This window comes from Channa argus, chromosome 3 (genome assembly GCF_033026475.1).
Source record: "Channa argus isolate prfri chromosome 3, Channa argus male v1.0, whole genome shotgun sequence".
Taxonomy (NCBI): domain Eukaryota; kingdom Metazoa; phylum Chordata; class Actinopteri; order Anabantiformes; family Channidae; genus Channa; species Channa argus.
Genome location: NC_090199.1, coordinates 22640896 through 22764550, shown reverse-complemented (window position 1 = coordinate 22764550; position 123655 = coordinate 22640896). Strand labels below are relative to the sequence as shown.

Sequence of the window (123655 nt, the reverse complement as noted above, 5' to 3'; positions counted from 1 at the left end):
GCAACACCCACCACCACACATAATTGTATTTATTAGTGGGTGAGTACTGGGTGCAAACCTTTGCAGTTCTACGGTTAATTCATCAGACAAAATCTGATATCGCTTTAGGGTACATTTTATTTAGCATTTCTAACATGCAGGAAAGGCATTTTTACTAACCTGCAAATTGTATGTGATAGTGCAGACATGTCATGACTTAATCATTGCATATATTAACCCTGTTTGTTATTTTACATTTAGAATATCTACAAATGTACAAATGATGCAAAACTATACAACTGTTTTCAAATCAATTACTCAAATACTATTTATCATTTTCTGATGGTTATGTCCTCAGCAGCATTGAATTCTTTGGCATTTTGCTTAACCTTTGCCGGTCAGAGCTGATACAGGATTTCTTCATTCGTTAGTTACTTAGTTTAACAAATAAGACAGCAGTAGAAGATGACACAGGCATAAAGAAAGAATGTATGTGAATGTGCACAGTCACGTGCACTGTATAAATTAACATGTCTTCTCCAAATCAGCCTACAAATCTGTGTACATGTAAAACCTTTAATCAATAACTGCAAATGGTGGATCAGGGTAAAGGCTGGCTTGCATTAGCAGTAAATAATGCAGGTCCATGTGGATGGTAAAGAACCAGTAAAAAAGGCGAGTGTGGACTGCACCTCCCCCTTCACCTAGCCCACGTCTTCCCCTCCCCGCTGCCCTGTGCACATCTGGATGTTTGAAGACTAGTTATTGTGTGGAGCAAGGGGAATTTATCAATAGGTTGGCCTCTAGAGGCAAGGCATCTTTATTCCTCCAGCCTGACAGCCTGTGGTGTTTGTGTGGGGAAGGGAGCATTACTGGGTCCTTCTCCAGTTTTTACATCCTCTGCTGCACATTGGTAGGAAACCACAGGAGCAGTGGAGGGAATAATGTCGATGTGAATCTATGTGCCATAAGGAAAGGAAATAAAAATGCCTGTTGATTGTTTGAGTGAACAATAACCTAAAAAGCAGAAATCAATGATGTCATTAAACCTCACTCATCCAGTAAAGGTGACAGGAACTGTTTACATTACTTGTATAAGAAACCCAACATATTTCAAGCAAATACTCTGTGAGAAAATAGCCCACACAAAAACACACAAAATAAACACAATACAGTAGGAAGCTTTCAAGGTTAAATTCTAATCCTCCCACAGATAAAGATGAACTGTCAACCAAACAAATGAGAATTTTGGATCTTTACAGAAAGCGGTAAAACAAGGTTGCTGTTGAGAACCAGGAAAATCCTGGGTGAATTATCCATACTTACAGTGCTGCTACTTTGCTAAAACCAGGGTATTGTCTCTCTATACAAACTTTATGATAGGTTAGGCAAACTGACTGCTGGCTGACCATTTTGTTTGGAACTTGCGAACTGAAGTCGTCAGTTTCAGTCATCAAGTCATCATTAAATTGTTTCTGTTAAACAGTTCATAACACCAGATGACCTCCAGATTCACCCATGTGCGAAATATGTGACTTATCCTATGTGAAGCAAAAGATGTAAATCTTGAACCGCTGCAGAAGACAATGCCTGCTCAGAGCCTGAGGTGACCATTTCAATTATATTAAGAACCAAGACATTGTCTCCAGAAGAGGAATTGGAGTTAGTGTTACCCTCAAATCAAAGCTGCCTTACCTACATTCATATCCTCAGGGCCCAGTGTTTAATTATAGGAGAATTTGTTCTGTCTGACCTCATAGTTTCACACCTGTTCAGCTGCAAAGGAAATTAATGGTAACGATGAGATGCCTTGATCATATCAAAGCTGCTACATATCTCTAATAATGATCATTTGTTAATATCTATGGAAATAAGTGGATGCTTTTTTTAAATGCTAATTATCTCACCTACGCCACAGAGAAGGTCTTAACAGCAAGACAGTGATGAAGTGATTTTAATATTTAGTGCTATTTTATTACAAAAAAGGAGAAGCAAGGAATAAAATCCTGAAAAATATCTTATCTGTTATATAATCTTTCATCTGATCAAGCTACGTCTTTATTAAAGCTGTAACATGGTGACGAAAGGCAAATCTGATCATTAAAACAGAATCACCTAAAGCTGATCAGAGGCGTCACTCTTTCTGGTTATTATTTATTCCATTTGATACACTCACTACTCCCAGTGCCCCTTTAACTACTTAACCTCTGGGCTTTAGTCTCTTATGACACCTTGATGAAAGGTGTTTTCTACACCAGGCTGATTTTGTTACATACTTTCTTATACTTTTAATTTTCTTTTGCCTTCCGCTCTCTGAAATGGCTTTGTAAAAGTGCAGCGCAGGCTGGCTCAGCTGCTCTATTATAGATTAGGCAGTGGCAGCATGCATCTCTAAAGAGGAGAAGGAACTTTTTAGGACACAATGGCCAACCATGATCTTCAGAAATCATGGGTTTGTTTGGGAAATGTGAGAAACTGATTATAAACTTCTGTGTTATGCTCTTTGACACGACATAGGATGGTAACAGTGCTAATTATTGATGCAAAGCTTTTTACCTCGTTAGTGCCCTTGAACTGACATACTCCATGTAGAGAATATTTCTGAAATTGGCTGGAGTTCTATTAGGATAAGTCCTTGTTATAGACTTACAGTAAAACCAGAGTATAATCATCCAAATTGATATTTCAATGTCTCTCTGATGCTAAATTACATCATGATATACTGTCTGTGACTTTACACTGTAGTAAAAGGTAACTTTAAGGACTTTTCCCTGTAGGTTCAACTTGTTTGGCTTCCCACTTCCACCCTCCCTGGCCTCTTCCAAAATAATGAGGCCCATGTGAATATGACCCAAACAGCAGTTTCCCCGCTGCAGTGTCAGTGACTGTAACTCTGTAACAGAAGTTTGCCAGAGAATTTACATTTCCCAAAAGAAGACCATCACAATAATGACTTCTTTTAAAGAAATGTTGTGTTGGTAATTGATTCAAGGTGTAACGATAGACCATAGGCTTAACGAAAAAATACGTAAGATTTTCCAAAATATTCCCAAGTGCATTTCTTAATGTATCTCCATAGTGACTCCAGTGCATTGTGTGCAGAATCAGCAGCAGTCTGCAGAGCATTACTTCTGCTGCTTGTGAGGCACATGTCAGTTTCTTTTTCATCCCTTACATTTTGATGCAGCCACCTGAATCCTAAAAATACTTCTCTTTTAGGACATGAGACATTTCTTTGCATAAATGTGGGCTTATTCACTGGAGAAAATGATGACCTGTGGCTAATTGTGATGTGAAATAAAATCATAATTCTTGTATATTCATTTATTCATTATAGCATATAATTATTAATTGTAATTCAACAATGAAATAATTGTATGATACAATTGTGCAAATTGTAAAACTACTATTAGAGTTTTAAAAATCTGCCAAAATATAAATGTGAAATGTCAGTCAAGCTTAGTATCAATTCAAACAATCACTGGTCTAAAGAACAAAGAAAAGAAAAGAAAAGAAAACAAGACAGATGTTCTAATTCGTGTGGAATAACCTGGATTGGAATACATTCCATCCATTCCTAGAGAAGCATAGACAGAGGTCAGAAATATTGTTTTGTCAGTCTGGCTGGCTGGGTGTCTGGCTCTGCTGCCTCTGTCTCTGCTATTATTAGCACCAAGAAGAAAAAAAAACCCTGTGACGGCTTCGTTTCCAGAGATCGTGCCACGTCACACATCGGGCCTACCTCAATATGATTCAGCACTTTCTGCCAGATGCAGTTAATACTCCATTAAATACAAATTTCTGGACACATGACACTATGTGTGTTGTGTATTTTGGTCTGCCAATCATCCCCTTGGCTGAATCTGTGTTTATGGCTCTCCCAGACCTCTGTGTGTGCCTGTTTGGACAAGAGTGAAATCCGTCCTGAGAACGGTCATTCCCCAAGGCTGCTGTGGCACAGCAGGATGCTAGCAACGGTTTCCAAGGCAAGAGCCACAGCAACTCACAAATTAACTCTTTGTTTACTGGCACAAACCCTGACACACAAACACCTGTCACTCAAGTAGAATGATCTCTACTGGCAATGCACTACAAAACTCTGCTTTACAATAAAGGAATTGTTTGGCATCATGAATAATTTGTTGGTGCCTGTGTTTTTGTGATTTCATGCAATAGTGCTGTATCTAAAATTCACCTCTCTGTCCTGTCCAGATATTTTATGGCTTGAAGAAGTTTAGTCAAACGGTAAAAAAGGTTTGTACGTAAGGTATGCGACTGCTGACACGTGCACACATCTGTCCATTATTTAAAACCACTTATCCTGTTCAGGCTCACAGGCGGCTGGAGCCATCTCGGCTGTCATTGAGCGAGAGGCAGGGCATGGACAGTTACATACATACGCAGACAACCATTCACACTCACAAGCAATTTAGAGCCACCAATTAACCTAAGATGCATGTTTTGGACTGTGGGAGGAAGCCCGTGTGTGTCAGATTTTATTTGCTGTGCAGAGCCAAGACCTACGTCTAGTGAAGACCACTGGCTTTGTCCCAGAGATGCTGACAAACAGGGGGAATTTACAGCCACAGCCCACTCACTCCACAGCCTGATGCTCATTTTCACTGCCATAAAACATGCTTCTCCCTCAACACAGTCTCCTCAAGACAGCTAAAGGAAGGAAAGGGAAAGGAAGGATTGCCAATGTCATTTATGAATGTGCACGTTTACTATGTGAATCCAAAGATTTCCCTTTTTTAATCCCAACAAGAATCTGCACTGTATCTGGAGCAATTCAGAAGATTCTGAGGTTTTGTAAAAAGCAAAAATGAGCCCACATTTGCTAGGTATCTAGATTTAATATTGCACCCACATGAAATAATGTATCTAAATATGCCCCCATGCCATTCATTTGAACATCTGGACTATTTTGATAGAATACCATGTATCTCTTCAACGTCCAAAAATATATGTGGTGAAATATGAAGTTCAAATTAACATGAAATTTGGACTTTGATTTTTAACTGATAGTAGTTATATAAAGTGCATATTTAATGAAAACTTGTTGATAGTGATGTGCACTGTGTCCAGGACAATACTGAGTCAGAGTCTGTTGAATGGTAATAAAAAAAAATAAGAATGTTAATTTTGACAAGAATATGATCAAATCGGTTGCAAATCAGCAGCATTAGAGAATAAATATTACACGGTGATATTTTGGGTTTGATATTTAACTGATATTGAGTCATGCAGATACTGAACATACAAAGGCACCGCACAGGAGAATAATGAATGTGTCACATCATAAAAGACGATGTTCAGATAGACTATTTAAAGAAACTTATAAATAATGTAACAACTTATTACAGTATTTTTGCCAATAAATGTACCGTATTTCCATAGTTCCTGGTTTGACTCTGTGTTCACATTTATAGCAGACTAACTGTTACGACTTGATTGGTCACTTTCAGGTCTTTTATAAAATAACTGTACATACATTTATGAAGATAATTCACAATGTCAGCAGCTGATTTGAATGGCAACACTCAGAGAAAATTTTATTTATGCATCGGTCTCTTATGGTTTGCAAATGGCGACACTGCTGCATGTGATGTACCAAATCATCAGAACTCTAGTGTTTTCAAAATCCACAGTAAAACCACGATACATGGTTTCACTGCTTTAGTGGACACAGTAGTTACCACAACTCTGTGCATGTTTGTTTCTGTTAATGCTCATTTCTTCAGTAGACATAATTCCAGACAGTGATATTTCAATTACACAAAGGCTTGGAGAAAAAGCAAAAAGCTCCTGGCTTACTATTATTGGGCATGATCCAGTTTAGATTTCAACAAACATATATTTCTCATGATTAAAAGTATTTAGTCTGAATAAACCCTAATGATTGGTCAACCAATAGAACCTCATTTACACAGATATCAAACATGTCAGGTTGAAAGATAGCAAAATGTAAACAAATCAAGGCACAAGACATCTATTAGATTTACCACAAAAACACTCAGTTGTTGGTTTGAATGAATGAAACAAATTATTCAAGATGTGAGAAATGAATAGAGGAAATTGTGTCTCTGCTGTAAATTGGTACGCTGAGTTTATTGGCTAAACGGTTTTAACATAACACTGCAAGTATACTGTACCAAGTAAAGCTTTTGTGCAATAATAATAGAACGACACACTTGAGAAATCATACTGCAATGTATTCTGATTACACTGGGACTGAAGGGTAACCACGCTCTGAGAGCTTTCAGCGCCAATAAATTTCAAATGAATCCCATTTTGCACAGATAGGAGACAGTATACACGTAACAATCAGCACTATTTGGGATATGTTTTTATGGCCCCGTAATACTCATCTGCTTTATGTGATTATCAGGGAGGGGCAGGGTAGCTAAGGTGAGACTTTAAATAGAAAGTTGGAGCACTCTATAAGTTCAAAGCAAGAGAAGGGAGGTTTCATAACAGGGCTTTTACTGTGGCATTTCATCAGATATCTCTCACCACACCTTCTTCTCAGCAGCATTGCAGGGGTATAAATCTTTGAAGAGCTGCAACCTGCGTCACTAACCAAGCGCCAAGGCTGTCCCACCCATATGGACTCACCAGAGATGAACCATTAGGCGCAATGTCCCAAGTGCTGGGACTCTGCATGTATGTTTAGGTGTGTGAAACAGTGGTATAGGGTACAAAGGTCAACATACGCGATCCATCATGTCACTGCACCTTAAGGGCAAGATCATGGTGCTTTTTGGTGCTGTTGTGGCCCAGGGGAATATTTTAAGTTAGCAGCATCAATAATTATTGATGCATTTGTGTGTCCATGATTTTAGTGTTGCTGGTGGTAAAGGTAAAACTACTTTTTATTTCTTTATAAACAGTTTGGTAGCCTTTGAATTTAACCCCAGCTTCAATAAAGTCTTATCTTAAGATATTGTATGCAATTAAAACTTTACTTAAGTACAATAGATGAGTAAATGCACCTTATGCCTCTGTCAGTAATCATAGTAAATTGATTAAATAAGATGATCTAACTCATAGAAAAACTACAGTTGATAATATGTATTAAATCTATCAAACACACTTTGAAAAAGAATATATACATATTTCACACACTTTCAGGTGTGAGGATTCTTGACTAAAACATGTGTGGTGAATGCAAAAGAAACACAATACAATCATGTGCATCCTCAGTAATGTCAAGTCTTTATTGATATGGTGTTGCAAAGCAATACATAATTAGTAACAACAGAGAACAGCATGTCAACTACATTCAACCCCTAAGCTTTTGCAGTCATGGTAGCTCTAACAAACGCTAATAATGAGATCATAACGATTAAACACCCCACTGAACGAAATCTTTCACATCACACACGGCCATAAAAAGCTGCTGGTGTTTTAAGGCATTTTATTTCCTACAGTATTTTGTTCTATGGCTACATTTTAATGGTTGGTTTTGGATTAGCGATTAACAGCATTTTCATAAAATTATTTTTCCATGAAGAGTGTTGCGTGTGGACAGTAGACAAGTCTGGCAGTGCTGTAGTGCAAGTGACGTTTTTCTCCAGACACCCATGAAAACTCATAACTGTTGTTTTACAGTGTAAAGATGAAGTCTTGACATTTACCACCATCAACTATTTAACTGCCCCCCCCTCAAAACAATTCCAGCTATGGCCACTGTGTAAAGATAGAAACACACTTACAATAGTACTAAGAAATTTTTCACAAGCCTCAGGAAAAACAACAGCAGAACAATCCAGATCACTCTGCTGTACAATCAGTAGTTTTCTTCATTCTTAGTGTAAGTGCAGTTTGTCAGGGCATTGATCGCCATGACCAGCAGCAAGAGAATAAGATAGTTGTGTTGGCAGTGCACAAGCAGAAAAACAAGATACAAGGCTCTTTTACTGAAAGATATCTAGTAGTGAGGTTGTACTACAACAGACATTTTAGATCCAGTCATGGCCACAGTAAAAATAGAGGTCAAGTTGTTTCAAACACATCGTGGTTTGGCAGGTTCCGACTAAACTTGAGATGTGGTTTGAGTTTTATGGGTGTGGTTTACAGGCTGAGTGATGTTGTATGAATTATGGGGCTCAAAAGTGCCCCATCATCGATGGCACATGAGAAACGGTGGTAAATACACACACAATTCATCACACCCAGATGGATCATCTTGTGTGGTAGCACTAAAGCATAAAAATCAAAATTAAATGTCTAATGAACTTTACAGCATTTTTATGCTCCATTTTTTCCGCTCTAGTCTTAAACTGTTTATCAATACTAGGGATCTGTAGCCTAACTACGCTAGCAGTCCCCAAATCTAACCTACAGGTTAATAAGCACATTTCTATTCAAGTACTAATGAGTGTGCATGATGATGCTCAGCAATAACAGAGGCGGAAAGGAATGAATTGGCCAAGCTCCGCACTTTGAATGATGGGCTGATGGATTCCATGCAAACAGGATATTCACGTACCATGCACATACATTTGTCTCTTGTCTCAATATTGTTTTGAAAGCCACAGAAATTCACTTTTGCTTAATAAACAGTCAGTGCTCAACTAAGGCTGTTCATCATCTTTCATACTGATGTCATGCAAAACTGATTGAACCACAGGCGAACTGTCAGTAGTTACAAATATTGTGCAAAAACATATTCAAGCATTTTATTTAAAGAGTATTTTTACTGAGGACACTTCACACAGAATAATGGCTCAGTAAGACACTACCATCTATTTTTGATGATGTTGGCTGGTTTAATAACTGTAGATTGTATGTGCTTTCCTACTAAACTGCCAGCGTGGTGTCAGGAATCATTTGTACTGTGTAAGGGGATGTAGCAAAAGTAGCTGATGTGCTTTGGATCGTTTGTCCCTGTGTGCGCACAGTGATATTCGCACACACAAGTGTGGAGAGTCCCACAGATTGTAGCAGAGGGGCATGACCAGAGAACATCTACTGCGTGTCAGTAGGATATATCAGTGTAACAGTAGTGAGTAAGACCAGTTGAACATAGTACTTTGAAGACCATACGTCTGTAAGAGATGTTAACTAGGTGCTAGTCATTGTTTGATGTTGAGTTTTGTGAAAGAGAGCGAGAGAATGCACTGTGGTTTTGCATGGAGTGATGGTTATAGAGGAGTTATCATGAATTTCCTTTAGGGAACACGTGGGGGAACAAAGGGTGAAAGGATGAATAAACCAACAAAAACAAACCTTTACGCCTTGCACCCATTTATTTCACACGTTCAAAACTTTGACTGTTTTACTGTGCATATAATAATAAAGCGAAGCCAAACTATTACCTTAAATCCACAAGCTCAAGGTTTGTTTTAGAATGGAGATAAATAGAGGAGTGGGTTTGGAGGATGAAGGGAGGCTTTATGGGTGAAAAACAGGCTTGCAGTAGGTTCTAGTTTTTCTGATTGGTGGGAACATCATTGGACTCTTGCTGCTTCTCCATCTTCTTAGTGGTGACCACTGTCTCCTCGTAAACTTCCCGCTGGGACACCTTGCCTCCAGACTTACTTTGCTGCTGCTGGTCCTCGTCTTTGTCCTCCTTCTTGGGGGTCTTGGCGGGGCTGGAGTAAAAGCGGGTTTGGTAGCTGTAGCCTTGCCCAATACCAGCGCTTATGGAGGAGCTAGGATAGGCAATGCCTGTCCCAATGCGGGTCTCCTCCCCTTCCAGTAGTTTCCTGCAGAGAAGATGTTAAGCAGGAAGGTGTAGCCATTAAAGAAGGAGAGAGGGGGTTTTCCCCACTATAATAAATTGGTGTTTTAAAATCTGTAACTTCCACATTAGAGATGATACTGTGATTGATAATAAGGTGTCTTTGAGTAGAGCACCTACCTGTATGCTGCTATTTCAATATCTAGTGCCATCTTGACATTGAGCAGATCCTGGTACTCCCTCAGATGACGAGCCATCTCGCTCTTAGTGGCCCTCAGCTCGTTCTCCAGCTCTGCCATGCTGTCCTACGGAAAACAGGCCACAGGGAGACACCTTCTAACAAATCGGAATAGAAATAACTGCAGCGCCCGCACCCAAAGACTGAGTAACCTGGACATTATGTGGCTGAGGCAGATCGAGTTATCTATGACTCGAAATGTGTTGATGTTTGTCATTTACGTGTTTTTTTTTTAAGGTATATGAACTGAATCAATGAAATCCCTCATTTGCAGCATAGACACTGAGTGGGCGTTGTCACATGCAGCTGCTAAGCGCACTGTCCCAGGGGAAGCACTTTCAGCACCACGGACAGAGTCACTCCCGGTTTTATCGACGCTCTGACATTTATTTCTCCCTCCCACCCCCCAAAAAAACAACAACAAAAAAAGAACAATAACGCTCCACATTGTTTTAATTTAGCTTTAAATAAGCTTATATTGCCTGAAAATAAATGGCTCATTGTTTCTCTCTTTATAATGTTTTTATAAAGACTTGGAAGCTGACTAAAATGTAATTACCTGATAGTTTCCGATCTCCATATTGTGCCTGTCCTCCATCTCCCGCAGCTGCTTTTCCAGAGACTCGTTGGTTCCCCTCAGACTCTCTATCTCGATGGTCTTGGACTGCAGCTGCCTCCGGAACTCGTTCATCTCCTCCCTGCTGGCGCGGATGGCCTCGTTACTCCGGTTGGCCTGCTCAGACAGGTCAGCAAACTTGGTCTTGTACCACTCCTCGGCGGACTGCATGTTCTTGGAAGCCATGGACTCGTACTGGCTGCGAATCTCCTTGAGGGCGGAGGTGAGATCTGGCTTGGCCACCTCCATCTCCACTGACACCTGGGCAGCCTGGATCATGTCTGTCAGCTCGGCCACCTCTTCATCGTGTACCTTCCTCAGGAAGTTGATCTCGTCCAGGAGAGATTCCACTTTCTTCTCCAGGTCCAGACGAACCATCGTGGCATCATCCACATCTTTCTTAAAAACCTTGAGGGTGGCCTCCGCCTCTTCTCGGGCACGGAACTCCTCTTCGTATTTTCCCCTGACTTTCTGCAGGTCGTCTTCAATATTATCCCTCTCAATTATAAGCTGGGACTTCTCACCGTTCAGTTCTTCGAGCACTGAGCGCAGTTCTCGGAGTTCTTGTTGGTAGAGCTCAGCCAGGCGGGACGGCTCGCTCTGCCGCTGGCGCAAAGCAACCAACTCCGTTTCCAGCACTTTATTGTGCTGCTCCAAGTTGCGCACCTTCTCGATAAACATTGCAAAGCGGTCATTAAGACCTTGCATTTGCTCCTTTTCATTGGTGCGGACGATTTTGAACTCATTATTGAGGACGCTGCTCTGTGTCAGGTCGAAGGTTTCCAGTGGCATAGGCGAGAAGGAGCGGCCGGACTTTCTGTACGAGCCCAGAGATGTCACATTGCTCCGTGACACGGAGGACCGATAACCTCCTCGTGAGGACACGTTTATTGCTGTCCGCGAAGGGGAGGACGCATAACGGGGAGAATCCCCGAAAATCCTCCGGTAGGAGGAGGAAGAGAAGACATCAGATCCGTAGCTCATCTTGGCTTGAATGGAGACAGAGCAGAGCAGTGGGCGCGCCTCCTTTTTATAGGGCGACCGCACAATCACTAATTAATGCCCTTTCGTGACTCCTAGACTGATTCATTTCAGATGGGTTCTATATATCTCTGTTTATCCAAACGAGTGCCCTATACTGTGTAACAGATTCATTTTTTTTTTTTTGGGGTTAAAATGAGTCCTGACATTAATCCAGATGTGCGAACTTTACACTTTGCGTGCGCAGATGGAACTGTCCTTTTTGGCGCAGTGGCGATGCGTCAGTGTTTGATAGCTGGTTGTATATGTATCATTCTAACAAAACCTTATGTTGAAATGTTCCACTAGGACAAATAATTAGCTTTTATATATTTTAAGTCGACTTTATGCCTATTTCTAGCATTTCTTTTCTTTAAAAAAATAATACATTGGCTGGTTTAATAACTGTAGATTGTATAAAATAATAATAATAATAGAAAAATCGAGATAAAATGTCTTAAAGAATTCCAATTTGATGACGTGAAGTTCAAAATTTGGTTTCTGTTCTATGAAAGAAAACATTCATAACATAACTATAATTGTATATTTATTTGTATGTATAATTATTTAAAGCACCACAATTTATTTTACCCGGAAATGCAGATGAAGATGTTTAGCGCAGCATCTTCTGCATGCAGAGTTTAAATTCCTCCTTGTCATTGTTAGTTTTGTTTGGTTTACGCCTATATCAAGTTAGGCTAAAGTTTGTTGAATGGGGCTATAAAATAAGTTTGATTGACTCATTGGTAAAGAGCATGTGGACTATTTCACTGACAGGCCTTTGCTGCCCTCTGGTGTCTAATGCGGGACACTACTTCCATGTGCTATCTAGAGGCGGTGTACACCCTGGACAGGTCTACAATCTATCTCAGGGCCAACAGGGAGAGACAACAACAGACAGAAAACCATTCCCACCTACGGGAAATTCCCAATTAATCTAAAAGGCATGTCTTTGGACTGTGGGAGGAAACCAGAGTACCTGGAGCAACCATGCAGGGATTCAAATCGGGATGCAAATGTTAACTAACTGTAACCTACACTATGTGAATGCCTCTGCAGATTTGGATGTATCGACCTACAGACGAATAAAGTAACCAATAATTAAGTGTCTTTTTTCCGACTTTTTTTTTTACGGCCCCCAATGTTCAGTGTGTTAAAAGTTTTTCTAATTTGTGGTATAAAGAACTTTATAATCTCACTTATAACTCATTTATATACTGAACAGTCTCTGTGCCAGTGACACAATAGCTATGTGTACAACATTAAATGGAGGTGGTTTTAATATAAAAATATATGTGTTGTATACTAGTGTATTTATTTGAGTATTGAGTTTGTGTACTTCCACCACCTCTCCACACAGTGTAACATACTGCTGTGTAAGGGGCTGCATAGCCACAGACTGCTCAGAGTGGACATGCAGACCCTTGTTTTTCATAACATTATTAAGTAATGCTGTGACCGTGTATATCCTCACATCCTGACCTACAACAAAGAATGTGACATTGCCCAAAGACTTTTGAACTGCACTGGCAATTTTTTTATTTTTTTTATTTTACTGGCAATACTCTTCCTTAATGGCTTATTGTCATAACTGCATATATCCATTGTATAGGCTTAAATAATTTTGAAGTAATTTTACATAGCTTGAGTAATTTCCTTTCGTCTTGACTTTATATATTACTGCAGTACATTTCCAATATCTATTTTACTCTTTTACATTTATTTGACACATATAATTAATTATGACCTTAAATGTTTGTGCTTCTTATCTCCAAAACATCTAACCTGAGCTGTCCCTCTGATGTCCTCATTCCTGATCCTGTCCATCCTCATCACTCCCAAAGAGAACCTCAACATCTTAAGCTCTGCTACCTCCAACTCTGCCTCCTGTCTATTCTTCAGTGCCACTGTCTCTAAGCTGAACAACATGGCTGGTCTCACCACTGTCCTTCATTCTTGCTGATTCTCTTTTATCACACAACCCACCTGACACTTTTCTCCACCCGTTCCAACCTGCTTGCACTCGCCTGTTCACGTCTTTTCCACACTCTCCGTTGCTCTGAACCGTTGACCCTAAGTGCGTAAAGTCCTGCACCTTCTTCACCTCTGCTCCCTGTGACCTCATCCTTTGCGCTCTCTTCGAAAACTATAAACACACATTGTGTCATTCTTCTGCACTGGGTGACATCTCTTTTCATCTTCTTTCATAAAGAACACCAAAGGTTGACAACAACCATCACTTTTTGCAGCGAGATGAGAGACAGTCAAAAAGACCACGACTTTTAATTTTCACATTTCTTTATGGATTTTTGATTTTCAGTTTCTCCACATAAACATGTCCCCTTTAGCCACTTGATGATGGTATATAAAGTGCAGGCTAATAAGACTTATAGAAATATAGTTAATAAATAGTTCAATATCGGTATCCGTCTGTATCCTGACGTGCTCAACCGATAACGGCTGAAGCCGGGGTTTCACGTGTCTGCGCCACGACTCCATATAGTCCCACCTCCTTATTACAGACAGCACTAAACACCGCCCCTGAATGTCTCACAACAACAGCTGCGAGCAGAGAGAGAGATACAGAGATAAGGAGACAGAGAGAGCAGAGAGTTGGAGCACTCGTCTGCTGCTTGACTGTACAGTGTAAATCACACATCACCGCTGTGGCAGCAGCTTCCTGTGAGAGAAAAACCGATTTTCTCAGAGTTTGAGCCTCTCACGGCGCATGCGCAGACTCCCCGACGGTGCAGTTGCTTTTATTCAGGAACTAGGAGGTGAGTACAGTAAATCCAGTCGCAGCTAACCACGGTGAAATCCGCACAACCCATGTGGGGTCAGATTGTGTTAGCTTTGCTCTGTCCCTCATATCGCATAGAAAACATAGCCAGACATGGTGGATGCTGTTTGAGGGGGTGTTAGCTAACTTAGCTTTAACAGGTCAGTAATTAACGGGACGCTGCGTACTGAACCTGCGGATAAGATTGTGCTTTGCTGTTAGCTTGTGAATGTACTTTTACTGTAACGTTAGCCATGTACTGTTTCAGCGCCTACTGATGGCTAGCTAATGATAATGAGGCGGCCAAACGCAATCATTCACTTTAATAACATCTTAAAATGGAGTGACAGTGAACGTTTTGCCGACTCCCCCCCCCACCTTTTTTTTTCTCTTGTGGCGACAAAGCTGCCACAGGTTACGTTAAGCTTTGCTTCCTTTCAGCTGTTTGCACTGCAGTCGTGAGATTCCCCCAGACCCCAGACCCCACTGGACCCAGTTCATACAGTGGGAAAAGGTGAAACAGAGGCATTTGCTGCCTAACGCAAACATAGAGTAAAGTGACTGAAAATAGATCTGGGTGCTACTAGGCTCTGTTATTTGTAGCCTTAAGCTTGTATTCTCATAGCACACCCAGAATGTAAATATAAGTTAAATATGTTGACCCCCACTCCTTTGTAAAACTATAGGTTCTACACTGACAGTGGTGTGATGACATTTATCCAGATAAGGTTTTGTGTGTGGCCTGGTTGACAGTTCTGTTCTGCCTTTAACATGTGAGTCTCATGTGCTTTTGTGCTGTGCAAAAAGAAGAAGAAAGATGACCTCTGCCTTTCCCTCCTGCATCCCAGCTACTGCAGTGGCAGGGGGAGAAAGATTGAGTAAAATGCACATAGATCACTGGCCATTAAACCTTAAAAGTCGTTTAAAAAAAGGCCAAGAGTGGGCTTCCACTGAGGTAGAAACTCACAAGATGTTCCACAGCTTCACAGATTGTTGTTTGTTCTTCTGTGATCTAAGTTTGTTTGCTTGTGTGATTTAATCATCACTCATTCATCAATAAAGAATTGCATCTCCTGTTATTTCTGTAAATATAGCATAGGACAGTGACCACCATAGTGATTATTTTTATGGGCCTTGGAGTCAGTCTTGCTTGTGGCTTTGTGTCTTAAGTTGTGCCTTGTGAGTGAGAGAGAATGTTTTTGTTCCAAGCTGTACTACTACTGTACAACACAGTCAAATCTTGGTAATTTATGTTATGGTACCACACCAGCTTGATCTATATACTTTACTGTATGTAGTGTAGTGTACAGCTATTTAGAGTCCTCCACTTATCCTACCAAGCCATTGTTGCTGCTTATTATTTTATAGATTGTGGGTTTCATAAAGAACCTTGACACCCAGTAACTTCAGTTAGGATTATTGATCCCCTCTGTTGCCTCTGTTCTCTCCAGACACTGAAAGTTTTTAAACATGACCACTTCATGGAGTGACAGACTGCAGAACTATGCTGACATGCCTGCGAACATGGACGGCCTGACAATGAAAAAGTATAGAAGAGAGCCCTACCACAGGTAAGAAACACATGTGAGGGTGACAAGGAAGAACTGACACCTTTCAGATTAGTGTAAATGCATCCAAACATTTTCTGGAATAAAGTGTGCATCTAAACAAGTAAATTGTCTTTTAAGCAGTGAAGCACAACTACTGCATTGGAGAAAAATGATAAGAATACTTTTGATAAGTGAAAAAAAACATGTCTCCTTACTACACAAATCATATAGTTTGCCAAACTCTAATAGTTGTATCTTGTCTGAATAACAAAATCTAGTAAGCAGTGTTTACCAAAGGCCTGTGTTCACACATTGAGACAGTACGATCTCTTCAACTAGACAGTCTAAAGTCAAAGGTCACAATGACCAGTATATGTTTAACAGTGATTTAAAAGTTATTTATATATATTTCAGTTAAATCTCCCTCAGCTGTCACCTTTAGAAAGAATTCGAGAATACAATGTTCACTCAAGCTGGTGATATAAGCTGAGTCACAAATTGACTTTGCCCATGTTACTTGAGTCGGTAAAATAAGTACTTATATGTAGAGGGATTGCTAAGTGGTGTTTGTTGGTGGGATTAGTGGGTTTATGCGGTGATGGTGGTTCGATCACTGAGGCCTCTCATTATGCCAGTGGGCCAACTTGCTTTTGTTTGGGCAAAGATAGAGTTCAAGAGCAGTTTAAAGGTGCACTAGGTCAGAGAGGACCAGTGGCACTAGCTAAGTACATATAGCTGAGCTGACTATCTTCTTTTACTAAACAATTTTTGGACATCACTCACAGAAGCTGTCTATTAAGACCAGACAATTTAATGGGATTTACTCTGCTAGCTCCCAACTACAATGTCTGTATTATGTCCAATGAAATCTAAGTATGAAGATGGTCAAACTGGTGACCACATCACTGCTAGGGAATGGTCACTAATCATCTAAATAATTGGCAATTTCCTTGGACATGATAGTACATTTAATAATATTAATCTAACTTGACTCATGTAATTGCTCATTGCTGGCCATATTTAAATTCACTCAACAAGTATTCCCTCTTAATCAGAATTACTGTTGATGTCCAAAGAGTTAAGTGCGTGAAGCTGGAGCCTTTTAAAAAATGTCAAATTGGCAGAAATGCTTGTGTAAGGAGAATTTTACTGTCAGAGTTATAAAACATGTTGATGTTCAATGTTTGACTCACCCCAAGACATATGTGTCCACTGGGTGCTGTTGTGCTTCCACCCCGTTATATAACATTCTGTGCTTACGGGGTTTATGAAAATGTCACTCATCTGTTGGTTGCATGTGTGCTGTGCTGACTAAAGTCCCTCATTCCATAACAGATCTTACATCTCACAGATAAGGACTGTTCTTTTAGAGTAAGGGCTCAGCTGGAACAATGCAGCCTGATAGGGAGAGCTGTCTCTCACATAGCATAAGGCTGACGACTCCTCCCAGCACAGATAAACTTTCTATGACAGAGAGTCGAATCAGTGTCTATGAGATAAGAGCCCAGTGGAAAAAATCTGGCAGATTGTTGTACAGCTGCACTCTGAGTAAAAGTTGTACGCTGTCATAGGTGTGGCTCATGTGGACCAATTGAGGCAACACAACTGTCTGGGAGAGCAAGTCAAGCTGACTACACTCCTAATCACATACACCTATTCTGGGTGAGCTTAGATGAAGCATGATCTTACCCAAGTCATCGTTTATGTCTGTCCTTTAGTACATGGCCCACAGAGATCAAGCAAGATTTACCCTGTGGTATGACCACAGCACAACAACAACAACAACAAAAAAAGATTTTATTTAAATCTCTCAGTGGAAGAGGCTTATGCCCACTCAGTCCAGGGACATGTTGACGGGAGTTCAGGAGGGCCTCGGCTTTAACCAAGCATTATTCTATAAAGGCAAAATAAGGCCCTCAAATTTCAATTTTTATAAACAAGTGGATGCCAATGTAAAGACAAAAAACATCAAAGCAGTTGCTCCTCTGAACTTACGATCATATAAAAGACTTATTTGCTAATTCTTCCTTTTCTCATGTTTGAATTTTTAAGCCTAAATTTGAATTTGACAAGTCATAGTTCAATTTTAGCAGCTTCGTTTTTTTTCTTATAAGCTTTACTTGAATAATGAGCTAAGAGGAACCAGCTAGGAGCAATATGAATTTACGTTTTTAGTTCTGGATGCTTGAATTTGTGAATCAATATTTCAGTACCATAAGTTTAATGATATTTATATATTAACATAAACTACCTTCAAAGTAGTGAACAGGAGCACACTGGTAGCTGAATGGAAAGCATCCTGGTCTCCACTTTTGATTGCTGCATGTCATCAGTCCTCTTTTTCCATGTTTTTTGTCAACTGTTTACTTGAAACTGTCAGGAAAATCAAAAAATTCCCCCCACCCCAGACATTCACTAAAAGAATCACTTATTTTTTTACTTTTCTTTGCTTTCATAAAATATGTTCCACTTGTTTGAGCGGAAACAAAAGTTGATAAATTTTGGATAACTTATAAAATACTTGAAAGCAAAAAATGGCAAATATTCCTTACTTAAAGCCTGTTCAATGTGAATATTTGATGCCTTTTTAGTTTATGATGATAAACTTGATATAATTGAGTCTAAAACAATTGGTTGGTCGAAACAAGACATGTTATCTTGTGTTCTGTAATATTTTACACAATTTCCCTACTTTTTACAGGCAGGATGATTTGTATTGAATACAAATGATTAATGAATAATAATAATCAGCAGGTTAATTATTAATGACTATTAGCCGAAGCACTACTACTACTAGTGTTAAGTGATGTGAGCAGTTGTCGCTTGGCGCTGGGACAAGCTTGATTCTACCTGACTTGTGATTGTTCTGGATGTCTTTGAAGGACCGTAAACACCATAGTGCACAACAACAACTCTGACTGACAGCGCACAACAACAGAGAATGATGCAGAATGGCCACAATCATTTTTGCAACAAGTCAGAAAAATTCTGAATGGCAAGAAAACACAGAGAGGGAGAGGGGGCGGGAATTGTTTGTGGGCCACAACAGCCCTGTGTTGCTGGTGCAGGTCAGTCCAACGGAGAGTCAAACTGTCGCTTAATTTCACACAGTATGCATCGCCAGTCGTCTGCTGGACACAGATCTAATTGGGAACTTGTTTGCTATGGATCTGCTAACAGGTATTTCACAAGTGATTGAGAGATTAATGAAGATGTAATTTGCACAAATCAAGTTGTCTTGCATTGTCAGTGTAAGATGTTTTGACCTCATAGCCCTCATAGCCTTCTGCTATGAGGTTTTGAGCTTGTTTACCAGATTATTTTGCAAGCTGTGAGTGATGTATCATTTTTTTGGTGATTTCTTTTAAATCTGTTTTTAGCATAACTAATAATTGATTTATATGGAATAATCTGTGAAAACAGATGTGAGGATGTGTGATATACAGGTTTGTACCAGCAGTTAATGTTAGGGTAGCCGTCCATGTTTTGTTAAATTCCTGTGGTTTTACTATTTTCCAGAGTTCTTGGGTTTTTAAGCTCATTCAGTTGGGTTGTTTGTCACTGTGAAACATTCCTCAAAAAACATAGTTCCAAAATATACACTTCCTAATGAAGTGGAGAATGTGTAGCAGATCATCAAATCACAGCTGAGTATTTTGGCTTTGCTTTGTGGTTTACAAGTGGACTTGTAAAGTAGCTGTTTTATGTGCTGGACATTTGATAGACATTCAGCAACACACTAACCTTGTATCATTTTACACCTGGCAGTGTTTTGTGAAATAGGCTTGATGTTTCTTGGTACCTTGTATTGTCTTAAATAGTAAGACGAACTGGGTTCTTTTGTTTTTTGGATGGTTGATGTTTTTTTGAGAATTCTTGCAATGCCAAACTACTTCACTCAAACCCAGTATTCTGTCTAACAAAATATTTAAATCTTATCGCTTTTGCCTGAAACAGAAAAGTGACAAGCTCATGTCATGGAAATTCTGATAAATGCACATTTTGTCAGGCAAATCAAAATCCATCAAAGGAAATGACATATTGCTTGAGGGCTACTTTCCCACGTCACCTTAAATGTTGAGTCAGCACATATTTTGACACGACTATATGCGGTTACAGTGTGTATACAGTTTATACAGTGTATACAGTGTATACAGTGTGAATATATGTTTATTGCTAAACTTATATATTCAACCCAAAGTCAAAATAACCAAATGAATATAAAAAAGGATGATGTGTCATTATAAATATTTAAAAATGGCATAATACTTGTTTATAGATGGAGTTCACTTACATAGTTCACTTACATTAGAGGTATTTTGGAACATTTGATCTACTCAATAACACTAAAAGCCATTATTTGGAGTATCAGTGACCTGTTCGGTAAGTTAAACGGGTCAAGTAAATATTTTCCAGAGAGTAATTCCTTGTCTTGATTCTCCTTGAACAAATGCTGTTCTAGTTGACAATGATTGCATTATAACTGAAACATTTGCCTCAATTTGTTGTCTCCAGAGTTTTTGTCAACAGAAGCTTGGCAATGGAGAAGATTAAGTGCTTTGGCTTTGACATGGATTACACTTTAGCAGGTAAGCTGATACACATTCATCTAACTTTATCACCATTGTTGCTGAAACCAAACACTTGGTTTATTGTTTAGTTGATCAACGAGAAATTTAGAACATTTTAGATGATAACGTAATCAATTCAGTCATTGATTGATGAATCAATGCAAAACTTGCCAGTTTCTTCTCTTTCACATTTGAGATTTTTAATTCTTTGTGAACCTCAACATCTGTGCTTTTTCGTTTTACTTTTAAGACATTTGTTACAATTTACCACATTGGCTTAGCTCTTTTTACGTTTATAGAAAACCCTCCTTTGAATGAAGTATAGCTAGTACTAGTGTCACATATCCCTCTTGTCACTTGCAGAGTTTTGGTGTTCAGGCTATTAGAGTTACACAGCAGACTAAGTTTACACGAATGTCCTTCTCATCATTGTCATATTAATTATGTAGACTTGCTGATAAGAGAATGAGTCTGAACCTTGTGTGTTTGTGTGGATGTGAAAGTTTAACACATGCATTAACTTTTAACACTATTTTCGTCTGCCTGTCCACCCACCACAGAACTGCAGCTTGTTGACCACAAACTATTATTTAGGCCAATGCCAGTGACACACAATCACTCTATAATACACAGAGATTATAAAATTTTATGCATAGCCCCCTGATACACACTGCTCCTTTTTTTCCTACAGACCTGTAACCGAGTGGAAAGTATCCTGATTTCTTACACGCTGCTTTGTGCTGGCACTCAGCTACAGTTTTTGGTCGCTCCGTCTCTATAAATAAATCTACCCTCACTTTCAAAAGCGGGTCACATTTGTTTGTTGAGTTCACCAGTGATGTCTCTCCTGAGGACTGGGAGCACTCGTTGTCCCTCTCAGGATTGGTACCCCTATTCCCGTTCAGAGCGCGGAAGATTTTGCAGACGCTCAGCTGTTGACATGGCTCTCTTTATGGGAGCTCATAACCGTGTGTTAATGTTTGCTCTAATCGTGGCTATCATGTATCTTTGGATTGTGTTCAGGCTTTGACCACAGATATGCTTCATCAAATCTAGAATGAGTGAGAATGGCTGCTGCTTAACCACAGCAACAACGTCTGACGGCAAGATTTATTTTTACTTTTCCAAGGAATGTTATAGGCACTTCAGATGTGTAAAGTGCTTTTAAGTATGTGCTTTTCAGAAATTTGTCCCTTCACAAGGGTGCCCGTTGTCCTAATCTTGTGAGTGCATGTCTCTGCTTCGAGCTGAAAATTCCTTTTATTATATTACATCATCTGGAGGAGTTTTTTTTAGTTCAGATGATATAATATGATTGCTCATTCCATAGAATAGTAGATGTAGTCTGTGTTAACATTCTCCTCAAGATGAGATGATTCTCTAAGCTGATAAACTGGTGCTGCTGATGTCATAGGGAATTTTTCAAAGAGAGAGAGGAAGTTTTGAAGCATTCACATACACAGACTTCCTTAAATGGAAGCTGAGGATACAAGTTTAAAATCTGTAAAGAATGTCTTTAATCCATCCATTAATTATCTTTAATCGCTTATCGTGTTAAGGGTCATGGGAGGCTGGAGCCTTTCCCAGCTGTCACTGGGCAAGAAGGGGGTACAACCTGGACATGTTGGCCGTTTATCTCAGGGCCAACACAGCGGGAAATACACTGGCCGAGAACCATTCACACTCACTTTCACACCTACAGGCAATTTAGACACACCAGTTAGTCTAACGTGCATGTCTCTGGACCGTGAGAGGAAACTGGAGTACCCATACCAACCTTTAGAGAGGGGAGAACATACAGATTCAAATTAGATTCAAACTATGGACCTTCTACTTGTGAGGTGGCAGCCCAAACTAGCCTCACACCATGCTTCCCATTATGACCTAGCGTTAATGTTCAGGCCAAAACTTTGTGTCATTCTTGACAGAGCTGCTATAGATAATTGGAAATGAATAGGAAAATAGTCAATCAATAATTATCCTACCCCAGACTATGCAAGATTGTACAATCAATCCCAGTTTACCTTAAGGATGTTTAAACCAAAGGTATACATAAGAAATTCTTAGTGTTCACCGATTCATCTTTTAGTAAGTGATCGTTCTACAAACATGGTGTTCCATGTGTCCTGATATGGGAGAACAGTCAACATGCCAGTTGACAGTTAGTTATTACGGATTTTGTTGTCCATAACCAATAAACTTAGTGAAACATTGTTAATTATAAAAGTTTAAAATGAAGCAGTATCTGTAACTAAATAAGCAAGAATCATTTTCAAAGGTCAGGGAAAAAAATATTGTTTATTGAAAATCTACAAGGCAAAACACAGATAATCTGCTTCCACTGTGTGTGCTGTTCAAGAAGATGTGATTAAACTACACTTATGATACAGACAAACAGAAATCTGTGAAACAAAACGACCTCACAGCTCATTGTAAAATCCAATTCACAAAGTACTTTTCCCCACAAAAAACTTTTATTAGATTTTTTTTCAGATAACTTCATTACTAGATAATAATAAACAAGCATAAATCTTGTTACACGTTCACATTTTAAGCAATATGTTTGTTCACCACCTTATCAATGCAAGAGTTGAAGCTTGATATCTGTGTATGGAGATACCAAGAACGTGACCCAAGAAACTGTTGGATAGACACTGTCACCAAACATACAAAAGTTCAAGGTTAGACTTCTCAACTGTTTTACTCACAAGCGTCACATATTTGTAAGGTTTTGTAAACTAAATCAACATTGCATGGCACCACATTGCCTCAACTTTTTTAAAGAAAACCCATAATAGACGGTGGAAAATGTTGCTCAAGCGCACATTTAGTCCCAGATTGCCGAAAGATACACAGAGTTTTGTCCTACTTATCCAACAGACTTGTGGCTGGAATGTAGGTCCCTGAGGCTGTACTTAACTCTCCTTTTTTTTTCTCAATAGGCTCGATAGTGTCTTTCAAATCTGTAACAAAGGCCTACATTTGCTTATTAGTGGCCACAGTTAAATTAAGACAGTTAAGGTGTTGTCTGCTAATATAAATTGCTAAGTGACATGGTTCAGATAAAGTCTGGGGACACATAATAAGATTTGGGTTTATCAGTCCTATCAGTAGAAGGGGGGAAGGTTGTTTACCTTGTGTGAGAGTGGTGTATGTTACATGTAGGCCTGGGGTGACCTGGCCTCTAAACTCTTAACAGGACACCTCACACCTCAGCAAATAGAGCAGTGGAAGTATTATGATCTGGCAACAGCCTCATCAGGAATACAAGGTAATAGAGCTTTGAGGCTAAAGCCATTTCTTGCCACAGCTCTAAGTATACAGTGGTATGTGGGTGCGTGTGGACATGAACATAATGACAGCAAGACAAGTATGTCAAAGGGCTCACAGCAGGGGAGCAAGGACCAGTATGAAACAGGAATATATGAGAGTCAAGGACAATGCAGACAACCATCACAATGTCCGGTGTGCACACAAGAGTTTTCCAAAACCAGCTGTTAACAATATTAATATGGGACTTTCCATGACTGTAGCCTCCAGTGTGGCTTTCATGGAAATGGATGTACAAGTCCCTGCACAGACTACTGCTCAAGCATGCAAACATAGTGGGAGCTGACTATAATTTCTTGTGAAAAGGAGAGGCCACAGTGTCATGTGTCTGTGTGGTGTTTTAAAGATGGGGTTGTTTTTCAAGATGTGCAGGAGCAAAAGGGTTTTCGATTGGTTAAAGTAGTTTCTCTGAAAAAATAGGTTTTTATGGTTGTGGTTGTATTTGACAGTGTTTTATTTCTTCCAGTAAATTTTTGTTCAGGCTGATTCTAAATGATCAACCTGAATCACTCTTTATATGAAACTAGCCTGAGATGTGATTTTATTGGGTTGTGTGGGTGGAAGTATCACACTGTTTCGCGTAGTCAGCATGTGAAGAGAGCCACCACTGAGAGAGTGAGATAGCAAAGGTAACAGAGGAAAAACAGCACTTAAAATAAGTTTCTTTGTAGAGACTCAAATCTTCAAGAGGAATAGGACAAGTTGGGGGTGGGGGGAGTTTAGTTGGTTGTGCTACTGTTCTGGGCAAAGAGCCCAAACCCGCACTTTTCTGGGCAATCGTGCCGGAGGGTGAGGAAACTGCAAAATGTTACGTGATTATTATGCAGAAACACGCTTGGACTCAGAAAGTAGGAATGTCAACAAAAGGATAAAGCTTTACATGAATATGTTTTTCTGCAACTCAGTGCATGCTCACAATGCTTCTGTGTATAACCCAGAATTAGACACAAGTGAGCGCACACACACGTGCACATACACAAACACACACACAATGTGCAGAGAAGGACATAGATGTTTTTCTGTTTGTCCTGTAGTACAGTTCACTTACTAACTGTTCTCTATACAAGCCTCATCAGGCAATATTTCTTCCACTCTAGGGGCCTCCCATCACCCCATAGGGAGTGTAGAAAGCAGGCAACACACAAGTACATTCTCCATTTCGTATTTATAACATCTGACATAATCTTTTCCCAGTGTCAAATAGCATTTTAATCCTCAGCAAGCCATTTGGCAGCCAAGCACACGTCTGTGTTTTTATTTTCAGAAGCCATCCCTGTCTCAGGTTTTGTTTGGCTCCAGTTTAGACATCTGGCTCTAGCGGTGACTGAGTGGGAGCTTGGCAGTCTCAGTAGGGGTTACTAGAGCCGGGCAATTTTTCATTTTCACACCTGATCCAGTTTCTTTGTGGATTTGTGTACAGACCCTTGTTGATAGCAAGAAGAGAGAAGGGCGTGGGTGTATGGGAGAGTGACAACATGTTGTTATCAAAATACTGAGACCACACTACTATGCTCCTAAGGTCGCCTTAGAACAGGAACATGTACATGTCATGTAACATGAGTGAGCTCTATTAACTGTGTGGCACCTATAATGGGTTTGCTTCTCTTTCAAGTTCTTTGGCTATGTACATTCTATAGTGTTTATGTAGATGTAGGGCATCAGCCACATAAACTAAAATAAACTAATAGAATAACGTACGCTGTTAGATCATGTGTTGATCATTGAGCTCTTAGGTTGCATTTGCACTACAGGCCTTAATGCTCAATTCGTTATTCAAACCCATCTTTTTCATTGTAATGATTCACATTAATGTTTGTGAAGTGTCATGTATCAAACTTCATTGCAAGCACAGTTGAAAAACTGAACTGCCATGCATGTGCAGATTTTACTAAAATGTAAGCCATGTGCATGTAATAACGTCATTTGTGCGACTGTTATATTGCTCAGTTCCCTCAATCTGTTTGGGTTCGATATTTTCCTTCCAGTTTGGCTTGAACAGAAGCTACTCCACTGACTCTCTAACAAATCTGAAGCTTTCTAACCTCTCACTTCACCCCCATCTCTGTTTTTTCTCACCTATGTGTTTATTACCAGACTGTGAGATGATAACACTTAAAGTGACATGCGATATGTGCAGTTAGAAAGGAATGGAAAAAAAACACATTAACTCTGTAATCTGACAGTTCTGACAGCAAACATCTGTAGCAAAAATGTTGTTTGTTCAGAATTTTTTGAAATAAATCAGATGTGAGTCAAACAGATTTGGCCCACTTCAACATAACCTTATACTGGAATGGAACTTGAAATGAAAGTGAACTGTGTGTTTGTGTGTTTTTATTTCTAGTGTACAAGTCACCAGAGTATGAGTCTCTAGGCTTTGAGCTAACAGTAGAGCGTCTGGTTTCCATTGGTTACCCCCAGGAGCTGCTTAGCTTTGTCTACGACCCAACGTTTCCCACCAGGTCAGACCACTCACACCTATCACATCATGTCACATCATGTTTGGGATGATTATTTGTCATTACCTTCCAACTGCTGCCTCTGTAGTTTCACCTCCTATGATTTCAGTCCCCTTACACTGAGTAGATGCTGTTAAAATGAGACTCTGGCTGAACATTTTTAGCTCAGTGTTTGTTAAAGATTTAGTATCATAATACATTTCTTTGATGGGAAAATTTGCTACCATCTAGTGTAAAAATAAACATTTTACAATTTCTTCTCTCCTCTTCTACTTTCAGGGGCCTTGTGTTTGACACCATGTATGGAAACTTGTTGAAGGTTGATGCTTACGGAAATATCCTGGTCTGTGTGCATGGATTCAACTTCCTCAGAGGGTGAGTAATAGTAAATTTTATCGTTTGTCAACTCACAACACATGTCTTCATTAAATCTTTGCCTTGTGTTTTCACTTCGGTCAGCCCAGAGATCCGTGAACGTTACCCAAATAAGTTCATTCAGAGAGATGATACAGAGCGCTTTTACATCCTTAACACACTCTTCAACCTGCCAGGTAAGTTTTGTGAAAATGGAAAAGAAAACCATGAGACTGGTAGACACTAATTAAATGTGTAACAAATTACGAGTCAAAGAGTGAAAAGCATTATTTTCCTGTTTTTATTTCACAGAGACCTACCTCTTTGCTTGCCTAGTAGATTTCTTCTCCAACTGTGACAGATACACAAGGTAAGAAAACTCTTAGTCACATGATTCGTCATGCAACAAGTTTCTGGGAACCGCATGGTGAAACAAAGACAGTTGCAAGCCAAACTCAGTCAAGAGCCAACCCTTAAAGCATGGGAGGGTGCCAACATCTCAACTGCTAATCACAGCTAATTGTTTTAAAGTGGAAATTAAACAACATGTTGGTCAAAATACCTCTCTACTGGACCTTTTCTGTAGCTGTGATAAATTCCTCTTTGCCACTACTAATTGTAGAAAAGCATGGACTCTTATCAGAGTGTGATAGGAATTAAAATGTTTTCACTAACCATTTGCAAAGAATGAAATCTTTACATAACTAAGAAATAATCATTTACTATAAAGAGCAATAATATTGCCCTGTAAATTTGTTGAGAATGTAATCTGGAATGGCTGCATGTCCTTTGTCCTCTGAAACCTGGTTGTTGGTCTTTTAGGGGGAGAATGCTTTCCTGTTTGGCTGGGGACCCCTCCAACAAGGGAAGACTATCCCATTTAAAAGCAAACAAAAAACAAATGTCATGTTATTGAAAAACCTTCTGTTAAGATGTGGCCTGTGCGACGGCTGTGTACGTGTGTGTCTCTGCTCCTCTCCCCCAGCTGTGAAAGTGGCTTCAAAAATGGAGACCTATTCATGTCCTACAAGAGCATGTTCCAGGACGTCCGCGATGCTGTCGACTGGGTCCACTTCAAGGTGAAACACCTTTTGATGGTTGGAATTTAGACCTCAGCGTGTGAGTTACTAAACAGACGCTATGTGTGCTTCATTACTGGGCCCTCTGTCTGGACATGAACAAGCTCATGAAAATGCACCCTTTAGATTCTCTTGCACAAGGAGGAAACATTTGGGGAACCTCTGGTTGATCTTGTTTGATCACGTTTAATGCCTTTTCACTTTCTGATATACCTGTGGAAAGTCCCTGCCCTCACATGGCTCAGCATGCCACTGCGATTACCAGATGAAATATAAATATAGCGGTAGATTAGCTGTAGATTTGTATTATTGCTAAAATTACCTACTGTAATACAATCCTGTATTAAGTATTTTTATTCTGCACCAGAGTTTGAATGAACACTTTCACACAAGTAGAAAACAACTCTTCTTCAAGCTTCTTGTGTGACCCAGACATATTGTATATCATGGCCAGTGGTGCAGATGTATTAGTTTTTGAGTAAGGCTGCTTCTTCTAACCAGTCTGAGAAAGCTAAGTAGTAAATTGTCACTGCACATTCTATAGATATTTGGTCAATGTGGAGACACATTAGTAGTAGACACGTGTTGCCCTCTGCAGCTCTGCAAAAAGACTTTTTAAACATCTTTTTCACAATACACAAGTGCTTTTATTAGCTGAAAATAGTCTAGCTCTGCTTTTACTGCTGCGTTTCCATTTACTAAGCAGCTGGATACACAGAGTTCTCACAAGGACTTTCACTGATATTTCTAATTTAAGTCTTGCTGCATTAAATGGTAACAATACTTCTAAAATAAGTAGGTGGTATTTGTCTAAGCGGTGAAAATGTATATTTTCAGTGTTAAGTCTGACTCTGTCACACTTTGCAGGGTACTCTGAAGGAGAAGACTGTAGAGAACTTGGAGAAGTACGTAGTGAAAGATGTAAGTAGTTTGTATTCAGCAAGAATGCTACAATTATACTGTGGTAGAGGACACAAACACACACACACACACACACACCAACACACACACACACACACACACACACACACACAGTGTCACACATTCTTCTTGTACTCTGTGAAGAGGCTGGTTTGTAAAGCTGCATTGAGCTTCATTCTTCTTCTTTCTTTTCTCCTTCTCTGTTCCCACCAGGGGAAGCTGCCTCTTCTCCTTAGCCGAATGAATGAAGTAGCCAAGGTTTTCTTGGCAACCAACAGTGACTACAAATACACTGATGTGAGTTTGTGTGTATCGCTGCATTATTGTTTAGGAAAAAACTATTGGGTCATAAAAATACACCAGCGGTAAGACCAATGATCCTGGTTTAACCTTGAGATCCAGTTGCTAACATTTTTACTAGGCTACCAGCACTAACAGCTGATTGAGGTCAAAACATTGCTGCTTTTTTTTTTGTATTGACTGTCAGTCTGTGTGTTGTGTTTTTACAGAAAATCATGACCTACCTGTTTGACTTCCCGCATGGCCCTAAGGTAATACATAGCTTTTTTCCACTGCCCTTTGAGCATACGATGAAAAGTGTTCCTCGGATAAATTTGACTTTCTTTCTGTTTGTGTGTGTTTGTATCCAACATAGCCTGGCACCTCTCACCGGCCCTGGCAGTCCTACTTTGGCCTGATCCTGGTGGACGCCAGGAAGCCGCTGTTCTTCGGTGAGGGTACGGTGCTCAGACAGGTTGACACGGTGAGCAAGACATTGAACACACAGCTGGGACAGAGAGCACATGAATAATAACCGGTCAGCATGGCAGTGCTGAAGAATCAGTTGATTACCTGTGCTCACTTCTAAAACACTGCCTGACCAAAAAAGTCACATACATGTTCTGTACTAAACGTGTGTGTGTGTGTGAGTGTCTGTCTGTGTTTGTGTCTGTGTCTGTGTGTGTGTGTGTCTGCAGTCAGTTTTTATTGTGTTATGGAAAAATACAGAATTAAAACATGTACATTCTATTTATTTTAGGCATCTGTGTTCCACAGATCAGTTTCTTGTTTTCAAAAGTTTCAGTCTTTTTACTTCAAAAGGACTTTGTTGTGTTACTATTCCTTTACTGTAGCACAGCAAGGAAAGACTGTCTGCAAGAGAATAAAATGAGTTTACAAATTCCTTAGCTTATACTATACACACTACATAAAAACGTAGCACATCATTTCACTTGTATCTGTGAAACAGGCTCTATATTAGTGCTTTGTTTGGTAATATTGCCTGTTCCTTTGTATGTTCTGCTGATTTCAGACAACAGGACGTCTAAAAATAGGAACTTACACAGGACCTTTGCAGCATGGGATAGTCTACTCTGGAGGCAAGACTTTTATTTATTTATTATTTTGTTTCAGGTTATTCTTTGACATAGTGCAGTATATAGTTGTCTCTAGTGGCTGTGTTCATAATGTCACATCTTTGTCCTTTAGGTTCGTCAGACATTGTGTGTGACTTGCTAGGGGCCAAGGGAAAGGACATTGTCTACATTGGTGACCATATCTTTGGGGACATCCTCAAGTCCAAGAAACGTCAAGGTTGGAGGACATTCCTGGTTATACCTGAGCTGGCACAGGAGCTGCACGTGTGGACTGACAAGAGCTGTGAGACACAAACTAACACAAAGACACAGGCGTGTAATACCAGTTTAGCTGTTTTATATTTCTGTACTACTTCAGCCTAGAACAGCAGCTGCATTGTCCAACTTGCTATTTGATTATAATTATGAACATTTAGACTGGAGCAAAAGTTACAGCCCTGTATCTGCACTGTGGGTCCTGCAGTAGTGAGGACACTGATTCACTCTCTTCTCATGTTTTCCAGCATTATTTGAGGAGCTGCAAGGTCTGGACATTTTCTTGGCTGAACTCTACAAGTGAGTACAGTGACCTTTTATCCTCTTTTTTTTTTTCCCTTCACCGTATCCCACCCCCCTCCTCATCGCTGTCTCTTGCACCAGCTCTGCTGCTCTTTGCCCTCTGCAGTAACAGCATCTGTTTGCTCCCATGTGAGCATGTGTTTGAAAGAGTCAGCAGGGTAAAGTCTAAATGTTAAACTCTCAGAGGCCACCTATGAACCGCAATCACTTTTAGTTTTTATTTAATTTTCAGCTTTTTTTTGTCTGTTCAGTCCTTGTGTTGCTCTTTTTGATTAATTAATTGTTCATATAGTATTGTTTTTATTAAAAAAAAATCACCCCTCTTGGATGTTACTACCTGTAGTTTTATTACAATATTAAAGCATAGTTGATTCACTGTTACTAGATAATTACTCTCTGTGTGTGGAACTTTGGTGATACATCTGTTTATAAAAGAATCTTCAGTTAATTTTTGCAGCACAATTAGGTCTCAGTGAATGAATAACTGATGTAACATTTTTAAAAAGTTAGGACAATGAATTACAATGTTTTATTAATGGAAGGTTTAGCCATAGGTAGGGCTAATTGGGCTAATTGGGCAAATAAGCTTGTTAAAAACTCAGTCAAGCTAAATGGGTATAGTATAGTCTATATACTATTGTCTTGGTGAGATGTCATCTTAATTCTTTACTCTGCAGATCATTGCCCTCCAAGACTCTATGCTACTATTTAACTCCCTTTTTGACACATCACCTTTCAGTACTGCTATCAGTATTCACCCCCCCTCCCCCGCCCTCTCTCACGACCTCATCGCCTTTCTCCCTGAACAGACATCTAGACAGCAGCAGCAACGAAAGACCAGACATCAGCACTATTCAGAGAAGAGTCAAGGTACGTCCTAAATCACCTCCATATCTATGACGACCGGAGACCTGTCCACACGCTTTTAACGCTGGCTGCCAGACATGGCCCAGTCATCAATGCTCTCAATTAAAGCCCACGTTACTATGGCTTAATCATTAACCGTAATCCAGCTTATCAAAGAGGTCACTCAGTTTGTTCTGTATTATTTTTACTTCCAATACGTGGTAAAGTAATTGCTCATTCAGTTGTATCAATGATCGCAGACATTAGGGGGCACACTAATATTAAACACATGTAAAAGTAAAGTTACTTCACAGGAGCATATGTGTCAGTTTTCACTTAAGCTTTTAGTTTTACATTAAACTACCAGTGATAAATAGTGATATTGATAAATAGGCTGATGATGTTACCGGTCTACACTGCAGGTGAGATCTAAAGAGAACACAAATCCACAATCTTACAGTAGATTGTGTTTGTTGGCATGATTTTGCAGTGTCTTTTATTTTTGGCCCTTCAGAAAGTGACACACGACATGGACATGTGCTATGGCATGATGGGAAGCCTCTTTCGCAGTGGCTCCAGACAGACCCTGTTTGCTTCCCAAGTGATGCGTTACGCCGACCTCTATGCAGCCTCCTTCATCAACCTGCTGTACTACCCCTTCAGCTACCTCTTCAGAGCTGCACACGTACTGGTGAGTATCTGAATGCCAACCATGGTCAACCCTTCCTGTGTGGCCATGCACTAAAGCTGTGTGTGCACCATCCACGAGAACTGACGTGTTTATAGTCACACAAGCTCCACTCTGGGTTTTATGTTATAAATCTCTCAGATTCACTGATGGTCCCTCCTACCTAACACTTGGCTACATAGAATATAGATCGTCAGACCTATGTGAGAGGAGAATTTGTTGGTGAGTGTGGCTCACTATATGAACCCCTGGCTGGGTGGTGTGATTCCATGTTCCTCCTAGCCATAAGTCCAAGTGTCCTTAGACAAGACACGTAAAGCACCACAACCACAATTTACTATAGGGATCAAGACAGTATATCAAAATTTTAAAAAAGTTTACACATCAAAGCAGACCCTGGGGAGTATAAAGCTTCATGTTGTATGGCTCCACAAGAAGCTCTACATGAAGCTGCAGTACATTGCCTCAACTGATATTACTTGAGTCTGTAAAATAAATAAATCTGCAGATAGAGAGTTTGCAGGGGGGGCTTACCAGACCTGCTAGCAGCTCAAAGTTAGATTAGCAGCTACTAACATGTAGAACACATAACAATTTCTATCCTCGCAAGATTTGCAGATTGGTCTACTTCAAAACTTCCATTTGTTAGATGTGTGCTGCTTCCAGACTGTCAGAGACTGAGCCTTTGTCACAAATTTCTAGTTAGTCTTCAGGTGTGTCCTCACTATTATTTGGACTATATTTTTCCTCAGCTTAACTGTGCAGTGGACTGATGAGAATTTTCCTGTCCAGCAATGTGTACTAGAAGTGTGGGAGTTTAGTACTGGCATAGGAAAGTACTCAAATTTACGTTTTTGTACTCCCTCTGAGAAAAAAGTCGTATTGAGACATCCCCAGTTTGGTTTTAATAAAAAATGAAAATGACTAAGAGAAAACAATGATGAATCTTTAAATCAGGCAGTTTTTCTTTACATTTTTTTAGCCTTGTTGTTTTTGTTCTGCGTGTCTGTTTGTATGTTTTAATTATCTTTTAATTTCTTATTGTGTTCACATACTGTTTGTTAGCTGTGTGTTACAGCACATGTTCAATCTGTGTAGTTCTCATTGGAGAGTTAACAAGTTGTGCGTTTTACTGGATGTTGAATTTGCTCTTATCCATTCTCAAAAAACCCTCTTCCAGGTTGTGTTCTCACATTTTGTCCTTCCTCCTTCACAGATGCCTCATGAATCAACAGTGGAACACACCCACGTGGACATGGACACAGAGTCGCCGCTGGCCACACGTAACCGCACCCATTGCAGTGACTGCAAGGACCTAGAGTGCAAACGTAACCAGCTGACCCGCTCGTTCAGTGAGATCAAACCGCCCAACCTGTTCCCCCAGACTCCCCAAGAGATTACTCACTGCCACGATGAGGACGATGATGAAGAAGAGGAAGAGGAAGAAGAAGAGGAGGAGGAGGAGGAGGAAGAAGAGTAAAAGCTAAAGATGGTGATGAGCCCCACGGTCCCATTCCTGCCTTCTTATAGTTCGCAGTAGAGTCAGGTAGTGATCTCTCTTTCTAAGTGAGGCAGGGAGGAGAAACATCTCTACTGTGCGTGTATGTGTGTGTGTGTGTGTGTGAGTGAGTGCACGTGAGCGGGCTCATTCAGTGGCTTCAGAAATTATTCACACTTCAGCTTTTTGCACACTTAATGTGTCCATAACCCAAATGAACAAACTTGTCACAATTAGTAAAACGTTGTCATTATGGGTTCAGGAAATGTGAAGGTGTCTGAATTGTGTCTGAAGTATATTTGCTGCTTTCCAGATGTTTCTACATATGTACAAAAATGCACACAAATGCTTACACACACACACTGAGAAAAGTACAAAGGACCAGTATCAAGACAGATAATGTGATTGTCAGAAGACTGTAAGCATGCTTGGTCGTCAAAACCTAACTATTAGCGCTGTTTATAAAAAAAAGAAACAACAACTTCTAACTGATTTAATTTGATTTCATCTTCTTTATCAAACAGACAAAACTCAAGTCAATTTCCCGCAATATTGTTCTGCTGGTGCGTTGAATACATTTCATCAGATATGGTCAATAAGTTGTCAGAATCCAAACACATTAGCCTTGCTGGCAAAGTATGCACATCATTAACACACTGTTGAAAGAAGTTGCACATACTGTATCAAAACAATTTTTTTTAAGTGCAACATGGGAACAACATTCATTTTTTTTTTTTTCCACTCAGACTGTAGCATCCTGATTAACAGTAAGCTAAGGATCCACTGGGCTTAATTGAAGCACAGAAGCATTGAAGCACAAGCCAGATGTTGACCAATAATTAATCTTTTTGTTTTGTTTATTTTGCCTGACGTTTGGTTAGGAAAAAATGTTAAACCCAAGTTTTGTTACCAAGCAACAATAAGGACAGAGTACTGTAGCATTATTTTGTGCCAAGCGTCTCTATGACAACCCTGACATACAGTACTATTGCTGTAAATAGGCATCAGGTGAATAGGTTTTGTAATGTAATGAGTTCAAAGATAAACACCACAATGCCGATTTTTCAGCTTGGTTATTTGGGACGATGAAACCTGAGTATCGAAGGTATTAGGTCATTTGGAGGATGCACATGACATGTAACCAAGTAGCGACCTAGAGGTGTCTGAAATGAATTTCGTCAGGTTTGTAATAGCTGTGTGAAAGTGGCCTTGGTGTGCGACGAGGTCAGACTTTTTAGGGTCTGCCGAGTGAAGCACACTTTCAGTAGGTTCACCGGGCTTTAGACTGTGATTGGTTGGCTTTGTTTATGTCCTTGGTTTGGGGAGTGGTGAGTGTGGATGATACTCTAATGTTGGGCTTCTGAACACTGTGAAGTGACCCGTTCATTATTGCATTGTTTCCCATTGTGTGATGAGTTCAGAACTGGAGGAAGATCTCACAGTTGCAGCACTTGAGCGCTTTTGCTTTGATGTTAACATAAAACTAGCTTGGTGAACCTAAAGCCGTTGAAAACTTGACCTCCAATCTAAAATATTCCTTATGAAATTAAGTATTTATAAAGAATTAAACAGCATAAATAATGAAGCAAACAAGGGTGTTGTTTTTAGTTGAACTTAACATTGGACCTGGGGTTTGATGTCAGCGACTGTAAGTCTGTATTCACACACATTAAAATAACAGTGTCTGTTAGAGTGTGTTGTTTCATGTACTGGTGAGATGAGATACATAGTGGTTTGTAAATACTCACAGACACAATATTACAACTCGTGAAAGTTGTATTGGGAGGAATGCACGCTTGCCTGCACGTGATCACCCACCACAGCCCCTTGCTGGATGTTACATTGTGTTACAGAAAAAGTCAAACCGGATGCAATTGGTCCTTCACTGACACACTCCCCAGGTTTTTTGTTGGTTTTGTTTTTAGATTATAATTTTTTTTGCAGAAATACTAGATATCAAAAAATAAATAAATACATAAATAAAATCTAAATTAGCCCCCACAAAAAATCTTGGCTGGGGCAACATAGTTGGTGTAAAGTTACCATTTATATGTAAAAACTTTTATGTGAATGAAACAAATGATTTAAACGTCCATTAAACATTAGCAGCACAGAAGAACAAAAAAGGTTAATACAGGTGGAAACAAACATGAATTCTATTTTGCATCTGCAGTGATATGATGGTTAATTAGTGCCACCAACTGTTGATTTCAATGAACCCACTTCCAATGTTTGCACAAAGCATTTTGATGTTAACTGAGCTGGTGACCGAACAATCCACTCACTCTCGTCACATTTGGATTCAAATTTTTCTCGGCCCAGGTTGGTGGTGATTGGTGGAACGTGTGCAATCGCTGTGCTGTGTTTAAAAACTGTGCTCGTGTTAGACTCCATCACTCATAGTGAGAAGAATTACATGTTCATGACCCAGGTTTCACTGGTACAGAATCAGAACACTCAAAGAGCTGCCTGGATTTTATTTCTTTGCTTTTTTTAATATCCAGTTTATCCTGTACATGAACTTTCTTTACCTTTTCTATGACATGTATACGTCTTGTAGGTGTCGGGGTGGCCTGTTGTTTTAAGCCACAAAAGGGAAGGAACACAGCATCTGCTCTTTGCATAATGTTTGGTTTGACTTGATGTGGCGTGAAGAGAGATGGATGGTGAACTGCAACTTTTTGTGACTGTTCTTTGGATTAAACCTTGTAGTACATTAGGAAACATAGCTGTTATTTTGTTTCCCTTTTTTGATTTTTTTTTTTTACACATGACAACTTTTTTGTTTCTTCAACATGGTGTTACTGGATATGCTACAAGAGGCAGCTGCATTGCTAATACAAAATATTGGAGTTTCGTTTTGTTGCATAATTTGCATGTGAAATTAAGAATATCTGCTTATTCTGCCATGGTGGTGGCATTTGTGTTACTTCTGTGTGAACTGCATCCTTTATAGCAAAAGCTTTTTAGACATTTACCACTGTAGTTTACACTATGAAAATAAAAACTTGATAAACCTGTAAAAAAAGAAAAAAGTACAATGAAGGGAAATGTGAATAACGCGTTAGTACCGTCACTAAAAACATGTAATCAACACCATGGGGTTACTTTTATTTTGTTAAACTGGTGTTTTTAAATGGTCTTGGTTTACAGAACCTTAAATAGACCTTTCCATTTTCTTTTCTTATAATTTTTCCAAAAACATTTTTTGTTAATTTTTATACAATAACACAAGGTCTTTGACTTTGAAAGCCTGGCAAGTTCATAAACTATGTTTATCTTCTGTTTCAAGCATATCCGTTTATGTTCTGAAGAGTGTTTTGTTTGTTTTCAGAAATTGTACTACAGACTGTACATTGAAGTAAATTACATAAAAATGTAGAATAAAGATAGTTTTTCATAATTTTCTTGTTCTTTTTTTTTAATTTTTTATTTTTTTTGCTCTGGATAAGGGAAGATTTTAATAGACTGGTCACAGTGATGTGCATCCTTATGTTAAAACTGATGATAAAATATGTCATGATAGTGTACACACACTCACACTCACAGTCACACTCACACTCACACTCACAGTCACACACACTGATTAGATGACTTACTCATCAGTGGCCAAGTTTTTTTGCACAACCCACATTTTTTTTTTTTTAAACTTATAGCAGATGGTAAAGTTTCCCAAATAAATTCATAAATTCTGCTCAAAATTCTACAGCATTTTAAAAAATTATCAAAGATTAAAAAACACACACATATATATATATATATATATATATATAGATAGATAGATAGATAGATAGATAGATAGATAGATAGATAGATAGATAGATAGATAGATAGATAGATAGATATAGATATATATATATATATATTACTTTAGATCCATATGAAGTTTGTCACTATTAACAAATTGAAATTTTCAAGTGGAAGTGGAATGGATTTATTTTTTTTATTTAAAAGTTATTACGTTCACGAACATTTTAAGATGTATAGATTGAGGACACGGAGCCAACACATGTGTTGTCTGTTAATCATTCACTTTTTTATTAAACCACCAGGAAAAGGAGGCAATGGGAATGTTGTCTTCAGGTGGAAGAAGCATTATGGACAGCACATGGGTACAGTAGCAGCATTGGGATGAACAAAAGACCAGGTAAACACTGGTCTACAAAGTATTCACATAATCAAATGCTGATGTTCAGCAGACGATGGAGCACGACAGCGAGAAAGAGACAGTATGTGTGTGTTCTGCATCACAGGATATTAAAAAAACCCAGTCACAGCTGATGCTTCCCTCAGTGTTTCCTATTTCGCATTTGGATTTTTGAATGATCTTGCTTCCTGTTCTCCTGTCAGGCACTAAGATTCAACAGCTTGTCACCTCTGACAATCTGATCATCAGTCATCGATTTCTCTCTGGAGTGATTGTCCCTGCAGAGCAGAGCGGGGTCTGCTGCATAGGAGCACTTACGAGTAAACAGTAAACAACAGCCGCAAACATTGCAGACGTCCTCTGTGTGTGGCGGTACAACAGGGGCGTCGTGTGGTGGAGCAGATGGAAGCTGCTCGTGTGCTGTTTTCAGTGGCTGTTGCACGCACGCACACACACACACACACACACACACACACACACACACACACACACACACACACACACACACACACAGACTGAGTTACATAAGGAAACAGCGACCACCAGTGGTTAAAAACTACAACTTAATTTCAAAAGAGAGACACAGCTTTTGTGTCACCTGTAAAGTACCCAACAAACTGCTAGAGTACAGTACATGTGAAGTTAATGTACATGCCTGGAAGTGGAATCAACTTCATTTCAAAGTAATGGTTTCAATCTACTTCCCAGGAGATATGAGAAAAATCTGAATTATTCTACTCTAAGACCCATGTAGCTTTAGGAAAACGTTCAAGCACACAAACAATAATGTTATGTTCAAACGCATTCCTGTCTTTATGAGGTAAAACAATAAGGGCAAAAAAGTAGTAAAGGAAAAAAAGACTTAAAGGAATAGTTGGACATTTTGGGAATTTGGAGTTGCTTTTGGGTTCTGTCTTCGATAAAAAGCATGATAACTGTAATTTTTATAAAGTAAATACACAGCTAGAGCCAGAAAATGCTAGCTTAGCTTAGCATTAAACCTGAAACGTAGTGGTAAGTGTTAGCCTGGTCCTGTCCAAAGCTACAAAGTAAAACTCACTACTTAATCTAAAAGGCAAAACATCTTCTGTGAAATAGTTCAGCATAAAAGTACAAATCACAACTTCACTTATTCATACTTACTTTTTTAATACATTTTTTTAATTTGCCTTTGGACAGAGCTAGTCTAGCTAGCAATGTGTAGCTAACTATTTTCTGGCAGCAGCGTTGTATTTACCAGGGAGAAGTGCGAATGGTGAATATTCTTGTTTGTCTCTCACCGAGAAAGTGAATAAATGTATTTCCCAAAAGGTTAAACTACTCTTTAATCACATGATCTTACATTTTATGAAATACACATTTATGGCTACAGTGTTACTAAGATAAAAGGAAAATAATATAAATATCTTTAATAGCAGCCAACGTTTGTAGTAAATATTTTAGTCTTTGATCTGAAACTCTGAACCCAAGGATTATTAAGCAGAGGTTATATTCTACAGAGTAAAAAACAAGTAGGCTAACGTCTCTTTCATATTCACTGCTGTCAGAGTGTAGCCTGAAGGATCAGGCTATTTACTGAAGTCAACCACATGCAGGTTCCACACATGCACACATGCACCCAAACTGCCCAAAGGAAAAAAAACAAACAAAAAAACAGAAAATAAGTGTTCACACACACTTATTGTGAACAAGTGGGGGAGTGGGGGGGGAACATGGCTGTGTATCACTGATGGGCACTTTTAATGACAAGGTTGCATTTTGTGATGCTGATGCTCAGCGTGTTAGATGAGGTCATTAATACTGTGCAACGATCAAGTTTAATTATGCATAAAATTGGCAAAAGAAGAAATGTATGAGTCTGAACTTCCACACACCCTACCACGCGGTAAGCCCCCCGGCCCGAATTACACTGTTGTGATAAATCTTGGCGTCATTAGTGCCATAACAATGGCAGAATGGTAGATGCGTTTGAGGTTGAAGAGATGCAAAAACAATGGAAAACACAAACAGGAAGAGAGAATGACTAAGGGCAATTATTCCCATGACTGGCTGCAGTTTTGCATTTTCCAAAACACATATACATATACATACAGTACATACATACAAATATATCTGTCAATTTATACTACAGTGATTTCTTTTATTTATAATCATCTCTTAAATAAATTGCAGTTCATTGCACTTTGTTAAAATAATTAATTATATGATTTCTCTTAAAGGCAATAGTGTGATTTTTTTAAAGTTGAAAAAGATAGTGTACCTTAAGCCTGATTTAGGATAATAGTAAAAATAACAACATCTGTAATAAACATACTGTATCTGTAAAAGACCCTCACCTCCTCATATACATGAATGGATGTTCATCTCCATATATGTAGCATGTCCTTTGTGATATGACGTGTGCCTCATGCACACCTCTGTGTACATGCTTATATGCCAGTTTAGGTCATATCATGTTTCCACGCATACATATATACACATACATTATTATAAAATAAATAAATACAGGAAACATTCTTGGTTCAGGGTTCAACGGTTTCTTTCAAAGCAGCTTTTGGTGCAGTCTTTGACTAACCGTTGCTTTCTGCGTGTTTGGGTTTGAGTCCTCGTTGACGGGATCAACAGTCGACTGAGTCTCCCTGATTGCTGTATGGGTGGGTGAGGGGGTATTAGCATTTGTAAGTGTGTTTGGGAATGCGAGTGTGCGTGAATATGTGTGCAAAAACTGTCTGCGTCCAGTGTCAGAAGGGGGACCAAAGTCTTTGGCCTGAGGAGAAAGTGTTATGCTGTGTGCGCATTGTGTGCATAAGAGTGTGCATCGGGTAAAGGGACGGGCTTTGCATGCACTCTGTCATCCTCTTGTCCAAGTCACCGCAATGAAAATGTCAGATTGTCCCAAAAAAGAAGCTCAGTCACAGGTACTGTCCGAGTGCACTCTCTGTAAGAGTACAGCAGGGATTCTGACAGCATTCAGGTGGGGGCATTCAGGGTGACGCAGCACCTATCTTCCCCACTGCCCCTCAATGAAAGGGTCTCACTGACTGACTGACCTGGGGGCTACTGGTGGGAGCAGAACCCTCACTCCATCCACCTCTGCCTACCCACTTTCCATAATCTCCATCTACGCCACTGCTTTGTGTGTGTCCATGAGACAGGGTGGAGGGTCTGTGTCTCCACCACGTGCAGCGGGGGCTAGATGGGTCCCTCATTGTGGGCACTGTGGTTGCTCCTGCTTAGGCCCACACAGTTCTGCTGCTGGTTGAGCAGGTGGGACGTCTCGTTGGCCACGCCTATGGCCACCGCAGGGGTGGTGCAAGTGGTGCTGGCTGTGGTAGTGACGACGACGGGGGTCTCCACTCCATCGTGGAGCTCTGTCAGTGTGAGCTCAATCTTAGTGAACTCACTGTCTGTGGACTGTGGTGTCTTATCCATACGAGACGCCATGACGGCATTCTGGTACTGTTGGCGTGTTACCTAGGAAACAAGGAAGATGGTTTCAGGTCAAGTGTCACAGAAGCAGATTGTGATTGATGATGTTTACAGAGTGAGAAATGGAGCTGGTTGGAACATGTGAGTGTCCAAACACTTTATGCTGATTTGCCAACAAGCACAGGCCAAGTTTTATTAAAAAAAAATCATTTATCACATATTCATTCAATAGAAGTATGTTTTCTTAATGTGGACAGTCTCCTGGCTGTGACACAGACCCGTTGAACAGCACTGGCAGCGGAGCAAAGAGCTGAGCAGAGCGGACCGGACAGATTCTGGTCATTTGCACACAGTCACTTTAAATCTAAATGATCAACCAACTTTATGAGTGCATCATAACAAATGATACCACATGTACATTGCTGTGTGCTGCAACAAAGAAACATTTTCAGATGTAGCTGGATGTAGCCAGCTTTGCTTTAGTACTGAAAGTTTGTATTCCTTTAGATGAATAATGGAAAGAAACAACAGTTGTTTGAAGCACAGTCCCACTGTCCTACCAGTCTTTAACCTACAAATTTGTTTTGCTACTGGAACATAGAAAAATTGAAGCTGCATACTTTTGTTTTGCCCTTTGAGGGCAGCAGAACGAAACACAAAATTGACATGATTTCATTATATCAAGCTGTTCTGGGGAAACATTTGTGTTTCTGGTGATATGATAAACCAATATTTACTCTTCTTTTTACATCGATTTTTGTGTCCACCAACACCAGAGGTAACTTTTAGGCTGCTAAATGCTTCTCTATGCTCCTCAGCTAGTTACTAATTGCTCGGACACACCAAACAAAAATGACCATTCGCCGTCCGGGAGCCACTAGTCAGACCCACGTCGGTGGCTTTTTGACCGATTCAACATATTGAAACAGCATCCGTCAGCACTGGGCTTATCAATGAAAGAGACAACTCGGATTAGGCCAGTCATTGGTATTAACAACACAGGTACAACTTGTACTGTTGTTGTAGCTTCCTATCTGACATATCCTCAGTTAGGAGTAGTTATAAACTATGTGTGATGAGCCAGAGATGTAAAAAAAACAAAACAAAAAAAACAAAACTAAGCAAACACTGCATTTTTTACACTTTGTCCAAAGTCCCAGGTCTTCTGCTTTCTCTTCCTCTCAAACGTGCAAAGGACATGCAGTGCTACATGCTCTTTCCATGGTGCCCAGAGGAACTGTGGAGTCGAGTTCTTTGTAGGTTTTCCTCTACATGAGGCCCCTCTAACATTACACATTACGCGGCCAGTTGAATTATATTCAGTATAAAAATATTGATTTGTTTAGCTTCAAGTCTGTAAAATCCATAACTACATTCTAAAGTGCATATGGGGATTTGTATGATTAACTGATGCATATTTGATCCATTTTTTGATTAAACTGTTTTTGTTTTACTTGTATAGAGCCTTATTAATGACTTCCTGTATTGTCTGTTGAAATACCAATTAATGAACTTTACAAATTTGATCAATGCACTAATGAATGAATTTCTTCTAAATTTCTCAGGCTTTACACATTGTCATTATTGAGCCATTAATAAATGCCCTGGTTGAAAAAATCTTAAATAGTAAGCAATACAAGAATGTCAGATCACTGAGATCTGCAGTGGGGTTTTTTTTCTGCTCACCTATGTGAGTTCTCACCTTTATGTACTGCAGGTCTGACCGTGCTCTGACTGAATAATCAGGAACATAGATTTGCAGGAAGGAGTTGAGCTGATTGTTGCTGCTGCCAAGTGTCGGGGTGATGGCATCAATCCGATCACTCCTGTTCAGAGAGTCAGAGTGGTTGAGTCCAAATGGCCGTGGAGGAGATTTATTCTCTGTAAGGAGGTGGAAGAGTGACACAAGACGCTTAAAGACAAACATAATTTTGACTCCAGATAGATATTGTTCCATTTAGTTCCAGTCTCTGGAGTGTAAAATTAGTCCATCTCAGCTTTGTTTGCATGAGATGTTTCTTTAAGCAATGACAGAGAAAGAAATGTAAAAATAAATACAGGAAACCTAAAGCTTTCTAATTGTTAAAATTTCTAGTTCCTAAATAATTCTTGCAATTGCATCTTGCATCATGTGTTAATATGTCAAACATTTATCGAGGCGATTTTTCACAAAAACAAGACCAAGACCACAGGTAATGATTTCTTAATTTAAAAATGCAGTTAGAAGTGGGATCTTATTAAGCTGTGAGAGTGTACAGGTCAGATTTTACAATCACTTTTTAATAAACTGCAGTGCCAGTCATCCAGCAATTGGCATTTTATGACTGTGTTTGTCTATTGACTACTGTGATCTGTGTTTAGCAGATTTGGATACTTACAGCAGGTATATCAGTCTGATTCTACTGTATGTGATGCATCAGCTCTAACGTAAAACTCTGAAATCAGTTTTCACGAGCTGCTAACATTTGTTGGAATTTAAGCAGAGATTCATGCTGTGATGCTGTATGGAAATCTAATTTCAAGTCTTTAGGTGAGGGGTGTTTCATCCCGTATGTAATGAGTCAGTGGTCTCCAGTGATGTTGCTTCCTTCTATGAGCTACTGCCTGTTTTTTTTTTTTTGTTTTTTTTGTCTTTTTGTAAAATTTTAATTAAAGCCAGATTATGTTTTCCACTTCTTAAAGAAGCCTAGTGAAAATCACACACAACAAAGTGGAAACGGCTTGGCCAACGCTAATGCTACTACACCTACTGGAATGTATGTAATCCCATGTTGGAATACGTGTGTGCATGAAAAAGTTAGACTCACAATGTGTGTGTGTGTGTGTGTGTGTGTGTGTGTGTGTTCAGAGTGAGTGCAGTGGGCCAAAGACTTGGCATGTGAACTGTTGTGGATTAGTACTCCACTTTCTAGGTGCCACGTCAGTACAAAAAATGGCTGTGTGTGTGTCAAGAATTCACACATAATGCATTTATGTGCACGCAGATACACATTCAAACGCATGTGTGGCACCACACTGGGCAAACAAACACGTTAAGAGGTGTACTATAGTTCATAGCTAAAGAATGAAGTGTATTTGCTCAACTGCATTTCTGGATGCATGTGGGTGTGTTTGTGTTCGTGGCAGCATGTCCGAGTTATGTGTGAAGCATGTGGGCTCTGTGTACATGTACATGTGCCTGTGCATGTGTACATATGTGTGTGTGTCTTTGTGTCTTTGCATGTGCACACAGTTATGTCCTGCAGGGGGCTGTAGCTGTAGGTCTTGTTTTTGTAGTTGGAGGGTTAAAGGCTAGGGGCGAGCGAGGCGGGGCCTGGGTCTGCTCTGGGGCCTCCAGTCTACAAAACCATTCAGCCACTTGACTAATGGCTCAGGGGATGAGGGTGTTAAGTCTCAATCTGAAGCTGTTTTCCTCTCTCCCTATTTCTTTTCCACATACACACAGCATTTTACAGCAGTTGCTTAATTCAAGTATAAACAGACTATTAGATGTGGACCCACCAACACTTTCTCAGTCACAAAGTAACACTAAGCAAAATATGCATGCAGATGATAACACACTCGTGTACTTTTACACAAAGCATGCGTGTTAAACTTCAATCTGCTAAGCAATCTTTGAATAAAATAGCAATGTTAGTGCAGTATTACATGGCTGTATATATAGACATAAAAGGCCACTGTACCTGGAGATCCTGCTAACGATTCAGCCCTACTGACCACAAATGTACGAGACAGGGACAGAGGGACTTGGGGGAGAGAGGGATGATACAAGAAAGGAGCAAAGGAAGCATAGAAGAAAAGAAATAGAAGAAAGGTCTGTCAACGCTGAGAAATCAAGGCTTTTACATGAATAGTAAATTTGCTGGAGAGTCAACTCCCACTTAATTAAAGAAAACACACCATCAACTGCTCCATCATGGAGAATCATAATGGATTAGATTTCTGATTTCTGCTGAAGACCAACAGACACAGAGGGAGGTTGTTCTGCTTTTTCACCAGTAGGTGCCTCTCAGATCCCACCACCAAAGTGAACCAGAATGATTGAAAACAGCTGAGAAGAGCATTGTACTTTATGAATGAACTGAGAGGACTGAGCAGATCACTAGGTGACGCATTCTCATGATGTCACTGCAGGACAGCTTTACCAGTCTTCTAATCCTTAAAATGTACACTTTTAAGCATAAACTAACTAAACTTGTACAAATCTCTACTTTGCTGACTCTGTGATACCACCGGGTTACCCACACATCAGGTAGGAAAATGCTCGTTCTAGGGAAATGTGAAGGCAGGGAGGGGATAGGTCCATTTTCTCATTCAGGTTTGGTAGAAATTCAAATCAGGATTCAAACAGCAAGGTGTGATGACCCTGACGTTACAAATAATAATGCAACTAATCATGAAAAGTTGTGAATAGTTTTGGGCAGTGATGGATGTTGGTGATACTTGACAAACTTGTGCTGACACAAAACAATATTTTACCATTTTGAATGGCTTACTGACTTAAAAAAGTGTTTTGTTTTTTTTTTACAAAATTCCTGGAAATAGAGAAAGGAACAACCTGTATGAAGCTAAACAATGTTAGTGTTTTGTCCTTGGCAGTTTTCAATACATTGCAGAGGAAACATTTTTATTGGCGACAAAATATCTTACTGTTAGGTACAAAGCCACACTTTGGCAAGTTGTTGTAAACGCCTCTAGGTGACCTCATCAGCTAATTGTAATTTAGGGAAGGAATACGGAGGTTGAATAACCACAAACTCCCCAAAGTATAAATCTAAGAAATAAGTTGAATATCGAAGTTGGTTTTCAAATGAACATTTGATGAACCTGAACTGAGAAAACCTAAGGCAAAGACAGCATGTATGAGTCAGAAATCTTACCCGGTGATGCTGTAAGAGCCATCATCCCATAGAAAGAAAATGGCCCTGCTTCAAACTTCATCCCCTCTTTTCCTGCTTCTACTTCCACTTTCCCCTGTGACAGTAGGAGCGAGGGATGTGTTAAAGCCATAAAAACTAAAAATCATACAACATGTTTCTATTGCTAGTCAACCCTCAACTGGCCTAGAAGACTATGCTAAGACCATATTCAGAGATATTCAGAGACTGTGTCAGTTTGTTGTATACCAATCACTGTAGGTGCACGAGTGTGGCTATTAAATCAGACATCTTGTTTTAACAGGAATGGCCTGCGCTATAATCATAGCATGTGTAATTTTTTAGTATGTGTGTTAGTGGTATGTGCATAATTTCTGTGCTGTAAACATTTTTTTTACAAAGTAATCTATTAGTGGGTGATGGACATACAAACTTGCTTGGTCCTTTACTGTCTACCTCAGTGAGTCCACACACCTGCAGAACGAGGATGAAATAATCCACGGGCTTGTTCCTGTGGAAGAGGTAGTGCTCTGGTGCCCGCTTGTTCTTCTCATCATATTTCAGCTCCTGGATGACATTTGGGTGCTTCAACAAGCGCAGCAGAATCTTTTCTGACATTTGCATTGGTGCAAATGGCTCAACCTCTGAGGAGACAGAGAGAGAAGAGAGAGAGAGGTACGTTGTGAGGAATATGAAATATATAGTAAGTTGTAGCCTAGCAGATGCTCGTAGCATTTTGATGCTTGTATGAATAATTAACGCTGGACACATATAAAACAAGTGTAGTCATGTACTGGCCAACAGTCATTTTTTTATTAATGAATACTTCATATTTCAAACCATGCAGGAACCTGTTGTAGTGGCATGTACAACCATTTTTGGCAGAATCTCTACAGAATTTAAAACTTATTTGAGTTTAAATACACTACACTACACTGCTAGTCAGCTTGTAAAAAAAAAATATAAAAAAAAAAACTACAAAAAAGCATATTTAGTACTCACATCATGTGACATAAATGAATGGGATGAACTAATTTAAAGCCTGTAATGTCAAAACAAACCTTAAAGGATCAGAAACAAATTATTCTCAACTTCTCCGCAGCGTTTTTTAAGTTTTGATGAAAATAACATTCAAGTGCATATATGGGCTTGATTAAGTCTGTCTGCTGACGCCAAAATATATTAAAGTGAAGTTATGAGATTTGAGGACCAGCAGGACAATAAATGGGAGGTTACAAACTACAAAACTACTTTGGCTCAGTCATCTTTTTATTGATACCCTTATATTTAAAAATCCGAACTCACAGTTTTCACTATTGAAACGATGGTGAAAACAGCAGCAATGTGAACACAGAACAGCTTTGACTGGTTTGCTGGATCCAGACTGGCCAAATTTTAACTCTTTCATTGTGCACACTTACACTTTGTGTGTGTGTGTGTGTGTGTGTGTGTGTGTGTGTGTGTGTGTGTGTGTGTGTGTATATATATATATATATATATATATATATATATATATATATACATGAATTATGTAGTTGCATATGCACACAATTGTGTTACCACACATAAATATTTGTATATACTTATATATTGTTGGTTTTGCAGATGTTACTAGAAACCTAACCCTATATACATGGCATCAGATGCTTAGATGTTTTTGTATTGTTGCTGAAAAAAGAAAGAAAGAAAAGAATATTGTCTGATGATGGCTTTCATTATCGTGGTTTTCCAGTTTACTAAAAGGTTAAACATTTATTTCATCTTTTATTTTTCAAGCTTTAAAATTGTGGCTTGGCAACTTATGGGCTACGGCTCTGCAGCTAGGTGAATTCTGTGACAGGTGCCTCAGGGTCTTTGGCAGATTGATGTCACCCTCTGCTCCATGTAACAGCATAACGTCACCTACTGTACTAACCAATATCCTCCTTTATAGTATCTGCAAGACTTTGACAGCCACCTGTTGACCAATATTCTAAGTTGTAGTCCTACTTCAAACTGAGTAAACTAACATAAAACCAGTACAAAATAATTTAAAATTTTAATGATGTATGTCGACCATGACTTTTCTGCTTCAACCACCCAGTGGTCAATCCACTCAGCTCCATCATCTTAGTGGATGTGATATGTCTCAGCTGGCTGCTGAGACATATCACATCTCACAGGACCTAAACTCCCTAATAGCCTGTAGAGGAACCTAATCAATGCTTAGCTGCTAGGTCAAAGTTCTAAAGCAAATCCTACTGCAGTGAGGAACAGTCAACTTCTTCTGCTGTAGTAGTATTTGAATATTTTACTGCCTCATCGGAAGTGCATTCCCAAGGGAAAGTGGGGGAAATATTTCAAATTTTACACTAAGTATGTCGACTTGTGTGAGAACTCTGATCCCAGGCCAAAAATGCTGGACGTGATGTCACAGAGGAATGAGTGTAAGCAAACAGGGTGTTGTTTTTAAAGCTGCGAGCTAAGATCTAAACATGTAACCTTCAGTGCATGACATGCATCTGTGCGCAGCCTGTGCAGACATCCCGTGCCGCGCTCCCGAGAGGCCTTCTACCTCTTCAGAAACACACGCATACCAACACGCTTGTTGTAAGTCCTCACACAACTAATTCTCTCTCTCTCTCTCTCACATACACACAACAGATACTCATTCTATACACATATTCACTCCTCCCTGCACCCACTTGTCCAAAACCCAAAGCTCATATGGGCACATGCACACACAAACAGCTCACATACACACACTTTCCCCACAGTGAGGGGCTGAGGGCACACTGGGGGAAGTCAAGCAGCAATGCAGCCCACTTGCCTGTTGCTAGGAAACGCAGGGTAGCCAGCAGAAGCTGAGGTGATATTTTAACCTTCATTTCATTGTCGGAAGGCTTGAAGGCCGAGAAATCTTGCTTCCTTTCCCGATGGGTGATTTTTTTCTTCGTCTTGTTGTCAGCTGAGGAGGGATAATGAAAAGTCAGGCGTAAGACATCAACTGAAACTTCTTCTGTAGCAGAAAAAGGTCAGATCCATGCCACTTCAGAGATACTGAGTTAGCTGTCCTGGGTTGCAGGAAGACTAAACTTGTTATCCACTAGAAACATAGCAATGGTGACCATCCTATAACTAAAGAGGGGCTATAGGGGCTACATTGTTAGCCTACCACATTCTTAGCATTGCTTAAAGCCATATGGTTTAAGGCAACAAGGACTGACATGTCTGTAGGTCTTTATCACCTAAGGAGTATAAGTACAGCTCATGATGTGACAGGAAATAGGGTTCACAGCGTTGAAATGTAAGAAACAAAACATATTGTGACTGGACAAAATTATTGATTCCTTCTAAATTTATTTTATTAAAAACTGTTTTAGAATAAAGGCTCTGGAGGGAAAAGACAAATTCCATAAAAAAAATCTTCTTTGGAATAGAACATAAGTATTTAGTTGGAAGAATATTCTAAAAGCCTCTTATGTGGTCAAATATCCCAAATGAAACATCATCACACATCCTACATTTCTGAAGTAAGAACATTTTTATATAAATAAAATTATCTACATGATGATCTAAAATTATCACTTGTTTCCCCTCCCCTACAGAGATTTTTATTGTCTTTAGGTTCTTGTGTGTGTTTTGGCTCAGTCTCACATCATCAGTGTTTTGTTTTAAAGTTACAAAAATTGACTGTACCTCTCTGGAACAACACAGTAGATAGACAAAGTTAGTCATCACCAGGGAGGCATTTAACAGCTAGAGAAACAGATATTTTCCCAGGAATGGGTGAAGAGCAGGCCAGAGACATTTGTCAGATATCCCGAAACACTACTAAGAAAGGCTAAAAATACAGATTAGCTTTTTGCTGGGTTATTGTTGGGGTGATTCAAGATTTTCAGCTCCTCTATGCTATATTTTTAGTATGTTAATTAGATTGTTTTAACAGAGTTTAAAGCTAAGACATGGATTTTAAACCAGTGCTGAGAGTGACATGCTGATGACGCTTGAGCATTGAAAGGGAAACCTACTGTACAAGTCAGTCTCGTCCAGGATCTCTGACTTGATGATTTCTTCAATAACATCCTCCAGGGTGACGATACCCAGAACCTCGTAGAACGGGTCTCCCTCACCCTCATTGTTCACCCTCTGAACTATGGCTAGGTGGGATTTTCCTAGCAGCACATAGACACAGACACACAAACACAAGGTATAAAGTTTGGATCATATAATAATAAAGAGAGTTCAATATAGGTCAGGCAGTGATAGGGGTAAAAGAGAACAAACAGGCTGAGATACACATGGCTGTTTTACCTGTGATGTATCTATCTGACGTGAATCACAATTAAATACTTGATATGGCACAGTATTTTGTACTCGGAAATACTGTAGGACCAGTAAATCACTCATATCAGATAACGTTGTGGCTAACGGTGAGGCTGCAGTACGCTTAATGCAGTGTGACAACCAAAATCACAAACGTGGCAGGTGAGACAAAGTGATCTAAACGTGTAGCTTTTCTTTCTACATGTCAGGTATATCACCAGGGAAACAGGACAGTGGTTCAAGTGACCAAGTGTTAACAGTGTCAGCAGAAACTCAAGCAGTTGGAGACACAGGCAGACTGACAGTTATTAAGTCCTAAATTTCATCACATGAAACCCTTAGGCCTCCCTCCCTCCACATCTGTGTTCCCAGGACCCTCCTGTGTGCTGTCCTATCTGAAAAAAAGAAACAAACTGCCATCTATGCAGAGAATACTGTCAAACAAAATGCTAAACAAATTCTTTGCCTTTTCTCAGCTTGTGATCATTTAAAAGGAATTTTCCAGAGGCCCAAGCTAATATTAGTCCCTGCAAAATGAAGTTTCCATTCCGCCCTGGTGATATTCTCACTGAGCAAAGGCACAGACCGGGTGAAGCCTCGACTGTGTGATCAGATTGTCTCAGAAGGGGCTGTTTGCATGCAGATACACCTCTGTGTAAATAATAGAATACATCAGTGTACTTGTGCGTACTTATACGTGTCAGACTTAATGGTTGTAAAGCTGCGTTAGCATGTGTGTTTTTTTTTTTTTTGGAGAACACAGGTACATCACTGAGTACTAAACTGCTCAGATGCTGTTTCAGCTAACGTAGGCTGCGTTGATGCAGACAAGCGCAGGCTGAAAGGATTTCTGGGCCGATCACCAAGAGGTTTTATTGAACTGCAGCTCACTGCTGCCTCGCAGCACTGTGACAGCACATTGATGTGGATCTTGAGCCTGATTGTGAGAATGTTTTGAGCACTAAATTCAGAAATAATGCTTTCAATAAATATAGTCTGTTTATACCTAATGGACTGGCAGAGTCCAAGCCTCAAATCTAGCATTAATAATTTAAAAAAAGCAATGCACTAATACCACGATTCCCCAAACAACACAGGGTATTCAAGCCTTTTTTTCTTTTTGAAGCAATCAGGCCCGAGAAGTTCTTGAGCAAGCACTTACTCCAAACTGCTCTGGGAAGAATGGCAAATGGCGAGGCTAGCACTGCCCAGCCCAGTGGATCAGATAAATGCTCACTTCCTTCACTTTAATGGCATCCACGCCAATCATATCATGTTCATAAACACAGCATCCAAATTAAGGTTTCTAGGCAAACCTTCACGCAACTTGCTTTTTATGGCTTTAGTTTAGGCTGTAGATTTACATTAATGCTTTTACACCTTCCTCCGACTTCCCCTTATTCAAATATTTCTAGCTTAAAGACGCCTCCAGATGACATCACCCGGAGGAGTTTTCATCATTAGGAGTTAAGATGATGTCATCTGGAGGAGCAATGGCTAAGCATGTTGATCTTTTAATATAGGGAATTCAGAGGGAAGTTGTATGGCATTCAGTTGGATCTACGACTCAAACTACAACCAAAATAAGCAAGTTTAAAATCAGTGAAGCCTTTTAATGTCACCTTAAAAGAATTAAAGGAACATGATTTTTTTATTTTTTATTAGTATTGCAGCCAAAACCAAAATATGGGGCATGTTCCTTATGGGGCAACTGTGGCGCAGGAAGTTAGAGCAGTTCTCCACCAATCTTGCAGTTGTTGGTTCAGTCGCAAAGTGTCCTTGAGCAAGACACTGACTCACTGGGTCTTAGTTGCTTAGGTGAGTGTTGGCCAGCTGCATAGTAGTTTCCCCCTCAGTGTGTGATTGTGAGTGCAAATGGGTGAATGAGAAGCAGTGTAAAGTACTTTGAGTACCAATAGGCAGAAAAGCGCTGTAAGTGCAGATCATTTATAACCTGTTTTATTTACATTTTATTATTATTTTAACTAATACTTAACTACTCTTTATATGTTAAAAGCAGCATGACTTTTATTTTAAACAATATCTTAGCCCTGTGAAATATTTCTTCTATATTTGAGAGGGCCCTAACAAATGGATATAAAATAATAAAGTGTGGGTTTTCAGCACACTGCAGAATGGAAAAGAAATAAATAGAAACTTTACTGTGCAGCATAATGTACTTCAACAATACTACAACTGACCAAGGACTCAACAATCAATAGTTAAATCAACATCTCTGACATAGGCAACACAAGGAGACAGCACTGTAATCGTTATCTTTTGAGATATAGGACTGAATATAGTTTAAAACCTGTTTTTGTTAATGTGACTGTCCTATTTATGTGGGAAAGACGGCTTAGACTTCATCAGATGAAGACGGACAACCAATCGCAATGTGTCAACACCTCGCTTTTCTGACACAAAACAGGGGCTGAGCTCCGACCTTTATGTAAGCTGACTGATAAGAGGTAGAGGACACCACTGAAATCACACAATCTGCTGTACTCTATTCAAACACACACGCACACACACACACAGTCACATGTTTGACAAGTTAAACTAATCACATTGGGATGTTTGACCACATCAACAACACCTCCATCACCTGCTTCAACAGAGGTCACCTGGAGTTGACGTATTGTAAGGCCACATAGATCACTAGTTTATAGCTTCAATGACTGGAAAGACGTTCAGTCCCAACAACAGAGGCAGCTGGTTTTACAGTATTCATTTTTGGGTTTGTCCCATGGGCTGCAATGTAAGGACACGGAAGAGTTTGTCATACTAGTTTCATCCAAAATTAAATTCTTCAACTATCGGGTTGACTGCCACCTTTGCACCCAGTGAGTTTGAGTTTGAAAATCCACTGACATTTCATGTGGTGTCCCCAGCCTTAACAAGTCAAACCCCTTGCTGCTGTGAAATATACATCTTATGCATGGATTTGCATTCATGACTACCAGTAGATACATTTTTAGTTAAAACTAAGAGACTTGCTCCTGTTCCCAAAGGGCTGAATTCAAGGCCACAGAATCAGGGTCAAATTTGACATATTGCCCAGTGGTGGTATTCCACACAAAAATCATTTTTCTTTTAGAGAATCATTGGAAATTGGGCAATGCCTAGAAATTCTTTCTTTTTTATGATCAAAAATTAATTCATCCGGCCAATATTGTTTAAAAATACGAGGGGGATGTTGAATTATTATATTTTATACCGATTTAACCCCATAATGTATCTATTGCTAAACTGTAGATTGGTGATTAACTGATCTTTCCTCTAGCATATATTCAATTATCCTCTGCAATATCTCCAAGTCTTCCTGGTGGCTTGTCCAAACATACATGTTTCTTAATGCAAGAATCTTTGCTTTTCCCAAAGCGTACCGATAGTAGCATTTAGCTAAGTGAAGCCTTACAGAATGGCTTAAGTTGCCAAACCCTTGTTCACCCATGGCATGACTAATAGTATGAGCAATTTATTCTCTAGGGCCCGTAAATGACTGCACAAAATGTAACTATCAGCTAAAGAGTGGAGCATATTAAACTGTAGTGCATATTGTGATATTAAGTGAGTGAAGCTATCAATTTAGTTGAGAATGACACAATAAAACTGCACTATGGAGCTCAGAAACCTTTCATGGCCATGAATGGATAAATATAATAATTAAGTGCTTTTGATTGAAGCATCCATCAAAAGCAGCATCAAATCCGCAAAATTTAAATTCTCCAAAATCAGTGGCCCTTATAAGCACCATGTCTGCTTTTCTAAAATGATAGTGTGAGGTGTATCTGTTATGTAAATATCTAAAAGTTGCAGATTTATATCAGTACTGTATCCGTATAAATGCCTCTTTTTCTTTTTTGTTCTGAAATCTATTTCTGTCCCTCTCACTGTTATACATACACACACTCGGCTTTCACACAGTAGCTCCATTCCAAATCGTTTTGTCTCGCTGTCCCACAAGATGAGTGCATACTTTCAATTTTCCCACAAAGACAAAATACTGCACAAGCGACAGAAAAAAATTCAGCTTCTGTCTTCCATAAATATATTATGAGACAATGACAGACTATTCATAGCTGTTTAGCTGCTGTTATGGCAGTGGGTTTTTCTGAGGGGGAGTGGAGGTAGAGTAGGGAGGTTGACCCTTTGGACCCTCTGGAGCCTGGAACTTGGCAGTGGGCCTTGGGGAGAGTGTGTCCTTGTGAAGACCAGTCGTCTGGGGTCCTATAAGCCACCACTGCAGCTTGACATCTGGGGCTGTCTAGCTGAGCTGAGGCTGAATGCATGCTGGGTAGTCCAGCACAAAGGCACACTGCACACATCAGGGTCATAGGTCAATTCACTTTCAATTTTATCCATTAGGGCAGCATGTTTTTATGCTCAAAAACTTCAATGCTTAGTCATTAAAAAGTTCTTGTATGACATTTCTAAAACCTTTCTAAGGAAGGTGGTTGTGTCATTAGTCCCGTAAATAACGTAAAAGACACTCGAATATACATATAGGATTATTTTGTTGCTAGGGGAAACAACAACACATTTATTCAGTTAATGTGTTTCTATGTTTCATTAAATCATATTCTGTAAAACAATGAACATGTACAGCAACAGATCTGCAGTGTTTTATGTTATGTTTTATGCTTATGTTTTATTTATTAATATAGTTTTTGATGGTATCATTATTAAATAATAAACATTTTCTTAGACTTTCAAATTAAAAGCACCAGGAAGCTCTGAGAGGCTATATGCACAGTAGTTCTCTAACATAGCAAGACTTTACTGTAGTGATACATGTGCTTGCTACAGGTATGTTTACCACCTTTCAAAACTCTGTAGCCACTTGGTCATAAACCAAGGTATAGGACAAACTCACCTGATATAAATATGACCTGATGGCAGCACTAGATGAAATGTTATAGAATAATTAAACTTAATAAAATTCCTGTTACAGCAAAAAAAAAAAAAAGTTTTCTAGAATTAATTTTATATGGAAGATTTTGAAATTCTGAAACATCCAATGGACAGACTGACAGACCAACTAATTATATTAGTATAATCCTTCAAACACCACCATGATAACTTTAAATTATTAAAGCTTCCCCAAAAACCCTCAATAAAAACGTATGTGACTTAAATGTTGACTGATGTTATAAGAGAGAGAATTGTGGAGAAAACAAAAAGATCATACACCTGTAAGCTGATAGTTGTATACCTTTTTTTTTTTTGCAAGGGTTTAATGGCACCTGACATGATAATTATGGCCATAATCTCTTTTAGTGCTAATATCTGAAGAAGGACAACGAATGGAAATGCCCATTGGCCTAATTTGCATTTCCTTTGCCAAGTTTTTGTCTGCCAAACTTGGAGGAAAACATAATTAATGCTAAATACAACCCTCCTACTTAGATGTGTGGATACATACGCGCTCCGAAGGTACAAACTGATTTGACATATGGAACATAATTGTTGCAGGAGACTGGGGATAAAAAAATATTAAGTGATAATTTAATTAATTACTTTTAATGAGTACTATGCAGAAGTTTCTCTTTTCACAATAATCAATACAGCAAAGGATACAACAATTAAAACATCTTTCTATCTTACCCAGTAATTCTACAGAGGACAAAAGTGCAAATGCAAAGCATTCCAACTGTCGGATTTTGCACGGGGCAAAACCAATAATTCATCTATCTTTCTATCTATCCATAGTCCAAAGCCAAGCCTGAGAACCACCACTCAGGCCTTCAGAGACTGTGTGCTCTTTTCCACCATTCCCAGCTTATTTATGGAATGCAGCTTGTCATATTTTTCCATAGCGCAATTTTCCCCTATAAATAGGCACGTAAGGCTTGGAGAGCTTGGGTGGGAGTATGAGGGGTCAGTATCTGTTGTAGACACTCATCATTGCTCCCCTCTATGTCTTGCTTTCTTCCTATTTTCCAAATATTTTAGCACTGACAAATATAGTGCAAAATTAGGGTGATGGGAAACCATTGGAAACTCTTTTTTCTAAATCCACCTCCAGTTAAAATAAAGAACAGATTTTCCAGCCGTTCTAACTTAATTTTCCATTGACTTGGAGAACAACTTTACACTAGTTATTTACAGCATCTTCTCTAGATGTCTTAATAGACATAGATGTCAGACTGTCTAATAGGCATTCTGTGTTTTGGTCTGCATTATCTGGAGACAAGTGGAATGTGTGTGTGTCTGTCTGTATATTTGTGTGTATAACTGTCTGTATTTCCTCCACAAGTACTGCAGATAAAACAGATAAATGAAATTCCTGGTAAGACATTCATAATGTTAATATAAATAATGAAACAAATTAACCCTAAACCTCATTTAAAGACACCTTCTGTTCCACTGAGACAAATTATGATATTTTTTTTTTATTGAAGCTTTATGGTCTGTTACGACTTAACTGGCACCTGGGAATACAGAGTTTGTAAAGAAAAGTACTGAAGTACTTCTGAAGTACTTGTTAAAAAAGTGTAGCTGATATTCAACGATCCTAATGCTAATACTAGCTGGTTTAAACACTGTAACATTGTAACACATGACCACTGTAACATGCTTCTACAAGTGGGAAGTATACAAATTAATTTCACTTTTTATATTTCCCTTTTCAATTTATACTAAATCAACTAAATCACCATTGCTGAGATTTAGGAGGTGTGCATGTCCCCTGTGTATCTCTGTGACTGACTTCTTGTGAAACTCTTCTCTGTACAAGTATGTCTTTGAAGAACTGTTGTTGGCATCTCTAAAAACTCGTTTGAAGAACAAGGACATTTTGGGAGTAGCTACACAGTGGAAGCACCTTATCATTTAAAATAACTTATAAAGGGTGTATTTTATACACATACAAATGTCTATGTGTGTAAAACCTTCCACATTCGTGTGTAAAAGGTGGATCCCACCTTCAGCGGTGGCGCAAATTGTCTGCTGATGTCTGCAAATTTCATGGAACAACAGGATTCAAAGTAAGTGTATGTTTAAGGTCTGGAAAATAGAAGTAAAATATTTGCATAAGTTTGCATCCGAAGGTTTTTGGAATGCTAATATTCCTCCACTTAGAAACAAAGGAGCCTGTCATTCCTGTACTTGTTATCACCTTGTTAGATTATTCAGATTAACTTCAGTGCAGAGAAGTTAAGTCTGCTTGCAGGTCCAAACCGTCATTAAGGGGCCTTAGTCACAAGATCACTCTCTTGCTGCTAACCAGTGGTGTCTCACTACACACACATAGAGTCCAGTCACATACACACACAGGCACACTGCTGGAATGACATTGTTGTTCATTCAGAGAAACAGTTTGCTGTCGTAGCTGGCTGCGTTTGTTGTTGAAAGGTCCCCTGGGTGGAGATTCCTTAGGGCCTCAGTCATAAGAAGAGGCATCAATGGGAAGCCAGTGGGGATAAATGAATGGGCCTGTGGTCAGGTGCTGCTCTGTTATGTGAGTGTTGCAACTGCTGAACGGTGAGCACATCACAAAAAGATGACAAGGACTGGGGTTGTTGTAAACGAGCAAAAACAAATGAAGGTAGAATTATTCTCATTTTAAGTCAGATTGATTTTTCATTTCTGCATCAAAAATGATGTTTTTATATGTTACAAAAATGTCAGCAGCTTTGTCAAAAATGTCAAACAAGCAGCTAAAATTCAATGTGTTCAATTATTTGCATAATTTCCACATAGTGGCTGCTGTTCGGCAAAGGTTATACAGTCTTGCCTTATTTCACATACTCTTATCTCATTTTAGAATGAATAAACTATTTCTGTAAATACAAATATATTTTTGAAGTCCTAATCATGTTTCCCTGTAATAATTGTTATGGTAATCCTTAATACCTACCATAAGCATTAAAAAATTTCCCATATTATTATCTTTTTAATCTACATTTCAATAAAACATTAAAATGTTTTGATGCTAAGTGTGCAGGACTTTTTGGCCACTAGCCGACCTCTCACATCAATTACCTGTAACTGCACTTCCAAGCTCAATGCCTAATGTCAGACATTATCTCAACCACTTATTCTTTTCACGGTCACGTTGGATTGTGCTTAATCCTTTTCAAGCCTATACAGTAAAGTGTGATACTGTAAAAGAAGTAATGAATTACTGACATGATTAAAACTGAAAGAACACATCTACCTTTTAAAATGACTGAGGAGGAGTGCACAGCCACAGACCCACGTAATTCCATGTCATACAGCTCCCTCACTACTGCACCTAAATCATTTGATGCACTCTTTACTGAACACTCAAAAGAACAAGCTAATTAAATACATGGAAACTAGCATTTTTGGCATAAAGTACGCAGAGCTTTAAAACTCATAATTAATACCTCAATAAAAACAATTAGCCAGGGAGAAATCCTTAAAGCTAGAATGAGCTAAGTGCTCAGCGAAAAAGCTCTCTTGCTTTGTGCCATAAGCTTTAAGAATGTGGGTTGTTGGGGAAAACATGGCACCTGCAAGAACTCCCTGCATCCTTTTTGTTATTGCTACTTATCCACATGATCAAGTTGCTACAAATAATAGTTACTTTCCATCCATCCATTACATATGTGCCCAATTCAAAAGCTGGATGTCACTCACAGTTTAAATGATGACTTAGTTAACGTATTTCAAAGGGTATAGGTGGCCCTAGACTTAATGGTGTGAAAATGATTTTAGATTTCACCTTTAGTAACTGTGGCTTCAAGGCATGTTAGTCATATTTTAACTTTTTAACCAAGCAGCATAAATAGTAGTTAACCTGCTGAGTAAAAGATCTATAATATTATTTTGAAAATCAACACAGACATACAGACCTGTATACTTATGATTAATCATGATTATGACCAGTATGTGTTTTGTTTGTCCAGCTAAGTTAGCATTAATTAAAATACTGGAACTGCACAGTGGAAACATTTGAACAGCCTTGAGCAAAGAGTGTCAATCAACACCACATGGTGTTCTTGGAAATGATCTGAAACAATTATTTTTAAACAATTCAGGTCTTGACCCTGTAATGCTCAATGGCCATAAACACTTTCTCTCAACATTAAGTCCCTACTGATTACTAATTAACCGTTACTCATGAAAGCACATGCTGAAAATCCATCCTGAGAATACAACTGCTGCTGTGTTCTAGTGGTTTTAAAACAATGATATCAATACTTAAAGTACAAGCACTGACTGGAATCAGGAAACCAAGACTTAAACTCCCTAAAATAGTACAGTGATAAGCCACAACATTGTTACCATCTGGCGGCTTTAATGTTGTGTTAGACAAGTGTAACCATGGGGAAATTTAAATGCTGGCCATGATTGACAGGTGTCAGAGCACACATTGCTTGCTACCACTCACAGTTTGTTGCTTATAGGTCAGTGTAATGTATGGACCAGTTGGACTAAACCAGTGTTAATCCCCCTGTCAACCACAACATTAACACTATTGTGGCTGCTCAGTGTACGTGAGCACTAGCACAGCAAATTTATCATCTGAAATATCTGGAGTAATAATTCAAGCTGGATCTATTCTTCCACCTGTGGATGGGATTAACAGTTCGTTTAGTTTTGGAAGAAATCAGAGACACCACAAAGAGCGTGAGAACCAAGAAAAATTACTGTCCGAAAAATGTTTTCAATCCAGTTTATTTATGTCTATAGATTTGATGCAAAAATATTAAAATAAAATCCAACTGTGAACTCCAGCTTGCTTTTCCGCATTTCAACTTAACACACCTTATCCGTGTCACATGCCAGAAAATAGTTGTGATTGTGGCATTATTCTCAAGTGGTGTAAAAAGACTTTTTGGAATTTATTTTATTGTAATACTAATTAGTGAGCCATAGTTTTATGCAGGGCAGCACAGTGGTGGAGTGGTCAGTGCTGCAACCTCACAGCTAAAAGGTCCCCAATTTGAGACCCCCTGCTGGCTGTGGCCTTTCTGTGTGAAGTTGTTCTCCCTGTGCCAGTGTGGGCTTTGTTTCAGTACTCCAGTTTCTCCCACAGACCAACAACATGCATGTTTAGGTTACTGGTGACTCTAAACTGCCCATAGGAGTAATTGTGAGTGTCTGTGTATGTCTCTCTATTTTAGCCCTGTGACAGACTGGAGACCTGTCCCGGCGTGTGCCCCACCTCTCACCCAATGACAGCTAGGAGAGACACTAGCTGTACAGGATGAACAGTTAAAGATAATGGATGGATGGATGGATAGTTTTATACATTCCCCTCTTAAAGTTATGAAACATCAAGGCCAACTCATTGTTTTTTGCTATAACTGAGGACATCAGTTTATTATCAAAACATGATCCCCAGTTCCTCCTGTCCCTGTGCTAAAATGGACAAGGCCATGACATTTACCGTAAGGTGCCTGTGTGTTTATTGCACTTTTAAGTGGCTATGTCTAAAATTATTTAAATATATTTCCTGGTAGTTACATCTAGATAAATTAATAGGAAATAGCACGTTCTTTCTTTTCATTAAAAAATAAAACTTTTAGTTGCATATTTGGTTGCATATTCCCTATCTGCAATAACAGCACTGACACATCAGTATTAGATCTAATCAATATATCTTTATTAACAGGCTTTGTACCGGCTTTTATGGTTGCTATAACTAAACGTCTACTTAAAAAAACTAGTCATCGTCTTGGAATTTTAGCCAACTACAGACCACTCCCCTTTATTTATTTCTAAAATTGTTAAAAATCTATTGCAAAGCAAAAATGTGAGTACCTGCACATATAATATTTGTTTTAAGATTTCCAGTCAAGATTTAGAGCATCATGGGACTGTAACAAGTCACCAAAGACTTCATCTAAGCTTTCGACAACAGACTTAACTCTGTAGTTGTTCTATTAGACATTAATGCTGCATCTGATACTACTGATCAACAATATTTTATTACAAAGACATGAACATGTCATCGGGCTCAAAGGTGTATGGACTGTGCTGTGTGTTTTGCCAATGGACACTCTGGAGTCCTTCCAATTCCTGGCCACCACAAGGACCTCCAAGACATCAGCTTTCTTTAAAAAAAAGGTACAGCAGAAGATATTATATTTTCTAAGAAGGCTTAACCTGGAAAACTCAGTAATGCTGAACTTTTACATTGCAATCATTGAGTACATTCTGACCTGGTCCATCTCCGTCTGCTTGCTTTCCTCCACTGCCAAGGATAAGAGAAGAATGCAGCACATCATTTGCTCAGCTGAGAAAGTGACTGGCTGCAATCTACCATCACTGCTGGTGCTTCAATACTTCCTAATTTAATACTACTTCAATAATTGCCACTTACATTGAAAATAAATTCAGGGCTATGCAAACCTAACCCTAAACCTAACATCATCAGAAGAAAAATATCAAGATCGATGAAATTGACAAATGTAAAAAATTTCTGATGAAGCAACACTTTTACTAGCTGATTTTGCGAAATATATTTTGCTGGAAACATTCTTTGTTTTACACTTTTGGCTGTTTAAAAAAAGCGGGGGATGCAAATGTTTGCACCAAACTGCATAAGAATTTTCAATTAGAAGTAGTGATAAACTTTGGTGAGCAAGAGAGACGTAAAAGTGGTAAACTAATGCTGCTTTGTTTACAGTTTATACATCTGTGGTCCTTCGTCATCCACTTTGCATTCCTGGCACATAATGTACAGTGTATATGCTAGTTGGTCACTGGCTGTAGTCTTTGCAGTGTGTTCAAGTGCTACTTGTCAGCCCAGGCACAGAGAGTTGACACACATTACAGTAGTGCCCATATAACCCCACCTCCTCTCACTCACAGTGCTGTCTTGACTGTCTTTATCAATGTTAGTGTTGCCAACTTAGTAGATCTCTGATCAGATTTAGAAAACTGAAGATCCCTTTTAAAACTGACGTTTTTGTTTAGTGACAAATCTATCAACATAGTTAACGATTTCATTTGCTAAGTTGACATGTTTCTCTATAGCAACACTTAGTCGAACCAGCTGCCTAAAGAAGCATAAACAAGCTTTAAAGAACATTGTTTGTCTGAATAAACTATTTCTCTCTTGCTTTTGATAAAACTAAAGTTAAGTTGACAATTTTTTTTTCCATATCTACACTTTGTGTGGGTTTATTGCAATGTTTAAACTCTTGCTATTCAAAAAACTTCAGTCAATACCAGTTTACATTTCTTTTTTTTTTTTTAATTTATATGTCTGAGAAATATCATACACCAGTGTTTCAGCTGATAATAAAATACTTTGCCTATGATCAGAAGTAAATTAACTTTAAAAATTGATTTAGCTGTGAGGTGTCAGCACTAACCACACCTCCACCATGCTGCCTAAGATGCCACATGTTTCAAAAACATTAAACAGTAATATTATCGAGAAACACAGGAGAGTCAAGCTGTATTTGAACAAAGTTAAGTGTGGTGCCAATGTCAATGAAAGTAAGAAACTGAACAGGGCCCTAGCAGAGTATATATATATATGTTTCCTTATTATATTTTCACAAAAATCTAAACTTTTATGACCTGAATATTGTGTCAAAGCTCCCCCTTGATATTGAAAATTGTATTGAACAGTTAGAAATCATTCCTAGTGGGTAGTGATTCCTTCACCCCTGGTTTTTAGAGATTGTTGACTGTTGTTTTTGGGTTGTTCTTCACAGCTCTCACAACACTTCTGTGTGTAGCCTTTTTTGTCAAAATCCAAGGCTAAAACCAAGACTAGTCATTAAGAGCTATTTGTTGTTTGAACATTCAATCTCACAGGACACACCAGGGTAAAAAGGAACACTTGTCAGTAGCTGTGGTTCCATGGATAATATTCCTTCAATCAGACATTATTTAATTAATTATTCTGATTAGCGATTTCAACTCTTCAGGAATGCTGATTTGATCAGTCTTTTACAGTACGTCATTGAAGCATTTGTACAGAATATAACTTGTCTGGCTTTTAAAGGTAATTCAATAGAAGAAGACAACGATAAAGGCCCATTGTGACATGGGAATAATATTTGTTTTCTGCTGGTCTTTCTCATTAAGCAGCAATCTCATAAGCACATAATCATTTTTAAAAAGGAGGACAGTAAGGAGTAGAAGGAACCTTTAGACATTATCAAGACTGAAAAAGAAACTCCTCATGTTAAGTAATTTACATTTGCCTTTAGTCCAAAAAGAGTAATGTAAACACAGCCTGTAAGATGTTTCAATATATTTGCTGCCTTATTTATTTGGGCAAATAAATAAAATGGTGGTATTTTTTAAATGTAAATACTAGAAAATTACATCTGTGATTCTTTATTTTGTATCTTTTATTCTTAAACTAAAATGCCTTTAGTGTACAGCAAAAGAAATGGGCTTGACTTTCCAATACTTTTGGATGGAGACTGTATGAACTGCCTAACAGGATTTATGTGAATGTAGGAGAAGCATGACCCGACACTTCTAAGTGAAGGTGTGCATTTTAGAAAGTTAACAAGTGACTAACATGTTTGCAGTGTGAAGTTATTTTAATTTGGAAAATGAAAGCAGCAAAATAACCTCTTGTAATACCTGCAATGTCAGTGTAGGTATTACAAGAGGGCACAAAATGGTCACATGTGCTTTTGAGAATGAAACTTCATGGCCCATTGGCTTTTGCTAATAAATGCTTACAGGTGACCGGTGCCAATTTCTCAGAAACAAACACAGTGGTGTGAGAATTTTCCAAATGTTCCCAAAAATGACTTTAATTGGTTTTCGGCAGACTTCTAAAATCTATAAACTTTCATTAATAATTAATCGTCATGAATCCTCTAAGAGTAAGTCTTAGTGCTCAATACATTTTGTTGTTTTATTTATTATTAAAGTGTTTTACATGGCCAGCTGAAATTAAGCACTACCACTGCTGAAGGCTGAGAAAACTAGGGTCCATCAGCTGATGTAGAAAGCGCTGGTGTCTTTTGGGCCTGTGAAGGGCCCGTCTTGGGCTTTTCCTTCTGCCAGTAAATGGAGAGACGGACAGTGTGCCCGGTGTTATCAATGAAGCCAGCCTCTTGGCTCTTGAAAAAGTGCAGCTTGGAAGGCATCCATGGCAGGGCATTAGGCCTGGAGGTTTGTGTCGTTTGTAATTTATAACACTGAGGGAAATGGGCAAGAGGACAATATGGAGAGAAGAGGGAGAGAGGGAATGCAGGAGGAGGGGGATGGGACTTGCTGCACAAGCAAGTGGCTCTGCTTCCCTGAGTGTCCTGCACAGACCCTGGTTACTAGGCTGACCAAGCTGGAGGGCTTTCTGTCTCTCTGTGAGGCACAGCCTGAATGGGTCTTATTTTTCTTTTTGCTCCAGTCACAGTTAGATAGAAACTGCATATGCAGTCGATATAGACTAGATTTAGTCATGTACATACATGTAAGTACAATCCGTGGAGTAAAATGAGTGTTGGATTTAAAAAATAAATGATATAGAGAAAGCTCTATAGTTTACAGAGTGTGATGTGGCTGATTTTTATAGAAATATTATCTCTTATATTTACAGAAAGATTTACAAATTAACTAATTTTAGCCTCTAACAAGACATAATTGTGGTCACCACAACACAATGATCCCCATAATCACTGTTCTCCTCGTAATCATCATACAGCCACACTAATAGCAGCTATTTCCCTTCAAGAATGACATCATGCACATCATGCACAACACCCAAACTTACCATGATATTATCTTGAAGACATAACTATAGACAAAATAAGCATGTTTATGAGGTTTTCTTCTCACCAAAGGCAAAACTGAAGAAACCTTATTGCATCTTCTTTAGAGATTTATTGCTAAATGAGCTTCTTTTAGTAGTCTCGCCTTGATGACATGGCTCATAAAGTCCTTGGTTTTGTGGCTTCTTGCTTTAGGGGTTTTGATCTTAACAGTGCTGATACAATGATCTTGAATATCTTTCACTGCATAAACTGGATGTCTATTCAGAGTTATGAGATATTTTCTTTTCAATTCATCATTGCTTTGGTCATTACAATCAACAGTGTGAAAATTTACAGGTCTCTCACAAGGCCTGACACCCCAAAACTAACAGCTTATTCTGTAATACTATCAACATACAAAACCCAAAGCTGCTCTTCTGGTATTTATGTGGTTTTAATTTATAATTTAAATTCGCGTTCTTTTAGGTAATCAATTTCAGGCCATTTTACCCGAATATGATATTTTCAGTCTGTTTTACATACATCATCCTTCACCTACTAAAGTAACAGGTCACCTATCGTGTCAATTATAAAGTCTAAATACTCTCATTGGTTTGTCATTGGCAGGTCCAGTGTGATCACTGTTTTGGGAAACAGCTTGATAAAAGGGACGTGGGGGTGGTTGCATTCTCGATTGCATAATAACAAATTTTGCTCAGTAGTGCATGGCTACAGATCCTAGGCAACATGTGCTGGAAGCACACTCAGCTCCTTAACTACATCCACAACACAAATCTACCAAAGCCTTTTTTTCAGAAACAGGCATCGTCATAGAACACCAGAAATGAGTTACTAATGAGTTTACAGTAAAGTTATTTAGAATAAAAGATGCAAACTGACATGCATAAGAAATTAAGTATCCTTTTACAGGAGTGTATTCCTCTTAGTTATACGGTAATAACACTATATGTTTTACAGCAAGTGCTTCAGACTTCTCCTAATAATTTCCTTGGTACAATATGGGACTTATGCTTATGACAGCCCACTGTCCCCCCATAATACACAGGCTTTGAATACATCCCTGTAACATACAAATCAATCACACATTTGTGAGGGAAAGACCACAGAGGTTTAGATCAAATGAAATCTACACTCTTGCTTTCCGAATACGTTATCTTCGAGGCAACGTGGGTCTTTCTGAGATTTGGGATTTTCTTTCAGACATTACCACATTCTATTATCTTTTACACTTTTTCCTGATTGCAGAGATTTGCCAAGTGTGGCGAATTTGGGGGCTAAAGCATTTTCCAAGTAATGACAAATATAGCATTCTGACAGAGATGTTTGATAATTTTTAAATTTAGAATAAGCTACACTGAACGGTATAACAGAAACCCTGCAGACAGACCCTTCCAGTGTTTTTGAGTTAAATTAGTAGTATGGGAAAGTATATGTAAAAAGTCTTAAGTCATAAGTCATAAGTCATAATGCCAGATCAGACAGGCTTTGGGAACACACTGCAGCCAGATTCCCACTCCTCAACTATAATACTAATCAGGTCTTAAAAGCCTACTCCATGTTGTACCAGAATCTGAAGAATGTAGGCCAATTCAAAAGCCACCGTTTCAACACAACAATCTCAGGAGTTCAATTTTGACAATTTCTAAATCCCCAAAAGTCAATCACATACTCATTTACAGATATTTTACATTCCAGTTCAATTTTACTTTTGAATATGTGTAATCAACTACATATTACAACACAGGCTGATTGTTTATAAAAAACATACTCCAAAAATTCACTATGATTCACATAGGCATCCTGTCTTCAAACTGACTCATATTTACACGATTAACTAAATATTTCCTCTCCTGGTACTGTGATCTCAAGGTCTTCTCCCTGACTTGGCACTACTGCTTGCTTTGTACCTCACTTGTCACTTTGGACAACAGTGTCTGCAAAATGTACAAATGTAAAAGTAATGTATACAAATAAAACAACCTTCACAAAAGTCTAACCCGAACAATAAATAAAATGTTCACTTTAAATATAACAAAAGCATCAGGAATAATCTAACCATATTATTCTTATTTATACAGTGTTTTTAGTGAAATAGCCATGTGCTCTAAATGGCACATAGACACAGTTAGCAACTAAATGGAAACACAGTTGTGTGTTACATGGCATAACACATTCTAATGTTGCTAAATGCTTGCTGGATATGTAAACATGAACTTACTCACTGCTACAACTTTAAAGGCTGCTATCCGAAACATAAAACACTGCAGTTTTAATCTCACCATCATAATTTTTAAGGTGTCCTAGTAACAAATACATTATCATGTACTATAAGCCTGACTGGGATAAAAAGACCAAAATATACTAAAGAAACAATTCTCTGCAAACTATGCCAATTCATTTACTAAATCTAAACTGTTTATTAGATTAAGTAAATAATTCATGATTTTTATAATTTGTAAAAGCTAAATTTCTCAGATTGGTTGGAAGAGCGAGCCTCGCTCCAAATCTTTTAGAAGCCAATATTTCTGCACAGCTACCCATGCTATTTATAATGCCAGGGTTAAGGCGGGCACACACTTAACAAGTGAATGTGATTTGATCCTGACAGCTGGTCAGACCTACAGTAGTTGGTCCTGGGCAGTGCCATTCCTGCCTATTTTGTGCTGACAGTCAGCAGAAAAAAATGTTAAGTGTATGCTGTGGCCAAAGATTCCAGTCTTTATTCCTAATAACCAATCTCTGCCAGTTGTTCTCACAAAGGTTTTTTTAAACCTTTAATATTTATGACTGGTATTGGCGACCGATGACGTCACAACTGAGACAGACCTACAGTAACTTCAGCTTTACCTGAATGTAGCATTGTTATTATGTTATTTACCTAAATTTCCCTTTGTAGGCTCTAGTGTCTGCGTAGTCCTCACCATTACATCCATGACTTTGCTGCTTTTTTTCATCTTTTGTTTTTTACGCAGAAGTTATTACGTCCAGTTAGCTCTTGAGGGATTTGAGGGTGTGCCTATCTCCACAACATCCAGTCATTCCCAACTAAGTCTTCAGTGCCTCCTATAAATGATCAGAGACCAGAAATCTGTGATTTATTTTTCATTATTTATGTTTATGTGTGAACTGGTCAGTTTTCAGATGTGTGAAGGAGGCTTCAACTTCAAACCTCAACCAATTAGAATAAGTTCAGTACCTCATTTTTAGCTATAACAATATTCAAAAGTTTCATACTGTAGCTTCAGTGATTCTGAATAGGTTTCATTTAGTGCATTTGAAAACTAAAACGCTTAGTTATAATATACACCTGGTAATTTTATGAACATGTAAAAGTTATTTAAAAAGTAAACTTTTTATAGCTCATTTTAATTACTCATTTTAAGTTAACACCCTGTGTCAGGAAGTTCGCATGTTATACAGTACTGTTTGCAACATGTACATGTCAAATTCATGTAGTTCATTGTCAAAATGACATTCCCTACAAAAGAAAATCTAATACAAATGCTGTCCCCTGTAAACACAAAGCATAGAGAAATGCAGACAACCTTTGATTCGAGGTAATTACTTCTGATAAAGTGAGTTGCTTGCAGGAGAAGTCTTGCTGAGTTCAAAGGGGTGTCCCTCATCAGGAAACATTAAGTGTTCTTACCAACATGATGCCATTTAATCCCAACACTTGTTGCAGCGTTAGCACCAAGAGTTACCAGGCAAACACTCCAGCAGGCTTTCTAGATATTTGCTATGATACACCCCACACAAACACCCACAAAGAATAAAACCATTTTCCAAAAACATAAAACTGCAGTCAGTATTTCAAAAAGACCAACAGAGGAAAAAAACTGAGTTTCAAAGCACAGAACAAAGAGGCCGTGGAGTCTGTTGAATCTGAATTAAGCATAGATTGGCCTATATTGCAGCAATTGGGGAACTAGTTCACGACGTGCCAGGCCCCATGTAGGCTCTTTTACACTGCGGATGTTGCTCTGAAACGGTGAGGCATATATACACCCTGGGCTATGTGACACTACTGCAGGAGCATAATTTTCGACATTTTATGGGGGGAATTATATTTTGCTGGTATTCAGATGAGTGAGAAAGACTGTTAACACTCCTCTTATCACTGATGAGCAGTGGAGTAAGAATATCAATGTACACACACACAGTTCAACAGTTAGAGATAAGAACTGACTGTATTGGTTTGTGTGTCTGTTTTAGTACGACAGGAAGATAACTGGGAGCAAGGTTTTGCTTCTGCCCAGTCAAGTCTGGACTCTCAGAGTGGCAAGTGACCTGCCTTCCCCATGATCACTCAGCAGGGGGTGAAGAAAAATACCTATTTATAATGTAATTTAAGCTCTCATACAGTAGATTTCTTTCTTCTCTCATAATGTCCCTAAGTGAGTAACTTTCACTTTCAGAACTAATACACATATTTTGAAGTCAGAATGGCCACTATATTCCTGTTTATGACTCAGCTACTTGGTTTGGTCCCAAATGGCACACAATGACCCACTCATTAACCAGTAAACCTGCAGCTTGACAAGCAGCCCCTGGATGACAGTAATTGTTGCAATCACAGAGAGAGGGCAATTATTGAAGAGGTCAGAAATTTCCAGAAGGCTGTCTGCCTGGATTAAAAAGCTCCTGCATGAATCTGACTGAAACCCCTGACCTAGGGCCTGGGTCAGGCTGGGTAAAGCATAGTCTTGGGTACACAATAGGGATCAAGATTTGACTTTTACACAGGTTGTTCTTCTTTGACCTTTTTTATCACAACATTTAATGTAATTTCATAGTAGACTGTGAAACTTAATGAATGGAAGAATGAGTATTATAGTGTATTGTGTAAAGTTGAGGATGTGAGCCTAAACAAATGTGATAAAATCACAATTGTGTAAAGAAACCACTTTGTCAGTAAGTTCAGATCCAATACAATGCAAGCCCAACTACTCCAACACAGTCTTAAATAGGAGCGGCATGTTGTGGGTTTTCGTTTTTTGTAGCAGACTTCAGACGACTATGCAGCTCTGCAAGCGGCATCAAATTAATTAACAATGACTTACAATACAAAGCACTTTGAACCGAGTGTATGCTATGAACAGAGCCAGATTGACGGAAACCTTTGACCCCACAGCCCTCCCTACAACATTTGCTTATGACTTCCATGAGACGCTTAAGGCGAATTCCCCCTGGCACAAAGCCAGCCACAGAAACCTTCTCCCTCGGCCACTTCACACCAACACTAGACCTACATGGTGAAATATGCTAGAAAAATAATACAAATTTGTTATACATTGGTCTTTTAGTGGCAGGTAAAATTCACAAAATAGCGCTAACCTGAGTGAACACGTAGCGTACCCGAGCACACCAATTAAACTACCAGTTAATTTTTACTTTTAGTCAGTGATGTTCTTTCCACAGGTTTTATATGCAGCTCATCCATGTGACATTGCATAATTTATGAGTCAGGTTTTGTATTCAGCAACTATCAGCCAGGGTTACGTGATTTTCAAAAATCAGTATTAAGGTAATCATAAGAAATGATGTTAACATAGAACCGTATGTAGTGTACAGTATGCCATATGACACAGCTTTTGGGTACTTTACATAAAAGAAAAACTAAATTTCCACTTAAGCTTAATGTTAGAGATTTAATACACACAAACTTTGTGTGTGCACAAAGCTGGACAGCTGACAACATCAGACATATGACTGACTTTATCTTGTATTGGTACCTACAACCCTGACCCCTAACCACCTGAGGCTAGTACACACGTTTCAAACAGACCACAAGATGCAAAGCGAGGATTGTTTCTCGAAAATGATTTTGTGAAAGAGATTAATTGTAAATCTAATGAATAGTACTACTATGTATTTTAGAACATGATTCCAAATAGTATATTTTTGTTCCACTAAGTTAGACAATAGAATTCTGCATCATGACATTTTATAATTTCAGTATCATGATTTTGTTACAGTATGTATATTATTATAACTTAAGAGGCAGAGTAGGTTTTTTTATTGTCAAAAGCATATGATCAGTGGGTACAGAAGCATACTGTGATCAGTCACTGATTTTGCATTGGCTCAACCAAAGCTTTCAACAACTAACATTTATTCCAAGATCCTGTTTGTCACTGAATTACAGCTGCAGCTAATAGTTATCCACGAATCTACCAATCATGCATACAATTAAATTGCTACATTTTTGTCAGTAAAAAGTCAGAAAATAATGAAATATGCATACTGTATTAACAGCATGAAGTTGCTTGTTTTTCCAGTAATATTATGTTTACATACACATAAACACAGTTACATGCACAACTACAAAACCATTGCAGCACTTACAGAACACGAGATGTCCATGAGACGTCCCAATCAACTACAACATGAACGAAATATTTAATAAAATGTATTCAGTATGCTGTAAAATAATTTTTATAATTCAACAGATTTCCAGTGTAACACTTCTGCTGTTAAACTTACGTTACGTAGTAGGCGAAGGTGATGAAAACAAACAACCCCCCCCACTAGTGTATTATGTAATGCTAATTTGGCATAGAGAGCTTCACCTAATTTCTGGTAATGGAGCTCAGTGATTTGTTCTACCCCCCCCCCCCCCCCCCCCCCCCCCCCCCCCCCCCCCCCCCCCTCTCAATTAATCCTCTTAAAGTAAAGTGAAGTGAATATTCTAATGAACACGCAATGCACCAATTGTGTTTCAAATGTGTAATTCATTCATATTAAACACCGGTAAATGAGCAGCTGAAGAAATGTGCCTGTGTATCTAAGCCAGAACGACAGAAGAGACTTGCACAAAAGTACAAACACTGCCAGGAATAACTCAGTCAGAGGCACTGACAAAGGATGGCTATGCAAAACATCAGGTAAACCACAGGTGCGGTAAACTGTCTCATGCACATACACACGCACAAACAACACACGGAGTGGGGGCTCAAGGGTGTTAAAGGTTGTAATTCATTATCCACACAACTACATTCCAGGTTTGGACAAAAGGAGTTATCACTACCATCACATCAGGAGCAGGCACGAGAGTGGTAAAGAGGGATTTAAGCAGGTTCTCAAACAAGATGCCCCCACCTGATAACCTTAGCACTGCCGCTGCACCATTCCCACATGGTCTAATGCTTTTACAAATCTGAGAGCGGGGGGGAGAGAGGAAAAGAGTAAAAAAAAAAAAAAAAAAGAAAAAACATGAATGGGTGATTGAAGATCAAGGTACGAGGAGAAAGGCATAAAAGAGAGCAGAAAGAGAGACTATGTGAATGTTAACACTGAATGGAAGAAACAGAGAAAGATAGTGACTCCTTCTCCTCCTCACAGGAAGTGACCAATGCACCTTGATACTCAATGTAGCTGCTTTCAGTGCTTTGTGAGAGCAGGCCCTGATAAGATGTGCCAAAACAACTCCATCCTTCTTCTCTTTTTTTCCCCCTGGAATTTATTGTAAAACCTTGAAGGAAACCGGATTTTTAGTTAGTTTTAGTCATGTTGGATTTACTCACACAGTGTACTGATGTATTCGATGAAGACTGAAGGGAAAAGCTGTGGCTCCTACTATTATAGTACCTTACATGTGCTATTACATAACTCACCTGTGTGTAGTTGCTATTCCAAGGGGGGAGGGTGGACAGGTTAAAGCAAACCTGCTCCTGCAATGACCTTTGTCACTCATGGGGTCAAGCCAGCTTTTTAATTGGCATTAGGAAATCGACGTAATGTCGTGTTTAGGTGTCAGGGGTCGACGTGAGTGTACAGAAAACTTTTGACACACAGTGTTATCAATGGAGCACATATGGGTGGTGTAACTAGCTGTCTCACCTTTTTTAAACTCCTCCAGCATTGCGTCCAGCTTGGTGTCATTGAACACAAAATGCAACGGGTGGCTGTAAAACTTTGTGATGGTTTTGAGCGGGGTGCAATCATCCGGGTCCACAAAGGCCAGGTCCTTGACGAAGAGAAGATCCACTATGTTGGACCTCTCGCCCTCGAAGACCGGGATGCGCGTGTAGCCGCTCTTCATAATCTCGGACATGGTGTTAAAGTCCAGGGTTGCATCCCCGGGGATCATGAAGCAATCTCTCAGCGGCGTCATCACGTCCTCCACGGTCTTGGTCCTAAGCTCCAGCGCGCCCTGGATGATGTTCAGCTCCTCCTTCACCAGGTCATTATAAGGATCCGTGACACGCAGCATCTCCAGCAGCTTCTCACGGTTGTACACTGTTCCTATCTCCTGTCCAAGCAGGTAGTCCAGAAGCTTGCTCACCGGGTATGACGCCGGGAAGGTGAGCAGCATGAAGAACTTTGTGAGAAATATCGTGTTTGCACCGACAGCGAGGCCGTGTCTGGAGCATATGGCCTGGGGCACGATTTCTCCAAAAATCACTATTCCAATTGTGGACATCACTACTGCAATCAAGCCCGAACCGGCTATATCATCCAGCAGAATGGTCAGCGTGGTGTTTACCAACACGTTTCCGAGCAGAAGCGAGCAAAGCAAGTAATTCCCTTGGCTCCTGACGGGCTCTATTTTTTTGGCGTAATTCTTCTCCTTTTCCGTGCCGCAGTTCTGGACTATCTGGAGCTCCATGGGATCCAAAGCCATGAGCCCCAGGTTCAAGCCGCTGAACATACCCGACAGGCAAAGCAACATGGAGATGAAGATGACCTGGAGCCAGAAAGGCAACAGGAACTTTTTCTCCTCCACCACTATCACTTTGGTGTCATCCCCATCGTGGTAGATCCAGGTGTTCTCCGTCCACGGGTCGTGCATCCCCGCCACGGCCGGTGTGGAGGTGGCGATGCAAAGGTAATACTCTTTACTCCTCTCTGTCTTTCGAAGAGGTTTGACGTCAATTTCAACTATTCCCGATGTCTTTCGATTCAGAATAATGTTAGGCAATATAATTATATCCGAAGTCCTAATACCGCAGGGATGCAAGCCGGACGACTCCTCCTGGCTCTGGTTGTCCCCCGAGGAGCTGTCAATGCTCCCTATCGCTCGGCTCCGCTCATGTTCAGTGAAAGCAATTTTGGACCAGGTCTCGTTGTTGATGTTCTGCCCGTACACCCTCAATTTCACCCGAGACCGCTCACTCACCCGCAGGTAGCCCTTATCCATGAAGGAAATGTCGTTCGTGTCCTCCAGTCGGAGCCCTATGATGACGGTCTCCTCGGATCCTTCCTTCCCACTTGTCGGGGTGACACAACAGCAAGTGACAGTTAAGAAAATCATCGCCAGAGCTCGGACCCGGTTTAGTGACGCCATTTTTGCAGCGGTGGGTGCTTGGGACAGCGGCCCTGCCATATTGATAACCATTGGCAACCAGCCTCCTGAATGAAAAGGGCTGTTAAAAATCAGAGCCAGTCTGAGTCCGCCTTCATCTCCGCCGACGGTTGCCGTGACTTGTGCATCGGGACCTGCTCGTTCCCACTACGTGTCCGACACTGACGACTCGCGAGCGCAGGCTTACGGGCCAACTCGTGCCTCCCCTGATGTCCCCGAGACGAGCGACCGCGGCGACCAACCGGAAAACGCCGTTGGCTCGTGGGCGGGGCGTCTGCAGCCTCCTCGACGAATGAAATTCCAAAACAAGTGCACCTCATGTAAAAAGACCGACAGGACTCCACTCGTGACTTTTTAATATACATTCTATCACATGAGATAAACAGAACGACCGACTGCAGTAAAAGTAAACACCCACATAATTTTATACTTGACTTATGACTTTCAGAGGTATCAATTCATCTACACGGTATTTTTTTATACGCTCGGCTTTACATTACACAATTTGTACAAGAATATTCTCATGTACCCCAAGTTTGGAATTACTGTCCTTATATAGTTATTAAATCTATTTATCAGTGACCAATAATCAAAGCATGCAATTACTCCCTGCTTTAAAGCTCATTATATAGTAATGGGTGAAGAACCCAAAATTTGATTTGCAAAAATGACAACATGTCATACATTTGACAATATTTATTGTCCTGACACAGTAATGGCAGTTTTCATTACATGATTGTAAAGCTTAGACTAATGCTAACCAGTTTACATTAGATTTTGGCAACAATGGGCCAAATTCAGTTTCAATTATGTACTTTGACAAAAGTCATGTCCACATACTAAACAATTCCATACAAAACATTCAACTCACTTTTTATTGCCAATCAATACAAGTAAACACATAATCACAATAATGAGAATATTAATACACTGCTGCAAAGCCCACAGTATTGCAAAAAACATTAGTTCAGTATTTCTACAAATTAAGTTGCAGGATTTTTAAAACAGCTATTGTAATTTCTTAAGGAAAAGGGAGGAAATGCATAAATGCTATAGATATTATATTCAGATGAAGAAAAAGGCACAGATGTGTTGTGCAGTCTCCAATTATGTTATTTCAAAGTTTTGAATGTTTGGATATTTAGATGTGGCTTTGATACAAAGTGATTTTATTAATGCAACATTAATAGGTGCATATGGATAAATTAAGTGTATTTCAAATTACTGAACTCTCTTTTGAAATGTAAATAAGACGACACCTATAGACTGCATAATTAAACCCCTATAATTATCTATACATAGTATGATGCTGGACCTGTGTTTCTCTGTGCCCTTCCCACGGTCACTTGCAGCAGGCAGCAGACTTTGTGCTGCAGCATCCCCCTGTGGCTGATCCTGGACCTTGTTTCTCCAGCTCAAAGACCAGCTCGAAAGGATCCACAATGCCTGCCTATGTCAACAGTTCAAAAAGGTAAAAATCATTCCTTGTTTATTACCTGCTTTCAAATCTAAAAAAGCATTACATAACTGTGTTGCATCTGAAATAATTGTAAGAAGTTTAAAAAGGATACACGCATTTTCTTCTTTTGAGTTAATATGGTAAATGTGTGAAAATGAAAAAGTCAAACTGATGTATGCTAAGCTTTTAAAAGTATGTTTGTTTCAGCTGTACAACTCAGTGACTTTTATCATGTACTGGTTGTTCATTAAATCAGCATTTTAAAGTAGCTGTGCTTTGAAGAACAAGCCCGAAGACTTTTTATTACCATTATCACCAAACAGGCGTGTTGATCAGAGAGAAGTATCTCAGGGCGGATTTCACTTCAGAGAAGGAGACCAAAGGTTAAAGTAAAGGACAGATTTTGATAAAGAAGCATAGAGATTTGCCTCCTGTTTGCTCCACAAAATGAAAAGGGGAAAAAAAAAAAAACTGTTAAAGATTTGAGATGTAATGAGGGATTAAAAGGCTACAGTTGTCACTGAAACAAATTATATTAGAGTTTGTAGATGTGTGTGCATTACAATATGAGCTGATAAGATGGCATTCCATTAACTTAGAAGAGAACATTCCTTCCTGTTCAAGGTTCCCCAGCATGAGTCCTCAGTCTGGTTATGACTCCAAGACAGCTGCTTGACCTTGTGTGTTTGGATGTGTGCGTATGTATGTTTGACTGGGTATTTCAGTGTGTGTGCAAGAACTTGCAGCATCTGTACTGGTGCACACATGCATATGTAACTATGTGCACTCAGGGCTCTCTGGGTGTGTCGCACAGTCCCAGCTGATATTAAAAACATACTGACCTCTAGTGCTCAAAGAAAAATTAGACACATTAAGACATTGTCATGTCTAAGAATTTTATTGTGAAACTGACCTTAGGTTTGAACCCACAGGGCCCACAGAGGCCTCCAAGATGCTGGAAAGTGAAGTCCTCACCAAATCTGGAATGGGTCAGGATGTTAGCCACCTCTCCATCTACCTCCACCACTTCACCAGCCTATTAAAACACATACTCATTTAACTTTCTTTTTTTTTTTTTTTTACATTTAACATATGGTATGTGAAGGATACATTTAACAGTTTGAGCGGTTTGTGTACTACAGGATCTACAGACCTTGAATGTGTACTGACAGTCAAACCGAAAGCGGTCTTCTACTCCAGTAATAGTACCGTTATATATGACTTGACGTGGCTTGGTGTTGCCTTTGGGGACCTTAAACAGGCGGTATGTGGCAGAGACGAACTTGAAGTCACCTGTATTGCCAGATCAGGGGGAGGGGGACAGAGAGAGAAAGAGATAATATTCAGAGAAAACCTACTTTGTAACAACCTGTAGTTCTAGAAAAACTGAATTGTTAAAATCTAACTTGCTGCAATAACAGCCAGTTTTTGGACAGTTAAAATTGAAAACCAGTTTTAAAGTGCATACACTTAATTTAAACACGATGGTCACTGACATACACAATATAAATGTGTTTATTAAGAATTCCTATAAAATATAGCGAATTTATAACAATAATCTTGTCCAATAATAATATTAAGACTACCACTTGTATATTTTATACTTTTATTATACAGCAAGTATTAGCATCAAGCTCTTATGAGAAAACATTGGGGCAAGTCAATATTCAGACGATAGAAAACATGGGAAAAGATATGATGAATGACTATCAAAGGTGGCAGAAGTACTGAAATGCAATATTCAATACCTTAGTAAAGGTACTGTACAAGGGACAGTACAGTAAGGTGTAAGGTACAACCTAAACTAATACACCACACTTATGTTTTCTCCTAATAAAAGGAATTAGGCATCATCTGTGTAAGCATCTGCAAATGGCTCAGTTTATGAAACTGATGAGTGAGGCAGAACTGCAGGACGAAAAGCTAAGGCTTAAATGTTTTACAGTTACGCTTTTTCATTTGTTTTGGTTTAAACAAATAAGAAGTTTAGGTACCAAACATACCATAAGATACAAGCAAATAAGGAGAAATAAATATCTGACAAAGGCAGGAAAATGTATCAAACCCAGAATGGCTTGCAGATCTTTGTTGTCAACAGTGATGACACTGGCTGTTACCAGCCTTGGGGTGCTGAAACCCACTTCCTCAGCCAATCGCAGCAGGTCCTCCCACCACAATGCTCCTCCAAGACACTCACCTGTCAAGACAAAGAATATTCTGCTATTCTGGCATTTGTCTGTAATTTTCTATGGCAGTAGATTATCAATCTGACAAACCCCATAGGACTTTGTGATGTTTAATTTCTTCTGTTAGTCTTCCACTACTATAGACATCACTGAAGTACAGCTCACCACCATCCTAATAGTCAACAATGGGAAAGTGTATGAAGAAAATATGAGTGAAAATACTAACACATTTATTTTGTGCTTGAATAAAATCATTTTTCTTTTGTCAAATGATTTTATGTTTTGTAAGATTTGATAAAAAAAAAAGAGGCAGTGTACCTTGAGTACATTGTAAGCTTCAGCCAGGACTCGCTTCTTGTCCGGAGAGAGATTCACCACACAGTTGGAACTAAACGATTGCAGAAAAACAACGTTTCAACACAATTTTTCCAGAAGTAAAAAGCAGTAAATTATAAATTACAAAAATGGTGAAATAAAGAAAGGAAAGTCTTTATACATGATGATATCAAATGAGTTGTTTGCCAGACCCGCCTCTGTTAGGGACTCAATGTAGCCCTGGACAAAGCTCACATTGGGTTTGTTGAAGCCAAACTTTTGCATGTGATAGTCCACATATGTCCTGGCCACCTCAAGCTAGAAGAGAAGATGACATCTTTTCATTTGTTATTACTATTATTATTCTGGTTGCGTTTGTCTGCATAGTGATGTACAATACCTGGTCCTCGGTCATATCAATGCCTGTGACATGGCCCTTCTCACCCACCAGCTGGCTTAGCATGTAGCAGTCTCTCCCACTACCACTGCCCAGGTCTAGTATCCTGCAGCCCTCTAGACACTCTGGCACCACCAGACCACAGCCATAGTACCTACAGTAGAGGAAAACACATTGTGGTATCTAAGATTTAAGATTTAAATGTTTGAAGCTGCTTTGCATGTTTACCATTGTTCTTTGCTCTAAAAGCCATTCAAAACAAATTAAATTTTGTCAGTCGGAACACAGAAAATCTAAAGCCAAGTAAAAAAGGGTTTGTCATCAACAGCAGTGGTAGGCAGTGCAATTAATGATAAACATTGTTGAGCGGTCGACATTAATGCTTGCCCAGGGCATGTAAACTCTATGTTTGGAATACATCATGCAGTTACCCGATTGGCAAGTAAAAAATAAATGCCACTGTCAAAGAGACAAAGAGTTATTTTTTTAACTACACTCGTTAAGGTTTTATTTCATTGTAGAGGTGCATGTAACATGTGCACGTAGCAAGTGTCCACAATCTCTCATTTCAGGTGAACTACAGATAGGTAATTTTATTTTTCATTTGGAGCTTTTCTACCCACTTACAAACTTTACTATAACTTCATGAAGCATTAACAACATGGAACAGCGCTACAAACAAAGTATTCACCCTGTTTAAATAGTCAGGGTAATACATTTTACATCAGCTTTCTGAAGACTCTTTAAGTGTCCTTCAACAACTTTTACAGACATGGACTAGCTGCTGCTAGTCAAATTTTACTATCTGCAAATTATCGTTTTGTTAACAAAGTTTAGAAAATATTCATGGAGTAGCTTCACATTTTGCTGATCGATACTATTTCAAGTTAAAACAGAACTGAAAGGTGTGTCAACAAGCACACGGGAACAGTCATTAACCGTCTCCACTCTGACAGACCAAAGTCTCCTGCAGGTAAAAAAATCTGCCTGGACTTTTACCTTAAGCAGGTTATTTTAATAAAGTAGTGTAGCTGTGCCATGGTTTGTTTCTCAACATCAATAAAATTCACTACATTTAGATTTTTTTGAATACCAACAATAAATAACAATAGCTAACTAGTACACTGAAGCAGACTCACAAGTTTGCCTCAAGTTGAGGACAATTGATAACAAAAGCACAGCAGCTCTGCAAAACCTGACCTGAAATACACCAAAACATTTAAACACCATAAGTTAAAAAAATGAACATTTTTACCAGATGACTGGAAAACTTACTACTGTTAAAACTTCCTTATCAGGTGGGCAATTTTACTATGAATAACCACCCAAAATACAGACTGCTGCTTGCTGCAATCTGTAACAATAAAATCAGCAAATTGTTTTAAGCAAAATTTATTGTCTTGTTAAAATTATCTCTTTAAACTCACAGTGTCAGTGTAGGCACCATATAATTTAGATATGTGGAAAAACACCGCTTCCTGTTTGTCTCTTACTAAGTTCCATTACTGTTATTGATCTCATGTGAATGTTTTAAGCTTAACGTGGATGACCCCTTCTACCAGCCAAGCCGCAGTTGCTTCAACTTTAAAAGTTATTTTTCAATAATTTTATAAATAAGAGATAGTATTTTATTATTACCTCCGATTTTTATGCTTTGTATGTTAATAAAATATATTAATCAGCCCTCTTTCTTTTGTCTTTACCTAGGCCTACATTTACTATCTAACCCTGGACAAATTTGCTATGAGGTAAGTGGAACATCTCAGGTAGTTGCATAAAGGGCCAATAAATCTTGTCTAAAAAGCATGTCCAGCACTGATCAGTGGTTCGACCTTGGTCCTCTCCCTGTCCCCTGGGCAAGACACTAAACCCAGTTGTCCCCCCTAGTGTCTGCTGCTTATTTGTAAGTGGCTTCAGCACTCTGTGCAGAACTTGGTAAAGATCAGATTCTGGCTAAACATGCTCCTCTGTGCAGCTAGTACACTGTGCAGTGGGTGGGAAGAAGTGGCCCGGACAGATAAGAGTTTAGACAGCATCCTAGTCCAGCTCCTTTGTGTATAACCTTTTAGCAGTGTGAGTACAAGAGCACAGATTGCAACAGCAGCCCACAAACCTGGCAGTGACTTCAGGGTGCACTTTCTGCAGAGCCTGGCGGATAAATCCTGGGATGGGCTGAGCTGGAGCCACACAGGCGTTGCTCTTCAGGTCTGAAGTCTTCTTCAGCACCCTGCCATAATAATCCTGCGTGACCAAAGCCAAAAGAGCAATAGCTATACAGCTGGATGTGGCCAATTTATACATTTACGCAGGTAAGTAACGTTTGGCTTAAAACATTAAAATTGTGCTTTGGTCTGTGAAGAACAGTGAACTAATGTTACAATAGTTTTATAGAATTTCTCAGCATGTTAGCTAGTTAATGGAACATTATGGTACTTGTGACTTGTTACCTTGACGTCCACGTGGACGGTGTTATGAAGGAAGCCCTTATCACCCGAGCTAAAAAATAAAGATATAAATGTATTTAGTTATCTTAACCAGCTAACGGGACAGCTGGCAATCTGCTAACTTAACCAGAGTGAAAGTTAGCTGAGGGTTCAGCTAATAACTCAATTTTGAAGTTCTGACCTATTGCATCGTACGTGATATGTAGGTTAACGTCAGTGTAAAATAACAGTGTCACGTTAATGTTACGATTGAATCTGACAAAGTCTACATTTATCTGCTACACTACGTGAAACATTTTGGACATTTTGGTTCTCACCGCTGCTCCTCAGCCATTGACTCGAGCGTCTCCCCCCTGCGTAAAACCAACGCAACACAGTTCAGAGTTGACTTCCTGCTCAACAGCGCCCCCTGATCCTAACTGCCTGAAACTACAGCTCAGACGGTCAAAGCGTGTGTGTCGAGTTTTGAGTGAGGCGCACAAAACAAGATGAGCTCATTTATGATCCCCCATATTTCGGTATGACAAAGCCACAACAGTCGTCTTGAATTTAAAAGAGCATGTTTATTGAACATTCATTCCGCTTGGTAGTTGTGGTACATGGCTTATGATCAGAACATTCAAAATAATATGTGCAAAACCACCTAACACAGACAGGTGAGGAAAGAAAAAAGTCTTTGGCAAAATGCCCCTGATCTCATTAAGAAATCACCAACTGTACTGTTAGTCAAACTCGTTACACAAATTCAAGATACGCCTCACTTAAATCTTTTCTCAAAAAAACTAACAACAATAATAATAATAATACCAATAATAACAAAATCTGCCCATAATAACAAAAGTAATGATTTCATACAAATTAAAGCAACTTGGTTCGTAAATGTTACAAAATGTTGTACTCAATTTGTGAATAACAAAGTGGTTTTGAAATTTCACACAGTTCGAATATTTCTCAAAATTTTTCAATATTATTAAAAATAGCTAATATTATCTCCAATTAAATTTTGTAGGTCACAAAACAAAACAAAAAACATTTAAAAGTAGTTTGGACTGTGTTTAGGCTTCAATAAGGTTCAATAATCTTATTGTTAATACATAGATTTTAAAATGTAACCTTAATTTGTCATACAAATTTTGAGAACTATCAGTGGATTAAATATTTGTGCTTTGATCACATCTAAATGTGCGCATTTAAGAGAGTTCTACAAAGAAAGTCGGAAATGTTTTTTTTACATGATACAATTTCATGTAGCCTCACAAGTTCCTGTTAATTTCACTGTGGCCAAGCAAAAAAATCCAGTTTGTAAAAGGATGTTCATTACATGATCAGTGGTATTTTACATGGCACTTTCAGTATCTGCCAATGTTTTCTGTAATACAGCTCCTGTAATATTTCAAATAAAAAAAGGCTGGTGTTAATATACCTCATCAAAAACTGCTAAGTTTTCCAGACAAGATGCATCACTGCAGCTGATATTTTAATTTTGATTATTTTAATATTTTGTTTGTGTGGATCTGTTTTTTTTATCCACACTGCATTCACACATTAAAACAAATTTCCAGCCAACTTGTACTATTATCTACATCCTGTATACATAATTCTGTTGTCCATCATAACAAAATACTTCTCACGTCTCATAAATGTCCTGTTGTGCAAACTGGCTGTTTAGAATTGATGCTCCGATATCAAGAGTTACCAAGGACAACCATCAGATATTTTACTTTAACTGATTATTTGTTTCCATTACACTGCTTGTGTTGTTTTGGTTCAGTTTTTTTAATCTGGAGGTTTTTGTTTTTCCTTCTAATTTGTCATTCCCCAGAGAGATATTTTTCTTCTCCTTTGCCTCAAACGTTAATGACATTTTGTTCTAAAGTTTGATTAAATGCTCCAGATTAAAAACTCTTAACTCTTAAATCACTTAACAGGCCCGAAACTTATTGAAAACCACACTAGTTGATTTAATGGACCTTCAGGAATTAGTTACGTTAAATTAGTCAGTACCAAAGTTAAGGAATGGTATAAACTGTGCTTTTACAAAACCCAATACAAAGTCAAATCTTTGTTTTTTTACAGTATAGCTGGTGAAGGTGGAAACCTTATGAAGTTACTGACACAAATATGAGGTCTAATATTGCCCAACTTAGTTGCAATCCCTAAAAAGCTTAATCTTCACTTTGCTTTGGTAAAAAAACGAACAAAAATAAAAACAGTTAAGTACATTGAAAATCTGCATTCTTTAAGTAGGTGCTTCCTACAAACATTCATTAAAATACTACAATTTTAGACTGGATCTATGAAAAGGCATTTTGAGTTTAGATTTCTGTCAACTAAAAACCTTAATTTATAAAGATAAATACATTTTGTGCAAAATCGGAATCGCTCATAAAGATTTATTAAAGCATTGACACTAATATTACTAATGGGGCAGACAGAGAGCAATGAAAACAGACAAGGCAGAGGGGTTATTAATCGCTGAATAAGCACTTTAGAGGCTTGAGTCTAACAGTACGTCTCACACGGTCTTGTTCTGGTGTCCCTGTGGCGTATCAGCGTGCATACACACACACACACACACACACAGTCATTAATTCAACATTGCACTCATCCAAAATGTTCCTGCTGTGTTCCTGCACAATTAGTTTGTGTGTGTGTTTTACACTGTAGTTTTCCTGCCTGTGAAGTCTTTGCAAAACTGTTGAAAGCACCCATTGAGGAGTGCTGCGCTCATCGTAGGCAGTGAACAGCCTGTCCTGACATCACAGTTTCAACTATCAAGTCAAGTCTGGCTTTCAGTAGCTTCCTTTCTATGATCTGAAGGACTCGGTGTGCTTTTAAAGGGCTTTTACTGGCCAAATATAACCCAAAACTCATAGGTTAGGGCCACTGCTCCAGTGTGAGGAGGAGAGTTTTTAGCTGAGATTTCGCCTTCTGCTCCCACCACTGTTTTATCTAAGGTGCACACATTCATAGAACTACTCACTTTAAAAGAATTCAACACTTGGTCAGGTAGAAAAATCATATCCTTTCTCAAGTGCCCTCCCTTCCTCTGTGACAAAGGTGTCTTAACTGTGTCTCAGCCCTGCGGCTCAGTGCTGGGGCTATGGTGCAGCCCGTCCTGCTCACTGATGGTATGGAGGAGGAGGCACACAGGAGGGTGGAGTGAACCGCTGCCTATCGGATGACCTGTCTGAGGAGGCCCTGATGGCCCACGTGCAGCACGCCTCTCAAGCTCGCCTAGCACCTGCTCTTCCTCCATGCTGAGGAAGGCTCGATGACCGCAGCTGTCACAGAATTCACCCACCTCCTCTTCCCCCTCCTCCTCGTCACCTCCCTTACACCCTAACAGACTATCTAGCTCCCTCAACTCTCTCTCTTCATGGCCTGTCCTACTGGCTCCAATACCACCGCTGCTCCCATGTGTGCCGCACACACACACCTCAATTCCAGAATCCCCGGTGAATCGTCGCCTTCTTCCACTAGGGAGTCGATCTTTGTCCTCAGCAGGACTGTCTGACAGGTCCTTCAGAAGGGGATCCTTGCAGGATTCACCCCCACTTCTGCTTCCTTTCTCCTGGCTGGTGAGTCCCTCCTCACTGAGCCCACCTGACAGCAGTATCATGCCTGAATCTTGTGCTGTCTGGATGGGCTTGTTGTCAGGCTTTGGCCTAAAATCTAAAGTGGGTGGATGTGGCTCCTCTCTGCTGGGTCTGGAACAAAGACTGTCAGAGACTGGCGGCACTGGAGTGGGTTGGATGGTTTGACAATGTCCCTCTTGCTGCTCAGAGGCCAGTGGACTAGATCCCACTGAGGATGGGCCTGGGTGTAAGGCACTGTAAGGAGGTGGGGGGGTTGGTGGCCGGTTGACCACCTCTTCATAATCAGGCAAGAGGTAGTTTGGCAGAAACCCTGAACAAACAAAACAAAACAACTTTAAGTAGAAAATGCATCTGTCTATATATGCACTGAATAAATAATGCACTTGCAACTATAACCACTATATTTTGCACTGCAATCAATATGGGTTAGCATATAAATAGACACTACTGGCTGACCTTGCCAAATTTCAGTGGGTCCCCAATGAACTTTCAAGAATTTCCAAATGAACCATGGAACAATATGTGCTTAAGGGCCCCGCAGCACTGTGTGACATGATGTTGCAACATTGACAAGGTACCAAAAGAGCAATGCTGGTTGTTTCATGAAAACTGGGGCATACAAACAGGGAAGGTTCTGACACTGTGTGAAACCAGGGATGGATCTCAGAGTAAACATAATATTTGAACCAGATACCACTACTCTGAGATGGAAGCCATTGCTTTTGCTTGTTGAAAGAATTTTATTCCTCTGTCTGATGTAAAAATGTGAAAAGTAAGTTCACTTGTGTTTCTGTCAACCCTCCTCATGTACAAGTCTAATATTCACTCCCCGTAATATGCTGTTTTGGTCTATACCAACTATTTTATCAGGCTCTTTTCCCTTCTGTTGATCAGTGAGACTGAAGCACATTTTCTTTTATTGCAGGGCATAAAAAAAGGAAACGATGAGTGAATACAGCTAAGATTAAACAGTCAAATGATAATTATCTGTGGGTTTGTCTACAAGAAGCATGTTTCAAATTACATACAATATAATTGCTTGATCTACTGTGGATACAAAAAAACAATGTGAAAGTGATTGTTACTCAGTAGGGAATGCTTGCCACCAGCCATCATGACAACAATTCATATGGATGTATACTGTATAATAGAAGATCAACATCACATTGTGTGTTTGTGTGCCAGGGGTAGCTCTTACTGAAGTAGAAGGGCACAGAGGGGTAGCTGTGTGCTTCACGGTAAGCAATGAGGTTGATCTCATGCTGCCGCTGCTGCTGCTGCAGTCGGTGTTTGGTGCGGCGGTGGTGGCACACACAGCAGCAGCTCAAAATGAAGATGATCGCCCACACCAACCAAAACCCTAATTTGGAAGAACCAACACAGACATGTTTTATTTACAGTGAAACACCAATGAGACCATGAGCCATTTGATTGATTCAATCATCATTAAGATGTCCAAGACTGTTCTAAGCACTAACAGACTGAAGTCCTGTCCCAGTCTTTCTCCTAGAGACACCCCATGATTGACACCACAGTTATCACATGCTGAACTCTGAGATCTCCGGTTGCTCCCTTTGGGAGATATTTGTTCTGAAGACTTTGCAACAAAAATATTAAAGGACTCATTCATTTTAAAACACTGGATTCTTGCAGGACGAATAAATAAATGAAGTTTGTAGAAAATGTTATGCCATATGAAAAATATACAAATGGAGAAAGTTTTCAGAGTCTATTTCAAAGACAGAGGAATTATTCGTGAAACAGTGACATCTAGCATTCAGTCTAAGCTGCAAAAGCAAACTAAATTTGATCGAGCACTGCATTAGCACCAAGAAAAAAATAGTTTGTATGAGTTTTAGCAAATGTTAGTTCCACATTCCATACGTCATGGCCAACTTTTTTCATATTGTCAATATTGTGAAAAAAGCCGTTATATTTATCCAGAAGTGTAGACAGCAGATGTGTTTCACATCAGGTTATCAACGAACAGCCCTAATCACATTCACGCAGCTACACAAGCAGTTACACATAGAACCTGCCGAGTTAAACCAAAGTCTCACCAGCTTGCCACTGAAGCAACAGGAGTTAAAGTTAAAGAGAGACGAGCGCTGATTTTTAAATTGACACACTCAGTTTATCCTGCCGGTCTGGGGATTGAACTAGCAACCTTATGGTTACAAGCTGAATCCACGTGAAGCAAATGCAATGCCCAGCGTTGTCCCTGGACCAACCTTTCATGGACATAGGACCAGACAGTCTGAATTATACTTGTATGCTATATAATTAAAGACATCTGAATCTCTAATGAACTCAAATGTTCACATTGTGAAAATTAATTATAGATTTCACATTATATTATACAGCCCTACCACAACCTCTCCAGGAAATCACCAAAAATATTTTGAGATAGCCTACAAACAATAAACATAATGCAATGAACAATAAAACCTGTCCAACTCTGTCGGTCAAGGTTTGTAATGGATCTAGACTGATAATAGTTTATTGCAGAGATGTGTCCACCAACAATTAAGAAAGTGCAGTACAGAGATGCCAAACATGGTTTGGAAGCATTTAGAAACAGTGTCACTATTATTTAATGCATATCTAGACTGTTTTCCTACCATTACTACTTTTGCTCAGATCCTGACCAAAATTAAAAAATTTAGATCTCAATCAACAATGTTTGTCTAAGTTGTGTGTTAATACAAAATAATATGTAATGCACACTTACTTTGAAATGGCAAAAAGAGTAAAACAAAGATTTTTTTCCATTAACATAATATTTAATGAACAATCATCTATTACATGTTTCTTCGTGTATAATATCTGTTTTGCTCTTTTTGCCATTTTAAAATAAATTAAAAAGTGAAAGATGGGTAAATACTAAGCTCTATATATACACACACAAATTAGTTGTGTTGGACCTGATTGCAAAATGTGGTCTTAGATAATTTGATTAGTCCATCAGACTAATTCAGTGCACATGCAAAACAACATGGGAACAAAATAATTTAGAATTTAAATGTATACAAACAGCTAAATGTTATATACATAATATGGATAAATCACCCCGGTATGATCTTTCAATTGTATCCTTCATCTAGCGGTTTGTCCATCTAGTCACATGCTTTAAGGAGGTCAATTAAGCATTTCACAGTATCATTAAATGTTGCTCTTTTGTTTACTCTGACTTATTACAACATTATTAGTTCATTAATGTATCTCTTTTATTTGCTGACTCTTGCATCATTTTCCACAGTGAAACAGTAAACGTAAAGATAGTTCGGAAGATGACACTAGAACTAATGATATTAAGCTTTTCTAATCCTCTTCTATTTCAGAAATAGATTCTAGTCTATAATTTACTCCATCACACTGTATGTGTGAGATTCTCTTGCCTCAGTTCTTATTAAAGACCTTAAAAAAGATGCAGCAGTATTTAAACCCTGATCTATCCTATTAGTCTTTTCATTCCTATATGAATCCAATGTCAGTAACTGAATATTCTAACATCACAAAGGCTAATTCTGTGAAATCCTGTCTTTCATCTATGGAAGCAGTAAAGGAAAAATCAAAGGCAAAAAAATAAATAAACAAAAGCTAAATACTTACACCAGAGCTCATAGTAGTAACTGCAGCACTGGGACTCTCCGCAGCAGTGTCCAGACTCACAAATGTAGCTCTGATTGTTAACACCTTCACAGTGCAGGAGGCTCTGCAAGACAAGTACAAGAGACTGTCAGGCATTGTTCATGTTATCATTGGAATAGTCGCATATGAAATGCCTTCTGTTAAAGAGGTCTACAATGTATTAAGACAGTTTTGAATCTAGTCCCTAATTAACTTCTTTTGTTACGTAGTTTAGTACAAACTGAAGCTAGAAAAACAAAAACATATACTCATTATAAAATCAGTATGCAACATTTTTTTTGTGTGTTGTTTTTTTGAACACTACAGCCCACAGGGAAGTGCACACAAGATAAGAGCGGTTACCCAAAGCTGGAAAATAAAAAAATCTAAGAAAAGTAGTAACAATGAGTAAATTTAAATAACCTATTCTGATCTACTAACTTGAAAAATATGATACGGTAAACATCTATATAAATATAATACATTCTGTGGAGACATAACTAAAATATAGAATAAGGAATTTGTATTATTTTCCATGATCTGATCTTTGACTTAGTAATAACTGCAACACTGCGAAAACCTAGTTGTCACACTTATACTTAGCTGTGGATCCGGAGTTAACAAGTCCAAACCACCTCTGCTGGTAAGCTGCTTGAATTTCATCTGTGCAAAAGGCTCATATCAAGTGTAATGTTTGAAATACTGCCAGCACAAAACCTCTCAGTACACTGCCTAAGATTTGATACACAGTTTTAACATCTAGGTTTGATCAAAACAGGGAAAATGCCAGAATCTGTTTGCCACAACAGCCCATTTTCATCCAAAAGGGGCTTTCCCTCTCCTCCAACAATCTATTCCATGTATTAACTGTTATTGTGGCAAAGTAGCAGCTTGGTCAAAAGTTAACCGTACCAGGTACAAAGTTAATTTGTAAATAGACTAGGCGTAGACGATAAAGAGATTAGATAGATAAACATAAAAAACAAAAGACAAGATGCACTGTAATCAAAATCCTCTTGTGAAAAAGGTTTGTGGATTTTCCCCCAGGAAGATCCCTTAGATGTGGTCATCTAGATTAGTTTAGATAATCTTTATAGATTACCAGTGGTGGTCCGAGATTGAAAGGCATGATAATCCAGGGTCCAAAATCTCAGTCCCCTTCACCTCTTGGGTCATTATCTCATAGAAGAAAAAAGTCAAACAGCTCTCAAACATTCTCTCTCTCTCTGTACACCCTAACTACCCACCCACCCACACACACACTCCTTCATGACACTCCAATCCAAGACCAAACAGAGTTCAAGGATTGCTCCACGGAAATTTCCAAGCAGAAGCAAAGAGAAAGCTCCCAGCTGGGCACTAGCTGTATGATAATAAGCCATACACAACGTTGAAATGTGTGTATGTGTGTGTGTGTGTGTCAAATGTGAGGTAGTACGGGAACAGCAAGGAAAGCAATGGCAGAGTCGTACACAGAGAAACACACCAGATCAGACCAAAGAAAACTGCTGACGTAAAATGTAGGCACAACCTCGAACCTTACAGATTAATCATTTCTCATCAGCTGTTTCAGCTTTATCAACATAACATTTTTCTTTCAAAATGCAGCCCAGCACGAGGGATTTTATTCTCTGTAATAAACACGGCGAACATAATGTTCTCTAACTTCACTTTGTCTCTGATAAGTTCAGCTGTTTTCACTGACTGATTCTGCAGCATATACTTGCGACTTGGCAGGACGGGCCTTTTTGGAATTTGATACAGACAACCACCTAGTTTGTTTGGGTCTTTAGTCTGAGCTACATATAGACAGCCAAGCACGGAAGAAAACTGATATTTCACAAACAAGCTTTCAGACAGAGTAAGTGTTCCAATCTAATATTTAATATGAATGTAACCCACGCAAAATAAACTAATTTGGAGTAGTGGAAAGGTGACATGACTTGTCACTACCCAGATGAACCTGAAAAACATTTAAATCATCTAAAATCAACCCAACTCAAAGACAGATACCGACTGAGTAAAGAATCTGGGCAAACCAGATTCCTGTCTCTCCCATCCAAACAGTCAACAATCAAGCCATCCACCTCTCTCATGGTTCACTATCATATTAAAGGCAGATTTGGTTACTTTCCCAGAAAATGATTACTACATTAGAAAATAATCAACCTTAATAATGAGAAGTTGTTGAAAAGAGCAGATAGTGAGAACAGTTCCAAATCCCCTGATGACGATCAAGTAGTGTCGGTGGCTACAGGTCTTGGTTAATTCTTGACTGCAGTCATAGGCCTGCTGGACTTTTCAAGTAAACTGATGCACATAAGGACCTCCCTGACCCTTTATTTATTATCCTGTCCTTCAGCAAAGAAAGGTGCTGTTTCATAGCCATCAAGGTTAAGCAGTGGAAAACAGTGCTGACACCATCTATAGCAACCATTAATAAAGTACATTCCATAAACGAAAGTCTTCCAGATTCCAGCAACAAAGGAAGACAGTTTAACAAACGTGTATATAGAATAGAATACAATACAATACGCCTTATTGTCAGCGCACTTAAAAGTACAACGAAATAGGCAGATTTTAATACACATTGTACATTTTCTACCAAGCAGCAAGCAGCATTTGTTATCTAAAGTAGGAGATATTTCTGTGCAGAGCTAGTAGAGACCAAATACAGCAAAAAAAAAAAAGCAGAGTGAAAACTGAACTTCAATTAATCAGGTGGAAGCAGGCTTCAAAACCAGCGCTACGGTTGCAGTATAACACCAGGATGAGACAATAAGCTGAATGTTCACAAAACTAATTCGGCAGATCAAGTGCTGGGTTCAAAAATTGTTTCCCTAAGTGGCCAAAAATAAGAAATATTTGCAGCTTTCAAATTGCGCAGAGCTCACTTTTTTCATCATGTATAACAAGATTGCTTGGACTTAGTGTTGAAAAAGATGAACTGAGAGAAAACTGCACATGCACTGTGCATGTAATAATCCTTCTGTTTCTCTGTTGAGGCCTTTTAACTTTTCAACAATGAATATAAATTAACAGGCTAAGTAAGTGATAACCTGTGATCAGTGTCATTCTTAGGTTGGCCTCTCTGTTTATCCCCATCACTACCACCTTAATCATTACCCTGTGCTTCAACAAATGGCCAAGTAAATCACCTGGCCTGAATCCAACACAGCATGAAGTTTACAAGCTTATGGCACAACTGGAACCAAAATACAGCAAGCGCAAGTACAAATTAAAGAATGTTGGAGCCAGTGTGTAATAAATAACGGGAAGCATCACGTATTGTAATGATCTCTCCTTTCATCCAGTCACTCCACTCCATTACTTTCGCTGTATGCACAATTTCGTCACACGCATACACATTTGCAAAAAGCTAATTAGAACCCCAATTTTGCAGGGGGAATCTGCCTGGAAACATCTTTGAATATTCTATCGCATCCAACTCATGATTTATTCCAAAAGATGCTGCTCAATGGGACCTGGACTTGCTTGAAATTATTGGACAGTTATTTGACGGCCTCGAAAACTCAGTTAGTTAGAACTGATGAAGCTATTTAGATGAGAGGAAGCAAATCAAGCTGCTACTAAACTGTGTCTAACAGCAAAAACCATGCCATGTTTCTTTGTCTTCACTCTGTCTCAGCTGCCTACTGAGGATTAGGTAAAGCATAGCAGACCTAGAGTCTGCATCTCATGAACAAGGCAAGGTACATGTATATCAATTACTTCTGTGCTATGCACTGTTACTTAACCCTTTTGCTTGTAAATCTAACTGTATAGATTGCACAATGATGTAAGGAATTCATTTTTGGAATAATATTAGGAAATAGTACCGAATCTTAAAAACTGGACCACTGGGACCGGTGATTGGGGTATACTTTTTTTTTTTTAACTTGTTTGTGAAAACAACAAAGGTATTTCCTCAAGCCATTTACATTACATCAAACACAGTACAGTTCTTTTATTTTTATTTATTAAAAGCATTTCACGACCGGCTGGCTTCAATTTTCATATATAATTACATGTACTAGACTAAAACCGCAAAGGCATAAATATCATCAGGTAAAATCACTAAATCACCAAGACTTGGAAGGAAATCATGACATTCCCAAAGATTCTCAACTATTCAGTCTGAAGCCATAATTTTAAGCTTTTTAAAGTAATATTAGATAACTGCTTGCAATTATGCGGCGTAATAACCCGGTGGTTCATGAACACACATACATGCACTGATAAACACACAATGATTCAGCATGTGACACTGCATGTGATAACGTTACCAGCCTAAATGCAGTTTGCTCCCCAGGGGGGGAAAAAAGGGCAGAAACCCAACGAAGTCCATTCGTCTGTGACCCTTGTGCTGTGATGTCTAATCTGTGTTCTTTAAGGTGGCCAGTAGATGGTATGTTTTTTTTGTTGTTTTTTTTAACGACAAAAACAATGACAAGTGCATAACTCTTTCAATGTAATGAATATTTCCCAAAAATGGTAAGAACAATGTGCAATGCAATGTTTAGAATGCTGGACAGACCTAGAAATGATCTTCTGTACTTTCATGTGGTCAAAGAGAAAAGTGGCTTAACTCTAGATGATTAAAACACTTTATCAGATGGGCATTTGTGCTTCTAACACGGAGAAAATCACTGATACATTGTGTGTCTGCTTATGAATAGTAGGAATAGAGATTGTTGTTAATGCAACTCCTTACTCGTGCCACTGTAAATTAAAAGGCTTGATAGAGTGGAAAACATCTTAAGACACAGTCTCCCTCTGTAGTGTGTGATTTCATACCAATCATACCTCTCAAGACCTCCTAGTTAAGTTATACATTTTTTGGCTTTTCAAATAAACACATTAAAAATAAAATAGAATTTAAAAGCATCCCAGGCTATGCTTACCTTTAAAGTTTTCTGTCCTGAACGCCCATGTGATAAGGAATAATCCCTGACTAAATATATTCTATGCTTTAACATTAAATACCAATAGATTTTAATCAAAACAATGTGCAACATCTAAATCATTTGTGTCTCCAAAATGCACAGCACCAAACCAGGAATCTTAAATGTTTTGTGGAAGTGTTTATATATGAGAAGTCAGTTTTTAGCCCCTGTAATTGAAAAAAAAAGTGTAATTGAATCAAAAAACTGAGCAGTGACATAATGTCAGTTATGTAGATGAAGTGTAGATCAATCAGCTCAGTCTGGATTTCTTACTACACCGGTTCATTATGTCAGGAGCTGCACGTTACTGAGATTAATTTGAAGGCTCTGGGGAGTAAACCAGGACACTGCACTACTTTTTAGTACTACATGAAAAGTTATTTCATAACACACTGATACAGTAATAACAATAATGTGTAAATGGCATATGACTTGATTTCTGATTGTGCTGGAAAGAGATAACAATGTCACTGTTTATACATTAACATCCGCTGCTATCGTGACATAGATTAACTCTGTATGCTAATCAAGATAATCAGTGCCAGTTTCTGTAATTATACAAGTCAGGTAACAGGATGTTCTTTACATGATTACAGATCGGCTTTTCCTCTCTGAGCACTTTACCAGTGGCTAAAATGTCAAACCTCGCTCTCCCTCTGCCGTGAACACAACAGAGGGTGGCCCTGGCTCCCTTGACTCGGCGAGGCTAGCTAGCTCCGTTAGCGGCTAGCTTAACGTTCGAACTTGACGAGCATGCTAACATCTTTGACAGCTTAGTACAAGTTAAAGTCAGCCAACACCCAACGCCAACAGATATACTGTACTGTAATGGTGCTTGTCGTTGCTGGTGAATATGCAAATTAATGTCTAGTTGTAAATACTGCTAAGTTAGCTGGATACCTAGTCCCGCCGTGAGAGACAGAGCACTTACCCTGTCTGCTGCGGACTCGGTGGGGGTTACAGAGCCAACAGCGTGCAAAAACAATCCCATTTTAAGGGCAGAGCATAGGCCTCTCATTCCTCCCTACATCTACGACAAACCATACGGATGCGAACACCGTCGTTTACAAGCTGTGCACCAATATCAACAACTTGTTACTTCTTTTCAGCCCCAGTCGAGCTGAGAGGCCGCCGCATGCGCCGCCTCTGTGTACTGAACATTTCTCTAGTGCCACTGCCTACAGTCGGTGCCACTGGCCGATCCTGCTGTTACACAAGCCGTTTCCCCAGTACAGCCGCTCCGCCTGGGTGTACCGCATGTGGCGTGGTCACCTCGACCCGATCCATGTGCGCAACGTGATGGGCGTCGAGCTGAGTCGGTCATCAGTAATTTGGCGCACCGACCCACGATTGGACAGGATCGACAAACAGTGAGGACTCTGTCCAATCACTAATCCGTGCGTCTCTCCTGCAAGTTGTGTCCCCGAATTAGTCTTCTGTTAGCTAAGATCTATTCAAAAGACAGACATGTCCTTCTTAATGGTCTAACATCAAAACCTCTTTATTTACTTACCCATCGTTGTTACTCCATATTCAAATGTAAAGAGGCAATGCAAATGATTGCAGAGAGGGTCTTGATTTTAAATTCTTATCCAGTATGACACTGGTTTATTAACCAGCCCATACAGTTACTAAACACAATTCAGAGAAAGCTAGTTGAGATGTAACAATCCAAAGTTTACTGATGTACATTTGTGAAAAATGAAGGAAGACACAGCAGAAGATCGGCCATTACCTTTTAATTCATTACTCATCTATTATTAAATATACAGTATCAAGCATATCCCCATTAAAATATCCTTAGAGGAATGGTTTGCTCAAATTATGAAATCACATATTTTTGCTCATATCACTGATTTTATCTGGCCTCTTTAAGATTTACATGCTGTAGTTTTAAGATGTTCAAAGTGACATTTGTAAAACTTAATAGCAACACACAATAAAGAACGTTACTAACTACCCAGCTTATTAAAACTGCTGTGTACTCAAAAAACAGTCTCAATTTTTAAGGCCCAGGCCCTGTAACCATTTATGTTCACTGAGCTGTATTGGAATTGTGTGCAAAGTTTCATAGGTAGATGTTTTAAATTCTCACCACATAAAACAAAAGGCAGAAACAACTATGATTATGTAGTAATATGCATACAATCTCTTAATTTGAGCAATCCATCCCTCTGATTTGTAGAATACAAAAAACATTCATGTCTTACACGATCCTTGGAGCAGTGACATTCATTAAAATTAGTTGTTTCAGCATGATTCCTTTGTCATTATAATCATGATTAGTTTTATGTAAAACCACACAAGGCAGAGTGGACGGCAAATTTTCACCAGTCCCTTTCATTAGGCCGTCTGTATGGTATGCCTAAAAGACTAAAAACATCCTTCTCTGTCGGTGTAGAAAGTGGAGTGCCACCGCACACCTTCACGCTGCCCTGACGTACCACATCTTTGTTTAGCGAATGTTCTGATAAGCTCATGTTTTTTGTCTTCGCCAAAGCTCTCATTGAACGGTTAAAGTGCGCAGACCCTGTAAAATACATTATAGCACAGGCAAACTCTTTGTAGGGCACTACGATGATGTCCAACCTGCGATGGCGGCGGTCAGGTCCTGGCAAGCAGCACACACCCATGTACTTCTTCTGCTCCCCATTCTCCTCCTGGTTTACCAGATCATCTTTCAAAAACCCTTAGGAGAAAAGAAACAACTTTACCTTGTTCCCAAAAATGAAAAACACACTTATGAAGAAGACCCAAGAAAATTCCTTCCACTTAACAAGAAAAAAAAAAACAACAAAAGGAATCTTACCACTGTCATGGAGGCTATGTAAAACTTTGCTGAAAACCCCCTTATGGGACTGGCCGTCAGGATGAGTTATAAGTACATCAACATCTCCACATGTGGCCTTTTCCCGACGGAACGAGCCACATGCCATTGCCACCAAGCCTGGGTCTACGGCTTGAACAGCATCCTTGACCTGCACATACCCCCCCAAAATAGATAATATAAAATAGGGACTGTCAGCTATCCTAGAGTGATTTGGTTTATTTTCTCAAATGGCAAACAAGTAAGCTCTTACCTGTTCCCCGCCAAATACTGGGAGGTAGGCTTGCTAAAGCATCACATATTATTTTGACAACCCTGAGGGAGTACACATGCTTTAGTAATCTATCTCATGTGTAGTTTCTATCTGGCAGCTTTGAAGGAAAATAAAAGTCCACGTAATACTATCTGACAACAACTAGCACTGTACTTGATGCTCTGAGGTCAACAGGTATCTGGCTACTTTACAATGCAGCAAGTTTCGAGCATTAGTTTTTCCCTTTGGGATCCTCTACTTTGTGAGAATCTGAGAATCTGTGAGAGTCTGGTTTTCCCATTATCAAGTGGTGAAGTTAGCCTGACACAGACTTTTTCCTACTTTGAGCCCCTGCTTCCAAATTTCTAAGAGTTAGGGGGGTGTTCAAAGGCATCAAGCCTCTAAGTAAACTTAACTAAACCTGCTGAAGTGGTGAAATGTGGAGGCATACCTCAGTCCTAATCACACTATAATGCACGCAGGTGTTGAGACAAATGAAGATACATTACCACTTTCTCTATGGCTGCTGCTTCCTCTCTGGGCATCCGGTCTAGAAAGTCCTGGTAGTACTTAAGTCCTATTTTCTGAGTGCTGCTCAGGTGGGCTTTTGTGCGAATGTCTTCCAGAGTGCGAAATCCCTAATAGACATTAACAATTAAGAATTGGTTTCAAGGAACATTTAACAATAATCAATTGCTCTATAAAAAATTTGGAAAGAAATGAATCAACTCACAGGAGCCCAGACCATTTTAGGAATATGTTATTAAATGTTTTGTTTTATCTAACTGACAAAGCAAAATTCAAATATAATAAGTGCTGGGTATCAAATATTAGATAAATATAAGTTATAAGCTCAAATTACTGATATGTATGATGATATGTTGATAATGTAACTTCTAAAGTCCACACAGTGTGGTTCTCTAGAATGTAAGTGTATCACTTCCCAACTTAGCAGTTGTGTTAGGATAAGGCTGGGTTGAGGTAAAGGCAGCTAAGGGGAAACACATCTCTACAAAGCAGACTTGAACATTGCATCTAAGCTTCAGAAACAGTTCACTAATGACTGTGCAGCAATGCTACAGAGTGGAGTATCTTACTTATCAATCATCTTTAGCTACACACAGACACTGGATACCAACACATTTACCAGTCAAATTATTCATTGAATTAATGACAGCTGATCTTTGTCATTTTAACCATTAAGTGCAACATTCAGCAAACAGGAGCTGCTAGCTTTGCAAAATGTGGCCCAGATCTGAGCTACATACAGTGTCAAAGGATGTTATTTAGGTGATCTGCTGCTGTTTGCTAGATCCCGGATACAAGCTTGTCACAGCATGGCCACATGATAGCCAAGAACGACCCAAATAAAGCGACAGTACTACATCTTTGGGCACAAAAGAAGTCAGCATTGCAGCATTACGACAGCATTCCCTAAAATGGCTCACATTTATACTGTTAATGAGAGCAGCATTACAACATGAGCGGGCAGAAATAGATAAAACACAATATTAATCAGTTATAAAAGGATTGGATATGGATCAGCTTTATTTTAGCTTATATCCCAGGTTGGCACTGATGCAGATTCTCGCAATTGGCTTGGGACATCTGACACATTTCTTCTTCACCATTGAGGTATTTCCCCAAATAAGAGCTCTCTAAAGGCTGAGAAAGATTGCTTTTCTCTTACTGAAATCCATTTTGAATACTGTAAAAAGGGATTTGGAAGTTTGAAGTCATGTTGTAAAGGAGTAATAACAATAACAGAAAAGACGCAGGCAACTTTTTGTTCCAATAAACTATCACATCAAGACAAACAAGAGTATCAGGTGCATGGGGGATCTCTAGTATTATTCTTTAACTGCACAGTTATACAAATAAAAAAACTTATAATTAATTTTTAATATATGTATGCATGTTTACCTGTTCACCTTACCTGTTGGTACCACAATTGTGCTGTTTTAGCTCCCGCACCCCAGATGTTGGTGAAAAGCTCCAGCACTGGCACAGCATCCCCAATGTGATCTAGTTTTCGGAGATGACCACTCTCCATAATCTCATCAATTTTGTCAGCCATGCTTTTTCCAATTCCTGGGATCTGACAAGCCTCCTAAACAAATGAAACAACGTTATGACAAAAAATAAAATAAAATAAAAAAATAATAATCCCTGTACAGTGCTCTAAAAAACTGAGACAAATGCTAAATATTAAAGAATCCCTTCACTTCCCTTCACATGTTATTTTTTTCTTTTGGTTCTAGTTTGGGTAGTACAGGTAAATGAATGCATTTAAACTTCCTTTGGACTTACCTACAATAAAATATCTCTCTACTTCTAGCTAAAAAGTGACTTAAGATGACATCACTTGGAGGAACCTTCAGTTCACAATATGTTACATTGTTCCCGATACTATAGAGTTTGTAATCATGGTCAACCTGCTTTTCAAGAACTCCTCCAGATGACATCATCTGAACTTCAAATGATAAAAACACTTGCAGATTGTGTCATCTGGAGGAGTTTTTCAATGAATCAATCAATCAACGTTATTGTCGTTTTTTTCATGCATACAGCAGCAGTGCAGAAAGAGTGAGATTGTGTGTCTCTCTTACTAAAAAAGATACCATAATAACAATAATAATACATTACAAAAAATAAAAAGTAAAAATAAAGGAATAATAGTTCAAAGTGACAACCAGAGGAGTAAAGTGACAATAAGGTCCTAGGTCAGCATTTCAACAATCTGACCGCTTGTGGTAGGAAGCTGTCGAGCAGGCTGCTGGTCCTGCTTCAGTTAGAAGCAGAAAAATATTTTAGTATCGGGAAGTCAGAGGGAAGTTTAAAAACATTAACATACTTTTACACCCTAAACTGAAAATTTGTGAAATTGCCCTTTAAAAGCATCTGCAATGCATTACCTGATATGAACTAATAGGCTTGTGGTAACTCTTTAGTGCGTTGACAGCCTTGGAGTAGCTCAGCGCCCTCCACTTATCCCCCTGGTGTGTGTAGGCCTTGGCCAGCACTTCTAGTTTATCTGTAATGTGTTTATTGAAGTTATGACTTTTGGACATGGACGACTGGGCACAGACCCACTTCCCTGAGACTGCTTTCTGAGCAATAAGGTCTGGACCGTGATCAAGACTCGGGCCAGGAGTCTCCTCTTCAGGGTGATGGCCAGTGATTAGAGCTTCCAGATCCCTCTGAGAGACACCATCATCTTCAACTTGCTCTTCTTTGTTATCTGAGACTGCCTAAAATGAAGACGTAAATGTAAAACCAAGAGAAGAGCCACAGGCCTGCTGTTTTTATTTGTTCAACATCTAGCTATTGTCTCTAATTGCTAACTAAATGACTGTTCAACTCATATATGTGTTTTCTTCATATGACCAGGCAACCTACCATGTTTATGGTCTCCTCTTGCTTGTTTTGATGAAACACTGGCTCTAAAGCTTCGGCAGCAGGCTCGACATTCAGCAACTCTTCGGTAATATTTTTATGTTGCGTTTTAGAGGCTCTGCATGGAGAGGAAGTAACAATGTATAAAGTTGCCCATAAAAGGTCACTTACTGAATTTTCTAATATATATTCACTGTCTCTGTAATAACAACTACATGTCTATGTCATAAACACATGATATACACACATAGTTAGAAGCTTTCAGGTGTAATACAATTATATATTTAACCTCTCAGGTGAAACAAGGCTGTAGCTGGTCACATCCAGCAGTTCTTTCTCACTGATGCACAAGCTCAACCAGGTACATTTCACCAGTTGCACTCCTGAGGGCATGCGGTCTGCTTTTAGGAGGCGCAGGGCCCTGTCACTGTCCATGTTGTCATCCACAACAACATGAGTGACACTAGGACACAGTGCACTCTCTGTGTGTCCTCCATTCTGATGAATTTGTCTTTGGAAGATCTGGCATCTGGCATTTCCTATTCCAGCAGGCAGGATGTACACTGTAACACCATTAAAAGTGTTTCCTGGAAATGAAGAGAGGTTAAGTGAATGAACGTGTTACATTGTCTGCTATCTATTTTGGTGTTACCAATATTCATCTATGTCTCAATATATCTTTATCTATTTTCTAGACCTTCCATTCTTTCCATTCAATCTTTCATATCTGCACACGCATGCACACAGAATAATAACCTGTGACAACACATTCATCTGGTTTCTTCTTTAGTTGGGGTTCATCTTTTCCCAATTGTACTCTGGCCCTTTTGACTTTGGGAAAAGCTTTCATGATCCCATGACGAGGCTCCATCTTGTCAAAAAAATTGGGGCACCAGAGGCCTATGGTCAAGAATAGAATTATAATCTTACAGTGTTTATAACTTTGAAGAGTAACCCTAACCCACAAATCTGAAGCATTGGTTTTACACAATAAAAGTGCACATTATGTAAGTGATAACTAAAAAAGCAACATACTTTATTTATTAAACATTTGAAATACATGTTTTTTTTTCTTTTATATCCTTTTATATTTGGAATTTCCCCCTTTTCTTATATATTTAATAATGCAGTGTAAAAATAAGAATGAGCATTCAAAATGTGCTTAAGTAAACATATGGAAATATTACTATAGAAAAATAAAGCTATGAATTTCTACTGTGCTATCAACATGCATGTGAGTGATCTCTACAAAAAAGTAAAGTGGGCTACATATTCTGGATAGTAACTGCAAAAACCTAAATCCACTGTCAACATCTGAAAATATTTTACCGTATACTATACTTGGGACCCAAAAAGATAGAAAACTGGGCAGAACAGGAGCTTTTTAGTCTAATGGTGGATACAGATATCTAAATATACTGACGCAAAAGTGAGTATGAGCTTTGTAGTATAGCAAGATCTGCTGTTAGCTAATGTCAGCTAAACTTTAGCCTCTCGTATCATCAAAACATAAACACTTATTTATGTATTCAAGCCGCAGTTTCGTTACTTATCATTTAACCCATTGTAGACAATAGCCGTTATTTCGACATATCGAAATGTTATTGTACATTTTAAACTAATATATTTACCCCTTTTCAGATGGAACCATACGTAAAGAAAACATAACGTGAACGTATAATTTAAATGTTTCACTTCCGGGTCAAGGAGGAGTATCGGTTTTTTTATGTAAAGATTTTATCTAAAGGATATCCCAAATGTATATATTACAATACATTTTTAATACTGTTACATTTCTAAAGTTTGACTAATTAAATAAATATTTCTTTAATTTCATAAATATTGTGTTTACTGACTTCGGTTGCTCTAGTTACAGGTTGAGTCCGGAAGTGGCTTTGTAGAATCGAAATACCCCTAGAAACATGGCTGTGCATAGCTGGATTGATATCTTAAAATCATCTAAAAAGACAGCTTTGATACAAGATGGTGAGTACAACGAAGAAAAAATAGAAATTCTAAAAAAAAAAATCTCTAAATTACTAAGTGTCGTTTTATTTGTTTTCAGTAGCTGACTAATATGAGCAAACTTTGATGTTACTAAGTACGATGCTGCCACCATTAGATTTTCTTACTCCGTTTTTCTCGTGGTGGCAGCAACACGTTGCCGTAACTAGGCAACAAGCAAGTGGCACAACTGGCCCTGCAATAATGTTAGCTAACGCTACATCGCACAGGTTACTTTAAAGAAAGTCGTCAATAAAATAAGTAATGAATGATATTGGAACACTATTAGGTTGTTAAGATGCTAAGATGTTTCTAAATTCCACTTCCAGGTAAACGGAAGATCCACTACCTCTTTACAGATGGAAAAGAAATGGCAGAAGAGTTTGACTTGAAAACAGATGAGCTCATTGGTAAGCAACACGTTTTCCATTTTAAACAGCTACATGGATTACTCATTAAGATATTTCAGTACATATGATATATGTCCTATAAAGTATTTGGTACTTTTCAGTACGTAAATGGCGTCATAAAAGCACACTTGGAGCTCAGGGACAATGGCAGGTAGAAGTTGGTGAGCCACTCACAGCCCCTGTTGCTTCTTTGGACTCTGTAATCAAGGAGAACTGCTCCAATGTAGGTATATTTTGATGTTTTCAGATGTTTACATTAGAACTGCTACACATTTTCATGTACATTTCTCATACTTTTTGCAAATGTCAGTTGTGTAAAATTGATTACACTTTAATTTTTTGTTTCCACAGCCTTCTTTCATGCGAAAAGACACAAAGACCAGCTTTCAGTGGAGAATCCGCAACCTTCCCTATCCCAAAGATGTCTTTAGTGTGTCTGTGGACCCATCTGAGAGATGTATTATTATAAAAACCTCAAACAAAAAGTTAATACCAATACATGCACAACTTTTCTCTGGTCAATCTTTCATTGCTGCTATAAACCTTATTTTTAAACTGTTATAAACATTACATGTAATCCTTGTGTCTTCCCTATAGATGGCACTGTTTACAATGCTTTTGTCTATAAAGTAGTGAGACAAATCTATCACATCCTCTTGATGTCTTCCTAGGTATTACAAGAAGTTCGGTATTCCTGATTTAGATCGCTGTCAGCTGCCACTCGACAGCTCTGCACTAAGCTTCACTCATGCCAACAACACTTTAATTGTCAGCGTAAGTCCTACACAACAAAGACACATAAATTCATTTGTATGTCTAACGTTATATAGCTTGATGTTTTGAGTGTAAAGATATAGAGATTACAGAGACATTTTTAGATATGTTGACGTCCTGCATCCAAAAACCCTCTAAATGTTTAGATATTACTAACAGCTTTCCCTCAAATCATTTACCCTCATAACTTAGATTAGGTACTTTTAAAACAATGGTTATGTCAATAACATTTAACCATCCTTAAGTATGTTTTTACACATGAAGGCAACATGATTATTATAAGGATGAAAAATGTATTTGATTTTGTACTCCAGTTTTCTCCTGTGCACTTCTCACTCATTCCTTAACTGTGGATGTTTTGAACACAATTTGTTTTTACATTTTACATCCTCATAATGGTCAGCATGCTCATAAAAGTGCTACTCTTTGTGATGTTTATCAATTTTACCTTTAATACAATTATAGTGTAGGATATGGAGCAGGAGTCAGGGAGAATGTTGAAGTAATTATTTTTCTTCTCTCTTGTTTAGTACAAGAAACCTAAAGAGATCTTAACCATTGAGCAGGAGCTGCTGAAGGAGCTGAAAAAACTGAAGGGGACCGGTGAAGGGGACGTCGACTGCAGAACTCAGTAAATTCTGACTGTGTGAATGAGAGTATAATTCTGAATTGCAGTTAAAGCAGAAATTCACTGCATCATTTTCCAGTGACCAACGAGTTTTGAGACAAAACACATTTGCTCAGTGTCATGTTTTATTGGCTGTAGTTATGTTTCCTGATTGAGCTCCATTTATTGGAGATGCTTTAACTTAAAGTTGTCTCACCATTTATATCTCATACATCCATTCATCAAACCGTTATCTGTAACTGCTCACCTGTGTCGGGTCGTAGGATATTTGATACAAATATTCATTAAAATATAATACATGTTTTACAGCATGTTAATAAATCTCACAACCAGATTTATTAACTTTGTGAATGGTCACTGAGTGTTTTACCAAAATTGTTTTGATATCAAAATACATTAACAACTTATCTAAAAGTATTTCTTGGAAAATTCCAAATTGCATAGTAATATTTGTTTAAATTGTATTTTTTCCTCTTCTTACTAAACCTACTAGGGGGCAATTTTGATGGGGGTCACATAACCTACCACACTCACACACATTGATGGCCTTGTAAAACACAAAACACTCAATGCCTCATGAGCCCTGTTTGTTTCAGGGTCACTATTACGAGCACATCCCATTTGTGTTAACTGAATATCCTCATGTTCCTTGCATGTAGTGGGCCACCCCGAAAGCCATTACTGCAACTAGAGTTACTGTTTCCCATTACAGCACAGGCTCACTCTGACTTAGTTAAAACACAGTAAGCACACAATAAAAATAAAGACAAAGAAAAAAGACTAAGTTAGAAATAAAGAGTTTTGTTCCAAGTCAATTTGATATGTGTATGTGTATATGTGACATGTTCAGAATAGAGTTTGATAGATTCATTCTTCAAACTTGAATATTTGTCTAGTTTTTCACTGAGTTTAATTAAAAAACTGTCCAGTCAGAAATACTTAGACAGTGGATAAAAAAAGAACAGTGCTGAGACAATGGCATTTAAATATAGATTGTGTAAACCTAGTGATTCCTAGCATTTTTTTACCACTTGTCCAAACCCAAAAAGCAAGTGCAAAAACAAGAGTCAAAACCACAGGTCTCTCTTACTATTGTGCTTTGTCCTCTTCCAGATGGAAAGAACAGGAATACAAGAAAACTTTTTAAAGCCACTCTGCACCATGGTTTTGCAGTTTTTGTGAAGGACTTAATGGAAACTCGATATGACAAATACACATTGGATCAGGTAGTGTTTGCCTGTTTGGGTTTTGAAGGGCTGTGGTCTAATTGTACAAAACGTAAAAAGTATCTACTGTGGCAGATGCATTTGCTCATAGTGAAGATCTTAATTTTGGTAATTTATTGTTAAAAGTCTTCAGAGCTCAAGCTGCTGTCAAAACAAATTCCTGCGGCAGCAAACACCAACTAACAAATTGGACATCCAGCTCATGCATTGTGAGAGCAGCCAAGTCCCACTGTTCAGGGTCTTCTTCCTCCCCTGTCGTTTGGCCTCTGATGGTCATGCTCAACTGCTTCTGGGAAGAGGGTTTCTTTTCTGCCTCCCTTTCATTCCCGAATGCCTCTTCCCAGCCATTCTCCCTCTTTCAGGCCATGCCACATTTTGCCACACAGGCCCTGATGCCTTTTCTGCAACCCCTCTGCTTCTTCCCCGCAAACCTTCCCCCCCTGCAACCCCTTTACCCCTCCCTGTGTGACTGGCTTCTTTTTGATAACTGACCCCTCCTCGTGTTATTATTCAAACCCACTATTGTATAACATGCCCTTTTATATGGGGTTTCACAAAGGACCCATTTGATCAGAGGGTTACGGTGTGCGATCGTGAGAAATGCAACTACATGGTGGTAACCTTTGTTTGGCCCAAAATGGTGGGCTGACCTCATCGCTTTTAATGCATAGCTTGGGCCATTCAGGTCCAAGTCTCACTTGCTGAGCACATTGAATTCAGTAGCCTGTCAAAGATATTGCCCCTCAGTTATTTGGGATTCTAGTTTGAGGAAAAAGTAGTAAAGAGAAAAAAAAAAGAAGCAATTTTTTTAGGGCACCCAACAATGTATGCTCGCTTTCAATGCCAAAACATCCACCACGAGAAAAACAGGCAAGCAACATGCGAACGGATTCTTTAGTGGTTTTAATATACACTCTACAATAAATATTTTGATCATTTCATGTAATTTACATTTTTACAGTAAAAATATATTCATATATGTAGAAAAACCAGGTTAAGTTTCTCCAAAATGGCCTCCAAAAGGTAAAAATAGGACGTGAACTGGGACTCAGATGCTGTAACCACAAGAAAATCCACAGATAGCTGCCTTGTCTAGCTTCATTGTACTCATTTCTCTTTTACCGTTCTTTGTAGCTGAGCTGGCTAACTCCTAACTAAAAGTCTTCATTCATGTCAATGTAGTTGAACTCTTCAAGTCTTATAATTACCCCGTCAAAAAAAAAAACATTTCTAAACTTTGTTTGAATTGGAAATAACTAGCAGATTAGATAGTCAATGTTTACATACAATCCAGTACAAAGAATATATTAAGTCCACAAACGTGTATGGGCACTTGACTGTAAAAGTTAATTTCACTCAAAGCACTTGTTCTCTCTTGTAGTGGTTCTTCTATGCTGGTTCATCCACAGTTCCCCCTCAGTGGTTTCAGTCCTCAGCGACCCCCTGAGCGCTGGTGATGGGAATGTTTAGTCCGCTTGCTGTGAGGGTGCACCGGTACAGGGAGAGGAAGAACATCAAACGGTCTCCTTTCATTCAGTAAGTGTCCCCTGGGTAGGCGCTTCATGAAGTGGGCCTCCCTCTGGTGCTGCTTGGTCTTAGAGGCTTTCCTTGGATGCCCCTTGCGAGTGAAAGCCATGTACCAGCCCTCATACTTAGCGTTCTGGAGGGCCGTGTAGTTGTTTTCCAGAACAATCTCTGTGAAGATGCAGTCTTTGCCTCGTCCTTTCCGCTGGGAAAGGAAAAAAGGGGGGAGAAGTTGAGAGATTTTGGGCATATTCCAAGAAAGCGGAAACATTGTCTTTATTTTTCAGACAAATACCCTTTATAGCTTTTCATACAAATTTCAAAATCAATTTTGTTCTGGCTTTAAATTTGTCTAATCATTGTGTGGCCATAAGCTGCAAACCTGGTGTTACCCTTCAAGGACACAAACTTCAAGATGTTGCTGTAGCGTCATGCAGCCACAACACTATGAATTCCAGATTACCTTGCCGATCAGCTTCCCCCTCTTGTTCATGCATATGTAGTATCCTGTCTTCACCCCTTTAATACGAATGCGACTTCCAAAAGAGTCCGTCTCCACCTCCAGTTTAGCTGAAGACAAAACAAATTACAAATAATTACAACGTAAGACAAATGAGTTCCTTTAGTCTGAATATATTCTTCATGTATGCTAGAGACTCTAATGAGGCGAAATTATATCATGTGATCATTAAATGACATTAAATCGTTCTCAGATTGAAAATGCTCAGTGAACCAGAATGACAAAGAAGACAACTATATTCTCTCTAAACCCTTTTATTCATCCAGCAGGCACTTTTAACAAAGCATGTGCGCCTTCCAAAATAGCATCAAATGATAGTGATTTTGCATGTTGTGATTCCTGTTGAATGTGTATAAATGCTGTGCTGTGATGCACTTCATACTGGGGATAAAGGAGAGTGAGAATACTGTGGTCAGGGGACACGGCCACAAGCACAGAGCAGTGGTCAGATTTGGGCCGGTTTCAAGAGTGACACTCACTTAGGATGTGCAGCCAGTGTGTGTGTGTGTGTGTGTGTGGGCAGAGATGTGTAAAAGACAAAAGAGCACACAGGAGAGGAAAAGGTATAAAGTGAAGATGCTGACTTCACCGCCCCATATAAGTTGAGTCATACATTGAGTTGTAAAGCAGTGAAAATTCCTCATAAAATCAGTCTCCAAGAAAGCAGGCAGCAGGCACTGAGAAGGGGATGGATGGTTGTGGCTGTGGTGGAAAGATGGCTAGACACACCAGAATCCTTCGGTGACAAGAATTGTGCTCCCTTTAACTTTAAAGACAGTTTTCCCCGCCAGAAGAAAAGTAAAAAGCCCCTGCTGAAGTCCATCATAACAGGTGTCAAGAATTTCTAGACCACCAACACACTGAAGAAATAAATTCATAAGACCATAAAAGAAGCAGCATTAAAGTCACTAACAATGTTTACAATTGCTACTACAGTTTCTCCTGGCTTAAACCATTTTCCTACAAGCTGCCAAAAACGACCAAATTTATCCTAAATTTCAACACCACGCCGCGCGTCATTGGTTTTAAACAATTCCCGGTGTTTGTAAAGTGAACTTGTTTCGCATTTTACTGGTTTCCTGAGACTTGAAGGTACTGAAATGTAAGAAATGATGACCTTTAGCTGTCATCGCTTTTTTGATGGATCTGGCCATAACATAAAGTTGCTTCAACGTTTTGGAGACAATAAAAAGTCATTTTCCTAAATGTATAAACATAGTCTTTGTGGACATATGTTTAATTACTTATTTATTATATAGGCGAATTAAACTATATGTAAATGCGCAACCACCTGAGAAAATAGTTAAATATTCAGCTAAAGTAAATTAAAGGATGAATCTTAGCGATATTTTGCACACACACACACACACACACACACATATATATATAAATATATATTTCATGAACTGCCCGTGGTCTCTTCTCAGTTTTGGGTTTTCGGTCATTTTTCATCTCACCGTGCACCGATCCGTCCTCTCCGTTGGCGTTGACCCGCTTGTTGGCCAGGACCTGGACGTGTTTTCCGCTGGTGCGGCTGTACAGCTGGTATGTGCGGGTCAACCTGCGGCTCATACGGTCCGACACCCGGCTCTGTTCGGTAACATGGTGCTTGAAATTAAGAGGAGACTGCACAGAACTCTGTCGGGCAATAAAGGAAAGACTTGTCATGAAATGTGACATTTCTAATTTTATTTTGAAACTCAGGAAAGCCTGAAAGCATTGATGTTAACTGTAAGGAGACTAAAAGTTGCCAGTGGAACAGCCGTGCTGGTCCACATTTCATTAGTCATCCATCACATTTAAAGAATTCATCCTTTTTCTTTTTCAATTCTCATTAGAGGTATATTTTTGAGATGCTTTCACTGTCCCTCGGGATTGGCATTTACCTCTTATAGGTAGTTTTTTTTTAATACTGGTGATCTTTTACCCATTTTCGACTTTTTTCCACTTATTTCAGCCGTTCTCTATCCACATGTGTTTTAACTATTACTTTTTAGGCTGGAGCTTACCTCTTTTCAAGATGTTTGAACTGTTGCCAATTGCCATAGCCCTCATAATAAAATGTATTCCTTGTTATTGCAGCCCAGTGCACATATACACACGATGGACTGGAATCCGCTATTCACGGCGCCTGAATGCCTGTTAACATTTACGTAGATAACTGTGTAACTTCATATAACTTTGATGTTTTTATTGAAGTGAAAATGTGAGTTACCTGTGCGTAAAAGCAAAGCGCCGCGAGCTGAAGAAACCTAAAAAAAAAAAAACACGGCAAAAACACAATAAAAGGTCTTAGGCTAATTGTTACTTGAATTCAGTGAGTTTCATATACATTTATATTTTCTTGAAAGCTCTTTACTTACAGATAACCTAACCTCGATGTTCTCAGCCTCATCTTGTAATAGTTCAAATATTGCTTCATGAATACTCCACTGATTAGGTGCTTGAATCTCTCGGGAATTAGATTCCTCCTGATGGGGATTCCTGCTCCTTTGTACACCCCTCTTATTACACATAAAAGGTGACAGCCGTTGCAATTAAGAAATCCTGAAGAAAGACAGGATCTCTGACGCAGGTAAAGCATCCAATCTCCCCTCAAGAAAGTTCAGAAGGGGCTGCCGTGCAAATCCAAAGAGAAAGTCCGGATAAAGTGTGGCTGTCACTGAACCACATCCATCAATCCGTCTTTGTGTCAATCATCCTCGTGGTTTAAGTAGAAATTAATCCTCTTTGACTTTATGTGGCACCGCACTGGTGTTGGTTTTTAGTTTTACGCACGGATCTTTACGCATCAGTGGTAAGATGCGCACTGTGCATTTCTTAAAAGTCGGAGCTTTTAAAAAATGAATGAGTCCCATGAGTACGACCCCTGCTTTTATTAGTTGTTTGTCAATTAAACCAGTGATGCCACATTTGTCTCTCTAAGATGTGCAAATAGTAAAACTCCAATGTCAACCTTCACCCATTTCTTGTGGTTGCCTCCGGTCCACTTACAGCATACAGCATCTGTCTCCCCCTACATTTAAATACTTTAACTTGCGGGAAAGTCAATATCCTCGGCGAGAGCAGGCGGAGCGTTCAGGATGGAGCCAATTTGAAACTGAACACTTGTTCAAACACTTTGCCTGCACCCATTTGCTTACAAATCCATAAACACAGCATCAACATTTGAATGTATAATTCAACAACCTACAGCTGAAAGATGAAAACGCATATCTTTATTGTGAGGAGAGGGGCTTGTTTATGGGTTAGTATTTAAGTTGGTGCCGCGCGCGCGCACACACACACACACACACACACACACACCCCCCACACACACACACACACAGTAATTTCAGGACGTCTTCCTAAATGTTTTTAACTTAACATTTATTTGCACTCATAATCATTCATCAAACACAGCACGTTATAATGTTAATGCTGTCTTCATCCATGTAAAATCACAGTGCACTTTCTATAAGCACAAACGTCCTCATGGAAAAATTCCCTGGCATGTACTTAAGAGAATCTACAGTTACATTAACTTATTCCCTTACTGCAGGTTAAGGGTTGTTTGGTGGTCTCTCAGGACAGACCTTGATGTACTTTTTCATCCTACACATGTAAGTAATATGTATTCCATGTGAACACATGAAACAATGGTTTTCACATGACATCTAAAGCCTTTATACAAAAACACAAAAGCTCTTCTGCTCTCAATCAATCTTCCTTAACTTTTCACAATCCTGGTTCGGTTTTCTCAAACGTATACGCCCAGGGCCTGGTGTGCTACAGAATGGTTTCATGCACAACATCATGCAAAAGGGTTTTCTTCAAGGCAACATACTACACATATGTCTGTATGGGGAAGAAAGGGATACTTTAGCACTACTGTACCTGTCAGGAACCACCACTAAATACGGTCAACTGCGGCTTCTTTTAATCCAAACAAACAAACTTTTCTTCTAGGCCATTTTCAATCACTGCCTCACACCTTCATAGATAATAACAAATATAATTACTGTTGAAATAATGGCACATAACTTTAATCTAGATTGCATGTTCTCCATAGTTGAAATTGTGTCATTCACAAATTGAAACAACTATCACTAGAGGACTAAAGCTGAACAGAAAACTTGTTTTTAAATGCGTATGGCCTTGATACAAATGGAAGTACTGGTCCGCGTATAGGTTTACAGACTGCAAGTCTCGAAACTGATTAATGAGTTGAAACCCTCAGTTAGACCTCGGCACTTACCTGTGAGGCTTTAATATATGCAGCCCTGTGTTTTCTGTGTGAACAGTATGGGAAACCTTTGTGCCTCTCACACAGAACATCTGTACACGAGGAAAATATAATTTATATTCAATTATGTGAGCTTGGTCAATGTCCTAGCTGTAAATCCGTCATTTCAACCAATGCAGGGGATTTAGAGGTCGAAAATGGACCTGCCTTATTAGTTCCAGCGGGACATTGCAACCACTGCTTTTGCCACCTGGAACAATTCAGCAATTGTGTGTTTTTTTTATATTTTGACCCCTGTGAAGCAATAATTGCAAATGCATGATAACTAAAAACATTAAGTTTATAAAGAGAGCCCACCATGACTCAGCAAAAGTGAGGTAACCCCCAGATTACTGTAGTTTACTCATGAGTCATTTGAAGAAGATTTGACCACGGCGCAGCAGGAACTTGCAGCCCTCTTTCTGTGTATTTAAAACCTATTGTGGCAGCTTAAAACACACACTGAAGAGCAGAAACTTTTATTTGTATTCTTTACCTTACTGTACCTCATAGTAGATTTAGTTTGGATTAGTTTATGTGATACTGCTCGCTATTGTTGGCAATCAGCACGTGGATTTGATTTAAAAAAAATCCTCTGTATTCATATTTGTCATTTACCTTTTAGGGACTATGAATAAGTTGGCGTCAGATGGAAATAATTTAAATATGAACTCGCAGCTAAAATGTTTTAATTGGGTCAGCACAGAACTGTTTCACTGCAAAAAGTTTTTTTTTTTCTTGCCGAAGGTCCTGAGCTTGCCAGGTTGTGTTCTTGTCTACTCTTGTCATGGCCTCGGGTCAGGTCAGCCAAGACCAGATAATGACAGAAGTCCTGTGCTTTCATTGCTGAGAAAGTTTATCTACACTATTTCTCAATTTACTGTCATAGTTGACAATGACATTAAACAGACATTATCAGGAAGCATTTTTTAGGTGAAATAGAGTTATTGTGATGTCTGTTAAATATGCTGAAGAAAAATACCTACTGCATATTAAGCTTTTTAAGTCTTTTGTAAGATCAAATGTTTAACAGCAATGTTGTTTGATGTTAATTTATGATTCCATAAGATGTGTTTGGATTTTCTCTTAATCATGATATATTGTTTGCAGCAATCACACAAGAAATTGTCCCAGTGAAACTATAACGTGTAATTTTTCTGTGTTGGTTTCAGTTATAATTAAACAAACAATATATTATGTTAATTGGTGAGCATCAGAGGTACATGGTTGTTTTTTCCTTCAGACAGAGGCAAACTAGCAAAAGACAAACAGCTTTCGGCTTGTTCTTTCAGGGATCGCCACAGCTGAATGTGTTCCGCAAGTAGATTTTGCCATGGGCTTTTTACACCGGATGCCCGTCCTGTTGCAACCCTCCCGCATTATCCAGGGTGGCCCTTTGTGGCTGGACGGGGACACACCTGATGGGGTGGGATTTGATCCTGCGGCCTTTTGCATCGCAACTTAATGCTATACCCATTGAGTCACCAGACCCCCCCGCTGACAGTGCCAAACTAGCAATTTTCTTTTTTCCCCATCTTTATGCTAAGCTATAAGTAAAATAAGCATCTACTGGCTGCAGCTCAGTGTTTCTTAGTCTTCTCATTCACTTCTCAGGAAGAAAATGTTTAAGTATATTTTCCAAAATGGTCAATTATTCCTTTACAAACAACATCTGAGTGATAGATTTTTTATTTCATATGATCTGTTTCACAGTGTTTACTGTTAAAATTCAGAAATATTTCCATCTCTCCAAGCTTAAATGACATTTAGTTAAGGTGACCTTTCAGATGGGTTTGACTAAAATTATCCAGACTTTGCATGAAAGGTTTCTTCTGAAACATGATCAAAAGCTATCATTTTTTATTTCAGTTTTTACACACCTAACTGTCTGCTGCCTCACTCCTGAGATTCTCTAGTGACCAGCTTTTCTGGACTCCTAATGAGTTAGAGAAAGGTTGACTCAGGTCCAAGTTTTGCCCCAGATCCCCACTCTCACGCCTTTTCTCTCAGTCCCCCAATGCTGCTTTTCTCATTTGGATCACAGTTTGCTAATATAAAGTGTCGGTATCAGAGAAAGAGAGAGGTACAAAAACAGTAATCACTGGATGCTGTGAAAAAAATAAAAACTAGGGGAACATTTTGGCAAATATGGACATTGGTTATTCTTAGAAGAGGAGTGACTGAATGTCTGAAAAGGCCCCAGAGCAGACTACCATTCAGTGAGAGGTATTATTCCCTCTAGCTAATGTGAGACATAAAAATACACACTCTTGCATAAAGCAGAGCCAATGGAAAGGTAGACACCATAGAGCAAGAGAAAAAACAGAGCCAGAGGGGACGACGAACAAAGTATGAGTATATGTATGTACGAGTGTGTATTTGGATGGAAAAAAAACGGGATTCTCACTGTCATCTGGTAGCACTGTCGCTAACCACCCAAACCTCAGTGGCTTTTTAGAAGAAAAACTCTTCAGCCACCTGTTGTAATTATGTACTACTGCTTTGTTGCAACAACGTGAACCACATAATGTGCCTGTAATCACATCACCACACCAGTAACTTACCTATAACTTGCTTGAGAGTGTGCTGGCTCATCTAACACATCACTCAACGTAGCATAATTTGTTCCTTCTGCATTTGGAAGCTACGCTGCACTATTGGTGGCATACATTGCACTAATGGACGTAAGACACTGACATTCATTGCCATTAATGTTTTATTTTATTCAAAGATTTAACTGACAGTGACAACTCATAAACTGGTGAATGGATGGTGATGGACCACAAATGATTTATTAACAACTAAAACACATTCATACAGACTTAGTGGCAAACTGTAAGCCCAACGACAAACTCTTATTTCTTTTGTTAATAACTTAATAACCACATATTTGTCACCATTTGCTGTTGGGCCACTACTGAACCCACTGTGCAGTATGGAGTCTGTTGCCACTATATTCCCATTGAGTTTGATGCAACCAGTACTCCTTTGTTGCAGTATTGCTTTATGTGCGCTAATTTCATTGCACACCCAATTCAAAGCCCTGGTCATTTTGCAAGCCAAGAAAGGAGAAGAACATTACTAAATAATGCAAGGCTTATTATAGTTGGTAATACACCTGCAATAAATGGTTCAAAATCACTTCATTATTCATGTTACTAAAGCAAGTTGCCATGCAGTGTTACAGACGCCATGGGGATATGGGAGAGGTTGGTGCCTTGCTTAATGCCGTTTATAATGCCATTGATTATTATTAGTGATTGTTATTGATTGCTCTTGCGTTTTATTAATATATAACATTTGTACACAAAATACATATTTTGTGCATATTGCATATACTGTATGTCCTTTAAATTACCTTGGTTAAGTAGTTGATTTCACTCAAATGTTAAGAACAATAACGTGCTGCCTATTGTTCAGTAACCACACAATCAATAAATTGGAGCCTTCATAAATGTCCTTCTTTTCTCATAAATTCTGTCTAATTTTTGATCTGTTTAGACATGACTGAAGGTAATGGAAAGACAGCATGACCAGAATGACAAGAGATCCTGTGCTTTACCATAAAAATTAGGTAGCCAGGGGTGGGGCAGGGGTGTCTGTCTACCTTTCAGCACCTCTGAGCAGCTCACTCATTTGGTGAGTGTATGGTGATGTCACGTTGCCAGAGGCTGAGAAAATTGTTAGCGTGAGAAAATTTGGAAAGTCAAGGTAAAGTTCTCACCACCGAATGACGCCTGGAGTACTTACTTGTGTTTGAGCAGAGGCGAGGGCTTGAACGACTTTTTAACTGGATGAAATGACTGTCTGGGAATGACCCCGGTGTGTAGAAGTGATTAAGGGAACCCAGTTTTGCCATAACCCAAATGTGTTTGCATAACGACTCTGAGTGGTCTTCCTGGGGATGTTAAATAAAGTTCTCTGCTGAAGCTTTTAACAACTGTTGAGAGCAGAACTGTTCTGTACTATTTCTTTCAGTGTGCTTGCTTTTAAGCATCTCAACAGCAATTTTATCACCCAGACAGTCTTAAACTACTCATTTTGCTCATGTCAGAATAGAAGAAATTGAAAGCGATGAAGACCGAGGGACCCATTGTTGCATCAGTATCAGTTTCCTGTGAGGAGAGGTGCTCATGTGGCATGAAGTACTGGCAGTGAGGTAGAAAGGTGCAGCATTGTCCTTGTCAAAGCAGTCTTCCTTTCCAGCAACTTAGATGTTTCCTGCATAGTTCACCCCACAAACCCCCACCCCGAATGCGGCGTGATTTACTGTCTTGTAAACACATAGGAAGTAGCATTGAAAACGGTTTAGCAAAGTCAATAAAAGCAGACATCATTCCTTGTAGTGGAGGTGGTGAGGGGCAGGAGGATGAGATCTGTGGCAGCTGAAGGCAGGTATCCTCCCTCCTTCTACGGTTTGTGTCTCCGTCACTCAATCTCTGTTTTTTCTCCTTGTCTGTCATCTGTGTCCTCAGTTCCATCTTTCCCGCTTCTTTAAGCTTCATTTTATGCCTGTTTTCATATCATCCTATTTTCCTCCTCACCCTCAGTGTTCTCCCGCCCTCTTTCTGCCTTTTTATTTCATACGTTGGGCAGTGGACAGCCAGAGAAATGGCTTTACCAGACCTACCTGCAGGGCTGCTTATAGGGCGGCTCTTTCATCTGGGCTCTGGAGAAAGAAGCCCCCAGCCCTGAAACAGCTGTGCAGACCTGGGAGTGAGAGGACCATGAAAAACGTAGAGAAGAAAGAAGGAAAATTCAGTGGTCCTCTGGGATTCATACCTTTGCAAGCGTCCTTTTTGCTCTTTTTCTCCTTCACTCTTTCCACCTTTCTTCTCCTCTCTTCTCTCAGTGACTCCCTCTGTATCTAACAAACTTTCCTGTTTTAAGTGAAACCAATTTGATACTCTGTCAGCCTGTCACTCAGTCTTGCTAGTTACTTATTTCCCTAAACTCTCCTTGCTCTTATAACGTATCTACTTTTACATGCTGCCTTGCACCACCAAATCATGTAATGGCATGAAAACAAATTGAGAAACAGAATGAAATCTGGACATCAGTCAAGGTCAGTAATGGACTAAAAGAATGGCAGGAACAGCCGTGAAAAAAATGTAATACCGAAAACAAAGCCTTTGCGGTCTCTTCAAAACGAAAAAGAATCATCAAAAATGAAAAAGAATGTTTGGTATTTGCATTTTTTCTCATTTTCTTGACTGGTAAATTTAGTTGTCTTTATGTAAAAGTAAAAGCTCTCAATTAGCAAAAAATTTGTCTACAAAGGTAATCTCTTAAGAGTTTGAGATAATAATCAACATCACACTCCATCATTACATCAGGATTCTATAAAACATCTCCTGAACTCAAAAGAAAATCCCTTATCAAAACAAAACTGTAAAGTCACTCAACCCACACCATGAAGTAAAATAGGCAAAGGTCTGAGCAAAGTTGGCTTTTCATTCTAAGTGGTGTTGCTTCTACAAACAATCCTTTCACAATGCACATGTGATTTTCTGTATGTATAAATATGTTGATGCAACTTTAAGTCTTTTTATTAAAACCAAACAATAAAGTGCCTTATTTATCATTTAGTTTTCAATTTTATTCACCTTCATCAGCCACTCATCATTACCTGGTTTGAAAAGGTGCATTTAAACCATATCTCAAGTGACTTGTGGCTTTATTATCAAGTGTATATTAATTATTTTCCCATCTCTGGCATTATTGTAACCTCAGCATCTGAAACATAAGAAAGGAGTTGGAATTTTGGAGCTGAATGTAATGTCCCTCATGCATCATCACCGTAAGTCCTTTTGGTGGTGAGATCACCATCCTGGTGTTAAATATGCTTACACTCTTCCAAGATGTGGGATTTAACAAAAAAATGAGCAATTGGTGAGAATCTGTACCATCCCCGTGGGTGCTGCTCAAATAGCTTCTCTGTTTTATTACTTCTCAATTTTAGGTTGTCTTATCCGATTGTTGCACCTCTTTACGCGCCAGCCACACTGTGCACTGTCTGTAGCCTATTAGTGCTTGTATTTGACTTGGATAGTTCAATGCATGCTGGGATGTATCAGTATTGTGGTGTGGTTTCATGATTACTCAAGATTGCAGTCAAAGTGTGCAGTCAAAGCAATCTTGAATTGTACGATGTGTATCTTTACTCTGGATGTGTGTGGGTGGGTGTGTGTGTGTGTGTGTGTGTGGGGGGGGGTGTTCTAATCTTGCAAGTGCAATGTGTGTTTTTTGTAGTTGTATTACTGGGAGACACAAAGGTTCCTCTTACTATCATGTATGAACCATTTGTGCCTTACCATTCATAGGTAGCCCACAGGAAGTATGTATATTGAGTGAGTTTAATGTAAATTTAACCTAAGTATCATAAAGTTTCTATTTATACAGCAAAATTTAAGATTACTTTTTTGTTTCCAAAGCTTTACAGTCTGTACAGTATTTGACACTGTATTGTGAAACAGCGAAGAGCAACACATGAGGAATCCATCTTCCAGAGGGGTCACTAACAAGCATTATTTTATTTTGGTGTCCAAAAAAGTTTATCATTTAACATCTAGTTAATCTTTTTGATTTTTCCAGGTAGTTTTTTAGGTAGGCCATCTAATTGGCTGCTGGCTGTACTTGCTCCACAGACTTGAAGTCAATTGATCTTCTCATTTAACTCTCTGCAAGAAAGTAAAATGATTTTCCCCCCAAATGTTAATATATATATATATCAGTATTCAGCTTCTACACGACATGTGTAAAAAATATCAGAACTACAGAACCACTTTGTGGTGACAGAAAAGTTCCTATTAATGTAAAAACATTAGTAGAACTGAAAGAAGAGTCAGATCACACTTTTTTCCATCCTCCTACTGTCATGTGTTTTAAAAGCCACTTAACAGAAGGGACCTTAATAGTACTGTAACACTTACGGATTAGCAGTTAAGTATTTCAGCAGCACTGTTCCTCCCCACAGTTTAAAGCCAGCTTTAGACGATGTAAAAACCTGACCTGTGAATCACCTGCACCCCCCCCCCCCCCCTCTCTCTCTCTCTCTCCATTCACTCTCCCTCATATTCCCCCCTTCTCCCCTGGAGAATCTGCACAGAAAGCGAGGCTGCAAACTCTGAAAAAAAAGGGGAGAGGACGAGATGAGAAATATGGGGGAGAGGGTGGCTGATTAACACTAGGGGCTAAGCATGGACGGTAACAGGGTGAGAATGCAGAGAAGAAAAGTCTGCGTGAAGACACAGAGGCCAAAAGTAAAGGCAGTGGATGGGGCTGGTGTTGAGTGCTGTTGTGTTTGTTTAGTCCCCTTCAAAGGCAAGCTTAATTATTTTACCATGCTGTGCCTGCAGAGACTGCAGGATTCATGGGCCATTCTCAGCCCATATCTCTTGCAAAGGAAGGCTTAACCCTTTGTCTCCCACTCTTCAAACAGTCACATCGCATCAAGAGAATATCAGGCTGAAAGGACCAGATGGTTATCCCAACGACAAAGATAAAATTCAAAATAAACAATCTCTGATAATTCAGCGTGTTTTTTTCCCAAATCTCTGGGATCCACTTGTGATTGACAGAGATTTTCATCCTGCCACATACTGAAAAATAACTGTTGAGTGTGCACACATCCTGTCCAGCAAAACATCTTCACAAATATGAATTACTGTCTTAGGCTGGATGGATGCTTGCTGCCTGCAAAATAGTTTTCACTTTTCACCAGTGAGTGAAACAAATATGATCTGGAAGCTGTTTGCTAGCAGTTTCCAAGTGTAGACACGCATGCTCTGCAGACATTACAGGAATAGTTTGACATTTTTTATTCATTTTGCTAAGGGTTAGATGAGAAGATTGATAATACCGTACTCTTGGGTCAGTGTCATTGATATGAAGCTGCCGCCAAAAGTCAGTTATCTGGGTGTAGCATGATGACTGTTGGCAAGAGGAAAGAGCCTGGCTCTGCCTAAATGTTAAATTATTATACTTTTAGTGATCGTACAACCAGCCTTCTCACATGTTTGAATCAGTGATGTCTCTGCAACTGTAGCTGTTTGCTAGCTGCCTTTGCTGCAGTGTGGTGCTCATTACTCGGTTGAATCACTGGATGGGTTTGGGCTTTATAAATGTGCACGGTCAAATTACTAATCTGATGTCCTCACACATAGTTCTGAAACCAGAGTTGACGCCATTTCAAGTTCTTTTTAATTTGAAAGACGCGGCTTACATGTGCTAGAGTTTTGACTCATTCATAACACTTGAACATAACATCATCTGTAATAAATACGCTTCAATCCATCTGCTCCATAAGAGTTTAGACCTGACTTGACTGCACCTGTACTGTAAGTTGGCTACATGTGCGCTCACTGCTCTTTTCACAGCGTTTGAAATCACCAAATAATGTTTAGATTAGTCGTCTTGTGATTAGATGTTGAATAAAACCTACTTACAAAGAGCTTCACAAATGATGTTACGACACCATTTCATAAAAACTCAGTTTTCATCTGTAGTATCACGTACGAAGATTAAGAACATTAAAATGTAGTCCTCCAAATAAATTCTATAACAGAAATAGTGTCAGTGATCTTGTTCACTCAGTCCTGGCAAGCAGACAGCAGATCGCTTTACATCAAATGGGAATGCCACTCACTTTAAAAATTTATATGTGTTATTACTGTGGTCTAGACAGCCGAGGACAGATGTCACGAAGACGTAGAATTGGATTTGATCTATTAAAGAAATTAACTATGCAATATGGGGTGATGTCAACAATACCATGACTAAATACAGTATTTAAATGGAAATCATGTTCTAAAAAACATGAAACTGAGCTAATTAAATAATTACTTCAACTGATGAAAAGAAAATAGGTTATTGTAATCTAATCACAGTTAGTTTAAGTAAGAAACATTACCTATGAATTAAGACAGCTGCATACATACATAAACATTTTTTACCTGTATTTATGAAATTACTTAAATGTTTTTCAACCTTCTTTTGAAGGAAAATAATAGTTAAAGAGTTCTAACTTGTTTAAATGACTTAAGATTTTCTGTGGTGTCACAGCAGCCGGGTTCATTTTTCTGGCAATGGCATTTTCTGCTCCATAACTACCAATAATACAGACTAAAACTTGTCAGGGTATAAAAAGAAATAAATACTCTGAGGACTCGCAAAGTCACCCCTTCATCTGCTGAGCAGTTTCAGATTTTATTTCTCAATCACAGCTTTTGGGTTCCTGCTGTGCGTTTTCTGCCCATTAAGTTGCCTGGTGTCACATAAATTAGCAGAAAACACCCACACAACAAGTTAGAATCTGACAAATGTGTCTCAGCTCAGGGACCTTTAATTATTTGCTCTAACTTCTTGTTAACTCTTTACTGCTAATATGTGAACTCTTGAAATTGGGAGGAGCAACAAGAGTAGTAAAGTATTGGGATATGGGTGTGGAAGTGACTTTTTTATAATTTTAACATTTTTAACAACCAGTATTTGTTGTGTTTGTATAACTGTAGATGTCCAAAGTCCAAGTCCATTTAAGCAAAGTGAATTTGCAGACAGCGTAAGTGTAAACAAGTCCATAACTCTGCAGGGCTCCAAAGATGATAACAGGTATTTGTGCTGCTGAAGGGCCCTCAGCTCCAAAGATGTAACTTCTGTTTCTGACGCTGCTGTCTGACCTCTTTATGGAGGAGAACATGTAAAAATAAAAGATTTCCCCTTTTAGACATTGATCACAAAATGTCTCATCAATTCATCGCTGTAAACAGCATATATATTTTGTTGGACAGGGACCATAAAGAGCCTCACATGTTGTGGTGAATTCAAACGCATACTTTTACAGCCAGAATTTTAAATCTAAACAAATCTCTTAAAACTCTCCCTGTGCTTTCGTGGGTTTTTTTTTTCCACAGTCCAAAGACGTGCATGTTAGATTGGCTGGTGACTCTAAATTGCCTTTAGGTGTGAATGTGGGTGTGAATGGTTGTCTGTCTGTGTGTGTCTCTTTGTCTTGGCCCTGAGATAGACTGGAGACCACTCCATGGTGTACCCCGCCTCTCCCTCATTGACAGCTGGCATAAACTCCAGCCCCCCCCCTGAACAGGATAACTGGATAAGATAATGGATGGATGGATGGATTGTTTAAGACAAGCTGTTACGAAATGTCTCACATTAAACTGCCTGTTTGATGTCTGTTTGTTTATCTATCTATCTATCTATCTATCTATCTATCTATCTATCTATCTATCTATCTATCTATCTATCTATCTATCTATCTATCTATCTATCTATCTATCTATCTATCTATCTATCTATCTATCTATCTATCTATCTATCTATCTATTTCTTTCACCTCTCTATTGTTCCTTCTCTTCTTTACCTTGTGTGTTTCTGTTTCTTCCATCTCTGATCTGATCTCTATCTCATTCTTCTACGCCTTCCTTCTCCTTTCTTGCTCTGCACTCCATGCGGTCTCTGGACGATCTCTTCTTCTTCCTGTACCCTCCTCTCTCCGTTCTTCCTTTATCTCTCACCATTTATCTGTCTCTCGCTCCCTGCTGTTACACCCCCCTCTCCCCCTCCCCTTGTTCCCCGTTCCTCTTCTTCTCTGTAGTCTGCAACCTGTGGAACCTATTAGACCTTGTAAGCAGTGACCTTTTGGCCCTGTCGTGTGGTCGGTTTAACCTGCCGCTCCAAAAGGACCTCCCCTCATAGTGTGACCACCACCACCCTGGCTACCCCAGTGGGTGGGTTATGGACCACCAAGCCTCTTTTGAACCCCTGTCCTCAGTTACATTTCAAAAAGCTAATGGAAGTTAGAAATTTTGAAAAATCAGTAACATGATGCTGAATAAAGTAGAGTTTTCTCCTGATTCTTAATTTTCTGGTTCTCTTTGTTGATCTTTCATAGACTGTTACATCTCAGGGCTGTTAGGGTGCAGCCCATCATCTTTAGGTGTAAACAAACTTCTCTTTTAGCACTAGAACATCTCCTTTTACCCTCGTTTCACCATCACCCCAATTGCCAGGAATGCTTTTAACAATTCACTGTGGGACGCAGAGCAACACGGGATGCTGGGAGATTGTCACATTCCAAAGGGGAGCATTTTTTTAGTCGCTCTTCACATGTCAATCAGCGACACTATCTCCTTGTCACCCCTTTAGCCCCCTCCTCTGAAGACACACAAATACCAACTCTGTGAGTCTGCGGCCTGGCTTACCATGTCTCAGTTTAAGGGCCCAGTCGTCGATGTGTTAAGCACCTAAGAATGCAGGCTTTATGGTGGCTGTAGGATACACAAACACAGGTTTCTCAGACTTCACACGAATGACTCTTCCACCTCCAACATCTGTGATGTGGGTCATTGAGGAACACTTCTGTTTTGCTGACACAAGAGTAGCAGGCCTTGGAAAAAAAAGTCCTCTAATCTAGTGAGTTTTTTTCTCCACAGCTGATGAGTCAATGCATGTCATCAAAATAAAATGAGCACTTGCATCCACAGGAAATGTGTTGAATGTTCTTATCGAAATACAAAATTCTGTTCAGTTGAATCATATTTTTGTAGTTGTATTTCACGGGATAAACAAAAACAATGGGTCAGAAAGGGCATACAAACACACACATAATTCAGCCCACCTTTAAACGTCTTTTCTCCCACACACCCACACACACACTGTCGCCTTTACAGTTGCGACAACAGTCCTGGTGAAATTCCCTGGCACACTATCAGTGTGTTGAAAGCACCTGACTGGTATGTGACAGTGGCAGCTAGTGACAGTTCTCCTTTCAAGCTGGGAGTGTGTGGTGGTGGGGCATGGTCTGGCTGGGGGCAGGGGGGGGGGTTTGATCTATTTGATACGAGTCCTGCTGGATACTTGACAGAAGCTGTCAGTGAGCTGAAGGGAGGGTGGTGCTTATCAATCAAACACCCTTGCTATCTTGCCACACTGACCTTCATGTCCTGAAGAGGATTGTCTGGGGGGAGAGATTGTGATGTTGTGTTGAGGTTAGTTGCGCTGTGTAGTGATTTTGAAAAAAAAAAAAAATAAACCAATGATTTATTTAGTCTAAAATAAGGATAAACAAAAATATCCTCTTGTTTCCCCTACAGACCAAACCCTGCAATTTTCAGGAAAGAATTTGGCATTTTCCACATTTAAAGAGAATACTTAAAGTAAATTGTTATTGTTGATTAACTTAAATATTATTATTGTTTCCGCACTAATCGGATTAGTCTAATCGCCACAAACTAATCACTGATTGTATAGTGACAAACATAACATATATTAAAACCCTCGTATAAATATAGTAAAATATTGTGATGTTTTAAAATGTGCAGTATCTACCACGGTTAATACCTACTCTTGACCTCTTCTCTCATATCACAAGCCGGCTTTTCTGACCTCCAGATTACTGTACTGTTCACAAACACACACACACACACACACATTGCACATGAAGGTCCCGTCACAATTACATGTAACAATATCTCTACAAATTTTCATTCATTCACCAGTTTAAAACCTGTTGAACTTTAAACTGCCATCAGACTCCATACAGAACGAATACT

General features: G+C 39.1%; 8 protein-coding genes across 16 annotated transcripts; 2 read left to right on the top strand and 6 right to left on the bottom strand.

The window, feature by feature from the left end:
* Nucleotides 1–7178: 7178 nt before the first annotated feature.
* inab (internexin neuronal intermediate filament protein, alpha b) lies at nt 7179–11581 on the bottom strand. The gene is made up of 3 exons (XM_067499186.1): nt 10465–11581; nt 9848–9972; nt 7179–9692 (listed from the first exon to the last, which is right to left on the bottom strand). Exons 1-3 carry the CDS (start codon nt 11503–11505, stop codon nt 9410–9412), a joined length of 1449 nt encoding a protein of 482 aa, XP_067355287.1. The 5' UTR covers nt 11506–11581; the 3' UTR covers nt 7179–9409.
* A 2495-nt stretch (nt 11582–14076) lies between these two features.
* nt5c2b (5'-nucleotidase, cytosolic IIb) lies at nt 14077–36953 on the top strand. 2 transcript variants are annotated; one of them, XM_067498045.1, is made up of 18 exons: nt 14077–14318; nt 15772–15891; nt 20386–20459; nt 26116–26233; nt 26510–26605; nt 26690–26781; nt 26897–26954; nt 27570–27663; nt 28531–28584; nt 28798–28881; nt 29094–29135; nt 29240–29347; nt 29897–29963; nt 30073–30243; nt 30464–30515; nt 31328–31388; nt 31879–32055; nt 33269–36953. In XM_067498045.1, exons 2-18 carry the CDS (start codon nt 15791–15793, stop codon nt 33530–33532), a joined length of 1713 nt encoding a protein of 570 aa, XP_067354146.1. In that variant the 5' UTR covers nt 14077–14318; nt 15772–15790; the 3' UTR covers nt 33533–36953. The 2 variants fall into 2 exon arrangements, with proteins under 2 accessions (XP_067354146.1, XP_067354147.1); XM_067498046.1 differs by lacking the exons at nt 14077–14318; nt 15772–15891; nt 20386–20459; ... (1 more) ...; nt 26510–26605; nt 26690–26781 and having other exon boundaries at nt 27407–27663.
* Nucleotides 36954–37550: 597 nt separating this feature from the next.
* cnnm2b (cyclin and CBS domain divalent metal cation transport mediator 2b) lies at nt 37551–74517 on the bottom strand. Of its 5 annotated transcripts, XM_067498030.1 has the most exons (8): nt 72820–74513; nt 50014–50157; nt 48813–48950; nt 46433–46647; nt 46007–46100; nt 44810–44872; nt 42829–43007; nt 37552–41171 (listed from the first exon to the last, which is right to left on the bottom strand). In XM_067498030.1, the coding sequence occupies exons 1-8, from the start codon at nt 74315–74317 to the stop codon at nt 40890–40892; spliced, it is 2613 nt and encodes an 870-aa protein (XP_067354131.1). In that variant the 5' UTR covers nt 74318–74513; the 3' UTR covers nt 37552–40889. The 5 variants fall into 5 exon arrangements, with proteins under 5 accessions (XP_067354132.1, XP_067354131.1, XP_067354134.1 ...); XM_067498031.1 differs by lacking the exon at nt 44810–44872 and having other exon boundaries at nt 37551–41171; XM_067498033.1 differs by lacking the exon at nt 44810–44872 and having other exon boundaries at nt 46478–46647; nt 72820–74512.
* Nucleotides 74518–74965: 448 nt separating this feature from the next.
* as3mt (arsenite methyltransferase) lies at nt 74966–81504 on the bottom strand. Its single transcript, XM_067498041.1, has 11 exons — nt 81403–81504; nt 81089–81137; nt 80755–80882; nt 78645–78795; nt 78426–78562; nt 78248–78317; nt 78020–78101; nt 77809–77940; nt 76897–77036; nt 76657–76779; nt 74966–75734 (listed from the first exon to the last, which is right to left on the bottom strand). The coding sequence occupies exons 1-11, from the start codon at nt 81417–81419 to the stop codon at nt 75627–75629; spliced, it is 1137 nt and encodes a 378-aa protein (XP_067354142.1). The 5' UTR covers nt 81420–81504; the 3' UTR covers nt 74966–75626.
* A 124-nt stretch (nt 81505–81628) lies between these two features.
* wbp1lb (WW domain binding protein 1-like b) lies at nt 81629–94592 on the bottom strand. 3 transcript variants are annotated; one of them, XM_067498037.1, is made up of 4 exons: nt 94192–94592; nt 88297–88399; nt 85883–86044; nt 81629–84994 (listed from the first exon to the last, which is right to left on the bottom strand). In XM_067498037.1, exons 1-4 carry the CDS (start codon nt 94276–94278, stop codon nt 84162–84164), a joined length of 1185 nt encoding a protein of 394 aa, XP_067354138.1. In that variant the 5' UTR covers nt 94279–94592; the 3' UTR covers nt 81629–84161. The 3 variants fall into 3 exon arrangements, with proteins under 3 accessions (XP_067354138.1, XP_067354137.1, XP_067354140.1); XM_067498036.1 differs by lacking the exon at nt 94192–94592 and adding an exon at nt 93219–94151; XM_067498039.1 differs by lacking the exon at nt 94192–94592 and adding an exon at nt 89417–93152.
* Nucleotides 94593–94978: 386 nt separating this feature from the next.
* On the bottom strand, nt 94979–101429 carry poll (polymerase (DNA directed), lambda). Its single transcript, XM_067498040.1, has 9 exons — nt 101368–101429; nt 100493–100636; nt 100026–100323; nt 99740–99854; nt 99256–99591; nt 98277–98450; nt 96850–96978; nt 96070–96238; nt 94979–95949 (listed from the first exon to the last, which is right to left on the bottom strand). Exons 2-9 carry the CDS (start codon nt 100605–100607, stop codon nt 95588–95590), a joined length of 1698 nt encoding a protein of 565 aa, XP_067354141.1. The 5' UTR covers nt 100608–100636; nt 101368–101429; the 3' UTR covers nt 94979–95587.
* A 136-nt stretch (nt 101430–101565) lies between these two features.
* Nucleotides 101566–106291, top strand: dpcd (deleted in primary ciliary dyskinesia homolog (mouse)). 2 transcript variants are annotated; one of them, XR_010913885.1, is made up of 8 exons: nt 101566–101722; nt 102070–102150; nt 102252–102373; nt 102502–102635; nt 102822–102924; nt 103455–103555; nt 104666–104778; nt 106160–106291. XR_010913885.1 is itself a non-coding variant. In XM_067498044.1 (6 exons), the coding sequence occupies exons 1-6, from the start codon at nt 101659–101661 to the stop codon at nt 103557–103559; spliced, it is 609 nt and encodes a 202-aa protein (XP_067354145.1). In that variant the 5' UTR covers nt 101566–101658; the 3' UTR covers nt 103560–104367. The 2 variants fall into 2 exon arrangements, 1 of the variants encoding a protein (XP_067354145.1); XM_067498044.1 differs by lacking the exons at nt 104666–104778; nt 106160–106291 and having other exon boundaries at nt 103455–104367.
* On the bottom strand, nt 104795–111290 carry fgf8b (fibroblast growth factor 8b). Its single transcript, XM_067498043.1, has 5 exons — nt 109186–111290; nt 109038–109074; nt 108280–108460; nt 106766–106872; nt 104795–106507 (listed from the first exon to the last, which is right to left on the bottom strand). The coding sequence occupies exons 1-5, from the start codon at nt 109404–109406 to the stop codon at nt 106211–106213; spliced, it is 843 nt and encodes a 280-aa protein (XP_067354144.1). The 5' UTR covers nt 109407–111290; the 3' UTR covers nt 104795–106210.
* Nucleotides 111291–123655: the final 12365 nt, after the last annotated feature.

Excerpts from the sequence above, each read along its gene's own strand:
- inab (XM_067499186.1), bottom strand. The coding sequence starts at position 11,505 with ATGAGCTACGGATCTGATGTCTTCTCTTCCTCCTCCTACCGGAGGATT. Across the intron at positions 9,973-10,464 it reads TGGAGATCGGAAACTATCAG|GACAGCATGGCAGAGCTGGA; the intron begins GTAATTACATTT and ends TGTTTTCCGTAG. Across the intron at positions 9,693-9,847 it reads ATTGAAATAGCAGCATACAG|GAAACTACTGGAAGGGGAGG; the intron begins GTAGGTGCTCTA and ends TCTTCTCTGCAG.
- nt5c2b (XM_067498045.1), top strand. The coding sequence starts at position 15,791 with ATGACCACTTCATGGAGTGACAGACTGCAGAACTATGCTGACATGCCT. Across the intron at positions 26,606-26,689 it reads GGATTCAACTTCCTCAGAGG|CCCAGAGATCCGTGAACGTT; the intron begins GTGAGTAATAGT and ends CACTTCGGTCAG. Across the intron at positions 29,964-30,072 it reads TGGGATAGTCTACTCTGGAG|GTTCGTCAGACATTGTGTGT; the intron begins GCAAGACTTTTA and ends TTTGTCCTTTAG.
- cnnm2b (XM_067498030.1), bottom strand. The coding sequence starts at position 74,317 with ATGGTTATCAATATGGCAGGGCCGCTGTCCCAAGCACCCACCGCTGCA. Across the intron at positions 46,648-48,812 it reads CCTGCGTTTCCTAGCAACAG|AGGTTGAGCCATTTGCACCA; the intron begins GCAAGTGGGCTG and ends CTGTCTCCTCAG. Across the intron at positions 44,873-46,006 it reads GGCTCTTACAGCATCACCGG|TCCCTCTGTCCCTGTCTCGT; the intron begins GTAAGATTTCTG and ends CTCTCCCCCAAG.
- as3mt (XM_067498041.1), bottom strand. Across the intron at positions 78,563-78,644 it reads TTGATATGACCGAGGACCAG|CTTGAGGTGGCCAGGACATA; the intron begins GTATTGTACATC and ends CTTCTCTTCTAG. Across the intron at positions 77,037-77,808 it reads AGATCTGCAAGCCATTCTGG|GTGACTTCAAGTTCGTCTCT; the intron begins GTTTGATACATT and ends CTGGCAATACAG.
- wbp1lb (XM_067498036.1), bottom strand. The coding sequence starts at position 93,332 with ATGTTGCACATTGTTTTGATTAAAATCTATTGGTATTTAATGTTAAAG. Across the intron at positions 88,400-93,218 it reads CAGGACAGAAAACTTTAAAG|AGCCTCCTGCACTGTGAAGG; the intron begins GTAAGCATAGCC and ends CTTGTCTTGCAG. Across the intron at positions 84,995-85,882 it reads CTCTGTGCCCTTCTACTTCA|GGTTTCTGCCAAACTACCTC; the intron begins GTAAGAGCTACC and ends TTGTTTGTTCAG.
- poll (XM_067498040.1), bottom strand. The coding sequence starts at position 100,607 with ATGGAGCCTCGTCATGGGATCATGAAAGCTTTTCCCAAAGTCAAAAGG. Across the intron at positions 100,324-100,492 it reads AGATGAATGTGTTGTCACAG|GAAACACTTTTAATGGTGTT; the intron begins GTTATTATTCTG and ends CTTCATTTCCAG. Across the intron at positions 98,451-99,255 it reads AGCCTATTAGTTCATATCAG|GAGGCTTGTCAGATCCCAGG; the intron begins GTAATGCATTGC and ends TCATTTGTTTAG.
- dpcd (XM_067498044.1), top strand. The coding sequence starts at position 101,659 with ATGGCTGTGCATAGCTGGATTGATATCTTAAAATCATCTAAAAAGACA. Across the intron at positions 102,636-102,821 it reads ATAAAAACCTCAAACAAAAA|GTATTACAAGAAGTTCGGTA; the intron begins GTTAATACCAAT and ends ATGTCTTCCTAG. Across the intron at positions 102,925-103,454 it reads ACAACACTTTAATTGTCAGC|TACAAGAAACCTAAAGAGAT; the intron begins GTAAGTCCTACA and ends TCTCTTGTTTAG.
- fgf8b (XM_067498043.1), bottom strand. The coding sequence starts at position 109,406 with ATGCTTTACCTGCGTCAGAGATCCTGTCTTTCTTCAGGATTTCTTAAT. Across the intron at positions 109,075-109,185 it reads ACATCGAGGTTAGGTTATCT|GTTTCTTCAGCTCGCGGCGC; the intron begins GTAAGTAAAGAG and ends TTTTTTTTTTAG. Across the intron at positions 108,461-109,037 it reads CGCTTTGCTTTTACGCACAG|AGTTCTGTGCAGTCTCCTCT; the intron begins GTAACTCACATT and ends ATTGCCCGACAG.